The 133,533-nt window shown below is 54.9% G+C and overlaps 36 protein-coding genes across 36 annotated transcripts in view; 17 read left to right on the top strand and 19 right to left on the bottom strand.

Annotated features, from left to right (window-relative positions):
• The window catches only part of GLRG_06965 (uncharacterized protein), a gene marked incomplete at both ends in the record, with an annotated part of 3,300 nt that extends 2,939 nt beyond the window's left edge, over positions 1-361 (bottom strand). Inside the window, 3 exons of the mRNA XM_008097505.1 lie at positions 18-61; positions 120-133; positions 213-361. Of these exons, the coding sequence (XP_008095696.1) occupies positions 18-61; positions 120-133; positions 213-361 (207 nt within the window). The remainder of the gene's footprint in view (positions 1-17; positions 62-119; positions 134-212) is intronic.
• A 1,479-nt stretch (positions 362-1,840) lies between these two features.
• GLRG_06964 (methyltransferase domain-containing protein) lies at positions 1,841-3,053 on the top strand (the record flags this gene model as incomplete). Its single annotated transcript, XM_008097504.1, has 2 exons — positions 1,841-2,104; positions 2,232-3,053. The coding sequence occupies 2 exons, from the start codon at positions 1,841-1,843 to the stop codon at positions 3,051-3,053; spliced, it is 1,086 nt and encodes a 361-aa protein (XP_008095695.1).
• Positions 3,054-3,300: 247 nt separating this feature from the next.
• On the bottom strand, positions 3,301-4,011 carry GLRG_06963 (ARP2/3 complex 16 kDa subunit; the record flags this gene model as incomplete). The annotated part of the gene is made up of 2 exons (XM_008097503.1): positions 3,301-3,651; positions 3,757-4,011. 2 exons carry the CDS (start codon positions 4,009-4,011, stop codon positions 3,301-3,303), a joined length of 606 nt encoding a protein of 201 aa, XP_008095694.1.
• A 648-nt stretch (positions 4,012-4,659) lies between these two features.
• GLRG_06962 (V-type ATPase) lies at positions 4,660-6,517 on the bottom strand (the record flags this gene model as incomplete). The annotated part of the gene is made up of 7 exons (XM_008097502.1): positions 4,660-5,452; positions 5,512-5,837; positions 5,890-6,051; positions 6,105-6,140; positions 6,192-6,211; positions 6,268-6,352; positions 6,422-6,517. 7 exons carry the CDS (start codon positions 6,515-6,517, stop codon positions 4,660-4,662), a joined length of 1,518 nt encoding a protein of 505 aa, XP_008095693.1.
• Positions 6,518-7,045: 528 nt separating this feature from the next.
• On the bottom strand, positions 7,046-8,222 carry GLRG_06961 (uncharacterized protein; the record flags this gene model as incomplete). Its single annotated transcript, XM_008097501.1, has 2 exons — positions 7,046-7,876; positions 7,947-8,222. 2 exons carry the CDS (start codon positions 8,220-8,222, stop codon positions 7,046-7,048), a joined length of 1,107 nt encoding a protein of 368 aa, XP_008095692.1.
• Positions 8,223-12,498: 4,276 nt separating this feature from the next.
• GLRG_06960 (uncharacterized protein) lies at positions 12,499-14,046 on the top strand (the record flags this gene model as incomplete). The annotated part of the gene is made up of 1 exon (XM_008097500.1): positions 12,499-14,046. One exon carries the CDS (start codon positions 12,499-12,501, stop codon positions 14,044-14,046), a length of 1,548 nt encoding a protein of 515 aa, XP_008095691.1.
• A 1,579-nt stretch (positions 14,047-15,625) lies between these two features.
• GLRG_06959 (YggS family pyridoxal phosphate enzyme) lies at positions 15,626-16,634 on the bottom strand (the record flags this gene model as incomplete). The annotated part of the gene is made up of 3 exons (XM_008097499.1): positions 15,626-16,149; positions 16,265-16,436; positions 16,524-16,634. 3 exons carry the CDS (start codon positions 16,632-16,634, stop codon positions 15,626-15,628), a joined length of 807 nt encoding a protein of 268 aa, XP_008095690.1.
• Positions 16,635-17,203: 569 nt separating this feature from the next.
• On the bottom strand, positions 17,204-21,093 carry GLRG_06958 (L-aminoadipate-semialdehyde dehydrogenase; the record flags this gene model as incomplete). Its single annotated transcript, XM_008097498.1, has 8 exons — positions 17,204-17,501; positions 17,554-19,220; positions 19,271-19,739; positions 19,800-20,094; positions 20,153-20,551; positions 20,603-20,703; positions 20,766-20,972; positions 21,065-21,093. 8 exons carry the CDS (start codon positions 21,091-21,093, stop codon positions 17,204-17,206), a joined length of 3,465 nt encoding a protein of 1,154 aa, XP_008095689.1.
• Positions 21,094-23,349: 2,256 nt separating this feature from the next.
• Positions 23,350-25,227, top strand: GLRG_06957 (uncharacterized protein; the record flags this gene model as incomplete). Its single annotated transcript, XM_008097497.1, has 1 exon — positions 23,350-25,227. One exon carries the CDS (start codon positions 23,350-23,352, stop codon positions 25,225-25,227), a length of 1,878 nt encoding a protein of 625 aa, XP_008095688.1.
• A 1,267-nt stretch (positions 25,228-26,494) lies between these two features.
• On the bottom strand, positions 26,495-27,471 carry GLRG_06956 (uncharacterized protein; the record flags this gene model as incomplete). Its single annotated transcript, XM_008097496.1, has 2 exons — positions 26,495-27,049; positions 27,211-27,471. 2 exons carry the CDS (start codon positions 27,469-27,471, stop codon positions 26,495-26,497), a joined length of 816 nt encoding a protein of 271 aa, XP_008095687.1.
• A 6,154-nt stretch (positions 27,472-33,625) lies between these two features.
• GLRG_06955 (uncharacterized protein) lies at positions 33,626-36,331 on the top strand (the record flags this gene model as incomplete). The annotated part of the gene is made up of 3 exons (XM_008097495.1): positions 33,626-33,803; positions 33,866-36,119; positions 36,172-36,331. 3 exons carry the CDS (start codon positions 33,626-33,628, stop codon positions 36,329-36,331), a joined length of 2,592 nt encoding a protein of 863 aa, XP_008095686.1.
• Positions 36,332-37,505: 1,174 nt separating this feature from the next.
• Positions 37,506-38,083, bottom strand: GLRG_06954 (ribosomal protein L24; the record flags this gene model as incomplete). The annotated part of the gene is made up of 3 exons (XM_008097494.1): positions 37,506-37,784; positions 37,869-37,981; positions 38,065-38,083. The coding sequence occupies 3 exons, from the start codon at positions 38,081-38,083 to the stop codon at positions 37,506-37,508; spliced, it is 411 nt and encodes a 136-aa protein (XP_008095685.1).
• A 1,385-nt stretch (positions 38,084-39,468) lies between these two features.
• On the bottom strand, positions 39,469-40,473 carry GLRG_06953 (cytochrome c oxidase assembly protein CtaG/Cox11; the record flags this gene model as incomplete). Its single annotated transcript, XM_008097493.1, has 4 exons — positions 39,469-39,521; positions 39,591-40,044; positions 40,103-40,172; positions 40,241-40,473. 4 exons carry the CDS (start codon positions 40,471-40,473, stop codon positions 39,469-39,471), a joined length of 810 nt encoding a protein of 269 aa, XP_008095684.1.
• A 402-nt stretch (positions 40,474-40,875) lies between these two features.
• GLRG_06952 (amine oxidase) lies at positions 40,876-42,570 on the bottom strand (the record flags this gene model as incomplete). Its single annotated transcript, XM_008097492.1, has 3 exons — positions 40,876-41,785; positions 41,836-42,256; positions 42,309-42,570. 3 exons carry the CDS (start codon positions 42,568-42,570, stop codon positions 40,876-40,878), a joined length of 1,593 nt encoding a protein of 530 aa, XP_008095683.1.
• A 3,190-nt stretch (positions 42,571-45,760) lies between these two features.
• GLRG_06951 (vesicle transport V-SNARE protein) lies at positions 45,761-46,518 on the top strand (the record flags this gene model as incomplete). The annotated part of the gene is made up of 2 exons (XM_008097491.1): positions 45,761-46,359; positions 46,431-46,518. 2 exons carry the CDS (start codon positions 45,761-45,763, stop codon positions 46,516-46,518), a joined length of 687 nt encoding a protein of 228 aa, XP_008095682.1.
• A 490-nt stretch (positions 46,519-47,008) lies between these two features.
• GLRG_06950 (uncharacterized protein) lies at positions 47,009-50,797 on the bottom strand (the record flags this gene model as incomplete). Its single annotated transcript, XM_008097490.1, has 2 exons — positions 47,009-50,674; positions 50,729-50,797. 2 exons carry the CDS (start codon positions 50,795-50,797, stop codon positions 47,009-47,011), a joined length of 3,735 nt encoding a protein of 1,244 aa, XP_008095681.1.
• A 1,154-nt stretch (positions 50,798-51,951) lies between these two features.
• Positions 51,952-53,160, top strand: GLRG_06949 (FAD dependent oxidoreductase; the record flags this gene model as incomplete). The annotated part of the gene is made up of 1 exon (XM_008097489.1): positions 51,952-53,160. The coding sequence occupies one exon, from the start codon at positions 51,952-51,954 to the stop codon at positions 53,158-53,160; it is 1,209 nt and encodes a 402-aa protein (XP_008095680.1).
• An 816-nt stretch (positions 53,161-53,976) lies between these two features.
• Positions 53,977-57,818, bottom strand: GLRG_06948 (C2 domain-containing protein; the record flags this gene model as incomplete). The annotated part of the gene is made up of 5 exons (XM_008097488.1): positions 53,977-56,199; positions 56,253-56,464; positions 56,516-56,933; positions 56,984-57,427; positions 57,498-57,818. The coding sequence occupies 5 exons, from the start codon at positions 57,816-57,818 to the stop codon at positions 53,977-53,979; spliced, it is 3,618 nt and encodes a 1,205-aa protein (XP_008095679.1).
• A 1,968-nt stretch (positions 57,819-59,786) lies between these two features.
• Positions 59,787-61,127, bottom strand: GLRG_06947 (uncharacterized protein; the record flags this gene model as incomplete). Its single annotated transcript, XM_008097487.1, has 1 exon — positions 59,787-61,127. The coding sequence occupies one exon, from the start codon at positions 61,125-61,127 to the stop codon at positions 59,787-59,789; it is 1,341 nt and encodes a 446-aa protein (XP_008095678.1).
• Positions 61,128-63,052: 1,925 nt separating this feature from the next.
• Positions 63,053-68,616, top strand: GLRG_06946 (urea carboxylase; the record flags this gene model as incomplete). Its single annotated transcript, XM_008097486.1, has 2 exons — positions 63,053-63,056; positions 63,149-68,616. 2 exons carry the CDS (start codon positions 63,053-63,055, stop codon positions 68,614-68,616), a joined length of 5,472 nt encoding a protein of 1,823 aa, XP_008095677.1.
• A 418-nt stretch (positions 68,617-69,034) lies between these two features.
• Positions 69,035-71,354, bottom strand: GLRG_06945 (fungal specific transcription factor domain-containing protein; the record flags this gene model as incomplete). The annotated part of the gene is made up of 3 exons (XM_008097485.1): positions 69,035-69,450; positions 69,513-70,645; positions 70,906-71,354. 3 exons carry the CDS (start codon positions 71,352-71,354, stop codon positions 69,035-69,037), a joined length of 1,998 nt encoding a protein of 665 aa, XP_008095676.1.
• Positions 71,355-72,638: 1,284 nt separating this feature from the next.
• On the top strand, positions 72,639-74,543 carry GLRG_06944 (transmembrane amino acid transporter; the record flags this gene model as incomplete). Its single annotated transcript, XM_008097484.1, has 4 exons — positions 72,639-73,583; positions 73,641-73,803; positions 73,878-74,450; positions 74,515-74,543. The coding sequence occupies 4 exons, from the start codon at positions 72,639-72,641 to the stop codon at positions 74,541-74,543; spliced, it is 1,710 nt and encodes a 569-aa protein (XP_008095675.1).
• An 829-nt stretch (positions 74,544-75,372) lies between these two features.
• On the bottom strand, positions 75,373-77,181 carry GLRG_06943 (eukaryotic aspartyl protease; the record flags this gene model as incomplete). The annotated part of the gene is made up of 3 exons (XM_008097483.1): positions 75,373-75,662; positions 75,724-76,825; positions 76,960-77,181. The coding sequence occupies 3 exons, from the start codon at positions 77,179-77,181 to the stop codon at positions 75,373-75,375; spliced, it is 1,614 nt and encodes a 537-aa protein (XP_008095674.1).
• A 4,105-nt stretch (positions 77,182-81,286) lies between these two features.
• Positions 81,287-82,321, bottom strand: GLRG_06942 (uncharacterized protein; the record flags this gene model as incomplete). Its single annotated transcript, XM_008097482.1, has 1 exon — positions 81,287-82,321. One exon carries the CDS (start codon positions 82,319-82,321, stop codon positions 81,287-81,289), a length of 1,035 nt encoding a protein of 344 aa, XP_008095673.1.
• Positions 82,322-82,812: 491 nt separating this feature from the next.
• Positions 82,813-83,605, top strand: GLRG_06941 (CHD5 domain-containing protein; the record flags this gene model as incomplete). Its single annotated transcript, XM_008097481.1, has 3 exons — positions 82,813-82,899; positions 82,974-83,160; positions 83,229-83,605. 3 exons carry the CDS (start codon positions 82,813-82,815, stop codon positions 83,603-83,605), a joined length of 651 nt encoding a protein of 216 aa, XP_008095672.1.
• A 1,001-nt stretch (positions 83,606-84,606) lies between these two features.
• GLRG_06940 (uncharacterized protein) lies at positions 84,607-87,449 on the top strand (the record flags this gene model as incomplete). The annotated part of the gene is made up of 5 exons (XM_008097480.1): positions 84,607-84,735; positions 84,811-84,889; positions 84,960-86,990; positions 87,043-87,222; positions 87,277-87,449. 5 exons carry the CDS (start codon positions 84,607-84,609, stop codon positions 87,447-87,449), a joined length of 2,592 nt encoding a protein of 863 aa, XP_008095671.1.
• Positions 87,450-87,687: 238 nt separating this feature from the next.
• On the bottom strand, positions 87,688-90,761 carry GLRG_06939 (metallo-beta-lactamase superfamily protein; the record flags this gene model as incomplete). The annotated part of the gene is made up of 5 exons (XM_008097479.1): positions 87,688-88,166; positions 88,260-88,965; positions 89,027-90,158; positions 90,462-90,559; positions 90,609-90,761. 5 exons carry the CDS (start codon positions 90,759-90,761, stop codon positions 87,688-87,690), a joined length of 2,568 nt encoding a protein of 855 aa, XP_008095670.1.
• A 684-nt stretch (positions 90,762-91,445) lies between these two features.
• GLRG_06938 (uncharacterized protein) lies at positions 91,446-93,394 on the top strand (the record flags this gene model as incomplete). Its single annotated transcript, XM_008097478.1, has 2 exons — positions 91,446-92,685; positions 92,736-93,394. 2 exons carry the CDS (start codon positions 91,446-91,448, stop codon positions 93,392-93,394), a joined length of 1,899 nt encoding a protein of 632 aa, XP_008095669.1.
• Positions 93,395-95,438: 2,044 nt separating this feature from the next.
• GLRG_06937 (uncharacterized protein) lies at positions 95,439-96,770 on the top strand (the record flags this gene model as incomplete). The annotated part of the gene is made up of 4 exons (XM_008097477.1): positions 95,439-95,648; positions 95,727-96,438; positions 96,497-96,645; positions 96,702-96,770. 4 exons carry the CDS (start codon positions 95,439-95,441, stop codon positions 96,768-96,770), a joined length of 1,140 nt encoding a protein of 379 aa, XP_008095668.1.
• A 645-nt stretch (positions 96,771-97,415) lies between these two features.
• On the top strand, positions 97,416-98,067 carry GLRG_06936 (uncharacterized protein; the record flags this gene model as incomplete). Its single annotated transcript, XM_008097476.1, has 2 exons — positions 97,416-97,539; positions 97,643-98,067. 2 exons carry the CDS (start codon positions 97,416-97,418, stop codon positions 98,065-98,067), a joined length of 549 nt encoding a protein of 182 aa, XP_008095667.1.
• A 499-nt stretch (positions 98,068-98,566) lies between these two features.
• GLRG_06935 (carbon-nitrogen hydrolase) lies at positions 98,567-99,649 on the top strand (the record flags this gene model as incomplete). Its single annotated transcript, XM_008097475.1, has 3 exons — positions 98,567-98,578; positions 98,647-98,739; positions 98,870-99,649. 3 exons carry the CDS (start codon positions 98,567-98,569, stop codon positions 99,647-99,649), a joined length of 885 nt encoding a protein of 294 aa, XP_008095666.1.
• A 23,547-nt stretch (positions 99,650-123,196) lies between these two features.
• Positions 123,197-124,472, top strand: GLRG_06934 (aldose 1-epimerase; the record flags this gene model as incomplete). Its single annotated transcript, XM_008097474.1, has 2 exons — positions 123,197-124,043; positions 124,096-124,472. 2 exons carry the CDS (start codon positions 123,197-123,199, stop codon positions 124,470-124,472), a joined length of 1,224 nt encoding a protein of 407 aa, XP_008095665.1.
• Positions 124,473-125,347: 875 nt separating this feature from the next.
• Positions 125,348-126,776, top strand: GLRG_06933 (uncharacterized protein; the record flags this gene model as incomplete). The annotated part of the gene is made up of 2 exons (XM_008097473.1): positions 125,348-125,543; positions 125,623-126,776. 2 exons carry the CDS (start codon positions 125,348-125,350, stop codon positions 126,774-126,776), a joined length of 1,350 nt encoding a protein of 449 aa, XP_008095664.1.
• A 1,287-nt stretch (positions 126,777-128,063) lies between these two features.
• Positions 128,064-129,724, top strand: GLRG_06932 (uncharacterized protein; the record flags this gene model as incomplete). Its single annotated transcript, XM_008097472.1, has 2 exons — positions 128,064-128,113; positions 128,185-129,724. The coding sequence occupies 2 exons, from the start codon at positions 128,064-128,066 to the stop codon at positions 129,722-129,724; spliced, it is 1,590 nt and encodes a 529-aa protein (XP_008095663.1).
• Positions 129,725-130,146: 422 nt separating this feature from the next.
• GLRG_06931 (glycosyl hydrolase family 10) lies at positions 130,147-131,378 on the bottom strand (the record flags this gene model as incomplete). The annotated part of the gene is made up of 3 exons (XM_008097471.1): positions 130,147-130,386; positions 130,453-131,088; positions 131,151-131,378. The coding sequence occupies 3 exons, from the start codon at positions 131,376-131,378 to the stop codon at positions 130,147-130,149; spliced, it is 1,104 nt and encodes a 367-aa protein (XP_008095662.1).
• A 1,770-nt stretch (positions 131,379-133,148) lies between these two features.
• GLRG_06930 (Ctf8) overlaps positions 133,149-133,533 on the bottom strand; it is a gene marked incomplete at both ends in the record, with an annotated part of 450 nt that continues 65 nt past the window's right edge. The window contains one exon of the mRNA XM_008097470.1: positions 133,149-133,533. This exon is cut by the window's right edge and continues 65 nt beyond it. Coding sequence (XP_008095661.1) covers positions 133,149-133,533 — 385 coding nt within the window.

Genomic DNA, 133,533 nt, shown 5'->3' with positions numbered 1-133,533 from the left:
CAGCAAAGCTTCCTTACCTTGCACACATATTTCTTCTTGTGGTAGCCACTGAGATTTCCGTCTGTACACAAGTTAGCACGACCTCACCCCGCCTGCCAAACATCAAAGTCGATCCTCACCCTTGAACTTTTGTCTGTACGCAGGGGTATTCGTCAGTATGCCACGGTGGAATATTGCGGGTCAGCAAACCCGGTGAGGGGTGCTTTGCTCACCGAATGTTGGCCAACTCCTTGTTGATTCGCTTCTCCTCCAACTCCCTAGCTCTGGCGTTTCTCAGGTCGGCAATGAACTGTACCAGTCCTCGCATGTTCGAGTTGTTGCTGGTCGAGCGGCCAAGGAAGCCGGACGCTGCGGACGACATGTTTGCGGTGGTTCTCGAGTCGGACAAGGGGCTTTCTTGGTCGGGTCTTGTCTATCTCCAACGGTTCTTCCCCCCCTCCTCTTCGCGGGACGGGACGGACGGAGTCGACGGACGGACGGGCGTCGGTGGACCTCGGCCACAGGTGTTTCGCACAGGTGGCGCGATTGCGGCCTCGATTCGATGTTGGGATACGGGGAATCGGTGGGCGTGGTGTTGTCTGCTCTGGGCGAGCGTCGGGCTTTCACTCCATGCGCGCGAGGGGTATTGGTTGGAATTGCCGCTCGCTTACCCTAATAGCCGGTTCGCTTGCTAGATTACTGATGCGTGGAGTTTGGGGAAGGGATCAACGGTCGGCTCTGCGAACAGTGAACGACGGACTCGGCGGCTCGAACTCGAATCCGGGCGGCAAGTCCCGCTGCGGGCGTGTCTTGACACTGCCTCTCGGGGGAGGGGCGACTGTGGACAGGTTTGCTTCCCCGGGGGGTCGACGCGCACGCGAGTAAGGGCGTGGGCAGTAGATTGGCGGAATAGGGGGCTGACCGATTCGCGACGTTGCACCGGAGACAAGGGAAGTGGGCAAGACGGGAAACAAAAACACCTAGGAAAGGGGCCCAGGGGCTTTGAGCTTCGCGGATGAGAGCGGGAGAGCGAGAGAGTGTGTGAGAGTGAGAGTGAGAGAGAGAAAACGACACTTTAGAAACAGTGGAGGCTCAGGCTCTCGTACTATGCCCGGAAGGCTTGGGAGCGTTAAGGCCGTAGGTAGCAATGTGTGGAGATGGCGAGCCGGCGGTCAATTGGCCCTACGGACCGGACGAAGGGTGAAAGCGCAGTCGAACGGGCCTGTCAAACCGCCCACCAGTCAGTCGACCGCTGCAACTCTAGAGTTCCAACGTCCCAGCGCTGCTTGTTGCTTGTTTCTCGAGGACCGGGGGGACTTGGCGCATCAAGGGTTCCAAGGTCCGCCTGGTGATTAGCGGGAGCGTGGAGCGTACATAGTACCTCGGTTTACCTAGGTACAAACATATGTAGGTAGGTACCATGGCACGAATGCAGAGCGCCTACTTACAAATTGCAGAGTATTACATATCAGTAAGTAGACATGAACCTGCTCTCCGGCGCTGACTGATGGGCAACTCGACCTGTTCCGCCGGGGTGGATGTTCCTGAGCGCCCAAGACGGGTGCGCATCCAACCCCGTCGAAAGATACGTATGTACCTCGGCACGCTAACCTAAACTTGTTCCTGTCAATTGGCGAAGCTCCAAATGTGCTGCATCATCGAAGGTCGTGAATTCCCATTGAAGCTTCTAGTGCATCTCCCACCCCCCCTAGCTATCAATCCAAAGATAAGAAAACCTTCTTTTTTACACCTCCCTCCCGCCCTCCCTCTCTCCCTCATACTTGCAACCATCCCAATTCCAGATCCGAACTCTCCCCCACCCATGTTCGCCTTCGCCCGTTCCAGAAATGTAATGCCAGTAATGAACCGCACGATCAAACGCCTGTGCCTCGCGGCGGCTGCTCCGTCCGCGCCGGGCTCCTGCCTCCTCGCCGGCGCCGTCCCCCGCCGCTCCTACGCCTTCGCCTCCGGCGGCGGCGGCGGCGGCGGCGCCCAGGCCTTCCAGGTCTTCAACCGCCGCACAAAGTGGTTGCAAAAGGAGCGCGCCGCCTCCAACGTCGAGGCCAGCCGCCAGGCCGATTACCTCAAGGACGAGGTCGCGAACCGTCTCTGCGAGCGGTTGCTTGTAAGTCTCACCTCCAAACAACCCCCGCACCCCTCTTCCCCAACATGGCCACAAGGGGGGGTCCATTTGGGATATGGCTCGCCGAAGAAGGGTGGTCGCTGACATGCGCGTGTGCAAAAAACGACAGGACATCAAGCGGAGGTTCCCCCGCGTCCTCGACCTAGGCGCCAACTCGTGCAACGTCGCCCGCGCCCTCACCCGCGAGAACCCCGATCCGGACCCCGCGAAGCCCATAACCCCGGCCCTGTCGGCGCGCATCGACGAGCTCGTCGCCGCCGAGTCGTCCCATGCCCTCCTGCACCGCGACGCCGACCTTCCCTTCAACGCCAACATAAACATCACCCGCCAGGTCCTTGTCGACGAGGAGCATGTCCCCTTCCCCCCCGAGACCTTTGACCTCGTCCTGAGCTCCCTGAGCCTTCACTGGATCAACGATCTCCCCGGCGTCCTGACCCAGATCAACAACGTCCTGAAACCCGACAGCCCCTTCATGGGCGCCATGATCGGCGGTGACAGCCTCTTTGAGCTGCGCACCTCGCTGCAGCTTGCCGAGCAGGAGAGGCGCGGTGGCATCTCCCCCCACGTGTCGCCGCTGGCCGATACCCGCGATGTCGGCGGCCTCATGCAGCGCGCCGGCTTCAAGATGCTGACCGTCGACGTCGACGACATTGTCGTCGACTACCCCGACACGTTTGCTCTGATGCAGGACCTACAGGCCATGGGCGAGGGCAACGCCATCCTGGGGAGAGAGATGGGCCCCATCAGGAGAGAGGTGCTCCTTGCGAACGAGGGCATCTACAGGGAACTCCACGGCAACGAGGACGGGAGCATACCCGCGACGTTTAGAATCATCTACATGATCGGTTGGCGCGAGGGCGGAGATCAGCCCAAGCCGTTGCCCAGGGGCACTGGAGATGTGAACCTCAAAGACATCCTAGAGTCCAATTAGATGTTGTGACACTTGTAACAATACCCCGCCCACCAAAGGAGGCTGGTGTAACATAACAAAAACATGAAGAAAAATCTATGGCTTTCGTTGTCGACACGCCAGTCTGTCTAAATTTGGAATCGTTGAAGGCAAGCTTGCATTTGCCTACACCGAGCATGGCCCGCGCTCGTCATGAACTTCATTATCGCCACCTCACCACCCGTCTGCCTTCTCCTTCTCTCTCTCTCCTTGCAACCCGCCCCCACCCTTAAACCCTTCTCCAGTCAGTCATAACACGGCCAATGGTACCCAGGCCAGCCACGTCGACAACCTTCTCGTGCCAGCTGAGCAGCACGCTCATTGCGCTACCCACGCTCTCGTTCGTGGCTCCCGGTCGGCCACCCATCTGGCTGAAGCCCGTGGGGGCGGCCTGCGGCGGCGGCGATTTCAGGCCGCCAGAGCCGGCCGCGGACCCTGCCATGCCCTTGTAGATGTACTTCATGAGGACGTCGAGCAGCTCGGGGCCGCCAGCCGAGCCGTAGATGGCCTTGAGGAGGGGCGTCATCTCCGAGGCCTTGATGGACTGGAGAACCTCGGTGATGGTCTGGAGGTGGGCGTCCTGTCCAAAAAGCACGTTAGCGACTACGTTAAAAAGCCTGACGCCAATATATATGGTGCTATTCCGGCGTAAAAAACACCCAACTGGAGAAGGGGTCCAACGCACCTTGGCGGTATCGGGACCGTTGTAGACGGGAAACTCCAAGCACCCCCTCAATGCACCCTCGGCGTCACCGCCACGGAGCAGCTGCCGCACCTGGCCGGCGAGCTGCCGCACCTCGTCCTCGCCAATCTCAGGCTGTGGCGGGCGCAACGTTGACGTGTCAAAGTTACAAGCCGAGTCCTCTTGCAGGGCGTCGATGTTGATGGTCCGCCAGGCATCGCTGAGCGTTGCGGACGTGTGTTGCTGGATAATGGACATTGTCGCAAGTGTCGATCGAGTCGAGGTGAATGTGTTTCGCAGAACGGCAAAGGGATCGAGGGTTGCCGGTACACAGTCCAATGGCACAGGGTTCTCGATGTAGGCTTTGCGTAGCAACTCTCGTCTTGCGTCAGGTAAGGCAGGGAGGTGAGGTAAGGTAGGTAGCGGTAGCCGCAGGCATGGTGGGGAGTTGGCCCAGTGCGGAGGATGTGGGGTTCGATGAGGCGGTGCGCCTGGCTGACGACGCTGGTCCGTGCAGATGCTCCTCAATGCCAACCAGCTGCAAACCGGGTCTTGGCCATAGTGCCAGTACATCATCGGCTTCGATGTCATCGTCAGGCACGATGTTCGTTATACTAAACAGCAAAGTTTCACTCATTGTCATTTTCTGCAATTAACACCAAGAGTGAGGGCACGTCTGAGCTAGAAAGAAACAACAGATATTGCAGCTCGTCCTCTACAAACAGAAACATCACTAGAAGACAAGCTGGTTACGAACTGATAATTTGCATGCCATTGTCTAGGTCCAAAAGCTGCCCGACACACTCATTCGTGCCCCCCACATACGTATACACAAACGTCAACCGGTTGTCATTCCACGCTGCCGGCCTCTGGAGATTCAAGCACCCGCACGGGACGTCCCTCCACTTATGCGTCAATCAGGTTCTCCTCGTTTTGCTGCACCTGCTCTCTCTGCTTGCCCTTATCCTTGGCTTCCTTTGCCGCACGCTGGTAGAACTCGTTGAGGATCTTGCCGGGAATACGGTTAAGGAGCTCCTTGGGGTACAAACGGAGCAAGCTCCAAGCGAGGTCAAGAGACTCGTAAATGGTACGCGCCTCATACTGGCCCTGGTTGATGAACTGGCGCTCGAACTTCTCGAGGAACTCGAGGGAAAGCTTGTCCTCGGCGGACAGAGCCTCCTCGCCGACGACAGCCTTCATGGCAGCGGCGTCACGACCGATGGCGTACTTGGCGTAAAGTTGGTTGGAAACATCGCCGTGGTCCTTGCGAGTCATGCCCTCGCCAATGGCGGACTTCATGAGACGGGACAGAGACGGCAGGACGTTGATGGGCGGGTAGATACCACGGTTGTAGAGACCTCTGTCGACGAAGATCTGACCCTCCGTGATGTAGCCCGTCAAGTCGGGAATAGGGTGGGTGATATCCTCGTTGGGCATAGTCAAAATAGGCACCTGAGTGATGGAACCGTTACGTCCCGACACACGACCGGCGCGCTCGTAAATGGTGGACAAATCAGTGTACATGTAACCGGGGTAACCACGACGACCCGGGACTTCCTCGCGGGCGGCCGAAACCTCACGAAGGGCGTCGCAGTAGGCGGACAAATCGGTGAGAATAACGAGGACGTGCTTCTCGAGCTGGTAGGCGTAGTACTCGGCGGTCGTGAGGGCGAGACGAGGAGTAATGATACGCTCGATACTGCGCGATTGTCAGTCCGTTTTATTGCGACTTGCGCCACGGCGCCACGGGGTACTTACGTAGGGTCGTTGGCAAGGTTGAGGAAGAGAGTGACACGCTCCAGACTGCCGTTCTCCTCGAAATCGCGGGTGAAGAATCTGGCCGTCTCCAAGTTGACACCCATGGCACCGAAAACGATGGAGAAGTTCTCTTCGTGGCCGTCGTGGACGCCCTTGTTGGTAACACCCTGCTTCTGGACCAAACTGGCCTGTCTGCAGATCTGGGCGGCGATTTCGTTGTGTGGCAGACCGGACGAAGAGAAAATGGGGATCTTTTGGCCACGGGCGATGGAGTTCATGGTGTCGATGGCAGAGATACCGGTCGAGATCATTTCTTCGGGGTATTCCTATGCTACGTCAGCGCCTGGGCTACAAGCCGCGAGGGGGACGTGAACTTACGCGGGAGAAGGGGTTGATGGGACTGCCGTTGATGTCGAGGTAGTCCTCGGCCAAGACCTTGGGGCCCTTGTCGATGGCACGTCCGGAGCCATCAAAGATACGACCGAGCATGTCCTCCGACACACCGAGCTTCAAGCTCTGGCCCGTGAATTCGACTTTCGTCTGGCAGAAATTTAGCGCACGCATTCTTTGTCGAGATTGCCATGATCTCATACCTTCTGGACATCGATGCCTGATGTACCCTCGAAGACCTATTTCCATCGTCAATCGGTGTTTTTCGCATGATCGCTCGGCTCGCATACCTGGACAACGGCTCGGTCACCTGTAGATGTTGGTCAGCAAGCAGGCTAATGCAAACGGGCGTGGAATGGTAAATACCTCGGGCCTCAAGGACCTGACCCTGTCTGTTGGTTCCATCGGGCAGGGTCAAGGAGACAATCTCGTTGTATCTGGGGAATTTGACCTAGACGCGAAGTCAGCGTTGCAACTCCAGCATCCCTCTGCGATAGCCGGCGCGACGGGCGACACGCACATTCTCGAGAATGACGAGGGGTCCGTTGACACCGCCGACGGTGTTGTACCGAATCCTCGGCACGATGGAGTAGGAGGGCTCCCGGGGGTCACTCATTGCTTCTGACTATCAATGAGACAGCGCCCGTGTAGAAGACAATGCGTGTTGAGTCGAGAGGGTCGATTAGGAAGGGCGCGGGTGGGCGGATGAATGGAGACGTTGCGAGGCGACGTAGGTTAGCTGGAGGAGGTTGGCAGGTCGTTGCAGTGTCGTCAAATGCACAGCACTGGAGCTTGCTTCGTCTTGGTGGAGCCCACTCGGCAAGCTGGGTCACAGTCACAGGTGGTGCCCCCCCGATTAGATCAGTGGTCCTCACTTCACTGAGGGGGGGGGGGCGCCTGGGAGAGCTTCCCAGCGTCAGCGTCAGTGTCAGGTTGGGCGTTAGCGCCAGTGTGCAGTGACATCACATGACTGCATCTCCTCCCTCACAGTCTTTTGAGGTACCTAGATCCTAGGACTGACTGCACCATTGATATGTGAAAGACATGCAACGTTTTTCAAAAAAAGGAAAAGAAAAAAAAAAACAGATGTCTCAACCCCCAACTATTTAGGTAGACTTGAATTCCATCAAGAACCGTCACCCAATTACGCCGCCTCTTCACGATCTCTGGCTCCTAATACCGCCTTGCCAACAGTGCTGTCGTTGGCCTTTCCCAGCTCGCCCGTGATCCAAGCACCGATATCCGACATGGCATCCAGATCAATGCCAGTCTCCATGCCCAAACTTTCGATAAAGTAAATCATGTTCTCTGTGGACACGTTGCCGGTAGCACCAGGGCTGTACGGACATCCTCCAAGCCCACCAACACTGCTGTCAAACGTGCGAATGCCGTGTTCCAAAGAAACGGCCGTGTTCACCAGCGCCTGGCCGTACGTGTCGTGAAAGTGCATGGCAATATCCTCATTCCTGATGCCCGCAGCTCTCATACAGTTCAGCAGTTCCTTCGTCCGTGGAGCCGTGCCCATGCCGGTGGTGTCTCCCAGCGAAACCTCGTCGGCCCCCGACTCCAACAGTTCCGTAGATATCTCGGCCACCTTGTGCGGGTCGACGTCATAGCCCTCGAAGGGGCAGCCGAGGACGACGGAAACGTATGCGCGGACGCGGAGACCGGCGGCCTTGGCATCGCGGATGACCTCACGGAAACGGTCGAGTGATGTCGCAATGTCGCAGTTGAGGTTCTTTCTGGAAAAGGACTCGGTCGCGGCCGCAAAGACGGCAATTTCGACGGCGGGCTTTGATGTGTCTGCTGATGGCTGGAGCTGCGATGCGAAAGCGCCGGGGTACTTCGCCAGCAGCTCCTGGGCGTTTTGCAGTCCCTTTATGTTCGGGGTGAGGAACGAGTATGATGTTTGCTGCAATGGGGAGGAGATGTTTCGTTTCAGGATGTGCTCGAGGATGTCGCTTGAATTGGCCATCTGCAAGTATTCAACGTTAACAATACGACTTTCCGAAGATTGTCAGACCACATTCAGTAAGTAGACTTACCTGAGGAACCCATTTAGGAGAGACGAAACTGCCGCCTTCAATCGTAGAGACGCCCGTTTTGGCGAGCCTTTCAATCAAATCGACCTTGGTGGCAAGGGGTATCGTCTTCTTTTCGTTCTGCAGCCCGTCGCGAGGACCGACCTCCACGAGCTTCACGTAGTTGTCGCGGGGCGGCTGGTGAATTGGGCTGCTGGCGGTCGCGAGCCCCCTCGCAGGGATTCGGCTAACCTGAACCCTCTTGCTCGCCCTACAGATTGCTGGACGGATGGCAAGCATTTTGAAGTTGAATTGTTTAGAGATTGTCAACGAGGGGTTGATCGGCAACTCGTAAGTCAACTGGAGGAGAGCTTGGCCGCATATCGTCGGCTTCTGCAGAGTGCAGTGCCTCGGTCAAAGCTGCCGGCTGCCATCTGGTGCCAGCTGGCGACGGTGACTTCCAACCCAAATGGGCTTTGGAGCCCATTGTTTCTGCAACTATTACAAGACCACTGAGTGTGTATTAACAGTCCATGCGATATGTCTCGCATCATCGTGAATAAACTTCATCGCATTTTCCCTCGACCTGACAGCCTCCCCTCCTTCAGTATTTTTCGCTGTTTGGCATGGGGCCCCTATATCAATTGAAAGTGAGGACCTTTGCGGACCAGACTGATGCGCATCGTCTTTGGCCAGTATCTGACGATGCAAACAAGCGGTACAGCAGACGGGCTGGAGGACGAATTGAACCAAGCGCAATGTCCCCCTGACCACACGTTACCATCGGAAGAGCATATGTCGGCATATGTCGAGGGCAACTAATTGACGCATCCCCGCGGGGGTTCTAGCTTCCTTCTAGGATACATACATAGTGACTAGCTACCGCGTGTCGATGCTGCTTTGGCTCATTTTATCTGTATGACTGCTGAGATCTGTTTGCTAAAACGACTACCAAAATGACAACGAGAAGGAATCCGACTCGGATAACGGGCCTCGTGCTTCTCTTCTCGCCCTCAATGTCCTAATTGTGCCTCGACTCGCAGCTGCGCAGACGCCAACGTATGCATCGGTGCCAGCCATCGTGCCTACATTGGCCGGCCCCGCGAAGCCGAATACAACGCAGTGGGAGGAACTCTGTACGACCAAATGCTTAATCGCACCGTGGCTGTACGCATCGGCATATGGACACCAGGTCTTACCGAATCGCTGACCGGCGTGGCCACGCAGGTCCTGGACGGAGTGCACAAACTCGGCGACGTTGGCGTAATTAATAAGGAGCAATTGTTCGCCGCACGCGACGAGAACACTCGACGGTCATGACTGACTGCTACTGCCCGGCCTTACGAAACGATCGGGGTGTATGTCTCACACGCGGGCGGCTCTCCATGACGTTTCGGGCCAAGATGATTTGCCAGGAACTGCCTCCATATTGTTTGCCAAACCGAGGCAGCGAACTTATTCACAAAGCAACTGCTTGAGGGTGTCTGCCCGGGGTTACGGCAGCGGATAATGTCAGCTTACCACTCCGGACAGGGACGACGACGACGGCGACGAGCGCGGAAGCGACGGGGCAGAAACGTCGAGAGGAAGTGGCCCGGATGGCGCTACCGGGGTTTTGAGTATTTCACCAAGCCTTTTTGCGGCAACTGTGGTGAGAATGGTATTTGCGTTGCTATGACGTGGGAACCTGGTAATAATGGGTGCAACATCGAAGCTTCAAGTGCAACTTATCATCATAGTGGTTACCTTTTTTCCAATGTTGAGATAAAACGATTGCCTTTATATTACTTATCAAAGACTTCAACGTCCTAATGACTTATTTAAACGTTCATATTGCATTCCAGCCGCCCCAGCGAGGGCCTGGCGTCCTCCAGTGCTCTTCATGGATCACCTCGATCGTGTGTACAGATATCGAGGCCTGATAATGTTAGATTGAGAGCTCGTAAAATCTGACGTTCGGTCATGTTTTCTGTTTGAGTTACTGTACTTTACATTTTGTTTCGTTCCGCAGTGCCAAAGTTGAGCATTAAAAACCAACGTTCTCTCAATGAGGGACTTTTTGACACTCGACATCGTCATGTCATCTATACCGGATTTTGATCCTAGCAGATGAATCGCAGGACTAGAAAGGCTTGGTTACTCGTCAATTGATCTTCATCAAGAGTTCGATGTCTGGTCGATTTGAGTATGTCGCTGGATCTGGACCATACTCGGTCTCCTCCGACCGGCGACACGGCAAAAGGGTAGCTGTGAGTAACATCAAACCAGTCCATAGGCAGCAACACGAAAAATAAAGGATAACATTGCGATAGTCTCTTGAGATTAACAGATCCATATCATGTATTTCAAACAACCCGCCCAAGGGAGGCACCCCTCGATAACGCGGCGTGTTTGCCCGACAGGTGGGATTGTCCCCATCACAGTGACACTTGCAGGGGACGCTTCCAAGACAGTTTAGCACTTGATCATATCACACGTATTACTGTTGAGCCTCCTCCCACCCGTATTCCTACGATATTCCTATTCTTCTTCTGCACCCTTAATTGAACTCTAGAGGCACCACACACTAGGCACGGCACATTATCAGGATCACCTCCTGTATGGCTGCCAGAATGCTGAGTGATCGAGTGACTCACATGTACTTCGCAAACAGACCATAACTCTCCATACACTGACTTTGCTTCGGCTACTAGGTTTGCTATGAAAACTGGGCCATCTGCCACCCCTTTGCCTGGTACTTGACCAACAGTTCCTCCATCTCCCATACGAGTAACGCACGCGTGCCTGTACATCGAAAAGCATGGCCGGGCTCTCTGATCTGGTGTACCCGTTACCAACAAAAATCCTAGACGAGACAACCGGGGACAAGACATGCTACCTGCCCTCTGCCGGCACGGGTGCACGCTGCAGCCAGATTTGGCCATTAGGGCTATCTGAGCCAGATTCTGACAGGAGCTTGTTTCTCTACATGTCTCCGATATGACCAGTGGAGACAGCACCGGAGATAGTTGGCTCGCGGCGACGCCTCGCAACAAAGTTTCCGGGTGAGATGGTATGAAAAAAGCGAACAATCATGTACGCATGCCCATTGGTTGCAACTGAAACCTTGGTTTGTACTTTGAAATACTTCCCATTCATCAATGGCATAGACATCGCGAGTTCGCTCGTCTTCTCATGCAGACGAAGCAAGCAAATAAACAGGCAAAGAAAACAAATGTCGTGGCTCGTTGCTAGGGGCTGCCAAAAATAAGGTTAAAATTGAGTGCTCGAGTGCAGCGGCCCCAAAATATCAGCAGCCTAAACCGCCTGGCTTGTCCCACCCGTTCGCCGCGGAAGCCAATCAAATGCTCGCAAACGCCGCCCGAAGCAGAAACGTGCAGTAGTTCGCGGCTAGGACCGGGGGGCATTCCCGTCCTGCAAAGCGATGTGAGTGCGTTTAAGTCGACTACATTTCGTCGGTGTCGTTCATGACGAGAACTGGAGGCCACGCGTTGATGCGTTTGAGGACATTGGGGGATCTTCTGACCAAGAAGAAGGAAGAGGAGGGTATAGATTAGGACGTACCAAGCTAGGCAAGACTATACATAAGGTACTTACACAGCAGATGGATGCCTGCACAGTGCAGCCCCAGTACAAATCGCCGAACGACCAACCATTGACGGCCTCGACTTGCAAAGGACGGCACCCGGTCTCTGGTCCAAATTGAAAGTCTATTCCCAAATTGAGTGGAAAGTTCAGAGTCGAAAGTATGCCACACTGTGAGCAGCCCTAAGGGGGGGCAGCACAGATTTTCAGCATTCCTAGGAGTATTGGCAGGTGCCATTGGAGTAGGTAGCCAGAGTATTGGCGTCTAGTTTGGACGAGATTCAGTCCGAATTCCTAATAACTGGCTGTTTTACTGTATCCATACGACAATAGCGTCTTCTCTGCTTTGGATGGAAAAAGAATACACAGGACTGAAGGAGCTGCTTGAGCGTCCTCGCCGTCCCCTTGTCATCAGACCCCCCAGATCAAATCAGAGGCAGGTCCAAACTATCCCTCATCCATACTTTTATCTTCACCCGGTCACTCTAGAACTGAAGGAGTCCTCGACCCGTCAGGGCTTCAACCGTAATGGTTTTCGGAACTACTGCTCCTGCCTCTTGCCATTGTGCGAAGAAAAGAATAGGGACCTTTATGAGTGAACTCTCTCTAAGGGCAGTATAAAATCCCCCCCCCATCGCCCAGATGCTGGCTTTTCTTCCTTTCATCCACCAAGAAACACAGGCACTCGACTATTCTTCTCCTTACTTCTTGTTCATAATCGACTTCGGTCCCAACCCTTCTTGTTCATAATCGACTTCGATCCCAACCCTTCTTAATACTTCTTGTCTATACTTGACTTCGGTCCAACCTTTCTTCTTTTACTTCTTCTTAATCGATTTCACCCTTCTTCTTCTTCTTCTTCTTCTTCTTCCTCGCCTTCTTTTTCCTCTTCCTCTTCATCTTCTTCTTCGTCTTCTTCTTTCCCTTCCTCCTCTTCATCTTCCTCTTCTTATTCCTCTTCTCTTTTTAAATATTCACCAATCCATTCACAATGGACGCCGCCGGTGAATATACTTTTGGAGACTTCCAGTCTCTTTCCAACAACATTTGGGCCGAACAGCCCTCGCAGCAGCAGCAGCAGCAGCAACAGCAACAGCAGCAGCAGGTCTCCGACGACATGATGAAGCAGTTGCTTTTGGCGGCGATTGCCGAGCCGCAGCAGCAGCCCCAGCAACAGCAGGAGCAGCAGCCCCTTCCCGACAATCTTTTCGAGGGCCTGAATTGGGAAGACCTTGCGCAGCAGCCCCTGTCCCAGGAGCTCCTGCAGCAGCACGATCCCATGCTGTTCCTGTCTGGGGAGGAGCAACCCCAGCAGCCCGAGCTGCCCGAACAGCCCGGGTCTCAGCTCGAAGGCCAGTCCGAGGGGCTTTTCGGGGACGATGACCTCTTCGGAGATGAGGAGAGCTCAAGCCCTGAAGTGGGCAACGAGAAGTCCCTTCCCTCTCCTCCTCTTCCTACACCCTCCTGTTTCTCTATTACTCTCCCTACTTTTGATAATATCCCTCCTACCCCTACTCTTCCTTCCTTCCCTTGCTCCCTCCCCGCCCCTCCTCCCCTTAACGCCGGGGACAATGAGGTGCAGTGCATTGACCCCCGTCTGTTGGGGATGCCGGCTTCTGTGGCTGCTCCTGTAGCCGATCACCCTCCTCATGGAGTGGGTGAATACACCCAGGGCGCCCAGGGCACCGAGGACGCCAAGGACGCCAAGGACGACGACGTCAACATGGCCGATATCCCTCTGCCGTCCACGGAGACTCCTTCGCCGCGTCGCGCATCGGTGGAGGGTACCGTGGAAAGGGCACTCGCGCCCAACACGGAGGGCAACAGAGTGGCCAAGAAGGCCGGCAAGAAGGCCGGCAAGAAGGCTACTGGGGGCCCCGTCCGCGCGGTCAAGGCCAATTCCTGCGACGCGTGCCGCCGCAGCAAGACCAAGTGTGTGACCGCCGAAGGCGCCACAGACTGCAATGCATGCCTCAAGAAGCACCGTACGTGCAACGTCTCCGGTGTCGACGGCCGCACCAACAAGACCAACCGGGACCTTCTCGACACCACGTCGGCCGCCGTCAATAATTACCTCAGGCACGCCACCCTCCTCTGTACCGACCTCGCAGAGCACCCCGACCAGAAGCTCATGGTACAGGCGCTTCTGCAAACCATGGGCGATTTTCAACAGGTCCGCTCCATCATCTCGAAAGTCACCGGAAGCCCCATGAAGGCGTGGCCGTTCGCCTCGGGCCCCTTCCGCCCGCCAACTCTCGACGGGCCTACGAAACTGACCTATGTGCGCAACTGCCGCGATACCCAGCTCCGGCTAATGGCCCAGAATGACGGCAAGATCCTCGCGTCATTGTTGATAATGATCGCTTTTGGCGAGGCTCCTCAGATCACGGCGGCATCTGGCCTCGTCGACCGCGTGATGGGCCACAATACCGCCCTGGTCGCTCTCGAGAGGTCTATCCAAGAGAACTGCTCTTTCTATGCTGAGCATCCAATTTACGAGCACATGCGTAAGGGAATCGAAAAGTGCTTCGAGGCGTGAAGCTCCCGCACCTGGCCTGCGGACCGGTGAACGAAACGGTGCTGCATCGAACCCCAAAGAAAACAAACATAAGAAGACAAGAGGAGGAATTAATAATGGTGCTCGAGCTTGAGGCTCGAGAACAGGAGTTTTGCGGTGATTCATGGATACCCGGTGCAATAAGTCACCACAACAATCATGGGAATGGCGTTTGGGTTTGAGGCTCAAGAAAAGGAGCATTCGTGATGGTTCATGGATACCCGGTGCAACAAGTCACCACAACAATCATGGGAATGGCGTTTGGGTTTGAGGCTCAAAAAAAGGAGCATTTGTGATGGTTCACTGAGACCAGGTGCAATAAGTCACCACAACAATCATGGGAATGGCATTTTGGCATTCACCGCTTTTGGGGTTTGAGTCTTGGGTTTCATTTCGGCTTGTTGGATTATGGGTTTTGGTTCAGTTTTTTCGGAGTTTGGATACAGGAAAGGGCCTCTTTCGGCATGGTGGACAATCAATCAACGCCATTCCCAACCACATTTGTTCGTGTCTTTTGTGATGTGATGAAGGCTCTCGAAGCCATCTCGTATTTGGCTGCTGTTCATATCCGAGTATTCGATCTAGACGGCTGCTGCCCATCTCGCTCTTTAAATGCCGGATCCTACCGAGGAGTGCATTGTCCCTGGCTCTCCAAGCCATCATGTGAACGTGTGAAACCGATTCCTATCGTCCTCTGTTGCGGCGACGGAAACGATAAAAGATCAGATGCTGTGCACTACGCAGCGGTGATGTGGAATCGCCCTGTCGGCAACGAACTCGGAACCTGACTATGTCGCCCAGACTGCTAGAAGATGTGGAAGGCGGGCAAGGAGAGGATGCTGAAGTGAAAGATGATATGTGGACGAGACGGAAAAGGCGGTGGTTATTGGAAAGAAATGGGCCAGAGAAAGTGGCGGTTCTTGGAAGGAAAACGATGTTTCCACCCTCCAGTAGGTGTAAGGGTAGATAAATGACAAAAGGAGACGATGGAACTACCACCATCTCATCTCATATGTGCGAAGAAGAACAAGAGATCATCTCGGAAGCAGCCGCCCCAGCTTCAAGAGCCCGCGACTTCGTCGACTGCTCATCAACGGCAACGGGGAATATCAGAATGGAAGCCAAGCCACGAGACCGAGAGATTGGACGAAAAGGTTGCAAAGGCAGTATCGTGTGCTCGGGAGCTGCTCTGCGCAACAGGGACCGAAGATGTTACTGCACCTCTGAAGCATCCCAGGTGTCCGGATCCAACACATTATTGTATGACATCAAGACCACAGAGGTCCAAGACCATTTTCTTCTTGCCGCAACAATGCCAAAGCCTTCATACGTGTCTACCTACGACCAGGTCAGTAACGGCTTATTCTCTCCTCTTCCTAGGCTGTCAGCACCTGTTGTTCATGGCCCAAAACCCACCTTGGCCACTTTAGACTTGCAACCCCCGTGGTAAACCACCGTTGGACCATCCACCCACCCTTCCACCACCCCCTTAGCCACTTTAGACTTGCAACCCCCGTGGTAAACCACCGTTGGACCATCCACCCACCCTTCCACCACCCCCTTAAACCACAATCTTCGCCTCGCTCTTCGGCCCCCTCTCCCCAAAGATTGTGCTGCCCACTCTCACCTCCCCGCTTCCCAGCCTCACGGCGCCCTCAAAGTCCTCGCTCATGCCCATGCTCAGCTCCAGCTCCCTCTCCAGCCCCAGCTCCCCGGCCACCAGCTCCCTCTGCGCCCGCAGGCACAGGAAGTCCTCGTTCTCGTTCTCCGCCGTCGTCGCCTTGCTCCGCGCGATGGCGCCGATCGTCATCAGGCCCAGCAGCCGCAGCGCCGGGCACTCGGTCTCCACGGCCCGGCACAGCGCCACAGTCTCCGGGCCCGGCGCCACGCCCGACTTGGACTCCTCGCCCGAGGTGTTGACCTGGACGTGCACGCCGAGGGGCTCCACCGGGGCGGCGCCGCCGTCGTCGGGCGGCGAGGACATGAGCTCCGCGCGGGCGGCGTTGAGGAGCTGGGCCTTCTTGAGGGTGTCCACGCTCGAGACGCAGAAGAGGTTCGGGATCTTGGCCAGCTTCTTGGCGTGTGCTGCGTCGACAAAGTTAGGAAGTTCTCTCTCAAAAGAATATATATATATATATAAAAGAAAAAACACCTCCGAGACCTAGGCTAGTAAAGACTGGCAAAAAGGGAGAGGGCATACTTGACTGCAATCCACCGATGAAATGCCACTGAATGCTTCTCGGCAGCATCTCCGCCTTCTGCCCCAGCTCCTGCGCGTAGTTCTCGCCAAAGTGCACCTGCGGCGGCGTCGCCTGGTGCAGCGCCAGGATATCGTTGGCGGGCTTCAGCTTGGAGACGGCCACCAGCCGGACCTGTCGGTTGTTGGTTTCTCTATCAGTGAATTTGCCCCCCGCCCGTCGCCATCCATCTTACAGCACGAAACCGAGGGGAAGACTCACATTCCGCCCCGCAGCAACGGCGGCGACGCGCTCCTGCACCGCCTGCAGCTGGGAAATGAGAGCCTTTGCTCTCGCCGGGTCGATCTTCATCTCGGGCTGGGCGTCGGTCATTGCAGGCCTAGACAAGGAGGGGGGGTTGTGGTGTGGTGAGAGGTGCAGACAAGACTAAAGGGCACTTTTTTTCTCTATGAAAGTCGGAGTGAGGTTGACAGTGTATAGTCATGGACTTCCAGCGTCTTCCAAAGCGCCCTACTGATTGACTAGCAAAATTGGGTCCATTCTCAAAGCGGGATTACGCGGGGTTCAGTGGAGACTCTGTTAGCAGGCTATTCCCTGATCCAGAGGGTACGGTTTGGAAACTTGGAGGGTCAAGTGAGGCATGTGCTGTATTACCTCAGATGCAGGGTTTCCAGACATTTTGGTGCTCACTGTATGTACTCAAATTGCTCGTTCAATTCACTGCAGTTTACAATTGTGCTTTTTCCCAGTCGTGTGTCCCTTGTTTATAGGCCATACTCTCTTTTTCTTCTTCTTCTTCTTTTTTCGCTTTTTTTCTTCTTCGCTATTTTCCCATCTAGAACGCAAATCCCCCAAATTTTCCTTTGGTTTTCAGAGATTTCCTTTTATCTAACATGCAACCCGGTTTTGAAAAGACGTGGAGGTGTAATACAGTCAGTTACTTAGACCAAAGCGCCACGGCCTCCAACTCTCAGCAGCGCCTCTTTCTGCTCAGTGCTGATCTCAGCAGGGGGGATGGCCAGCTGGCCAGGCTTCTTGGGCGCCTCCAGGAAGCCAATGGCAATGAGGTAGCCCAGGTAACGGCCGATAGTCTCGTCCTTGACGGAGCCACCGGCGGAGAGGTCCTCCCCTGTCAGCTCGGCGTCGCTGCGCAGGGCGGCCGCAGCGTTGACGTCGTCGAGTTCGGGAGCGATGGAGTCGGCTGGGAGATCGGTAGTTGCGAGGTGGTACAGACCCATCCTGTGCTTTGTTAGCGCCATTCGTAGTTGAATGCTTCAGCGTTGAAACTTACAGAGCGTGCTCCTTGCCCTCGGCGACGTAGTCCTGCAGGCTCTTGCTCCATTGGCTGTACTCGACCTCGGGCACATTGTAGCCATACTTCTCCAACGCACCCAGATACGTCCGGAAGGTAAGTCTGGGATGGCTCGTCACCTGCGCAACACCGAGAGGCTGGCGGGGAGGGTGCAGCGCCGAGGCGACCACGAGACGGGCGACATGGTCAACGGGTACCATGTTGATGGTGTTCTCAATCTTGGGCCTCGAGTTAAGCTGGATACATCCCTTGAGCATTCTCAGCAAGAAATCATCCGTATTACTGGTGCCGGTGTATTGCTCGCCGGTAATGTAGCCAGATCTGACGATGGTGCCAGACAGGCCTCTCTTACCAGCGTTGCGGACAAGGTACTCGGCGACCCACTTGGTCGAGCCGTAACCGTTGCCGAGGTTCTTGGAGCTACCGGAGAGGTCGTCCTCCTCGCTGACGAGACTGCCTCCCTGAGAGAGCTTGACAAAGTGCGGGTGGTCGAGGACGGACGTCGATGACACAAACGCCAGCTGCTTGGGCTTGCCCGTCGCGCAGAGCGAGAGGACATCGAGCGTTCCTTGGACGTTCGCCGGCTTGAGGTTTGAGTACGGAAGGACCCAGTGGACCTGGGCACCGTTATGAATGATGATGTCGACCTCGTCGGCCAACGAGTTCCAGCGCTCCTGCGAGAGGCCGAGGAGAGGCTTTCCGAGGCTACCCTGCACAGCAGTAAGACTGTTCTTCCAGCTGGGTTGCCATATGCCGTAAGCCTGGCAACTCTTGACGACTCTGTTGTAAGCGTCGATGTCGTCGATGGCACGGACGTGGGCGATGACTCTGACATTGGGCGCGTTGCGGGTCAGGAGATCTTTCAGGATGTAGGCACCCAAGAAGCCAGTGGCGCCTGTCAGAAACACGGTCTTGACGTCGGCGGCCTTCTTGTCGAAAGGGGTGAACTTCTCGGGCAGAGTAGCCAAGAGTTTCTTGGCATCCTCAAAGTAGTCTTCTCCTTCAGGCGTGGCGTTCACACTCTCAGAGGCCTCTCCAGAGAGCTTGCTATCGATCTCGGCAGAGAAAGCTTTCAGTGAGGGGCTACGGAACACAACAGCCATGGTGACGTTGACACCAGGCCATGTCCGGTTGACCTGGAAGAGCATCTGCTGTGCCAGGATACTGTGGCCACCAACGTCGAAGAAGCTGTCATCATGCCCAAGACTTCGCTCGTCAACGTTGGCGAGGAGGGAGCCCCAGATACCAGCAACCTTGCGCTCGGTCTCGGTCAAGTCAGAGGCCTCGGTGTGCGGGCGGGCCTCTGCCAACTGGGCGGCGTCAGGGAACGGCAGTGCAGGCTTGTCCTTCTTTCCGTTGGGGTTCAAGGGAAACTTCTCGAGAGGGATGATGATCTCGGGGATGGCGTAGTTGGGCAGCTTGGTCTTGAGGTACTTTCGAACCTCCTCTCCAAGGGGCCAGAACCTGCGAAGGCGACCCATCAAGCAGTCACCGCCAGAGGTGTCATCCTTCTTACCGTTCTGGACCAACCACTCGGCCCATCTCTGCATGTCGGGTACAATGTAGCTGATCAGGGTCTTCTCTTCGTCCTTGTTGCGGCGGACCAGAGTGACGTTGTCAAGAATCATGGGGTGATCTGACAAGTACTAAAATATGTCAGCTGGCATTGCCGCGTCTCTCGGTGGTGGGATTTTACCTTGTCGATCTCTCCCAGCTCGATACGGAATCCACGAATCTTGACCTGGTCATCTGCGCGGCCGACACAAACAACATTGCCGTCCTCGGTATACTTGCCCAAATCGCCCGAGCGATACATGCGATCCCTGGGACCCTTGTAAAATTCTCTCCACGGTTCATTCTTGGATGCCTGCTGATCGAGCTCCGCCCATCTGTTGTCCTTGACGAACCAGTTGCTGACGAACTTGGCCTTGTTCAACTCGTCGTTGGCCAGGTAGCCTTCGGCCAAGCCGGCCGCTCTGACGTAGATTTCACCAACCTCGCCGATATTGCAAACACGTTCAGTGTTCTCGCGATCCACGATGATGAGCTGCACGTCCTTCATGCCCTTGCCAGCGGGAATGACGTTATCTGGAAATCTATCCAGGAAGGTGGGGTCGGCACTGACGCTGGGGAGCTCATAGTAGCTAACTGCTCTTTGCGTTTCACTGTTTTTTTTGTTTAGCAAACCTCCTCGCCGGCGTCAGTGGCGTAAACCTGATACATACGTTGTACCGTACATGTTGACGATGTAGCAGTTTCCAGCCAGCTTCTGCAGGGCCTTGCAATCTCTTTTGATCAAGATGTCACCAACAAAGAAGGCGTGGTGGAGAGTGGGGAATTCGGCGCTGGCGTTGCTGACGAGAACGTTACCCATGGCCGGGGTCAAGTGAGTAACGGTAGCGCCATATTCTCTCATCCACTCGGCAAGCTTCTCATGTTGGATATCCTCCTTGGAAGGAACCAACAGCTGGGCACCGAGGAATATCGGGGTGAAGATGTCTCGCTGGATAGGGTCATGAGCTGTCGCGTGTTAATGCGCTTCTCTCAGCACCTCCGAATCAGAAATTTTCTCACGTACCAATGCCGCTGAGCATGGTGAACTTGTCCTTCTCGCTGAGGCCGAAACGCTCGGCCATCCAGTCAAAGTAGTATGCTAGAGAGTAGTGCCTGCCGAGGACACCCTTGGGCTTGCCCTCGCTGCCAGAGGTGAAAGACAAGGTGGGGTTCGAATCGGGGCCCACAAGGACGTTCGGGCCGTTCTCCTTCTCAAGGCCGGCGAAAATTTCCTTGCCGTCGACCTGGCCACCAACGAGGGTGCCGTCGGCTCTGAGCTCGAGGGCGGGGACCTCGGTCTTGAGGTCGAGGTTCTTGGCGATGAAGGTGCGGACCTTATCGGTCAGCTTGCCGGCCTCTTTGGTTGCCTTGTCGATCACCACAAGGGCTCGTGGCCGCGCAACATCGAGATAGATGTTCTGGCCTGCGGGCTTCAATTAGCATGGTCCCCTCAAGCCAATGAGGGGTTGCTTACGGTCAGGAGGGTATGATGGATCGATAACGCTAAAGGTAGCCCCGGCCTTGAGGATACCAAAGACGGCGACGACAAGGTCAACACCACGGTGGGAGTAGCTCCTGTAGGTCCACATCAGCATCCACCACCAGAAATGCAAACATTTCATGCCAGGAAGACAAACATGACGACATCTCCCCTCTGGACACCAGAGGCAACCAGATGGTTGGCGAGAAGGTTGGACGCCTCATCGATTTGGCGGTAAGTGAACTCCCTCCTCGGGGATGTGGAAGAGGCGGTTTCAACGACGCACAGCCTGTCAGGATGCTGCTTGGCGTTTTGAGAAAAGATGTCCTGGATGGCGCCGCGAAAGGCGGACCAGTGCAGGTCGCTGCGATGTGTGTCAGCGCGCGTGGTTCATGGCATTCATTTTTTCCCCCTTGATCGTAGGTGCTCCGAACTGGCACATTCAGTCACACTCACCTGGTGGGGTCTGGGAGCTCAGGAGCCATAGCGGGGGAGGGGTAAATCTCAACGAAGGGGGGAATGAATTGCAAAGTTAAGGGAAAAAAAAGGCTATCAAGGAAAAAGTTTTCAAGGCCTCGGAGAGTCTCACTAAATTCCCCGGTGAAAACAATCAGGACATGCAAATTGCTTCAGAAAGGGTGGTGTTCGCTCCTGAGATATCCTTGAACCTAAGGAACCGACAGGGTAGAAGACGATGACGGAATGTGTTGGTTATATTTGGATGAAGTTCAATTGAGTCATAGGGGAACGACAACCGGGATGGAGGGCGGTGTAAGTTTTTCTTAGTTTCTTTTCTTTCGTCGAGCCTTTGGACCACAGTGCACTGCGCAGCGTCGACGCGGGAATGTATGCAGAGGAAATGCGGCAAAAATTTACATCTTTCAATGCAATCAATCTCCTTTTAACTCGGGTACCTACCTACCTATACAGATAGTTCTGCCCTACACCGTTCCGGGTTGGTGGTTCCCTGTATTTTTTTTAATTCTTTTTTTGTTGGTCACTTCTCCGGTTCAGGTCCGGCATCGCTCTCCCCGCAAAATTTCTTCAGGTCCATGGCGTGCCCACCACCGCCACCACGTACCTTTCAAAGAGACATCCTTGACTTGATGCACGGCGAGGGTTCCAAGACAAGACTAGGTGTCATATTCGAACGTGTACCGAGGCCGAGTCGACCAAAGATCATCATTGCCAGCATTGGATTACTCAGGATATATCTACGCATGTTCGCCCCGCCTTCGCTACTGTTCCCGTTACGCCGCCCTACTCTCTGTTTGTTTAACTCTGTCAACTCCTCCACACGGATGGACCCCTGGTCCTGACGCGCCGGTAGAGGACCGAACACCCTTTAGCACAACTTCATAACCCAAATAGAGCACAGGGGGGGGCCATCACACACATGCCCGTTTCACCACATCAATATCTACCTACGAGAGCTCAATAATTCAGACGGGTAATTCGAGTTCGTCGACGACACCTCTTGCGGCTCCCGCACGCCAGACAACTCCGTTCTCGGCCCCGAGTACTCATCCATCGGCAATACATACGACGGCGGGGGCGTGTTTCGTCTTACCGGGCTGATCGGACTGACGTTGCTGACCTGGTGTGACAAGCTGGAACCATGTGCGGGCGAAACGATGAACATGCGGTCACCTAACGAGTTGGGGCTGCTGGCGTAGGCCGACGCATCACGGGATGCAGGGTAGGCGTGGGATGATGTCGTGTTTGGTCCTCATTTGGGCCGGACATAGGGCGTCGCTTTCGGAGGCAAAAGGACCAGACTCCTAGCACCACTAATCAGTCGCGTTTGCCTGGACAATGAAGCCACGGCTCTGCAGCTCGTTGCCGATGAAGTCCTTGGGGGAGCGGAAGGGGCAGATTCTGTGAGAATGTGGTGCCTGATGGAAAGAGTATAACCATACGTCTTCAGATGCTTGGGATCGTTACTAAATTCCACAATGGACGGATTGAGAACCCTATCCTATGGTTCGCCAATTGCCCCATCCGTCTTCTTGTCGCCCATCAAGCCCAGCTTTACCAGCCACAACTCTAGCCACCACCACTACGCAGGCAAGCCACCTGAGACCCTGTCCGAATGTCTCTAGCCGAGAAAAAAAAAGAAGAAAAAAAAGTGGTGTGTGCACCAAGGCACCTTAAGCATTCAGCAATCCAGGGGGATCCGTGGACGGAATGATGGATGATATCCTGTAGTGTACGAATACTCCGTACTCCGTACAGCTTCTTGGTTGGCTGACTGATACCTGTGGCTCCCTGCTCCCCCCATATCTTATCCCAATCGTGTCTGCGTCAGCTGCCTATTCCTGGAAAAAAGGGGATGACGGAGGATTCAGTGAATGTCTTTCAGCTAGCTATTTCTCACCTCCACAGCTGTGCGTACACTACACTATCCGTACATGACCTTCCATCTGCTTGGCACGATCTCTAGCTTTTCCCCTTCTTTTTCGAACAGCTAGCCGTTTCTTCCTTTCTTTTAGAAATCTTCTTTTTCCCCTTGTTCTTTTCTACCTGACTCCCCAACTCGGATTAGCATATCTTCTGTATTACCATCGTCCAGCCAATCGGTTTAGCTTTCCATTGGGGCACTCTGTCCACATGTCCCACTTCTGAGGTTGCTCTTCACATATCACCACTACACTACGACCCGACCAGTCAGTCGACTCCCCAAACCGCATACCGGCCATCTCTGCCCGCCGCCGCTTCGTCGGCCAGTGCCACCGACCATCATGCCGAAGCAGCGTACCATCTTTGGCCGTCCGGTCCCCCGCTTCGGCACACGACGCATTTCCTTCCTGCTCGTCAGCATCTCCATCTTCGCCGTCTTCTCTCTCCTTGTCACCCTGCCGAGCTCCATCCCCTCCGGCCCGAGCCTCTCCAAGTACACCGACCACAAGTTCTCGATCCCCTCGGCCATCAAGAATCCCTTTGGTGCCTCGAGCCGCCTGAACCCCTTCAAGCCCCCCTCTCACCCGCCCCCGCGTCAGCAGAATGACACCTTCGGCGAGTCATCGTGGTGGGCCGACTGGAAGTGGCTCTCGGTGCCCTTCTCTTCCTCCCTGACCCTCGACGAGGAGCGCTCGCTGCTGCCGCCTCTCAAGCCGCGCCCGCCCATCTACTGCTACTACGATACCACCATCAAGAAGGACGCCGCCAGCAAGGACGCCGAGAGCGAGCTGCTCCTCCTCTGGCGCCGCGCCTGGTGGGCCCGCGGCTTCAAGCCCATCATCCTCAGCGCCGCCGAGGCCATGAAGAACCCGCTCTACGACGAGTTCCAGCACAAGAGCGAGGGCATCGACCCAGACCTCAAGACCGACCTGATGCGGTGGCTTGCATGGGACAACATGCGCGGCGGCCTGCTCGCCTACCACACCACCCTGCCTATGGGCCCGCACGAGGACCCCCTCCTCTCCTATCTCCGCCGCGGCGAGTACCCGCAGCTGACCCGCTGGAACAACATGGGCAACGGCCTCTTCGCTGGCGGCGAGAAGGAGGTCAATGCCGCCATTAGGGCCACCATGGGCAGCTCCAAGCTGAAGGAAGCTAAAGACTTCGTCGCCGCCGCCACCGAGGATACCTTCAAGATCGACAACCAGCCCAAGGCCATTGCCTACTACGACTCGACCGTCATCCAGGAAAAATACCCCAAGGTCGCCGAGGCCATTGCTGCCGACCGCGCGGGCGGCCTGCAGGTCCTCCGCAAACTCATCAACGGCCATCTGCACACGATCTGGCAGAACGTCTTCTCGGACGGCATCGCCGTACTCAAGCCCCTGCCGCAGCACATGACGCACATGATCAAGAACGCCTGGGACCTCGCCGGCGACCTCGCCATGTGCCCAGCCGACTCCCCCATGCCCGCGTCCTGTCCGCCCAACAACGCAAAGTGCAAGCCCTGCGTCCCCGCGCAACCCATGCATGTCTCGACCCCTCCCCGATACCGCAACACCTCAACCTTGTACACCATCGGCACCGTGCCGCACCCCTACACGACCGCGCTCCTTACGAACCTCCTGGACTCGGTCGAGATCCCCTGGATCCGCCGCAAGTCGGAGCGCGATGTTTGGCTCGCCGCCGTCACAGCCGAGCTCCTCGGCGCCGGCGTCAGCGGCGCGCCTCGCGTTCTGAAGTTCAAGGAAGCCATCGCCAGCGAGTTTGCCACCGCCCACTCGCTCTGGCTCACTGCGGAAAGGGACCTTCCCGAGGACCTCGACTGGCACTTCGGCTTCGCCATCCCCCGCAACGCCACGGACGGCACCTCCGAGACCCCCGTCCCGGGCCCTGAGCGCCGCCCGCAGCCCAAGCACGACCCGGCCGACGGACCCATCCCCAGCCCGCAGGAGCTCGACAGGGAGCCGCCCCTGCTCAAGAGGGCGCGCGAAATGGGCAAGACCAAGGACAAACGCGAGCTCGCGGTCCGCGGGGCGATAGAGGCATGGAACCTGGCCGACACTGAGGCGTGGAAGTTTGCGCGGGCCTTTTTGGCGCGCCGCATCGTCGAGCGCAAGGAGTGGGAGGACAACGAGAGCCATTACGCCGGCGGCGTCGGCACCGAGAAGGGACGCCGCACGAGCTGGGGCGGCCGCTGGCGTGATAACAAGGACTAGACGCGTCGTTGCAGTCCATGATGAAAGCGCGAACAGGAGAGTGGAACAGAGGACTATGAGTCGGAAAGGGCCGAGCAGCAGCAGCACCATCATGTCCAAACAGAGGCGATGCTGCTCGGAACACTGTAGTATAGGCGTCAAGGGAAAACGGTGTGTCATGAGTAAGGTGCTTTTGTCTGCGTGTATTTTTACGGATTTGTCGGGCATCAGGAGTTTCTTTGGAGTCGGCCCCCCGCGTAGGTAGATATCAACGTCGCTGTTGACAACTCGTTTCATGGTGGAGACGGCGGCGTTGAACCCGATGATCTGGAAGATACCGCGCAGAGTGAGGCGCTTGTGAACATCGTCGCCGGTGAAGTTTCGCTCCAACCAGCGGACGAATCCCCTAGCCGCCTTAGTCTCCATAACTATAAAGACGCCGTTGACGTAAACACCAGCGTAGTTAGGATTGTCACAGTCAATTAACGCCGGCGGGAAAGCCCCACAACGCGGGGCGAGGTCGGAAATGATTATGTCTTGGTAGACTATACGGGCATTGGCGGGATTTCCCTGGTTCTTCGCGGGGCGAGGGTCTGCGACGGGCTCGGTCTTGTCGCGAGCGCGTTTCTTGTTGCGGACCACCATCTCCGAGGGAGAATCATCGTCGATGACGATCGTCTCTTCCTTGAAGAGCGACGCCATGAACTTTTTCTGGAAGTCCTGAGTCTTGTCGCGTTTGAGAGTCATATCGCCCTCGACGTACTTGGTGACTTGGTGAAGATAGCCGAAGGAGCCGCCTTGTCAAGGCTTGGGAAGAAGCCAACGACAACGAGCAATACGTCACCATCAATCGGCTGGGCGCATCCCTTCTAAACGTTGAATCACAGAAATGTCCACACAAACCTGATATTGTTGGTGTTTCCCATGATGGCTAGTCTACCCGATTATTCACCCATGGCTCCTCCTTTTTTTTTCTCTGCTTTTCTTATAATGTCACCTCCATTTGCCAATCCAAGCTGAAAGGTCCCCTCCTTAGAGTCATTTCGTTTCCGCCATCTCTTTCACATTGCATGCTCACTGTAATATAGGAAGCGAGATGTTGAATTCGCATGGAGGGAAGATGAAGAAACATGAGCGTCGGATGTCAGTGGAAGAAAAGAAAATCACGGAAGGAAACAAAAGACAGGTTGAATTGCCTCCTCATCACGCTTCATCACGGGCCGAGCCCCCACGACGTACCTACTCTACCCAGAGTAGGTAGGTAAGGCCAGATAAGGGGGGGCTCGCCTTAGGCAGCGCGCGTGTCACCTCCCATCTCGCCGCCCAGCTCCCTAGCGCTGGCACCGTTGCGGCCGGCGCCGACGGCCCCGGGCTGCTCACGGGGGGGCAACGAGACCTTGGCCTTGGCGCCGTTGACGCCGTTCTTGGCCGTCTTCTGCTGCTGCTGCTGCTGCTGCTGCTGTTGCCGGCCGCCGCCGTTGCCGGTGGCCTCGGTATAGGTCCGGAGGGCGGAGCGGGCGGACTCGACGACGCGCTCGGCGGCCTTCAGGGCATCTCTCAGCGCCCGGGCCGTGGGGTCGTCGTCGCAGTCGCGGCTGCTGCCGCCGGCGTCGCGCTCCTCGAGGAGCTCGCGGATGTGGCCGTTGAGCCAGAGGCCCTCAAGCTGGGCGCGGGGCATGTCGCGGGCGCCGGCGATGGTTCCGCGGCACGAGGGGGTGCCGCAGAAGCAGTCGAAGGGCTGGGCCATGTGCCACTCGGTCGAGGGGTAGAAGAAGGTCAGCTCGTCGCCGGGCCGGAGCCCTTTCGGGCCGGCCAGGATGTTGAAGTTGCCCGTATCAAAGATCTAAAGAATAGACGCGTGTCAGTAAGTTGACCGAGTTCCGTGGGTCACGTCACCCCCGAGTCGCCGGCCCCCCTCCCCCAGCCCCGGAGGTGAGTTGATTCGGTGGAACAGGGAGAATTGTGGGAAGGGGACCGCGATCTTGACGGGGCAAGAGAACTGACGAGGGACGGTTCGCAGGAGTGGTTGATGTACAGCAGGTCGCTGTTGAGGTTCAGGTGCCTGTCCTTTCCGCACTGGACGGTGGCGTATGTGGGCTCGTCAGCCAGGTCGCAGGGGGGGAACGACATCTTGGCGAAGACGGCAAAGGGCGGCAGCGAGACCTTGGAGAAGCTCTTGGTGAGGAACTCGGTCTCGCTGGCCTTGACGACCTCCTGGACGTCCGCGTGGGACGGCTGGGTCCAATGGGGGGTGAGGGGTGCCATTGCGCGGAGAATTCGGTCTATGTCTATATGGGGAGATTGACGGCGTGGTTTCGTCTTGGTGTTGAACAGGGTACGCTCGTACTTGTGCTGGGTCAGCTGGTCTGTCAAAAGTAGAGAACGGGCTGGGGGCTTGGCCAACGTCGCGGGGAGGTATCTCTTACGGAGATGTCCGGATTGGGTCTTTCTAACAAGTTAAAATAATGTAATACTACAAGCAAGCCAAATCTTGTCTTTTGGTTGGACGGTAGACACTGAAGCGGCGAGAGTGGGCTGCGTTGCGTGACTGTGGGAGAAAAAAGAGATGAGTATAGGTTCGGACCGAAGTGAGCGTCTGGAATACCCTCAGTTCTTGTACAGGAGGGAGGGGTAACCCCAATCTGACATCAACGACATGTGCCGAGCTAATAGCAAGGTAACCCAAGGTTTCACAAGCTTCTTTCCTCTGGCAGGCGCATTCAGCCACCGGGGGCCCTCAATGGGTTGCCAGATGGTTCAACAGTTTGTCCTCCTCACATGCATTTCCATTTCCGCATGACCCGTTGCGGGGGACCGTCACCATCTTCCTGCACACGAGGGGTAGTGGGGCCCAATGGAACGGACATATGGACCCAGATTCCACAAGTGCATACGGATAGACAGGGAGACAAATACCACTTGCGAGATGTCCCGTCTGAACAATGCAAGGCCGTCCCCGTCGCCGCCCGTCCGGTTGTGGCTGTAGAATAGGGGAGGCTCTCCCCTCTCCCCAAAGGGTGGGGGAACTGGCCAATAAGTGAGGGCCCGGCGACGGATCCGGCCAAAAGCCTCGTAAGCTGCAGAATAAGTCATGTTAAGTTAAGATGCACTGTCCAGCTAGGCCGCGGTCAGCCTAGCTGCAAGTCATGATACATGCCTACACATACAGGTACAGCCCAGCACGGGGTGTGGCTTGAAGGTTGGTGGGTTGACGGGCACGAGGGGGGGTTGCTTGCCGCGCACCCTGTCCAATGCAGTCTTCTTCAGATACCCCTCCTTCGGCTCACTTTCGGCCCCTCTTTTGACAGACGACAAGCGACGGGCTAGATGACGTTGGGAGGGGCTGGGGTGTTGATGTTTGGCTTTCTCTTTCCTCCTTCTCCGGCACACACTCACACACACATACATTCTCTTTCTCCGCCCCCCGCCGAAAATACCCCTCGCTGCTTTGGCCCGACGACCGAGGCTCGTGAGCGGCAAGGCGGAAGAATGCTTGGAAGCGTGCGACGTCGAGTAACACTCGCCGTACGGATCTATAAGATAGGACCCGCGTCAGTGATACTTGGGGTCTTGGTGCCGCTGCATCCTCTCTGTTCCTTTCCTGAAGAACACTCGAAGCGGCCAAGGCGGTATGGCAGCCGGCATCAGTGTCTCCGGGTTCAGCAAGGCCGCTGTTGGCTTTCTCTCATTGTGAGGTCGCTTTCGCTTTCGCTCTGCCCGCCGAGCCTCCATGTCGCATCGGTGCTTGTCGCCGCATCTCGATGCCGCGTGCGTATCCATCAGGCGTCCGAACCTCGTCTGTTTGGTGCCGTCTCCATCTCGGCCGTTGCCGCGGAGGTCTGTGAAATCGGCCGTACCTAATCCTTTCCGATCATGGCATATTCGGCGAGGAAAGAAGCCCTCGGCGAGTAGGAAGTAAACCTTGGACTCTGGCGCTGCCGTTAGCTTCCCCCATCAAATGTCGCTATTGTTGGGTGATGAGGGCAACGAAAACCTGTCCTCACGTTTACAATAAACCCCTAATTAACAGGGGACTAAACGCTACAAGAGATGATGGCTACGCACACCCGCTCGGGCCGCCCTGACATCTCATTTTCGCTTGCGTGCGCCTCGACGGGCCGCATGAGGGAGCAGCAACTCGCCGCAGATCAATCAACGATGATCACATCAGCATGGCCAGCCCGGTGTTACTTGCCGCTTCGAATCGAACGAGGCCTCTTGAAACAAGCAGCATCATTCCTGCGTTAAACAGCGGATGGTGTCATCGGAGCGGCCGCTGCAAACGGAACGCCGCTCGCTCCCCCTCGCGTGCACAAAGACGAAATCGGGGACGTGTGCGACCATGACCGGAAAGGTTTGCGTCGCATACGGGCCACTTCTGGACGTGTATGTGTGTCCACTGTCCAGCGCCCCGGGACGGAGCCGCACTCTCCCCCCCCCCCCCGGCCATGGATGATGGCAATAGAATCTGTGAACGCGTAACATTAGCTTCTGCGTCCAATTGATTGACCAGGACCAAGTTTTGACCCGCCCAACTTATCCTTATACTAATATGGATTCCATGATATGAGTCCGCATTTTTGTGACGTAAAATTAGTTATCAAGGGGCCGCAAAGCGCAGCCTAATGTTGGAGGTCACGCTTCAAACGCCAGGTGGTACGGTGCGCGGTAAGACGACTGGCGATGGGCGTTCTCGCTATGATAACTAGGGCTCCTTACAGATTTACATCACGTGGACTTTCATGCGCCTCATATTCCTAGTGATATTCGGATGTGACTCACCACCTGGGTAGCCCCAAGGTGCCGTCTTTAAAACCTATCTATACACCCTTACACTATTTGTTGTAAGATTTTTTATACATAACCGACCTATGTCCTCTACTTAGTCCTGGTTGAAAACCACAGAGATTTTAGTCAGGGCAAATGATTCAACCCTCTTCGTATCTAGCGATGATGGACCCGGGTTCCGCGAAGTCGTTTCTGATGGGGTTTCCCCCCCGGGACGGACGCCGCCATCCCCCTACCCCCCCCCCCCCCCCCCTCTCGGTCCAGAGCCCGGTTGTGCGAGACCCCGCCACCCCGGCTGGGTTCCTGGACCTTCAAACATGGGCCTTGTCCCCGAGCCCTGGCCTTTTACCCCTTCGGGCGGCCTTATCTACGGGCCGCTCAGCTTTGATCCCTGTGGGCCCTCTCTCTCCATCTTTTTGAACGACCCTGTCGTTTCAGGACGCAAAAGCTTAGTGGCAAGCTCTCGTCAGGTAGCATCAATGGCGAACCCCATCCATCAGCAAGGGCGGGAATAACTAAAAATTGAAAAAGAAGGACAGAACCGGCATAACCGTGTGATCCCGAACACTTTCCGTCACGACCCCCTGCTGCCGCTGACCAGACTCAACCAACCTACTATGTATATGGCCAGGCCAGGCCAGTCAGTCGGTTGCTCTCGCGCGCCAATACTCAGTATGAGGCCGAACTGCCCCAGCCTTCAGCCGCGTCTCCCAATTTCTGACCGTGTCCTGTTCCAGCGTCGTCACCAGTTGGGAGTGCCGAGATGGGTTTGCATCCCTGTCCCTGCACACTCACTGTCTGGGGTGGTGATATCTCAATGTTGTATCCAAGGTAGGTGCGGCAGACCAAAGCCTGTGCGCCGGTAGGAGACTTCAGGATGAGCCTGTCAGCTCGGCAAAACAAGGCGAGGCTTCCCAAGAAGCGCCCCTTTGACGCCGTTCATCTATACCAGAGTGAGCGGCGGCTCGTCGCCCTCCTTGATCAAACCATTGAATGGTTTCATTGTCAGGGCCACGTGCTCCATCGGCAAACGTTCCCCAGGGAGGACCAAAAAAGGTATACACCACCGTATCTGCGATTGGACTATCCAGGAGCCCGTCCCCTTACCTCCCCAAATGTGTTTGTGTACTCCGCACCAGATCCCTCCCATCGCTGAGCATCCTTGGCTCACGAGGGTGGAGTGGGGTGGTCTGAGGTGGTATGACATGGCTACTCGAGACGGGATCCAGATGGAAGCTTGAGAAAGATGTAAAAGGCTGGCCATCCGTGTCAGTTGGTCTGGCTGTCGTCCTGGCCATCTCTTCGTTCCTTACACTCTCTTCCCCGGCAGCCCAACCACCCCCTGAGGCCAACTCTTTGCTCGCCTTTCATCCCCCCGCTTGGCATCTCTTGCGTCTGTATCAGGTCTAGACCACTTGGAGGCACAACCCGGCGTATACCCGCCGTGAACCGCAGAAATGACCCAGTCTCACCTCGCCCAACTCCTCGACGGTAGGATGCGATCAGTCGTCATCTTTTCCCTCTCGCCAGAGGACAACAAGCCGCATCCCAAGCCTCAGCCTGACCCTCCGGTTCCCGTTCCTGCCAACCCGGATGACCGGCATGCCTAAGCTTGGGTTGTCGGGAACGCTAAAGGCCAGGCTATAAGATGCCTGGTCTTTGGTGAAAGACCTCGGTATCTACTCTTGTACTGGGTCTTGAGCTATGGCAGGGAAGAAAGTGTCGTCCGTATACTATGTATGGTTGAAGAATCCGAAGCAAGACAACATCGCAGGTGCTAAGACAGCAAGAAGCCGAGAAGCATGCTCTTGAACACGGCTTGTAACGGTCACACCTGGAACCAAATCCTGCGGTTCTACATCCATTCAGCGACCTCTGATCGGATTGCGCGGTGGTTTCCGCGTCGTCGACTAGAGGACGAACCAGAGAACCGCCTGGGGGCACGCCTGCCTTCATCGGAAGCTCGCTGAAACGCTCTGTTCTTTTTCTTCGTGAGCATTCTATCCAAGTCACCATTGCTGGGGGTCCACCTACGGATCTTTCAAGCCTCGGGGCTTGGCGGCAAACTCGTCTTCTATCCTCCGGGATCTTTTCGTATGGGCTTGGGGTGGATTAGGAGGACCACGCGCGGATTCTGGAAAAGTTTTTGATGTGCAGGAAATTGACCTCAACTCTAATTTTCTCGCCAAGCATGAGTAGATGGAATGGGTGGAATATGGGGCTTTGTGTTGTTTAATGGGCAGGTGATACTGGGAACAACAGCGACCAAAATGCGAAACAGGAACAATGATTGCTTTGTTGTCACTATAGACGGATACAAGAAAACAGCATTTCATAGAATAATAGTCTCATATACTGAAAGCTGATTACGGCAATGGCGGTGGCTTCCTTGCCCTTCATATGTATTCCCTTCCCATCCCACCTTTCATACGCGTTTCCATATTATCAATGACAAAATAATGCTGCTCAACTAGATTTGTGTTCTCCAGACACTAGTACTCCCAAAGACATACCTTCACAAGAGTGAATTTGATTGTCATGATGCTAAGAGAAAGTGAACCACCTTTGATTGTTCTGACTCACAATGTTGTGATTCTAAAACCAACGACTTTGACACCAATATGGTAATCACCAAGAGGATGATGTTGGAAAATCAACGTTGTTCTAGTTTGCATGCTGCTTCATCATAAGTCAAAACTCCCCAGCAACAATGAATGATATATCTGGCGACCTCTAAAGATAGATCTAAATGTTTTAACAACACTGGGCTCTTGACGGCATCTAGCTTATTGGGCTGCTTCCTAGGAGCCCGACTTCCCTTCAGAATCATCGACTTCCTTTCGAACACCTTTCCCAGTCCTTGCCCACTTGCAGCTTATGTCCATTGGTGACTTCCCTGGTCCCGATGACAGGTCTTCACCCGCACCCTCCACCCGGTGGCTCTGTTGGGGATCCTCTCTTCGCTCCTTCCCGTACCTCCACTTCTGAGCAGGCACCTTCCGTCCCAAGTGTTCCAGCACCAAAACAGCTCTCGCCTCCCAAAGGGCTTTTAGGTTCGGAAGGAATAGCAAAAGGGTCTCTTCTCTTCTTTTCTCACAACCCCCGGCCAAGCAGACCGTTCTCCATCTTCTTGCACCAACACATCACGCAGCCCAATCCCTCCCTCGCCAACTCGGCCTCAATTTGCTCACCTGTCCAGCTTTTGGAACACAGCCGTCCTGTTGCCAATACCAAAACTCTTGCAGTACTCTTTTTCTGTCGATCTGGTCTTTGTTGAGATCGCCCTTCCCGACAGGAATTGTATGCTTAGCACACTCGAGACAAGCCTGTTGTCGTCTCGGTCTGCTGATTCTGGTAAGCATCTTGCTTTCTATCACCTTGTCCCCGTTACCCATCCTGTCGAATCTTGTCCTTCATGCCTTTTCTGCCGAATAATCAGCCTACGGAGAGATTGCTCTTACTGCCTTTATCTTCCAACGTTCACAACTTGTCCTTAGCATCCACTGCAATGAATCAAAGAGCTTTGATGTATTGATTGCCCATGAAGCCATGGTCCTTGTCTTGGCTGTTGTTTTTGTACTCGCACAGATATATAATCAGTTCTATCCAGTATTGTACTGACTTCATCTCAATGTTGACAGCCAAGCCTCACTTCCTGGGTGACAGTTTTGTCGATATGCTCGTCCAAATAGCCCCCATGGATTCGACTCACTACAGCATCACTCAGCTGCTCGCCATTCGTGGCTCCAAGCTACAGACCTCACTCGAGCGGAAGCTTCTTGATGAGTCCAAGGGCAACCCTGTCTTGAGTAAGTTGACATTCATGACTTGATCCATTTCTCGAGTAAAATATACTGACTTTGTCTTCCAGTGGATATCCTGCGTCAGAAGCATCTTGGTCGCAATCGAAGACTCCCATTTCTTCCCAGAAACAACATGGAGCTCCGAAAGTCTTTCTCAACCGAATCTGAGGGCCACGACCAGATCAAACCTCAAGCTCCCCAGATCACTGCTCCGGTTCGCGACAAGACCACTCGTCAAACTGTTCGCCATACCGTCGGAGATGTTAGTCAGCTTGACGGGCAAGCCGGTCGTCAGCTTGATGGACAAGATGCCGAACCCGATATACCACCCGAGGCACCTCAGCGACCTGTGCTCCCCGATCAGAAACGAAAGGGATTCGAACAGTTTTACGAAGCTGTACGATCTCCTACCCATGTTCGCGTTACTGCTGGCGGCAGAATTGTTCCCAACACTCTCGAAGCCTCCCACTCATCCCCTACTGGCAAGGGTAACAGGGAAAGACTTGTCGGAGATGTCAATGGCGCTCAGCTACCGTTGGGGCAGACCTTCAATGGCAATCCATTCTTGCCTGGTCCCCCATTGATGGGCCCTATGCATCCTACCATGCACTCTGCCTTCTCGATGATGACAACAGGACCCAGCCCGATGTCTCCTTTTGGAGGGTTCGCCATGCCGCCCTTCGCTCTTCCGCAAATTCCTTCCCAGACAGCCTTCTCCCATCCGACCGGTGTTGGAAATCCTGCAGGAAACCTGGAAGACAATAAAGAGCATGAGAACAGTGCTGCTCCCACCAGCGCTCCGCTGCCTATGCCCCCTCTTGGCGGTCAGTGGTTTATTCCGCCTCATTCCATGATGCCGATGGGAATGCCGTTCCCTGGTGGTCCAATAATGCCGATGGCATTCAACCCCATGGGCCAGCCGATGCTGTACCCGCAGCCTCTTCAACCAGTCCCGGCAACTGGCGTCAGGTCCTTCTCGCCGGCTGTGCAGACCGAAGGCTGTCCTGCCTCGTCTATTCGGCCTAGCATCATCACAAAGAACCAGCTTGCGGGTCTCCGTTCCAGTCTCAAGAAAGCAGAGGCCCAGCTGGCGTACAACCGTCACCAGATTGACGAGAAGCATATGGAGGAGTATGCTCGCCAGCTTCGTTCTGACATCGAACATTTTGAGATCAAGCTGAAGGGCGAGCTTGCGCTCGAAGACAACACTCTGCCCCAGCGAAATGACATGAAGGACAAGAGCGACTCCAACGTTTCCAAGGCATCAAAGTTTGCCACAGATTCTTGCAAGATACTCCTCTCTTCGACAGTTGATTCTGAGAGTATCAACGAGACGGTCGGCAACGCTACTGCGAAGACAACAACAGAGGAGCAGAAGGCCTCCAAATCTCGCAAGAGGGACAGAGTTCGTCTCGCGGTGGATACTTCTATGGCATCTGCCCCTTTCATCAACAACAACATATTCGCTACCATCTCCCCGGTGCCATTTGATCCTAACGGGCAGCAACAGCAACAAGAGTCGGATCATGTGCGCAAGCCCTCCACTGGCCTTCCTGTGTCTGCTGCTCGGGCACCTGTCTTCCAGCCCCGTTTGGATCTTCACCGCCCCAGCGAGAATACACCTCCCGTCTCTGCACTCATGAATGGAGAGCAGGACACACGTGGAACCCGGTTCCACGGGCCCATTCCCACCAATTTTGAGGAGTCTCGGCTTCTGTCCTCCATCGCCCCTCCCACGCCTGCCCATGACATGGAGGGGTTCTCCAACTTTGCCCGCGACAATGCTGGCCTGGGACTGCCGTACCTTATCGGCGAGATACCTTTCGGAATGGATCCTAGCCCTGACCTGAGGGATTACATCTACCATCGGCCTCTTAACCAGGATGAAGAGATGGCCAAGCACCTCTTCTGGACCAATGCCCCTGAACACTTGCGCCAAAAGTTTCCAAAGTTTAATGGAAAGGACTTTTACCCTGTCTCTCCTGAGAAGATGCCTCGCCCCAGCATCATCAGCTCTAACTTGCCCACCGGTCGACCCGAGCAAGACTTTGGCTTCACACCGCCCACGGTGGACTTGGATCCTTTCGCTCCCTTGGAACCCTACCGTGGGGACTTGCTTCGGAAGCCGACACTCAAGGAGAAAGAATCGAGAGATATGAAAAGGGATACCAAATCGGACAACGTGACCTCGCCCATGAAGCGTCGCAGTAAACTGCGACCTGTCGCCTACTTCAACAGTCAGGGTCTTGATGAGTCTAAGCAAAGCTCTGGCTCTTCCGAGAATGTCGAAACAGACTCCGAGAGGGCTTACTTCAACTCTTGGTCAGTGGCTTCCTTCATCGCTGGCTGTTTATCAATCATGCTAACTATTCAGTGTGCGTACCTGGTCGGAGAGAGTGACGGCGGCAGCGACTGCACTTCCTGGTGCGGTCACATCAGAGAATGCCCTTGGCTATCTTCCACAGTACGCCATTGGCAATGCCGCAGCTTCGCTGTCGCCTGCCATTGCCAAGGCTGCCAATCAGTCCAAATAAGATGTCAACTCCGGAACTACCTGACATCTGTTACACCTGTATGATTACGAATTTGCGTTCCCAACACTTGTACAGATTACGTCGAGACGGCTCATGGCATGGCAACCTCCGATACCATGGCATTAATTTCGAATATTCAAGGAGCGTGCGACGTCAAGCTTTAGATGGTCGTTCTCGAGACACACTTCGTGCATTTCATCCTTGATACATGGTCTTTTTATGCGAGGTGGGAAATGGGTGGTATGAACAGGATTAGTTAGGTTCTCAAAAGCATTAATGATCAAACTTTGACTTAGACGGACGTGAACGGATCATGTTCTGTGACTATGAAGTGGCCAATAAAACCTTTTATTTAATCTTGTATTAATATTCTTACTAAGACGAGGACATTAGGCGGAAGATGCATGTACCTCACCATCAAATTTCCAGCCTCATGGACAAAGCTCGGTGAAAATCTTCGGGCGAGAGTGGGAGAGGTCATTCCGATTGGAAAGCCTCCCCACCGGTTTACTCTTCGCCAGTCGTATACCTCGAAAACCATGGACTCGTGGTTGACGCGGAGATATACTAGCGGGACTCATTGATCTACGATGGACCTACCGTAGGGGAGAACATTGCAATTTCAAAGGGAGCATTTGTCCTCAAGGGGCCACGGGAGGCGGCAGCAGCAATTAGCATGGTCACGAATGGTGTAGCAAAAGGCAGTCAGCAACCCCGAGCCTGAGGAGGTTCGGGGTTGAAGATGACTTCGGGAGGACCTCCCATGGAGCATCTCACGGGTTGCAATCGTGAGGCGGCCATTGAGAAAATGAAATTTCTCGATTGGATTTTCTAGAACTTTTTTGCTTTTTAGCCTTGTGATTTCCCTCGTTGTCCTTTTGTTGTTCCCTTTCCGGGGCAAATGAGAGATTTGCCGTTTGCCCAAAAAACGCGTCGAGGTCTGTCGTGGAAGAAAACGCCGTCGTCGGAGATGGATATCATGAAAATTGGTATACCCAGCCGTTTTGTACCCCTTTTTGTAATTTCCTTGAACTGCCGCTGTTTTGGATGGGTCGGGGCAGGACTTGTCGTCTCACGTCTCCCCTCTCTTCCGTGAGAAAGGCTTTCCAGCCCGTCACTCAAGAGGACAGCTCATGCCGACCGGGCTCTTTCCGAGTGTGTGGAAGAGGGAAATTTAGGCGGTGGCCTTGCTCTTGACGCGGAGCTCACGGCCGACCTTGATGCGCTCAAGGATGGACTCGCGGTCCTTGTCGATCTTGAGCTTGGTAATGACGACGTTGGAGGGGTGGATGCCAAGAGGGACGGACTGGCCGTTGGTCTTCTCGCGGGTGACGCGCTCGACGTGGATGACGTACTTGAGGCGGTAGACGGAGGTGACCTTGCCCTCACGGCCCTTGTTGGCGCCACGGACGATGGTGACCTCGTCGTCCTTGCGCACGGGGATGGAGCGGACCTTTGTGGAGTGTTAGACGGTTTGGTTCTGATCTCGGCGCAGCGCAGGGCCGACGGGAAGTCGGGCGTGCAGTTTCAGACTTACGTTGTACTTCTCGCGGAGCTCCTTGGAGAGGGGCGCGCTCATGATGACACGACGGGTGCTGGAGGGGGCACCGAAGTGGGCAGCGCGGGACTTGCGGCGCGAGGACGCGACCACTAGGGAGAAAGAGTCAGCAATGGGCTTCAATTGAGACCGGTGATTGTTATCATCATCACCATCGTCGGGAGAGGTAACGTACTCTTGTTAACCTTGGTCATTTTGGCTAGGGCGTTAGTACGAACGTCGTTGGTTGAGGGGAGTGAGAGAGTTGAGGTCGTCGCAAGTCAGGGGAAAAAAGAGACCAAAATTATCTACCAAACGGCAGGAAAAAAAAGAGTTTTGGGTGGGTGGGTGGTGCCTGCGCCGTTCGAATTTTTTGGTGGAGAGACACGTGATTTAGGTCTGGACTACCCAGCTGTGTAAAAGCAGCTTAGTTTACCTCCGGATGGTCGGCCGAGACAAACGAGTGTGGATAACGCGATAAGATAAGAACTGGGTCAGTTGCAGCATCGAAAACCGAAACATTGCTATGCTCTGTAGCACTTTGTGCTTCGACTGGTCACTTACTCTCAAGCTATGGATAGTTCGGGGTTCAAACGCCCGTCCCATATTGTAAGAGACCGAGCAGCTGTCGTTTTGAACATTTGTTATCCCCCTTTCCCGAGAAAGAAGAAAAAAAGAGGGGGGGGGAAGATTCCGTGAAGATGTCAGACCCTTTAGAATGATTGAGCAAACTGCTCCTTTATGATATGCTTTGATCGGGAGAACGTAGCGCTGCTCCGGAGCGGCAGTAATATATTTGAGCACAGTGAGTATATTTGAACGCGCTCCCAGCCTCATGAGCCTTTGCTGCAGCCTACTTTTCGTAATCCTTGCTGCTATTATACATGCGTCCTTTCTTCAGGCCTTCAACAACGTCAACGGCAACCAACCCCAGTAACCGAAGTACAGCGCGTACGGATGTATCAGTCGGCCGGATGCCTGGCCATCAGGAGTCACTCCGTGCATCTAACCGCAGCTCGACTTATATCCTGCCAAGTTCAATAGCTCTTTTGAACGCCTGGTGATATGCTGTGCCCCCCCCCCCCCCCCCCCCCCCCAGGGTATTGGCAGAATAGTTACCGCCCGGGTTCCCACAAATCACCAACTACTCGGGTTCGGACTGGTTTTTGAATGATTTTATCTCTGAAAGCCCTACGTAGCCGATGTGGTTCAGGTAGACCCGGAGTGCAAGCGGACGGTCCACTGAAAACCCTACGTATTAGATAAAGTTTATAACCACCCTTATAGGAGGCAGAATATGTGGGTGTAGACTTAAGCGCCATGACGCAGAGCGCTCTGCGTTCGTCCAAGGACACGTGTCGCTAGGGGCTAAGCGGTTGTCATGCACAGACACACATTGAGGACTGTGGCCTGCGTCTTATAAACCAAAGATAAAAGACTATATACTAGTTTAACACAATCCGAGCACGGAGAACTAAGCAACGCAGGTACGATGGATTTCATACAATCAAAAAAAATATCGGTGAAACATGCCGGAGTGGGGAATGCGGTGTACGGCAAGGTCGAGTCTCGTCCTCGGACAGAGGCTCTGTCTATCTCCTTAGGCCATAGGCGAAGGCGCTTTGAACTTGCCATTGTCGTCGTACTTGGCCTCTGCATAGAATCGTCAGCAATTTGGCCTCCATCCGGAGCACAGCGAGAAGAAAAACTTAGAGGACTTACTAAAGAACGTGTAATTCAACGTCACGGTTTCGATACCCTTCATGTTGACGTCGTTCACCATGTCCGGATCTAGGTAGAAGAAGACAGGCATGTCGACCGTCTCGCCCGCGTTCAGCCGCTGCTCCTCGAAGCAGAAGCACTGGATCTTGCTGAAGTACGGCGCCACCTGGCCCGGGGTCACGCTGTAGGTGGCGACGCCGATGATGTCCGTGTCCGAGTTGTTGGTGGCCGTGTAGAAGGCCAGCGCCGTCTCGCCGGGGAGCACGCGTACCTCGCGCTGCTGCGGGGTGAACTTCCAGGGCAGCACGTCCGAGACGGAGGAGTTGAAGGTGACGCGGATGCGCTGGGCCGAGGTCACGGGCACCAGGCGCGAGGCGAGGCCGTCCCCGCTATAGTCGACATCGGGGCCGTGGGCGCGGACGGGCTGGCCGCCCCAGCCTGTTGTTTGACAAATCTGGTATGTTCCGTTAGCCGGAGGCACTCGGTGTGCGAGGAGGGGAGGGAGACGAAACCATCTTGTAGAGAGGCACAGAGCCGTACGACAGGGCCACCGTCCCGAGAATGACGCTGAGAACGTAGTATCTGCGCGTCGACCTGCTTAGCCCACCGAATCCCCAATTCCAGTTGTTTTCTCTTGGATGTCTCCTTACGCTGTTGACGCATTCTTTTTTCTATAATGCGCGTGCACCTGCTCCATTGACGGCGCGCCGCCGAAGCTGGGACCCGTCTGCTTGGGTGGTGTCGTCGAGGCCGCTCGGCGGATGGCAGGCGCTCGGATGTTGATGCGCGGCGCAGGACGAACGGCGTGCTGGCAGAAGAAGCAGCTCCATTTCTGCGTCGACTGCGGCGAAGCGTGTCGCGGGAGGCGAGAGAGGGTATTCATGATCATGGACGGCGGCGGCGTGTGAGGGAGGATATGTCGAGGAAGCTTGGGTTGCTCGATGTCGCGCCACAATCCTCCCTTCCGGTCTTCATCGGGATTTGGGTACCTAGGTAGTCTAGCTCTGGTCACTGTACAACGCGGGCGGACACCAATCGCCCGGGGTGGTTGTTCCGCCATGTGCGGTGACTCTAGTGGTTTTAGGGGCCCAGGCGTTGGAGGACCCAGCAGAGACCCCGCTGAAGCTCCTGCTTCTACGGGAAGTGAGGACCAAGCAAGGAGACGATGCATTTTCGCAGGGATAGCATTTATTAGTTCTTCGCTAGTTAGGTGATTTGCAAATAAATACTTTGTGCACTTCCGCTTCTTCCATATCCCGATAACAGCACACTGCATTCTCTCACTCTACGCGGCTTTGACATTCTTCAGCCTCCTCGCACGGGGGTATATCGCCCTCTCGGCCACGCCCACAACCCTCTCCAGCACTCTGATGACAAAAACCTGAATGCTAAGTATAACTAGTCGCACAAAGAGATCGGCGAGGCCAAGAGAGGGTTTCCTTCCGCGACTGTAGGTTGAGTCCACGAACTGGAAAGGCAGCTTGGCATAGAGGTGATCTTGAGCAGCATGCAGTCCACTGCTAAAACCGTCCTCATGGAAGCCGTACTTCGTCCATGCACCAGCATAACTGATACCTCGCTTGTTCTGTATACGAGGCAAAAGCTTTTGAGCACGAACGGCAGCGGGCGTGTAAAGGGGGTGGCGGTAGGTGAAGGAGGCTTGGATCGTGTCTGGGTTCGGCTGGTGCAGAGGGTTCATCGTAACGAGGACGTCACCGAACGTTTCGCGAGGGATGTGCTGGAGAATGTTCATGTTGTAGGTAAGAGAGACTTGGTCGATGTTCTGCTTGCCGGTCGAAGGTGAGGAGAGGGTAAGGTAGTTCCAGCTGGACCACGCCTTTTCAGAAGCCGGCATCAGCGAGAGATCGGAGTGGAGAATGACTGTGTTCTCCGAGGTTTGAAACGCCGAGAGGATGTCCTTCTCTTCGCGCGTAGCCGATCCTTCAATGATCTTGAGAGCCTGGTCTCCATGTGTTGCCAGGATGACATGGTCGTAGACATCTGACTTGCCATTGTGAGCGTGCACTCGCACTCTGCCATCCTCCTCACTCGTGACCTGTGTAACTTGCGTGTTGAGGAATAGGTGATTAGAAGGGAAGCCGTTCATGACAGCATCAATGTACGACTTGCCGCACTTCTTGAGAGTGAGCCACTGGGGTCTTGTAGAAACCGTCGACAGGAGATGGTGATTCCACCTGTTTCCAGTCAGTATTGTTTCCCGTTCGCGCGGCGTGCCAGCACTTACATGAAACGGACGAGGGTGACGGCCGGGAAGTCCAAAGTGCACTTGTCCGGGCTTGTGCTCCACACGGCGGCAGTCATAGGAATGAGATAATCGTCCCTGAAGGCATCAGAATAGCCTTCACGTTCCAGATACTCTCCGATCGTTTCTTCCCTCTCGGCTCCTTTACTGTCGCCATTCATAGCGGCAGCGTCGTTCTCGTCGTCATCGGCCATCAGCAGGTCCAAGGCGAACTGGTTGAAGCGTATGATGTCAAAGATCATGCGCCACATCCGAGGTGAAAAGATGTTTTTTCTTTGGGCGAAGACAGCATCCAAGCTGGTGCCAGCCCATTCGAACAAGCCATGATCTCGAGTGACACCGAATGTCATCTCAGTCGGCACCGTGTCCACCTTGACCCTCTTGAGGAAGTTGATGAAATTTGCTGGAGGTCATGTGAGTGCGAGTCTGATGAGGATCAACGAGGCTAGACTCACGATATGTTGCCGTGTTGAGAACGATGAAACCGGTATCTACAATGGTCTCGTATTTTCCATTTTTCCAAGTTGCGGTGTTAGTATGACCGCCAAGCCTCGATGAGGCCTCATACATGTAGACATCATGGTAGCTTCGGTTCAGCGCCCAGAGAGCAGCGATGCCGGCGCATCCACTGCCGACAACTGCGACCTTCTTCCTAAACTTGACGTCAATGGGAGATCCTACAGAGACGACGGAATCCAACGAGGGTGTACGAGGCATTGTTGAAGCAAGAAGCTGGACAAAGGAGGTGTAGTATTGGAAAAGCCTCGGATGTGTGTCGCGCGCGCGCGTTGGGGTACGAACTTGGGGTCGCATATATAAAGCGGCAGCAGGAAGAAGAATTAGGGAGGCCGGTAGTGGCTTGTGTCTTGACGTGACGGCAAGAACGGGCAGTTTAGGTGCAAGCCACGGACGACGTTTTGGGGAAAGAAGAATGACTTGCACATGTTGCACATGCCGCAACGGCCAAGCCCCTTCAACTGTACTTGAACACGACAATCGGCGGGTCAAAGTATCAAGTCTGCGCTGGTGACATGGGGAAGTGACATGTCGAGTATTGTCAGACCAGAGCACCCACCTAGCGCTGCAACTTACAAGTAGCGGACGGGTTCGATGGAGGTGGCAGTGATGGATAGCCCACCCAGCACTGGCGCTGGCCAGGTGCTGTGCGTACACGTGTGAAGGTGGAGAGACGGCAGTGGGACAGCGAGTAAATGGAGACGAATACGAAGCCAGATGAGAGACAGGTGGACGCGAAAAACAAAAACTTACAGCGGCTGACCGGGTGGCATCTTGGCTTCTCGTCCTTGGGCGTATGGTGATAGGAAGCTCCAAAGTCAAAAGGGGTTAACGCGGGGCTGCCGCTCAGTGCGGAATGGAGGAGACGCGAAAACCTTAGATGTTTTCTTGGGATAAGTTCTGCAGCGCAGACAGCATCACAGACGGGAAGGAGGTCTGTTGGTTGGGAGGGATGTCGACAGGAGTCGCGCAGATCACGATGCGATGAAACGAAATTCAGCTCAGCCTCTCTGCCGGACTTCCCACACGCCATGACGCTTGCATTGACCACCCCTGCAGTTTGTCAGTTTCCCCAAGGTGGATTCCGCCCGATGGCTGAAGACTCACGATCTGGGCGCCACAGTGGCTGGCCGAGGTTTTGTTGAGTGAAAGAGGCTGAGAGGTTGCAACATCCGCTCCGCTGCACTATTACAATGTAGGCATTGTTTGTGGGTTTGTTTTTTTTTTTTTTTTTTCGTGGAGGACGAGGTGCGGGTTGGAAGAAATATAGTTGGTTCTAGAGTATGGCAATGCGAGGACCAAACCTGCCAGCCATTCTCGAGAAACCTCACAAAGTGCGTCACGAAAAACACCGATACACAGACAGCTCTAATGGCTCCGTATCACGAGTTCTGCTGGAATCTTGTTCATGGCCGGACTGATCCTCTGGGCAATCGCCATGTCAAATTCACCGTTGCTTAAACCATGACCATTTCCATTCAACAGCGGATGTCGATTCACAACGGCGTAATAAATGAAAACTTCTTCCTCACTACCAGAGACAAGCTCCAATAAGCAACGAAAAAGAGATAAAAAGCCTGTCAGACGTCCATCGACACCCACCCCGACCATGCGCCCGAAGGCAAGACCACAATCGGGGACGAGATCATCACCGCCCTCTATACAGCAAAAGACAAAGTCCATATGCCGCCTTCCTGACGGAAAGTGCGAGGGCAACCAGAGTTCTTCACTCTAGGGTGTCGAGGATATCAATCATCAACCAGGGTGGGATCTGTGGCTCCTTTAGGGAACCAAGAGAAGGTCGAATACTATAGAAATGATTCTCTGAAGTATTGTCGACATGAAGAAAAAAGAAGAAGAAGATCCTAAGATGCGCGGTGGGAAGGTGCCCTTATATAGATTTCTGGCTGGGCAGGTCATCGTGCACGGGCCATAGGCCGCTTGGGTAGGTTTTCGTGAGATTTCTGCCTAAGGTGGGCACCGACTGGATGAAAATTTCGACAAATGGCTGGTCACCGCCTGGCAGGGTGCCCTTTTTGCCGGTTTTCGATGAGGGAAGGGTCCAACGTGAAGGCTTCCTTCTTCAAGCCAGTTTTTGCAGTCGCTACTTTTCATTTCAGAGATTTAGTGTGACCATTCGGTGAAAAACGTATTGGTATTCACCTCTCATTTTTAAAACTGTAGATACCTACTTTCCTATAGCCCGACTGGCAGCGCTTCGGGTGGACGGCTTTACAGCACTGCTGAGGTTCCCAGAGCTCACACGTAAACACATGCAAAATTGCTCGGACGCGTAGCCAAACGAGGGACGCGTCAGGCAACCATCCGGCAATATCCGCGGAAAACTCTGATGGCTGGGTCTTTGACGCCCTTAGCGGGCAACGAACATATTGTCTGTCTGTGGCACTGCTTGTTTTGGCAGCGGAGTGGAACTCGTACCAAGCCGTCTGGACTTGACGAGCACTATAGTATAGACACACTCTTAGCGAGGCAGGTCTGATTCAACTCCAGCCCAGCCTCATGGGGGCAACATGATCTTACGACGACGCGCAAATCCGGCATACGCGCTTATCCTATGAGGGAGAAAATCAGGCAGGATTAACTGCTTCCCCACATGCGTCTAAGTCAAGCAAGTTTTATGCCATCGCCCTAAGGGCTAGACAGCGTTGTTTCCCAGTCACAAACATGCCTTTCAGGACGAAAATATGTCGTACACTCAACGGGATCGGAAAACGGTGGTTCGAGTTTCCAATTCTTAAAAGCGCCGTGACGTTTATTCAACGCCATCAGTCTGCCCAGCTTAAGTTCAACTCAGCGTCCAAGTGGAAGGAGGCATAGAAGTGTCTCCCTCCCTGGCGACGCAGAGCCGGTTTTCTTCTAGAGCCGGGGTAAATAATCAACTTGAAGAAAAAAAAAGAGAGGAGAAGAAAACGAAGTTTTGCGCAGCGCGAGCTCTCATAAAAGGACTGCGACAGGAAGCGGGCTGCAGGCGCTGGGACCATGTAAGTCACGTGCCTTATGGAGAAGGTGCCTGGAGAGAAGTTCCCACTCAGGGGGTCAGTGGCTGGAGCCTAGCGTCCGGTTGCCTCAGATTGGGGCACCAGCCACTCGGGAGCATGATGTCGCCAAGGCCGGTCCTAACTTACGCAGACGTACACTACCTACGACGACGACATGCGACTAAGCCGAACCAGCCGCATCTAGACCGTTTCCGGATTTCTCACCTTTACGACCTGCAATCCACCTACGAACCTGCATTGACGACCATCGAGAAACGACGAACACCTTCTTTCTCATTCAAATAACGAGCTAAACAGGAGGCCGTTCCACCTACCCCATCATCCCCTTTCGCCCCCCACAAGACGAGCACGAAAACAAACCAACCGCCACCATGTCAAACCCACTCGACACCGAGCCTGGCTCCGAGCGCTTCAGCGACTACGAAGCGGAGCTGAAGCTCGTACAGGCCGACCTCGTCCAGAAGCTCGACCAGATTCCCGAATTGACGGGCGAGCCGCGCAAGGCGGCCCTCTCGTCCGCCGAGCGCGCCCTCGAGGAGGCCGACGAGCTGCTCGCCCAGATGCGCCTCGAGAAGGCCAACATCCCCACCACCCTGCGCTCCAAGATCAACGCCCGCTTCCGCAACCACGAGTCCAACATTGACGGCCACAAGCGCAAGCTGCGCTCCCTTGCCGACGACCGCGCCGCCCTCTTCGGCGCCCGCTACACCGACAACCCCTCGGGCAGCGGCCAGGACGTCCAGCTCGAGCAGCGCCAGCAGCTGCTCTCGGGCACTGACCGGCTCGACAGGTCCACCCAGCGACTCAAGGCCAGCCAGGCCCTCGCCAACGAGACTGAGGGCATCGGCGCCAGCATCCTCGGGGACCTGCACACCCAGCGCGAGACCATCCAGCACACCCACGACCGTCTGCTCGAGAGCGAGGGATACGTGGACCGCAGCGTCAAGACGTTGCGGGGGATGGCACGTAGGTAAATACCGGCCCCTTACACCCCGTCAGACTGTGAAGAAGACGACAGTAAATAGGCTAACGTCGTGCAAGGATGGCTACCAATCGGGTGATCACCATCTCCATCATCACCATACTGGTTCTCCTCATCATGGCCGTCATTTACAGCAAGTTCAGATAGAGGGCACGCAGCGAGGAGCGGTAGCAGACAGAAAGCCCTTCGGGAGTGCCGGTTCCGGAGTTTTGGGTTGTATAAGGGTTCCATCATGATGTACTTGTGTTTTGTTTGCTTTGTTATCTCCTCTTCTTTCCATCAGGGGAGCTGCGGGAGAGTGCTTGGTTGCTGTCTTTCATGCAAAGAAAGTGGCCTCAGGTGCAATGTTAATTGACGAGTGGGAAAAAGCCCCTGGTCTGGGTTTGAAGCCGGCAGAGAGTCGAGACAGGGACGTGTTAAATCGACCCCGCCATGACTGCCGTCCCTAATGCATATACGTATTCCAGTCAATCGTTGTAAATACCAATTTCTTTTTTTCTTCTCTATTGACCGTACCCGACAAAGACGCCGACATTTTGAGACCCTTTCCCTTTCAACTCGGGGTCGCTTTTAACCTCATTGAATGGGTATAATCACACTAAAACATCATGAAAACCCACAAACATCCGACAACAGCTTATCTGCGTCCACCTCCTCTCCGGCCCTTGTTGACACCTCCGCCCGACGTGGGCCCTCCCCGTCTGCGGTCCTCGCCGAGGCCCTTGCGGCCAGCGGCGATACCACCCTTGCCCCCCCGAGCGCCACCACGGCCGCCATCGCGTCCGCCGCGGAAGGGCTTGCCACCGCCTCGGGTTTTGTTGACCTGGGCCTTGACAGCAGCAGCATCGCCATCGTTCAGGTCCTCCATCTCGTCATCGTCCTGTCCACGCTTGTTGCTGAACTTGAGTTTGCCGCGGAGACCCCGCTTGGCGACGTCCTTGCCCTTGAGCGCGGCAACGTAAGCGTTGACGCCGGAGCCGTCGTTCTCGGCGCCGTCGACTTCCATCGCCTCGTCGTCGTCCTTGCCGAGGACAAGCTTGCCATCGAGATCGGTACGGGCCTTGGTCTTGGTGGGCTTGCGCATCTTGACGGGCTTGGTGGATGAAATGTTGGCCAGAGCGTTGCGGTCGAGCAGGTCCAACGGCTCGTCCTCGTCTTCAACGATGTACGTGTTGCCGCCCTTCCTGCCAGCGCGCTTGCCCCTGAGGCCTGCGGGCGCGCCTTCGTCGTCGGACTCGTCGGAGCCGTCCGAGTCGCTGCTGTAGAGAGCCTGGTCCAGCTCGTTGTCGAACCTGCGTCCCTGGCGGCCATCTTCCTCGTCACTGTCCTCGCCGGCCTGCTTGGCTGCCTCCTTCTTCTTCTTGCTGCGCTCCTTGGTCTTGCGGATGTTGACCATAAGCTTCCTGTCGCTTTCAGGGCAGTTCTTGTTGACGAGATCGAACCCGAACTTGCGTATCATGCGCTCCAGGATGTGCCTGACCTTGCTCTTGAAGTGACCCTTGTGCTCGTGGCTCCAAATGATGAGGTTGGGAACAAGAGAAGACAAGCGAGGGATCACGAGTTCCGAGGGGAGACTGACAACGCAGATCTTGACAAAGCCCAAGACACTCTTGACAATCTCGCGGTTGTTGGAGGTCAGGAAGATATCCATCGTCTGAACAAGGTCGGCCAGAATCTGCGTGCTCAAGGACCTTCTAAACTCGTAGAGCACGCGGCTAAGGGCGGTGATGGACGCTGAGATCATGTGGGGAGTACTGCCGACAAGACCAGCGCTAACCATGGTGAGGAACTCCTCAAGGTTGGCCTTACCGGCAGGCGCATCCGCAGGCATGTGAGGGACCTTGGAATTATCAATGGGAGCGCCGTTCGCAGCTTCCATGCGGTGGCCTATCTGGACAAGGAGATCATACGCGGCCTCTCGTGCGCGCTCGTTGTTCTCCTTGCAGCAGATGACGACCTCGCTGAGGATGGAGGGGATGAAGTGAAGAGAGGTATCGGGAATGTAGGGGAGGAGGGCAGACAAGGCGCCCAGACGCTCTCTACGAGCAGGGGCAGACACCTTGTCAGCGCTCGTAAGGAACATCTGCTGCAGTTCTTCGATGCGCGCCTCGAGTGCCAACTTCCCGGTTTCGGACTCGGCAAGACGGGGAACCAGCTTGTAGGCCTTCTTTTGCAGCTGCGGCTCGTTCTCCCTGAAGATGACGATGGCGGCGATCTCGAATAGGGCCGTGTAGCTCTCTCGGGGCAGGTAAACGGAAATCGTGATGACCAGGTCCATCAGAGTGTTGCTTGTTGGAGGCATCGCGTTCTGCTTTTGTTGCTGCTTGGGCTTCTCCTGGCCAGCAGTTTGCTGCAGTTCCGCTGCAAGCATCTTGCTGACCCGGTCGAAGGTGTCGATAAGCTCGTTTTCAGGGGTGACGCTAAGGAAAGCATTAATTGTGAGGAGGATGGGGCCTCTTGATTGGGGCAATGTCTGAGTGTAAACGTTGAACAGAACAGCAAGCATGTTACCAGCAAAGCTGCCTAAGTGCTTGAGGTTCTCCTTCGCAGTGGCTCTGGAGACACGGCTTTGAAGCACCAGGTCCTCCTCGCCGTCATCTTCAATAGAGGCAATAGCCTGGTTGGACTCGATGAGGATCCTAAGAGCACGGCAAACCTCCAGACGCAGCTCAACTTGCTTGTACAGAATATTTGCGAGAAGCTCAGCGAAGGACTGGTCGAAAGCCTCAGTCACATCAAGCGGGAGATCGCAGTAGCCAGGCAAAGTTGCCCAAATCTGCTGAACAAGAGTCTCGAAGATCTTGACCTCCATGGTCTTCTCTGCCTTGCCGTGATCCAACACCCGTTGGAACATGAGCTCACTAAGGGGCACCATCTCTTGACGGAAGTGAGCAAGGTTGGTGTTGCTGAGATAGTCACGCAGAATGGGAAACATCCAAGCGCGACCCTGTTGACCCTTGGCTGGCTTGGCAAGGTTCAAAGGCAGGATAGACAGGACGGCCTCGGGTCCCATAGCACGAATAGCCTTTCCGATGACTTCGTCGGCCTCCTTCTTGCCCTGGAACGAGTTGCTACCGCGGAGCTCTCCGACGGCCTTGGTGATGTTGAGCATCATCGGATGCGCTCGCCACCTCAAGGAGTCGAACATGGCTCCAAAAACGTTGAAACTCTCCATCCAAGCCTGTTGGTACTTGACACTAAGCAGAGATTCGGCAATCTTGGCGATCTTGTCCAGTGTCTTCTCGTCGTAGACAGACGGCTCAAGGATGACCTGCTTAGGAATGCAGTTCGCCATGAAAGAAACCAAACACTCGGAAGCGGAGATTCGGATGTTGTGGGCGGGCGACTCCAGGTACTGGGCAACCATGGAGAAGATCTCGGGCAGATTCTGGAAAACATCCTCGGGCTCGATTTGTGCGGAAACGTCGTATCCTCTCGACAGAATCGCCAGCCATGGAGGAATCAGCTGTGTGTCGTTCGCGGCGGGCCGCAGCTCGGAAATAATCTCCATAAGTCGGGGGAGCTTGGCGGAGGCGACCTCATCGGCCATACCCTCAAAAATCATTTCAAAAATTTCGAAACTAGCCACCGTCATATACTCGTTGCCCGATCTCGAAATTGCGAGCAACAGCTCGCACAAAGATTCGATTTTCTTGCTAGGCCAGCCTCCACTGGCAGAGGCAATGGTCTTGATGAGCTGGAGGGCATGGATCAAGGCGGGATCGTGCGCCGACTCGTCTCCCTTCTGCTTCCTCGCTTGCGCAGCCTTGCCAGCGATATCCTCGAGGTTGGCCAGAGCGGTGTGGGCGCACATGTCGGCAGCCGGGTGGTCGAGCGAGGGACTCGGGGGAGGGTTCTTGAGGACATTTCGCAGCGCTTCTTGAGCCCTCTTCCGGATCTTGGGGCGATGCTCGAGGGAGAGGTTCAGCAGACCGGCAACGGCTCTGCGAGGGCCGACCTGGGTCACGCCGAGCTCCCAAGCAGCAGCGTCTTGTGCCAAGAGGAGGGACTCGAGACATCCGATGGAAGATCGCAGGACAAGTGCTTCGGCATCTTGCTGGAGGAGCACGGGGGCGAGCGAGGTGAGAATCTGAGTGAACTTGGCGCGAAGAATAGGCTGGGGCGCAAACGGGGTGACGATGTCGAGGAGGTAGACGACTGACGTGGTTGTGTCGGAGCTGACGTTGCCGCTGTCGACAGCCTGGGTGAGGAGGCCGAGAAGGGCGGCAAAGTAGCCGGTCGGCGTGGGCTGGGTGTTCTGCTCCTTCAACGTTGTGTCGACCGCTTCGAGGACTACCGCCGTCTACCGACAGTGTTAGCAACGTTCCCAGACGACGAAAAACTGGGAAAGCCTCACCCTCTTCTGGCTCTGAAGACCGGGAGAGCGGATCTTGTCCAGCTTCTCGGCAAGAGTTGGAGTCGACATTGTGCTTGTCGTATCCAATCCGTCGGGATTAACTGCTGTTGGAGACGACAGAAGCCGGTGTGGTCGAGATTCCCGTCTGTGCAAACATTTTCGGTCGCAAAAAATCCTTATCGAACACCCCGCCCTGGATAAGGGTCCGCTTTTGCAAGGATCTGAACGATGTAATGTACTGTGCAGAACCCCAATTCTGCACGGCCTTCTACCGGTATGCATGGTCATTTCAGTGGGCAAGAAAAGGCATCGGTCTCAAGCATACCGAGCAAAAATACGAAGTGTTTCATTCAGGGTGAGTTTACTTTCAATGGCCCAATAGCCCTTTTTTTTGTATTATTGACCCAACCGCTGTACTAATGCACTGCCATTGTCGGGTGTTACTAGGCTGGATCTCGCGATAGTTGAGAGCAGCAGCCAACTGGAGCAAATATGGATGAATTCAACTCCAGTCCTAAACTTCTGTTCTTGCAGTGCAACATAGTAATAGCTAACGAGACAAGAGAATGCTCTCTTGGTTCAAACCCGCCACTTCTTCAATCTGGCAACGCTTGGATAGGTTGTGATTCAGTCGTTTTCTAGAACTGTGCATTGTGAAGTTTACAAACTTTTCATTTACATAAACAATGAATGATGATGCACGCCGACTGTGGAGTTGCTTGGATTGCAACGCGTACAAGACTGCAGACAGATTCTACGCTTGAATCATCCATTTCCTTTACTCTAACAAGACAACCTAGCCCGAACCCAAGTTTCAGTACGCTTCGTGCCGTTGCTAACTTATGCGAGCACCCTCATCACGCTCTAAGCATCGGTCTGCGGTTGAGACTTGGCCAAGCATCGCCTCGACTGATCCTGTGGAGTTGCAACTCCTAATCGGGACAAGAGAGCCACTTGCAGGTCTAGGCGACATGTCGAGAACGGGGCATAATGTTCTTGGTTGGGCGTATCGACTGTTTCCCTCCACTGGTATCCGCGCCCTTTCTCTGACTTGACGCCCATGTCCATCAATGGGCGTAGCTATCGATTGAGCACTTTCAACAGAGATGTGTTCACTAGGGAATGTATATATCTATATGGATATTCATAGTTATATTTTCACAACTTGTATTCCCTGACGCAGCAGACGTTGCCGTCTACCTGCTTCTCCCCCATTCATTATAATGTCGGAACCTACCGAGACTGTGATAATCGTCGGCGCCGGCATCGTCGGCTCCGCCTTGGCCTATTTTCTGTCCTCGTCACCCACGCCCCGAAAGATCACACTGATCGACCGCTCTTTCGGTCCGCTCGTCGGCTCCACCGGCCACGCACCGGGATTTGTGGGCCAGTTCAACGAGTCCGAAGTCCTTACCAAACTGGCCGTCGAGACCGTGTCAGAATACACCAAGATCCCTGGAGGCTTTGACTCCGTGGGCGGAATGGAGGTCGCCTTCCAACCGGCCGGGGTCGAGCGGTTGAGATTGAGGTGCACGAGTGCGGCGCACCGGGGTCTATCGGCCGAGATGCTAAGCATCGAGAGAGCGCATGCACTTGCGCCGGAGCTCATCAAGGAGTCAAGTGCCGGGGTAGCGGTTTTGTATCCGTCCGATGGGACTGCCGACGCATGCAGAATCACCTCCTTCTACCAGAAGGAAGCAACAAAGTTGGGAGTGCAAGTCTCGCAACGCAACGTCAAGAAGATTATCATCCAGGACGGCCGCGTGGTCGGCGTAGAGTTTGTTGACGGCGGTTCTGTCAAGCAACTCAACGCCGACAAAGTTGTCATCACGACCGGAATCTGGGCCCAAGATTTATGCAGCAATCTCGGCTTCCCGGTGCCCGTCATCCCCGTCGGTCACCCATACATGCATGGTAAACCGAGAAACCCGTTACCGCGGAAGTTGCCTTTCGTCCGTTGGCCGGAGCATCACGTCTACGCCAGAGATCATGGGGACAGGTACGGCATTGGCAGCTACAACCACGAGCCCCTCGGATGCAAATCCAAGAATGGCACGGCCACTGGAAGTTGGGTCAAGGGCTTTGAGCAGACGCTACAATCCGCAGCAGAGCTCTTGCCGCTGGATGCTGCTGAGGAGTTTGACCAAGGAGCAAGCTTCAATGGGATATTCTCAGTGACTCCCGACAATATGCCGCTTGCTGGGTCAGTGCAGTCTGTGCCGGGATTGCATATAGCTACTGCGGTTTGGGTCACTCACGCAGCGGGCACGGCCAGGTTTCTGGCAAGAATGATCGATGGCGAGGGTGTGAATCAGGGGACTCGGACAGTTTTGGATCCTGAACGATTCAAGGGACAAGACTTTGCAACATTGGAGAAGATGTCACTTATCAGATATAATGACATATACAAGACTGAAGGAAAGTCAATATAGTCGAGGGGGCGGGCTGAAGGATGGTCGTGTGTAGTCGTTTGCTCCAGCAGAACCCGGGTCTCGTGTGCTCGTTTGCTAACGAGCTCGGCGTCAACGTTAAGACGACAACCCATATCGGGTGCATTTTCGGTGGGCTAAAGGAAAAGGAACGGTTCATAAATATAACCAAAAATTCGATCCAAGTCTCGCTATAGACCCACAGACAAGTGACAAACGTACGTTGCAGAATTCGAATTCGATGTTATCTTCTTCTCAATATGAGGGAACGGAGGCCGGGTCTTCTCTTTAGGAACTGACAACAGCAATAACTTCGACGAAGCAACCAACACAAAAAATCCAAGCCTTCGGACTGCTTCCCAATCTACTACAGCCACACTGATGGCGACCGCCTCCCGATGGGCGGCTACTCCAGACATTGCTTTGCGGTCGGTGCTCTGGCTGCCCAGTGTGCCCCGAGTACTATGCTGGCTTCCTGTTGCGTAGGCCCGAGGACCGCCTTCTCGCATCATTATTTCAAGCCCTCCAGCTGCAACGTCCACTTCGGATTCTCGTAAAAGCTACGTCTCAAGTGACAAAAACTTGTAATTATCTAGCACGTAACATAAGTGACAGAGAAGGATTGCTGTTCAAAACTGATATTTGCCTGTTTTGACTACAATACACCCATTAACGCCACCTTCCTTATTCGTTACAGTTTGCTTGAATTTGGATATACTTCATAAACATTATGAAAGGCCGTAAGAAAAAAGAAAAGGAAAAGAGGGCCCATTTCCTCGATGCTTTGCTTCATCTCGATTGATACAAAAGAGGAGGGAATCAGACTTCCGTCTCAACATCAGGCTTACGCCCATTGAGAGAGCCCAACTTGGTAATCTTACGGACGGCAAACTTGGCCTCGTTTTTCGCAAATTGCACGTTACGCATCGGGCGCCATTGCATCAGCCCGCGGTGTTGGCGATGCAGATCTCGGCTCCTGCTTTTGTAATCCTTGAGAGCCTGAATGGCACCGTTGCTCTTCTTGGAGGCATTGGAAGGTGTCTCGCTGGCCATACTGTCGATCGACTGCCGGGTTTCATCGCTATCTGCCTTGGTGCTGGCGTCCGTAATTCCGAGGTCGAGATCGCTGCTGTTATCATCGTCATAGTCTTCATCGAAATCGTCGCGTCCCTCGGAGTTGAGATCTTCCTGCTCGCCATCGATCATATGTGTCGGATCTTGGCCGAAAGCTGTACTCCAGTCCGTCCCATCTTTGGACAACCACTTCGCTTTCTCTTTTGGATCAGCCTGAGCAAGAACGTCTCGACCATGAGTAAGAGATTCGTCATGAAGCTTCTGTACTGCGGGAGGAATCTCAGCCTTGACTTCTTCGCCTCGAACACCTTCTGCGAAACAAGCTTCCCAGGTCTCGATTGTCTCGCGTGAATCGTTGTCAGTGACAAACTTGATATGGTCGCGGTCGGTCCCGGGGGAAAAACGACCACGGAATTTGAGTCGGCCAAGCTCTTCAATGTGAATATCGGGCACGTCCTTGAAATTCTTCTCAATGATATAGTTCTGCGACAGACGCAGACCCTTGTCGCACTTCCAGATGGGAATGTCGAAATCCCGTTCCTCCTGATCAGGGAAATCTTGGAGCCATAGTGACGCAAATGCCTCGGCGCGTCGCTTGCCTGGCGGGTAGAATTCAAAGAAGACGGGGGATCGGTAACGGTAACGGACAGGTAGCCGAATCTTGTCATGCTTGTTCTCGCCACTAATGTCCCAGGAGAATCCTTCTTGGCCCTCAAGCTTGGTGCACGTGTCCCTCTTGACGCTGGCCGAGCTTCCGCCCGTGCGGAGTCTCACCTTGGTCTTCGAGTGACCGTAACCGACTGCTGTCATCTCGCGGGAGGTGAACTCGAACGTGCCAACGTCCCAGCCCAGTTGAGTTGGCGGTAGGCGAAGGTCAACGGATCTGAAAAGGATTGAGATGCGGATTCTTCCGTATCCAACCCCGCCGTCTAGAGGGTACCATCTCGTGGCCTCACTCCCGGTTTGCAGGATGTCGGATAACTTGAGAGGTACGACACCAATTATTGGATCGTGCTGACGATTGCGCGAGTCTCGAACAGTGATGGTAACGACGCTTGATCGCCAGTCACGAACAAACTTTTCCGTGCCGGCGTTGAAGATGGGTTGCGAGGACACTGCCTTGGTACGTGTTTTGTAGACCAACTCATCGTTGACAAGAATTGTGCAGTACGAGCTTGGCAACTTGCTTCCCTGTTCTTCCTTTACCTCACCGGCATCGAGACGGGCAGGCTCATATTCGCGACCTTTGCGCTTACCATTGGAGCCCTTAACGTTGGCAAGCTCCAATCCGACAATCTGATGGACAACGATGCTAAGGATTCCAGAGGGCCACAAGGGGTCGGGCGGGGTGTGCTCAACGGCATCTTCCTCTTCGTTCTCAATAGTCCCCTTCTCGTCCTGAAGCTCCTTCTTATCCTTCAGTTCAGGGGGCAGGTTGACATCCTTACCATCGGTGCGAAGAGCCTTGCGGAACTGGGTCTTGCCGAAGAAGCCAACCTCCCAGTGAAGCTCGCCGGGCATCGTAGTGTCAGCCTTGACGCCAGCAAGCTTCGACACCTGAGGGAACATCTTGCCAGGATGCTGTATAAGCTTTTGAATGCTCAATTCGACTTTGCCGACGATATCGTCCGCCGATGAGCGATCACTGTCCCACAGTTCGACCGAGAGCTGCTCATCTGCCTTGATTAGGTCGGCAGTGACCAAAAGGCCACAGCTTTCCTCAAAGATGGGGTTTAAGTCATCCTGAATGACACGAGTGCAAAATTGAGGCTTCGAGAACTTGCTCCACGCGATGGTGATGTAAGGGTCAGAGCCTCCACCTTCGCTGCCCCGGCGATCCTGCTTGCTGAGACCGACTGCTTTGTGGACACGTATGAAGAGAAGACCAAGGGCGAGAGTCTCCTTCTTAATGTCGTCGCCCTGGAGCATCTTGCTCAAATCCAATGTCATACTTTTGGGGGCTACGTACTATTATCATTGTCAGCGGTGGATCCAATGGCTCAAGAGTCGCCAAACCTTACCATAGAAGCAGCGGTGCCTATAGCCCAGTTCACGAAATTAGAGATGAGGGGCAAGTTTAGAATGTTGACACCCTTTTCAATCATTGGGGTGCAGCCTGCTTGAACCTTGGGAATGCCCATGAGTGTGAAGGTAAGGGTCTTGAGGAAAGGAGGCTCAGGGGTAAGCTGGAGTCTGATTCTGGCCGTAGCGACGAGACCTTGAAGTTCAACCCCTACAAGCAGTCAGACAATGCTTTTCGCAAGACGGAATCGTTTTTTCTCACAAATTGGAAGTGGAACCCCAAAGAGGCCCCTGATACCTAGGTAAAAGATGAGTTGCATCCCCATGTTGCGGGCTTTAGACGAGACATCAGCACCGGATGGCTTCGCATGGTATGCGACCGACGCCTCCAAGTTGTAAAAAGAACCGGCCTGCTCCATGGCCGCCAGCTCGTTGGGATCGGTGTTCTGCTGGTTCTGTTTGTGGGCCTCGTCCTTTATGTCTTGCACGTGGTGATCCGGGAGGGCGCGCAAGCTGAGGATTCGAAGCGGGTTACTTCCCTGGGAGATGTCGGCGACGCGGACATTCTCAATGATTCCGGGAACCGAAGCAACCATGACGTCCTCGAGAGTGTCGGCAAGACCGGCAAACATCTCAGGGTTAATCAGATTCCACATGATTCCCAGTGCAGTATTCATCCACTAACAGTTTATTAGCAAAGAAGCAGCAGACGGGGAGAAACGGTCATTACCTCAACGGATTCGGGGACAAGGTTGACTGTGGCGGTCTCACCGCGGTCCTTTTCACTAGACCATTCCATATTTCTACCTTGGGTGATGAGGTCCTTCACCCACAAGAAAACCCCGGACGCAACGCAAAAACCAAGAGGGATCAGGCCGTAGAGTGCTCCGCCGAAGAACTTGCCGACAATGATGACGCTGAAGAAGATTCCGGCGCACAGTACGTTGGCTCGCCGTTCAAGGTGCTCGAACATGGGCTCATAGCTAACACTCGGGGTCTTGAAGAAGTTGACGTTTGTCTTTTCGCTGTGAATTGGCACGTCGGTCGTGCTTCCGGGCTCAACTGGAGCAGGGGGTGCCGTAACATCTTGCGCGTATCGGTACTCCTCGCCTGACTGGTCCGAGGACGTGGCGATTGTGGCATCCTTGCCGAGGTTTTGGTTAGGCACGGTAATCTGCACCATTGCCATGTTAGCATTATCATTTCGAGCATAGCAGACAGGATATGAGATAATGTTTGTCTACCTGAGGGTTTTCAACGACTTCTTCGAAGTCGTCCTTGGGATCTTCTATCTCAACATCTTTACCAGTGACGGGGTCCCGGACCGTTTTGGTCTTCTTGCGGTCCTTCTTCTCGGGGACATGGGCCTGGGAAGAATTGCCGTTGGGTGGGTGTTGGGCCTGTCTCTCAATCTTCAGGTGCTCCTTGTCCTCAGCCTCGATGGCGGCATCGCGCTCCCGCTTCTCCTTGTCGAGCTGGGCGACGAACTCGTGGATGTTGGGGATCTTATTCCGGGCGCTGTAATGCTGGCCGCCGGTGGGCAGCTTGTGCTCGTCAATGTTCATCTTGGTCCCATGCGCAGCCCTGCAGTCAGTCGTAGCTAAGATTATGCAGTCGAATCCAAAACGAAAGCAGGTATTGCTCCGTCAATTAGCCAGCGTGTATGGTTGGATGGACGAGAAGGTGAAGACAATCGACACCAAGTAGTCCAGCCAACAGAGCCGGAAGAGCGGAGGTTCAAGAGCTTGGGAGATGCAATATACAAATATTAGCGATGCGGGACGCGGATTGCCGAGAAGCAGCATTAAAAAAGCTGGCCAGAAGGTGGAAAAGGAGCCCCTCCGATTGCCTCATAGCTCCCTCAGCTTCACCCATTTGCACCCTTTGTACACAAACGCACACACAACCAGCACCTTAGCTTGGTCGAGTTTCCTTCCTTTCAGCTGCAGCTTGCATTCCGGGCTGGACTGGCTGGGAAGCTGTGATGGTCAATGACGTAGCTTGTCTTGCGACCTGCTGCTGGAAAGCCCACTAAGTGACGGTTTGGCCCCACCCCCCGGCAAGCACCCCCAGCTCCCTGCAGCCAATGATTATGACGGAACATGTCTCCACGGCGCGAACGCCTGCCATAATTCTTGCTTCTTTCATCCCTCGCCTTCCCTCCCCCTCCGTGCCTCTCTGCTCCGTCATTCCTTTACTGTATACCCTGTTCCCTCTGTATCGGTAGGTGGTAGGTAGGACTGTCTTCTGGGGCAATGGTTCGTCGAGCCAAGGTGCCGGTATCTGTACACTCGGCCGCACAGGTATACAACACAGAACTGTGGCTGGACTACTAGGTACGTGCTAACTGGCTGCGACGGAATTGCTGTGCGTGGCGTTTTGTAGGAAAAGACAAGAGGTCGACATTCCCGCTACCCTTCCAGCCTGTATACCTATTTCCCCCCCTCTTCGATGGGCTGTGTGACAACGATGCGACGAGCTGTGGCCGATCTGCGGTAGGGATCGCTACGTGTTTGCGTAAATGGCTGCGGAAAGACATTGGCTCTGGCCGCGTGTTAATTGGAGTTCATTGGTGTTCACTGCTTTCGCTAGCGTGGCTCCCTCGGGTTATCGCTTCTTGGCTCCGGGTCTAGGTTCTGCCTCTTGTTTTTTGTCGAGCTTGGCAACAGTTGGCTAAGTAAGTCGGAGAGATCAAGGGGTGTTCAATTGGATCGTTTGCTCCGGTCATTGACGGCTGGTTTGTGGGAATACATCTAATGGTAATCAGTGGCTCGGCGCATACAGTGAATGCTTCCCTGATGGGATGGGGAACCAGAAATAAAAACCACGGACCCATGTGAGCGATTCGGTTGAATCATCGTGGATGCAGTTCAGGGTCTAAAAAAATCTCAGCCCCCTCGTCTGCCCAGGTGTACGTACGTGTACTAATTTTATGTTGAGGTCAGTCTGTTGTAAGCTTTCCCGTGCGGCTCGTGGACATGGATATGGACATGGGTGCCGCCGTTCCGAGACGACGATTGCGTTTGCAGGGCTTGTGGCGCAAAAATACCACAACCGCTTACGCAAGCCAAGGTTCTCGTCAGTCCACTCTCCATCTTGTCTCCGCTTCTGACAATAAGGTGGGTGTTTCCAAATGCCGGACGGGCTTACCTCATCATGCGGTTCTGGTGCAAATCCATTGGCCGGTTTGTACTTCATACTGGTTTGATTGGCACCTTGCCGGCCAAGTTCGCTGCCCAAACATCCGCCCTCAGCCCGGGCAGGGTCTTGGCGGAGACCATTGAATCCCTATTCCCTCGCCATTCCCTAGATCCAATGCGCCTTGAGAAATCACAAAGCCATTCATCATAGGTATGAACAAGGGAGGGCATGGTCATATTGCTTCGTGTTATCGTTAGCTTAAAATGATTACTAGTACATATCCTACACCCGCAAATTCACGTTTATCGACGATTCGAAGCACCACCCAATGCAATGCCCAAGCGCTTTCAAACCCAAGCAAATTAGATAACATCCAGTTCACCACCACCGCGTTAACGGACCGCCATATCTGAAGGTATGGGCGTGTCCCGTCTGCTACCGGTCTCCGGGTTAAACAGGTCCGCTGATCCAAGCCGGTCGCTCTGTGACACGAGGCGCTTGGGCACCGTCGGCGTCGTTAGTTCAAGATCCATATCCCCCGGCGTGAGGCCCTGATCGCGCGAGACGCTGCTCGTGCCTGACATGTCAACGTCGCCGCCGGCCTCCTCAAACGTCTCGATGCTAGGCGTCGGGAGATCTCCGCAGGCCTGCACCGCCACCGCCGGCGCCGTATGCCTCTTTTGGGCAGGCTCTGATATTTGTCCCGCCGCTTCGGCCGCCCGCAACGCCGCCACTGCCCCGCCTAGGTTCTCCTCATCCTCCTCTTGATTGCCTATGGTCCAGACCCAGCAGCGCTTCTTCTCCTTCCGCTTCCGCTTCCTAATCCCGCCCGAAGGGCTTGCCGTCGGCGAGCTGGCTGCCATCCCAGCCATTCGCCGCCTCATCTCCTCAAATGGCCCCGGGGTCATGCCGCCGTCGCGCGTTTCGTCGCACGTGAAAGCCATGGCAAGGTCGAGGACGTTGTTTGGTTCCTGGGCCGGGGTCGGTGACGCCGGTGACACATCTTCGGCGAGCAAGTCAATATGAGACTTGGTGTATGTTTCCGTGATGATGGTTTGCTCGATCGGGCTGTTGTAAGCGACCCGGCGGGCTGCCTTTTCCTGCAGGCGCAGCGATTGGCGCCGCGGTGATATGGGCGTCTTCGCACTCGGAGGAGGAAGAGGCGAGTTGCGAAGGATACTGTGAAGGGAGCGAGGGTGAGTGTATGGCGGCTTCGAGCCCGACAGGCAAAGGTTGTTGCGTTTCCGTTGGGAACGCGGCTCTGGCGGGTTAGTGACTCCGATTGCCGTCAAAGGGGTCCTTGTGTCGATTGGAGAGAAGCCAAACATCTGAGGGCCGCTCGAATCCATGGGACCGGCCGACAGGGGCGGGGTTGCGGTCATGGTACTCGGAAAGGTCATCTCCATCGATACACCGGGAGAAATGGGATGTGCGGTCAACGGTGTCTCGGGATATGAGACGGCATACGGTGTATGGATACGTAGCTGGGGAGGCTTCGGGCCCGTCTTCAAGCGCGAAGGTTGTTGTTGCGAAGTGTCGATGGCAGTCAGCGGCTCGGACGTTGACCTCTCAATGGCGGTTACATAGACATTGGACAGAGTGTTGAAAGCTGTCGGATCCCTGGGGTCGACGGCAGACAGTGAGTTTTTAACCCTTGTGTGAGGGGCCGGCGACGTCTTGATGGACAAGGACAACTTGGGCCTCTTCGAGGCGGACCCGGTCTGAGTAGCCATGTCGACCACGTGAGGTATTGCTCAAGCAAAGATGGAGTGTATGAGACAACGGAGCGTCACAGCCTTGACGGCCAGCAGTCCGGTTGGTACAAGGATCAAACAACGGCCTCGGCCTCCCGGGAAACTGGAATCGCCAGAATGAAAACAACCGGTCCCAAGAAAAGAGGGGGAAACAGTAGCAATAGGATATGTTTGGGAAAGAAGGGAACTGCGGCTATATAGAGTAGGAAGCGGCGCTTCGTTGGAACTGTGACTCTCGTTTGGGGTTCGTCCACAACGGCGGCGGGCGTCGAGAGAAGCGCCACTAAGCAGACATATATACCTATGCAATGCAGTGTGACTTGTGAAGACACAATAGACGCGATTGATGCAGGATGACACCCCCTCGTCTCAGGCAGCTCCAGTTCTGGTTGGCTATTTTGGGCAGCAGGATGTGATGGGGAAGAGGCGCAAGCGCCGGCCTCCGAAGGGATCCCTGTCGGCTCGACTCGCATCCCTGCATGTTGGCCAATCAAGGCAGCGGGGGCGGTTGGCTGCTTGCTCGAGGCGGCGTCTACTACTATATGGTTGGAGCGACTGGAGTCTTGTTGAAGGCTCTTGAGGAGGAGCCTTTACCATGTCCGGGCAGAAAGACGGTGAGAAAGGGACTGACTAGGTAAGCAGATGATACCTAGCTAGATAGCCCGAGGAAAACGGCGTATCGTTGTGGCATACACACCATGCGCGCACTTGTACGACCACGGCATGATTGGAAGGCGCACTTCATAACAGACGCAGCCAACATCATCCAGTCGCGTTGTCGCCCGCTCGTGTGAAGGTTTTCACGAGCGACTCAAGATCTCGTAAGAGATTTCCAAACCCCACACTCTTGAATCTTGGTATCGTCTTGGCAAACAATCGTGACATGAGAGACCGAAAAGTTGTGAAGGCGATTACGGCGACTCAGGTGCGCGGATAAGATCGGACGATGTCAGTAGTGTTTGAGCGAGAGGGGGGGAAAGGGCTGAGCTTTCGGAAGAAAGCGAATTTTCAGCCCATCTGGAGACTGGAATTAAACTACATACTACGTAGTACGTAGCAAGGTGGTTTAGGTAGCTGCTGACAACGTTTCCCCAGTGAAACCTACTTTAGAACAACAAAACGCTCTTCCCCCACTTTGATCTGTGTCGATACCTATTCGGAGATGTGACAGTCGGCTATTGCAGGCAGGATTCCGTGAACCTGGTGCTCAGTGCAGCTGCCGAGCCATGGCGGAAGTGCTTGATTAGGTAACTCGGTACCCAAAATTAGGTAATCCCCACGTTACAAGGGTCGAGCTTGACCAGCCGGTGCCGGCTGGTAGGTAGTTTGACATCAAGTATCGTCCCCAAAACCAACCTCACCCTCCCCCTCCCCCCCCCCCCCCCCCCGCCGGCGGCCCTACTGGATCTTCAAAGCCGCCGGGCTGGCCGAGGTCTACCCTTATTGCCAACATCCCCAGAAAGCCAATATTCCGGTTGGTATCCACCCTTTTGACAGCATCTTGCTCAGGGGTCTGTGCTATCCGACGACTCGGCCGACTCGCCCATATCGCACCGCATCTGCACCTGCTCAGCGTCATTGCGATAAGCCCGCACCGCTCCCATCATTGGATCGGCCATCTTGACTACCTAGGTACTGCGGGCTAAACCAGTCTCAAAAGTCTTGTATGGATCGAACACAATAACGCCCGCCGGCAACTCACATGAGAGCCCGCAGGCTTTGCCGAACAGTACATACGGGGTGGACGGCGGCCACTCTCATGAACTTGCGCTTGCAGACCAGCCCCTTACCATAAATAGGGATCCGAGTCCAGTTCTACCAGTGCTATCCCTGAGACGAGCAGCGTTCGGCAAATAACTCGCAGTGTTGTTTAATTTACCCCGACACTTTTGGCATAGTACGTGATGGGTGCGTTGAACCCGCCCTGCAAACCTGTGCTTCCTGGCTGGGCCATACCAATCGCTAGAGGGGTATACTGACACGAACTCACCCTTCCACAGGCACCACTACTCAAGAAAATTTCCCTCTCACCATACCGGAATGGAGAGAGGCACAGGAGGCCGGGGGCGGCCTTGTCCGTCTTTTGTCGCTTCGTGAGTCTGAAGCGAGGTTGAACTCAAATGCGTGGATTGCCCTGGCCACCCAACTCCAGATCGAGCAGCAATGGGCTTACGCCGAATCCCTACGCATATCGGGTGCTTCACTGCCACTCTTCGGAGTTCCATTTGCGGCCAAGGACAACATCGACGTCGCCAGCTTCCCTACAACCGCTGCCTGTCCCAGCTTTGCAACTGGGCCTGTGGACAGGGATGCCACCATCATCGCCCGCCTCAAGGCAGCCGGTGCCATTGTGCTTGGCAAGACCAACCTTGACCAATTCGCCACGGGCCTTGTGGGTACGAGGTCGCCGTATGGTCCAGTGGCCAACTCCTTTGACCCCACGAGGGTCAGTGGTGGTTCAAGTTCTGGAAGCTCCGTGGTCGTTGCAAGGGGCGCCGTTCCCTTCTCCCTGGGTACCGACACCGCTGGCAGCGGTCGCGTGCCTGCCGGGCTGAACAACCTGTTAGGATTGAAGCCTACAAGAGGGGCCCTCAGTACAACCAGAGTGCTGCCGGCTTGTCGCAGTCTGGACTGCGTCTCCATCTTCGCTCTCACAGTCGACGACGCTGAGGCAGTCTTGGCCGCAGCCGAGGGCTTCGACCCGGAAGACTCCTTCTCTAGAGCTCGTCCTGACACGCCTAGTATAGTCAAGGGCCATCGCATGGCAATCTGCGACAGCCCTCCATGGTTCGGTAAGGCGGAGCAAGCGGCAGCCTATGCGCAGGCTCTGGTCAAGGCAGAGAACATCGGGTGGACCCTTGAGCCAAAGGATTTCTCCCCACTCTTCAAGCTCGCCAGCCTGCTTTATGAGGGTCCTTGGGTGGCTGAGCGTTACGCTGCTATCAGGGACTTCATAGAGAAACACGAAGACAAGATGGACCCAACTGTGCGAGAAATCATCCTCAAAGCCAAGGGCTTCAATGCGGCGGATCTCTTCGCGTCCGAATATCTTCGCCAGGACCTTACCCGTGAGATCCAAGACAATTTCGGCCACTTTGACGCTATCCTCGTTCCTACCACTCCCACCTTCCCTACGATCGAGGATCTCGCTCGTGAGCCGATCAAGGAGAATGCCTACCTTGGCACTTACACCAACTTCGTCAACTTTATGGACTGGACCGCCCTGGCGATTCCTGCTGGCTTCAGGTCGGATGGACTGCCGTTCAGTATCACGCTGATCTCATCGACCTGGGATGAACCCAAGCTGCTCGCTATGGCCCGAGAATGGCTCTCTACCGAGCCCCGACCATTAGGCGCAACCAAGGTGGAAACGCTTGAAGCACGCAACTCTGTCGCTATCGTCGGGAGCGAGCCGAAGACGACTCGTCTTGTGGTGGTAGGTGCTCATCTGACGGGGTTCCCTCTGAACAAAGACCTGACGTCTCGTGGAGGAAAACTAGAAACAGCCACGACGACCTCCCCAAACTACAAGTTATATTCTCTCAGCTCCAGTGGTTCAGTGAAGAAGCCAGGGTTAAAGCGCGTCCTAAATGGCGGAAGTGCTATTCAGGTCGAAGTCTGGAACCTGCCTATAGCGGAGTTGGGCGGCTTTTTGAGCACAGTTTCCTCGCCTCTCGGAATTGGCTCCGTTGAGCTTGCGGACGGAAGCTGGGCTCTCGGGTTCATATGTGAGCCTTACGGACTCGACGATGCTACCGACATCACATTGTTCGGAGGCTGGCGTACATTTATCACATCACTCACTTCTGGAGCCCCTCTTCCAGAATCTAAATCGACAGTCAGTGCCATCAAGTCTGTTCTCATTGCGAACCGTGGAGAGATTGCTGTTCGTATCATCAAAACCTTGCACTCACTGGGACTGAAAGCCATCTCAATCTACGCTGCTTCCGATTCTCGCTCGCCCCATGTTCGCAAAGCCGACATCTCGCTTCCCCTCGAAGGCAAATCGGTCTCGGAAACTTACCTCAACGGTGTGCAGATCATCGCGCTCGCGAAGTGTGCCGGTGCAGACGCCATCATTCCAGGTTACGGTTTCTTGGCCGAGAATGCTGATTTTGCCTCTGCAGTAGAGGCAGAGGGCATGATCTGGATCGGGCCAACAGCAGACCAGATGAGACAACTTGGGCTGAAGCACCTTGCTCGTGATGTAGCCGTTGGAGCTGGGGTCCCTGTTGTTCCGGGCAGTAAACAACTACTCAAGAGTGCAGAAGAGGCTGTCGCCGAGGCAGAGCGCATCCAGTATCCTGTGATGCTGAAAAGCACTGCCGGCGGTGGCGGGATTGGTCTGGAGCGCTGCAATGATTCTGCTTCGCTCGTCGAGGCATTCGACAGTGTCCAGAGATTGGCGCAGGCTAATTTTGGCGATGCTGGTGTCTTTGTGGAGCACTTCATCGAGAACGCCCGTCACATCGAGGTGCAAGTCATTGGTGACGGATGTGGCAACGTCACGTCGGCAGGCGAGCGAGACTGCTCCTTGCAAAGACGGAACCAAAAAGTCATCGAGGAGAGTCCTGCCACATTCGTACCACCAGATGTTCGAAGTAGGATGCGCCAAGCCGCTGTGGATCTTGCCTCTGCTGTCAAATACCGCAACGTCGGCACCGTTGAATTTATCTACGACGTCGACACCTCGGAGTTTTACTTCCTCGAAGTCAACACCCGACTGCAAGTTGAGCACCCGGTGACGGAGTCTGTGACTGGCCTGGACTTGGTTGAATGCATGATTCGCGTCGCGTCTGGCAACAGTAAGGACATTTTCGCCGACAACCCAAGAGGCTTTGAGATGAGGGGCAGCTCCATTGAGGTACGCATCTACGCAGAAAGCCCGCTTCAAAACTTTCGTCCCTCTCCCGGCCATCTTCTGGATGTATCGTTCCCAGAAGGCGTACGTGTCGATGCTTGGGTTATGGCCGGTATGGAGATGTCATCGTCCTACGATCCGCTTGTAGCCAAAATCATTGCCACGGGCGAAAATCGAGCGGCGGCGGTTGCGAAGCTGGCTGATGCCCTGGAGCAAACGGTGATAACGGGCGTTGAGACGAACTTGGAATACGCCCGCTGCATTGTCGCATCGGATATGTTCAGATTCGGGGCTTTCACCACGAACTCGCTCGACAGCTTCCCGTTCGATGCGCCCATCCTCGAAGTCGTTGACCCAGGCACTCTCACTACTGTTCAAGATTACCCAGGCCGCAAGGGGCTATGGCACGTTGGCGTTCCGCCATCGGGACCCTTCGATAACTATTCTTTCAGGCTTGCCAACAGATTAGTTGGCAACGACTCCCGCGCCGCTGGCCTCGAGTGCACTATCCACGGACCCAACCTTCTCTTCCACTGCGATGCTGTTGTAGCTGTCACAGGGGCCTTCGTCGAAGTCAGGCTTGAAAATGCCTTTGTTCAGCCGAACACATGCATCGCTGTCCGGAAGGGACAGAGGCTCTCGATTGGTACCGCAACATCCGGGCATCGTAGCTACATTGCCATCCGCGGGGGCATTGCCGTTCCCCAGGTCTTCAACTCGCGCTCCACCTTTGCCCTGGGTAAAATCGGCGGTCACAATGGACGAAGCTTGAGATCCGGTGACCTCATATCATTAGGCCGCATGGCCGCTACATTTCCATCGGTTGCTTCTGGGCCCTCCATACCCCTCCCAGCCGACCCAAACAATGCCTACTGGTCTATCGGTGTCGTCCCTGGACAACACTCCGCACCTGAGCACTTCACCGAGCATGGCTTCAACACACTCTTTGATGGTGAGTGGACAGTTCACTACAACAGCAACCGCATCGGCATCCGGCTCGACGGTCCCAAGCCACAGTGGGCCCGGCAAACGGGCGGCGAAGCAGGCTTGCACCCGTCCAACATCCATGATAGCCCCTACTCCGTTGGCAGTGTCAGCTTTACTGGTGATGAAGCCGTCATCCTTACCTGCGACGGACCCAGTCTCGGCGGCTTTGTCGTCTTCTGCGTTGTAGCTTCAGCCGAAATGTGGAAACTCGGCCAACTCCGCCCAGGTGACAAGGTGAAACTCCAGCCCATCACCGTTGACGATGCTTTGTTTCTTGAATCCGCCCTTGAGAAGTCCATCGCCGACCTTACACCCCTGGCGGTGGACGTGACTCCCCTTGCAAGCAACCCAACAACACCAGACCTGAACCCCCTCCTCGGTGACATCGGCAGCGCAGGCCGGCGCATCACCGTCCGTCAGGCCGGCGACAACGCCATGCTCCTCGAGTTCGGCACCGAAGACGTCTTCTCGCTTCGCCAGAGTTTCCAGATCTTCTCCTTTATCGCCCGCCATAAGACACACCCCATCCCAGGCGTTCTCGAGCTCTCCCCTGGGGTTCGCACATTACATGTGCAATATATATCTAAAGCCCTGCCCGCGACGATTCTCTCCGCCCTCCGCGCGCATGAGGCCTCCCTAGGCGACGCGGTCCCCTCCTCCATCTCCTCTCGTACATTACACCTGCCTCTAGCTTTCGACGACTCCGTCTCCCGCGCCGCTGTAGCCCGCTATGTGGCCACCATTCGTGCAACGGCGCCTTGGCTCCCGAGTAACGTCGACTTTCTCCAGCACCTCAACGCCCTAGACTCACCCGCAGGCGTCGAGCGCATCTTCCTCGACGCCACTTTTCTAGTGCTGGGCCTCGGCGACGTCTTCCTCGGCTCCCCCTGCGCCGTGCCCCTGGACCCTCGCCACCGCCTGTTCGGGACAAAGTACAATCCCTCTCGCTCTTTCACACCGCGCTCAGCTGTTGGAATTGGCGGGCAGTACATGTGCATTTACGGCATGGATTCGCCTGGCGGGTACCAGCTCGTGGGGCGCACGGTGCCCATCTGGGACGACGTCACCGCCTCCGCTGTTGTGTCACGGGGTGACTCCAAGCCCTGGCTGTTCCGCCTCTTTGACAGGATATCCTTCTACCCCGTCCCGGAAGCTGAACTTGACGCTGCCATCGCCCAGGATCAGATAGCGGACCTCATCAAAGTCGAAGAGGGCAGCCTCGACCTCGAGGCATACGAATCCTGGCTGGAGGCCAACAAAGCCGACATCGAGGCCACCCGCAATCTCCGTGCGGAAGCGATCCGCAGCGCGCCCTTTATGGAGGAGTTGCTCCAGCCTTATAACCCGCCTGAGGCCGAGAGGCGCGGCGTCTTTGGGGAGGAAGGCCAGGTCGACGTGCCGGGCGAGAGGGTCAAGGCTCAAATGCCGGGCCGGTGCTGGAAGTGCGACGTCAAGGCCGGGGACGAGGTACAGGTCGGCGACGCGCTGGTGTGGATCGAATCGAACAAGATGGAGGTCAAGATTGGGAGTCCGGTCAAGGGTAGAGTCGCTAAGATGCTGGTTGCGGAGGGTGACATTGTTGAGCCGTACGACGACTTGCTCATTGTTGTGACGCAGTGAGGGTAGATGAAGAGCTTGGCTTTCTTGTTTTGTCTTGCCTTTGCACGAGCCTTGATGACATATAAATCGGTTTTCTTTATTTAAAGAGTTGGATCAGACTAGAGGCACTCCACACCGTTGTTTAGATAGATTTGGATTCCTGTAGCGCTCAAAAGAGCTTCTGCCAGCTTCATAAGATAGATAACACGGTGTAAATAGTAAAGCTCCGTCCGCCTCTCATCCAAGGTAGTGTGTACGGGTATCCCAGAAACTAAAACAAAATTCGAAAAGTTTGCCGCATAAACGAAGCCCACCCAACTTTCCCCAGACAGAAAGAGAGAAAAAAAGAAAAAAACCGTGTACATTTTTATTCCACATGGCATCATGACCGCAACCCTGGGCGGTTCCCTGGGGGCAGTGACGGACGGCCTCTCGAACCTTACATCTTGACCTCGGCGGCAGCCCTCACGGCGTCCAGCCCGCTGACGTCTGACTCGAGCATTCGCAGCGCCTCCCTCACAAAAGGCGCCGCCTGCGCGCGCACCCTCAGGCTCCAGAGGTACTCCTCGACGCGGTCGGCGTAGTACATGGCCTCGGCGTCGTCGTCCGAGGTGGCCCATAGGAGGCCCGCGAACGAGCCGATGCCGGCAAGCTGGGCCGGGGCGGCGAAACCCCAGAAGGACTGGATGTGCTCCATCTGCAGGTTGGCAATGATGCTTGAGGCGGAGGCCAGGCGGGCGCGGGCGCCCGCGCGGATGGCGGCGCGGAGCTCCGGCGGCGCGCTGGAGGAGATGTTGCGAACCAGGGAGCGGTGGAGGGCCAGGTCTATGGAGATGTAGGCGAGGTGGAGGGAGCCTGGGAGTGTTAGTGGTTTGCAATGCAGAGTGTTGGAGAGGGAGGAAATGGGGGATGACTACCGTTTGCTGAGAGCTTCTTGAGACGCGTCTCTTGCAGCTGTAGGGCTTCCGGGAGTTTGGCGTACCACTCCCGCAGCATCATCACGATGGGCTTGGCGAGCTCGGCGACGCCTACGGTGCCGATCTGGTCGAGGGTGCCGCCGCGACGGGTAGCCTTGGCCGTGTAAAACGTGCTGAGCACGTCGCTGAGTATGAGAGACAGCTCGATCTGGCGCAGGAACAGTTCGCGACCGACAACGACCTCAGCGCTGCCCTCCGGGTCGTGCTCCTCGTCCGCGGCGTTCTCGGGGAAGTCCTCGACGCAGCATGGCCGGACGTCCCAGTCCTCGTCGAGACGTATGTGCGACGGCCGGCCATGGACGAGAGCTCCCCACTTGTCCTGCATGAAAAGCGCCCAGGCGAGACGGCGGCGGAGGCCTTTTTCCCAGTCCGGGATCGCCCAGTCGCTGCAGTCCACGTGAATGCCGAGGCCCTGTGCCAGGGCGATGAGCTGCGCGATGAAGGTCCAGGTATTGTTCCGGAAGCGCTGCTGGATAAGCAGGCCCGCCTGGAGGGTCGAGATCTTGGGCCGCTTCATATCATCACTCATGGTGCGAAGGGCCAGGGCCTCCAAGGCGGCCTGGTCGGGCTGCCACGAGGAGGTTGCCAGGGTGCGGTCGTAGAGAGACCAGTCTAGGGCCAGGAGGTAGACGGCGGCCAGCAGTGGCGGGGAGAACTCATGGTAGGAGCGGGCGTACTTCTCGAGGAAGACTTTTTTGTGGAGGACTGGGAAGCTGGGGTGAACGATGCGGAAGTAAAGGTTCACAAGTGTCGAGCCGAGGGGGTGAACGACCTTTTCTATGGCGTCGAGGTCGGCTATTCTCTGAGGTTCTGAAGAAGTTTCTCGGTCGCGGTGGATGAGAAAGACAGTTGATTCATCAAGGCGGCGGACGGACCTGACGGCCGGGTCATGAGGCCGGTGTAAGTCCAGCAGGGAGGGCTCCCGGTGATTTGTGTTGCCAACGTACTCGGAATGAGTCTTAAGATGCAGACCAAGAGTGCCGTCGAGCAGGGAGGGCTGGTTAAAGGTTGCGGCGTGTTCCGAGCCGGCGAGGGAAGGCGAAAGGGCCTCTAGTAACTCGGGAGAGGGGTGCCTATGCGTACGAGCAGATCTGTCAGACCAGGGATATCATTAAATGGAGGGAATGAACCAATGATAAGGAGATGTGTAGATGGAGGAGGGCAAGGTCGTCTAGGGCCGGAGCGACCAGCACATTGGCTTCGACCAATAGGAAAAGCGAGAACGTATAAAGAAGGAAGGACATGGTGCGCCAGTACAGTTGACTGAAGTCAGCCACAGATTTTCATTCATGTAGAGGCGTATGCCGCGATAAGGAACTGTCATCACACTTACGTTATCTCTTCCTGAGGGTCCAGCGGGACGGGAGCGGGTGGAGGACCCGCGGGCGCTGCGGGCGCTGAGACGGAACCATTGGTGGACGGGCGCTGTTCCGGGGGATCGGTAGCCTTCCGGCGTTTGCGCGGGAGCGGACCGCGAAGGTACGTGCACGGTTGTCGATGGAATGAACACATGACACATTTGTCGAGGCCCTCCTCGCGGACGCATCGCGTCTTGCGCTGGCGGCAGATGTCGCAGGGGCGGCTTTGGGCGGCTCCTGTCGTGGAGGCAGCTACTGCGGCGGCGGCGGCGGCGGCTGCTGTTGCTGCTGATGACTGCCCCGAGGCCGCCGAGGGATGTGACTCGAACGAAGGGATATGAGCCGACGACGAGAGCGCCTGTATAGTCGCCGGGTCGATGCCGGCGGAGACGGGGATGCCGCATGGCGCCGGCGTGGTGTCCATGTCTATAGCGGGCGGGCGGAACCAGGCGACAACCGAGCTCGGCGCCGGGGGGAGCGTAGGGGGGCGGGTGACGAAAGACAAGAGCGAGTGAACGGTTACAAATTGGTATCTCAGAATACCGTAGGTACCTAGGTTGGTACGTGTGTATGAAACGAGATGGGCCCCGGGTGAGTGAATGGGATTAGGCGCGAGCTTGGCTGCCGGGGTCACGTAGAAGCAGTAAGACACGCAAAGATAGATATGTGTGTGCAAGTGTGTGTATAGTGCAAAAAAGAAAGTAAGAGGAATTGGTTTCCCCGCCTCGCTGATTTTCGTGAACTCGGTTAGGATGTGAGGGACAGACAGACTCTCCTCCCTTGCATATCGAAACAAATGTTAGGGTGATGGAGGGGCTACGGCAGCCATGAGACTGACTGGCCGATCAAGACTTGAGCTGAGCTGAGCTGCAAGTGGGCGTCATGTCATCCACGACCCTTGACAGCCTGTCGGTACGATAACTTGGGCCCGAGCGAGTGGTTGTCTTCAAACCTCAGCGGGCGTCCAATCGATTTTAGTCGGCAACACGCAGGCAATGTCTCAGCTGTAGGCAATAAATAGGTAGTCAGCCTGACCGAGCACTTATACAGGCGCAGTGTCTTACCCTGGACGTCTTTCGGCGGCTCAAGGGCACGTTGCAAAGGCTCTTGTCGTCTGACTGCGCTGCGAGCTGCGTGCTGCCCGTTATTGTTATCGCAGAGTTGGGTGGGAATATTTTTCATCGATAAGTCGCCCGCTGGCCGTGAATCCGCCCGATTTTCTGTGTGGAAGACCCAGGTGAAAAAGAAAAAAAGAAAACAGGTAGGGAGGGGAGCAGAAAAGGCCTAGTCGGGTACTGAAAGTAGCCAAATGTACCGTTCCACGTTGATATCACCAACTGATACATTCCAGTACATGACCACCCCCATTAAACGGTGCACGCATCCCTGTCTAAGGCGCTTCGGTATGTTGATCCCGGTCCCCTAACTTTCTGAGAGAGAGAGTAAGAGAGACGGTACGTACCCTCATCTGAGGTCAGCTAAGCTCCAGCTTGCAACGTCGACAGAACGAAACCGACAGTTAAACGCTCCTGCCATTACGAACACAGAAATAGTCAGTCGCACATTTGAGTTCCTCCTCTACCACGATCGAACCTAGACGACGACGAACGACGACCTTCAACAATTACGAAGCCTCGCCCGTCCAACCATCCCGTCGTCCTCCCCCCAGACCCCCTTTTGCCGGAAAATGACATCGCAATAACTTACAATGGCCAAGGCCCCAACTCATGGAGCCAACCGTAACGACTCCCACCACCCAGAAGCTGCTTCTGGACCAAGCCAAGAGGACAGAAGACTCCTCTCTGACGACCCCCTCGCCCACGATGAACCCCACGACGGCAGCGTCGCCAGCGGCGGCGGCGGCGGGTACTTTGTGACGAAGCATGCGACATCCCTCCGCTCGCCCGGAACGCCACGGACCCCGAACCGCGTCCGCTTCAACCCAATACCCTCCATTTTCGAACCGCCACCGCCGCGCGCCTCCATGACGAGGAGCAATGGCTCCGCTCGCCACAGCCGCGACAGTTTTGACGTCGACGACGAGCTCTTTCAGCACGCACCCAGCGGCGACGACCACGACGAGCACCACCGCCTGCCCCTGCTGACCGACATAGAGGCTCCCTCGGTCGCTCTCGCCAACAGTCCCTGGGGCGCCGGCGGCGAAGACGTACAGGAGTGGGCTGAGCAGGAGCGCGCACGACCCAAGTCAGGTCTGCGCATGGCTTTTATGAACATGGCCAATTCTATCATTGGCGCTGGCATCATCGGCCAGCCCTACGCCTTCAAGCAGGCGGGACTGCTGGCCGGTACCATCCTGCTGGTCGTCCTCACAATTGTCGTCGACTGGACCATCTGCCTGATTGTCATTAACAGCAAGCTTTCCGGGAGCAACAGTTTCCAGGGGACAGTGGAACACTGCTTCGGCAGGACTGGGCTCATCGCCATCTCCGTTGCGCAATGGGCGTTTGCATTCGGTGGCATGGTCGCCTTTGGAATCATCGTCGGCGACTCGATACCACCCGTTCTCATGGCCATCTGGCCCGATTTGAGGCAGATGCCGGTATTTGGCCTCTTGGCGAACCGGCAGGTCGTCATTGTGATTTTTGTCCTAGGCATTAGCTACCCGTTGACCTTGTACCGGGATATCGCAAAAGTGAGTAATATGGTATGCCAACGGTATATGGACCGAAAGCTAAAGAGACCTGTATAGCTGGCGAAAGCAAGCACGTTGGCTCTCATTAGCATGGGAGTCATCGTGACAACCGTCGTGGTTCAGGGAGCTCTTACTCCTAAGTCAGAGCGTGGTTCCTTCTCACCCGCCCTTTTGACTGTGAATACCGGCATCTTTGAAGCCATCGGAGTGATTTCTTTCGGTATATAAACTCCTCCCCTCCCCCCTCCCGATCCCCAGACTATCTCACCAAGAAGCTCCTCTGACACTCCTCAGCCTTCGTTTGCCACCACAATTCCCTTCTCATCTATGGCTCCCTCAAGACGCCGACGATCGACCGCTTTTCACGCGTCACGCATTACTCGACCGGCATCTCCATGGTTGCCTGCCTCTTGATGGCCCTGGCAGGGTTTCTAACCTTTGGTGATAAAACGCTCGGCAACGTTCTCAACAACTTCCCCTCGGACAATGTGATGGTCACCCTGGCCCGCCTGTGCTTTGGTCTGAACATGCTGACGACGCTTCCCCTCGAGGGATTCGTTTGCCGCGAAGTTATGTTCAACTACTTCTTCCCGGGCGAGCCTTTCAACATGAACCTCCACCTCATCTTTAGCTCTGCCCTCGTTGTTTCTGCCATGATCATTAGTCTTCTCACATGCGACGTCGGCGTCGTTTTTGAGCTCGTGGGTGCCACCTCGGCGTGTGCGATGGCATATATTCTCCCGCCGTTATGCTACATCAAGCTCACCACCAGGTCGTGGAAGACATACGTTGCCGCTGGCATCGTCGTTTTCGGCACCTTGGTCATGGTGATCAGTTTGGTACAAGCGATCGCCAAGATGATTCGCAGTAAGTCTACTCCCCTACGCCCGTTTCCAATCTGCACACCGTTTCGGTGCTAACTTGTACACAGACGATGGCGGACCGGCGCAGTGCATGTAACCGGATCGTACCTGTAAGAGTAAAAGGAGCTCCTCTGTTTTATTTTAGACATGGCAAGAGTAGGGAAATGACAGTCTTCTGATACAGACTGGGACAGGACGGTAGAAAGCTCAGAGAATTTATAAGCAATACTATGGGGAAGGGGGGAAGGGGGAAAGGGGGTGTGTGTTATTGTAACACCAAAAAGCAAGACTTTGTTATTGAAGAAGACGCAGAGGAAAGTCTAGAAACAACGCTCGTCACAAAAAAAAAAAAAAAACACCCACGCGTCTACTTGTTGGATTGCGGCGGCTCCGAGACACTTTGTGAGCGTAGACGTTGTACCAGCCGAGAGTTCATTCGCAGCAACTGTTTGTGGCTTGTTGTAATGTGGTTACTCTCCTTGACAGACGTTTGCACACCTGGAAAAGCAAACTCGGCCAGGGCAGTGACAGGGGCAGCGTGGTAGAGGACTTAACAACAAAGACAAAAGCAATAGGAAAAGCGTATCACAGGCTTTGCTTTTTGATCGAGTCTCCATCGTATTGCGACTAGGTTTGCCGTACGTGGCCTTAGTTTTTGCCAAAACATCAAGATCTGCCGAGGAGCAGAAACCGGCGAAGACTGCCTAATTAAATGAGAGGATCGGAAAGAAGCCGTGATTTGACCAGAAAGAATCAGACGCTTTTATTTACCATTACAATTTATATCTATATCTACAATGGCCGTGATGTAAGGGGCCGTCTGTGTCGGTCCCTGAGGGGGGGTATCATATGCACGTAACTATCCAGTTTCCCATTCGGGTTCGCGATCGTCAGATCACTGCGCTTAAAAGTCAAAAAAATCTTACTCAGTGGAATCCCAACAAGGCAACAAGGCAAAACGTCGCAACAGTGGCTGCCTTGACCACAGTGAGAGAGGCAGACGATGCCGCACCGGAGTGGGATACCGGTGAAGTCTGCGCAGCGGCAGTTGCCGACGCAGTAGTCTCATGACCGCCCAATCCGAGTCCGGGTTTGGACGTCTGCACAGGGGTTCCAATGTTGGCGTTGTCAGAGTTACCGACCACTGGTGGCGTGGCCGAAGTGTCGCTGCTGGACGTGGTCGTCACTGGCGGCGGGTCGACTCTCTTGGCGAATCCTTTTGAAATGTACAGTTAGCATATATCAACATACAGCACAAGAGTACCGTTGAAACTCACCAATACGCTTCTGATCCGTATCAAAGACGGCGTAGACATTCTTGAGAAAGACATCGCCCAGGAGCCAGGCTCCCGTCACGACCTCGTGGCCGTAGATGTTGCTTGTGCAGGTACCATCGGTGCCGGGGACGCCTCTCCAATCCTTGGCGGAAATAACATAGCTGATGTTGGAGAAAGTGTACGTGACATCTTTGTTGCTGTCGCACGGCACCTTGTAGGTTGTGCCGGCCTCGTCCGCAGTAGATCCGGGGATGTTCTTGTGGAATGCGGCAACATCGTCCTTGGGACCGAAAACATACGAGGTACCGGTGTCAATGTAAGCAAGCTTACCTGCCGCGCCAGATTTTAGGCCATCATAGGCAATGCCGTCCAGAGGAACCGCCCAATCACCAAGTGCGTTCCCAACTGCGGTGTAGGTGATATCGCCAGTGTACTTATCAGGGTTGCATACACCGAAACTGATTTCGCTCGTGTTGGGTCCGTCTGCTGCCCTGCTCAGATACACGCAGAAGATGTTGGCGGGAAGCTGCGTGGAGTTCTTGACAACTTGCATAAAGTTTTCCGTCTCGCCGCCTGCCATTGAAAGCCCGAGGATGCCGTCAAAGGGGAAGTGGTTGAAGTCGTCCGAGGTCTCATTGGCAACACCAAACTGGAAGTTAAAATTCATACCAGCAAAGGATAAGGTATCGGTGACCTTGTCGCCCTTTACAGAGCCAGATCCGTAGGCGACGGAAAAGGTTTCGCCGGTGGCCTTGTACGTTGCAGAGTCGGGAGGGCCAAACGAGCCGTGCTTTTCACACGCTGCTGATTTGCAAGATGAACCCATGACCCAACTGGTACCGGCTCCAGTATCCATGAGCATCCACATAGGCTTCTTGTTGTTACCAAGCTTGACCTGGGCAAAGTAGGAGAAGTCGGTGCCATCTTGGGCCACACCGACCGCGTTCTTGAGCTTGGTATCGGCAGCCTTGACGATACGGTACTGGCTCTCTCTCTTGGACCTCAACGCCTTCTCACGGACGGCAGCGGATTGAAACCTCGCATATTTGCGGGTGAGGCGTTCAACTTCGCGGACAACGCGTTCGGATTCAGCATCTTTGGTCTACGAGTTGGGTTATTAGCTTTACATGACATCGGCGCTGGATACAATTACACAACACATAGTCCCCAAAGCAGTGTCTGAGCAGAAGGGAAGCATTCGAATGGAAATCATTTAGACAAGGCAACTCCACTTACCGAGAAATCATGTGTGGCTTGAGGGCCGAGCTGGGAGGCGGGGAGGTTGATAGCCTTGACGGCATCTACAACATCAGACCTGAGCTCATCTTGACCCTTCAACTGCCTCTTAGTTGGCAAGACGCAGTCACCCTTTTCGAGACACTCCGGACTAGGCCAGGGAAAGAAGGCGTGTGTGGATGTGAAGAGCAGCGAAAGGTAGACCAAGGTAGCGGAACGCATCGTATGGCTGAACAAGATGCCGGTCGACTAGGCAAAGCATCAACCGTGACCGAGAAGACGGGTGGCCAATGCAAGGCCGGTGAATAATAGAGCCGCACGAGCAAGGTCAACGCTTTCAAGTCGAATCCAGGGGGGCAACGGAAGGTCAATCGGATGCGTGAGTGATCGGGAAGCGGTTCAAGCAAAAGTGATGCGTGCTTTATCGGCGTCGGTAGACTCAAACTCGGGCAAGGCAGCGGGTTCCAGACGCCGCAATGGTGTCGGACAGATTGTGATATTAAGAATTAAGTCGAGCGCATCGAGGAACTGGTAAGAGAGCGAGTATATAACGGCCAGAAGACGTGGTGGTATAAGGGGGAATGTGTAATCTTTGAATGTGAGCTTGGCGTATGGCTCTGAGAATGCTGTACGCGGGCCGGTCGAGCCAAAAAGGACAGGACAATGAAACAGAGGGACGGGTTGTCGAGGGAGGCGCCACCAGCAATAACTGCTAGATGCAAGACGATGAGACAAGGGCGAGAGCGAAGGAGCCAAGGGCAGGGGAGAAGACGCAGGCGCGATGGGCGGGTTCTCCTGGCTACCTATATCCGCGTCATACTACAAGACAAGAAAAACGAAGCGGCGACTGGAAAGAGTAGATGGATAAATCGACAAGTCGGAGAAGAAAAAGACGAGTCAGGTCCTTTAGGAAACAGGAGGAAGGGTAGAGAGAGAGAGAAGATGGTTAGGTAAGACGGCGATGTGAGGTGAAGAGGGAGAGGTCAAGCAAGGCAAGGCAAGGCAAGGCAAGGCAAGGCAAGAGGCAAAGAGAGGGGATGATCGTGGGGGGGAGTATTCGCAGATATGGGGATTTGCGAATCGGAGAGCGAGGAGCCCTGGATGACTAGCTAGACCCCGGCGAGCTAAGGCTCTAGCGACGATGGACTGGTCCAGGGATCGAATTGGGAAGTGTGGAGGTGCGCAACTTGGGTGTGGAAAAGTGGAATGGAAGGGTAGTGGCGGACATGGTGCATGGCCATGGTGCCTCGTGTATGGTGGTGATGAGTGGCTGGCTGACATGGATATATACTACGTAGTCGGCGAGTCCAGAGCTGCAGCCAAACAGGAGAGGTACAGCTGCATAAAGAAGTCAGACATGCTCAACCTACCTTGGAGGGCAGGTCTGGCAGAGCGAGTACTTGTTCTCTGCCGTACCCTATTCGTGCTGAATGGCCGTGCTAGGTATCTACCGGCCCGCCGTTGTTGCTCGACTATTGCCGTTTCAGCGCTCCAAGAGGCCTTCTTCATCTACGTACTCGGTGCCTTCTTAACCACCTCTGCACTAGTGTACCAAGTAGTAGTCGGCGTGGGACGGGTAACAGTCGCATGCTGCTCACCTACTGACGCCTTCGCCCCCTCTAGCGTACCTTACCTACTTACCTACCTAGGTAGGTAGAGTGTCGATTTTTCGTCAGTTCTGCCAGTGTGTCGTGTCCCGCTCAGTAAACGCCCGTTGAGCACTCGCTGAGGGTGGGGGGCCACCCCCTGGACACACCAAATGGCAACCACTTGGCTCAGTGTCACTCTTGCGGTGGAGACTACAGGGCCCCGTGGTGTCATGCAGGTCGTTCTCTCCCAGGAACCTAGGAGGTACCTACGTAGTAGTGGGCGACAAAGAGGAGGAGGAACCAAGGAACGATGAGCCGCGGTATATCCGTACTCCCTCACCCAAATGTGTCTACCTAGGCAGTGCCTGCGATAAAAGGAAGGGGGAAAAGAAACAAAAGGAAGAAAAAAAAGTCTCTTCCTTGTAGCCGTACAATCTTGAGATGAACTCCTGCCCTCTCCGGCCAATTCGGCTCGTCCACTCAAGTCATCATGTCGCACTGATTGGTCATTTGTTTGGCGTGTCGTCCCCTCCGACCGTTGATTCTTTTCTCCTTTAGAACCGTTCTTTCAGGGGCCCCAAATGCCTCGACTCCGGTTCTCTTCCTCGGCGCCCTAAATTGCTACGTATACTATCCGTACACTAGACGGGGATGGGAATCATCGCCATCTCCAGACGCATGCGTTCCTCGCGCTTGTTTCTTCGACTATCTGATGCCACCTCCTGTCTCGAACTCCTCCTCGTTTTCCCGTTGCTCTTAGCTACTTGGGTGCCGGACCCCACTCCGGGCGGGACAAATCGACCTGCATCTCGGCACAACCATTGTTTGCGTCCATGTCTGATACGATGATGATAATGATGATGATGGAACATCGACATCACCACCATCTTCATCATCAAGCTGCGACCTCGTAGTGCAACGCTTCTTACCCAACTCTGCTTGGCGGCTACCGTGTGGAGATACGAAAAGGCATTTGATAGCCGTAGCCACCATATGACGCTTAGCCTTCTTTGGCGCCTGGAAAACCAGGGTTGTCCTGAAGACTCCACTTCCAAAGTTGCCTCGATGCTACTTCGGGCGACCTTCTTCAGCGTCTCTCCAGGCCGTGCCCCTTGCTAGCACCGTCGCTGTCCCTTTTGGGAACTCGTCCAAATTGGCCTCTCACTGAGGTTTCTTGTCTCACTCTCTCGTGACTCGCTGCACGTTTTCCGTGGCTGCAAAAGCCCACAGATCAGCCGCGATCCAGGAACTATAATTTTTTCTCGACAGAATCCTGACGACTGTTTGCAACCATGAATGACCTGTCCAGAAGGATCCTCGGCCGCAAACGTGCACGGGCAGGCGGACTCGAGCCCGCCATATGTTCGACTTGCTCGACCGCGCATCCACGTCAGGCCAACCATCAAACCAACTGGCGGACGCCGTTGAGGCTGGCTCGTGCTTCCTATGGAGATGGTCTGGCTTTGCTCCTATTAATTTATCCTCGCTTGTCGCTGGAGCTGGAGCTGGAGCCACCACAATGCCAGTCGCCCCAATCTTGCTTGTCTTTGCCCCCTCGCTTTCTGCTTTCGACTTGCGACCTCTGGGAGTCCCTAGCTGGTGTAGCCTGCGAAGGCCCGACACTGGAGGGCCTGTATCCGGGGTCTGATTGATGGACGACCGGCCGACTGAGCAAGACGTCAAACAGGGCACACAGGCAACTGATGCTCGATTTAGGTCTTGTGAGAATCACCGGACCAAGCAGACCCGGGTCCCCAATTTCAATCTCTTGCCTGGAGAGCCACCTATTCTGGTTGCTAATTACCCGGCCCCGTCCTTTCGCCCAAAGATTTTCCTTGTCAATTCCGCAACACCTGGCAGCTCTCTTTACCTGTACGGATTAGAACCTCGTTCTCGTTGAACCGAGAAAATGGCACTCGTTGAGCCTGTCACCCCGAGTTGGCAATGCTCTTGTCTCAACAGTCGTTATACGAGCAACGGCTCCCTGACCCGACTGTGGCGCCACATTCACTTTAGCCCGACCGACCGCGTCGCTGCAGTTTGTCACTGGGAGAGTGGACGCCAGACCAAGAGCGGACAGGCGGACAGACGACGTTGGCACGACTGTTTGCAGTCGGTCTATCCGTACTTGTCTACCCTTCTGACATGCCCTATCCGATCCCAAGAAGGAGGCGATGTCATCTATGGGATGCTACGTCTCTTAGAACGTCTGTGCAAACCACCTCCGTCGTCCCGCCCGCTCACTAGTAGGTCCCGATCGTCTCGCAGGCGCACGAGAGCGTCCGGATGTGGGTGTGATTGGCAGGGGTCGAGGTCTCTGTGAGTTTCAGCCTCTGAACACCGCCGTCTGCTCAGCTCGGGTGGCTGCCGGCTGAGCTCTCCAATAGTGTGCTCTAGTCCCAACATGCATTCCACAGAGCATCTTGTTGGCTTTTTGCAGAGTATGCAACGCTGCTGTGCATGTGCCGCATCTTCCCATCAATTTGGGACTGTCATGCAGCAATGTTGCCAGTCACACGCGTCCTTGCCAGCACGCTGATCTTGATACCCTTCACTTGTGTTCTGCTAGCACTTCCATATATGTCGGTTCTCTCGTGCAGGAACCGATTCCAAGGCTCAACCTGGTAGCATGTCACAGTGGCTTCGGGCCTCGACGTAAACTCCAAATTTGGATGGCATTGCTGCAAGTGCCGACCACGCGATCCCCGCCCGCAGCATCTATTTCCACCCACATCTATCTACTTCAATGCGCCAGAAAATCCCAAATCGCTGTGGAGACCGAACAACTCGCACCAGTGCTGTGCTGTTTTCAGCACCATGGCTTCTGCGCAATCATCGGCGTTCACAACCAAAAGTCTTTTCTGAACAGCTGCGAGCTCTTCTCGACCGGCCTGCCCCATCGCCGCTCTCAAAGCTACCGTGCGTAAAAACCACCATACTGATTCGTTGCACCATCGGAGAGACTCCGTCAGCCTTAAAGTTTCCTCGAAGACGGGCAGTGAGGTTTGTTGCGTGCCGCAACCGTCTAGTCTCTCCATCAAATGGGCAAGGAACGACCAGCCAGAGACGTCGACATGATGTCTAAAAGACCACCTCTTGACGCTTTGGATAAGTGATGACAGCTCTTCAGGCTCGGCATCAGCCAAAAATGTTCTCGTCAACCAACGTGCGTGAGTCCAAGCATAATAGTTGCGCGGATGCCGCTCTCCGGCTACCATGACGATCAACTCGATGTCCTGCTGAACCGCAACTGGAAGTCCTGCAAGACGGCGCTGTTCCATTAACCACCGCCGATGACTCCATAACGTGGGCGATTTTGTATGTCGATGCAGCCGGCTGGTTAGCAAGCTGTCGATAAACCATTTCTCTCTTGCCAGACGCACATGTGCATTGTCTCCCGCTGAGATTGCGTCAAGAAGGATGCGCTTTCTGGTGTTGCTGGCTGTTAGGTGCTCCGGATCCATAAGTAGCATGACGCTTGTGGCAGTGAGCAGCAACTCGATACCGACAACCTCTCCGGCCAATTTCTTCTGAAAAATCTGCCTCGCAAAGAGGAAGGCCTGTACTATGCGGAGTTTGGGCACCGCAACGGCGTTTTCATCCCGCAGCAGGTGTTCGGCCGGCCCCAGAGGATGGCTTGGACCCAAGATCTCGATCTCGAGAAGCCGATCATCCTCCTGCTGTACAAAGAGACCGGAGATGTCGTCAAATATTTTCTGGTGGTCGCCTTTCTTCAGGGCAGCGATGACATGTTTATCCAGAGCTCTTGACATTGTTGTATCGTTGGGAACCGTGAGGTAGTGTGGTCTTGACTCAGAGCATGTCTGTAAAGCTCACGGCGGCGCGTGTACACACAACTGTATGTGAATAGTCGTATACCGGCAATCGAAAGTGACAGGTGATCCACGGAAATGGGCCAAGTCCAGTTAGTGATCCTAACCTTGGAAGACGTTGGTGAGTTGTACTCCGATGGTATGTAGAGGCGGGAGCTTGAGATGATTGGTTCCCAGTGTGTGTGGTGTAGCGGACTGTGGCTTGCTTACCTGCCGCGCTGCGTGGCTCAGGTCCCCGCTAAAGATGCAACTCGCGGGGCAATGACATAGGGACCACGTTTTCGCCGCGAAAGGGCTCAGTCAGATCCCGTCACGCACCGTTTGCACGACAAACCTCAGTTCAGCTTCGCCCTGCACCCACCCCAAATCAGTGCAGCGGCATGCGCTCATAGTCACCATAACCGCTCACGAGTTTCAAAAGGGTATCCGCCATGCCCTCTCTACTCGTCATCATCTTTGTGCTGGAGGTGTTCTCCCACCTGGTTAACACCATCGGAGCTGCTACCATCAACAATCTGGTCCGTTTGCTCTCTGACACAACACCCAACCAACTGGCCTCCTGAAGGATTGTTCATGACTAACTTCCGAGTAGCTTTGGGCATTGCTGAACTACCTTCCCATATCGACCTCGAAGGCCGCAAGGCAGCACCGTCAATTGCAAGCCGAGTTTCTGAAGACTCGAAAGGAGCTGAACGCAACCAGCAGCCAGGATGAGTTCGCCAAATGGGCAAAGCTTCGCCGCACGCACGACAAGCAGCTGGAGCACCTGGAGAAGAGCAGTAGGTTGACGGAGACTGTCTTTCGTTCACACTATGGGAGAAACCATGCTGACGTTTCCCTTCCACAGAGCAAAGTCAAGAAGCAGCGAGATCGAAATTCGATAACTACCTGACCGGTTTCCGATGGCTCCTCACCAAGGCGCCGCAATACGGCCTGCCCTTTTGGTATTCAAAGGAGCCTATGTTTTGGCTGCCCTACGGGTGGTTCCCCTACTACGCCGAGTGGATTTTGTCATTCCCCAAAGCACCGATTGGCAGCGTCAGCATCGCTTCGTGGCAGCTGGCGTGCTCGGGAATGGTCACACTGGTCACCGAAATGATCATCTCGGTCATCGGACTCGCCTTCGCGGCGAAGCAGGGCAAGGCGCAGCCGGTAAAGACCCCCGCGGTGTCGGGCAAAGCTAAGCCCGCGGCCGGTTCGGCGGAGGAGAAGAAGGAGCTCTAAGTAGCTTAACAATGCGTAGCACTAGGGCGAGTAAGCAAGTAGATACCAAATCTAGAACATGCCTGCATTATTGGCGCCCATGGTTTCCAATGCATTTTTCTTCATATCCCGTTCGAAGAAGACTTTGCTAGAAAGACATAACATGACATGACGACCCTATAGCAAAATTGTATAACACATGTCATGGGATGCAGAAGTGCAAGGTGTCTGCCATAGACATGAGTTGCAGCTCATACTGGCCAGAGTGGTACGCATTCACTTTTGCATAGATAAAAAAGATCAATAAGGAGGTGGAATGTATCTCTTTGTAAATTGACGCAAAGTTCTTAATTGCAAACGCTAAGACTTTGTAACACGACGGAGAATGACCCTTGGCAGGGTACTTTGGATTTGCTCTAGGCGTCATATTGACTTTGATTGACCATTGGTATCCTTGCGGACCGCCAACAAAGCTTCGAAAGCGCCATAATCACATACATCTGTAGGCAGCTGAATGAACGTTAGTTGGAGATGCAAGCTGATTGGAGCTGAAGACTGCTTCAGAAGCTCGAGCCCATAATGGCTGGGCTGCCGTCAGGGATTTGGAAAGAGAAGGCAGATATAGCTGTCATTGCAGCAAGCTACACGATGGAGAAAACAGAAACGTCAGTTTGAAGGCATACAGATCGCTGCAAATTAGCGACTGCCTCTTGTCTCTTGTCTTGTCTCGTGCGCCTGTTGGATGTTGTAGAGGAAAGAAGTGAGAAGATTTTGCCTGTGGATAATTCGCAGAAATATTTAGGAAAGTGCACCGCCACGACCCACCTACAGTTCGCGCCACACTAGGCGGAGGGGCGAGTCAGACTTTGGATGGAACAACTCTTTCGCCGAAAGTCCGGTCCAGCCCCATTGTTCATTCGGAGGCAACGACATCAACTTGGCAGCTCCATGTTTAGTCCTGGCATCGAATAAGCTTGATCATTACCCCCTCGAACGGTTCGGAGCTCCCGTCATACATCAAGATGGCTCCGGCACAGGATACCATGTTTCGCTCTGCGAACATGAGTATGGTGCAGCTGTACATTTCCAATGAAATCGGTCGCGAGGTTGTTACAGCCCTTGGAGAGCTTGGTCTCCTCCAATTCCGAGACGTACGTTACCAGCCCTCCGTTCGCAGTATCGACGACAGTCGGTTCATCGAAACTGACATCGTGCTCCGCCTCTAGCTCAACGGCGAAGTCAGTGCTTTCCAGCGCACTTTCACTCAGGAGATCCGAAGACTTGACAATGTCGAACGCCAGTTGCGTACGTCATCACTTGCGACCGCGCGCCCTTTCACGATACAGCAAGAAAAAAAAAACTAACAGCGCGTCAGGCTACTTTTACACTCAGATGGAGAAGGCAGGCATTCCCCTCAGAAAGTTCGATGTCGACGCTGAGCGACTTGCCAACCCGTCGACCTCCGAGATTGACGAGCTCGCCGAGCGAAGCCAGAGTCTCGAGCAACGCGTCTTCCAGCTTAACGACAGCTACGAGACGTTGAAGAAGCGCGAGGTCGAACTCACTGAGTGGCGCTGGGTTCTCCGCGAAGCCGGTGGTTTCTTTGACAGGGCTCACGGCAATGTCGAGGAGATCCGCGCGTCTAGCGATAACGATGACGCTCCCCTCCTCCAGGATGTTGAGCAACACAACTCCGCCCCCGAGGTTGAGCGGTCTTTCTCTGGAATGAACATTGGTTTTGTCGCTGGTGTTATCAACAGAGACCGTGTTGCCTCGTTTGAGCGCATTCTCTGGAGAACTCTGCGTGGAAACCTGTACATGAACCAGTCCGAGATTCCCGAGCCGCTCATCGACCCTACCAACAACGAGGAGATCCACAAGAATGTCTTTGTCATCTTCGCTCATGGCAAAGAGATTCTGACCAAGATCCGCAAGATTTCCGAATCCATGGGTGCCGAGGTGTACAACGTCGACGAGAACAGCGACCTTCGTCGCGACCAGATCCACGAGGTCAACGCTCGCCTCAACGACGTCCAGAACGTCCTTCGCAACACCCAGCAGACCCTGAACGCTGAGCTTATTCAGATATCTCAGGCTCTATCTGCATGGATGGTTCTTATTACGAAGGAGAAGGCGGTTTACAACACCCTTAACCTCTTTTCCTACGACCGTGCTCGCCGCACACTCATTGCGGAGGGTTGGTGTCCAACCAACGACCTACCGTTAATTCGGTCCACATTGCAGGATGTGACAAACCGAGCTGGACTTTCGGTGCCTTCCATCATCAATGAGATACGCACCAACAAGACCCCGCCGACGTATATCAAGACCAACAAGTTCACCGAGGCTTTCCAGACCATTGTTAACGCCTACGGTACTCCCACTTATCAGGAGGTCAACCCTGCCCTCCCGGTCATTGTCACCTTCCCTTTCCTCTTCGCCGTAATGTTCGGTGACTTTGGACACGCCGTAATTATGGTGTCCGCGGCGTTGGCTATGATCTACTGGGAAAAGCCTCTCAAAAAGGTCACTTTCGAGTTGTTCGCTATGCTCTACTATGGAAGATACATTGCCCTAGTTATGGGTCTCTTCTCGCTCTTCACCGGTCTTATCTACAACGATGTCTTCTCCAAGTCGTTGACTCTGTTCGACAGTGCCTGGAAGTGGGATGTTCCCGATGATTACAAGACCGGACAGACCCTCACTGCTAAACTCAATGATCACGGCTACCGATATCCCTTCGGTCTGGATTGGAGATGGCATGACACGGACAACGATCTCCTCTTCAGCAACAGTTACAAGATGAAGATGAGTATCGTTCTGGGTTGGGCCCATATGACCTACTCTCTAATTTTCGCCTACGTCAACGCCAAGCACTTCAAGAGACCCATCGATATCTGGGGTAACTTTGTTCCTGGAATGATCTTTTTCCAGTCCATTTTCGGCTACTTGGTTATCTGCATCATCTACAAGTGGTCTGTCAACTGGAACGACCCGCAAAACCCGCGCAACCCGCCTGGATTGCTGAATATGTTGATTTACATGTTTCTGCAGCCCGGTACTCTTGAGGAAGGAGCGCAACTGTATCCTGGACAGGCCGGTGTCCAGGTCTTCCTTTTGCTTCTTGCTGTTATCCAAGTTCCCGTCTTGTTGTTCCTGAAGCCGTTCTACCTCCGCTGGGAGCACAACCATGCTCGCGCCAAGGGTTATAGGGGCATTGGCGAGAGCTCTCGCGTTAGTGCACTCGATGGTGACGACGAGGACGAACAGGGACTGAACGGCCGCCCCAGCTTCGAGTCTGATGGCGAGGGCGTCGCTATGATCACGCAAGACCTACACAGTGATGAGGAGCATGAGGAGTTCGAGTTCAGCGAAGTCATGATTCATCAAATCATCCACACCATTGGTAAGAACCTCGGTCCCTTGCACTGGAGGTCACATGCTCACACTACACATAGAATTCTGCTTGAACTGCGTTTCCCACACGGCTTCGTATCTGCGTCTTTGGGCCTTGTCGCTCGCTCATCAGCAGCTCAGTGCTGTGCTTTGGTCCATGACTCTCGGCCCTGCGCTCAAGTTCGAAGGCATCGTTGGCGCTATTGCGATTGTTGTCGTCTTCTACATGTGGTTCTTCCTTAGTAAGTTGCTGATGCCATCCTGTCACTTCTCGTTTTTGCTAACGGCCTACCCAGCCATTGCCATTTTGGTCATGATGGAGGGTACCAGTGCCATGTTGCACTCTCTCAGATTGGCTTGGGTCGAATCCTTCTCCAAGTTTGCTGAGTTTGCCGGTTGGGCATTCACACCCTTTTCCTTCAGCACTACGTTGGAAGAGTCCGATGAGCTGAAGGAGTATCTGGGTTGATAACTCATTGCCTTCTCGGGCCTCGACGTTGCGATGTATTGCATCTTGTTTTTTCATTGTAACTTTAGTCCCTCTGTAACATAGCTCGATGCAAAAGAACATTCGGCTTTTATTCTCTCGCATGCAACCGTAGGTCTTTGTGATTGTGACTGCGACTGCATGACTGCAACTACTCTACACACCACATCAACGCCGTAACAGAAGAACGCCACACCCGTCCATTTTGAGATCATCAAATCTATCCCCAGAGTGGAGCCGTAACCTCAGCAGCATGCTCGCACACACGTCTGACGCGGTCAGCGAATGCCTTGTGGCTGCACTCGACCTCCAAATCCTCCAACCAGACGACGGCCTCCATCTTGTCGACCTTGATGCGGATTCCGGGCACGGGGATGCCGATCTTGTGAAGGCGCTCAATTTCGGCCCGGCGGCGCGCCGCCAGCTTATCCTCCTGCTGGGCGTCGTCACCCGAGACGTCCATCGAAGTGTCCTCGCCATCTTCCTTGATCGCCTTGACGGCCGTAGCGTCTTCGTCGGCGTCTCCCTCGCCCTGCGACGGGAGGCGCGGCTCGGCAACGGGGTTGACGTTGTCGGCGCCGAACTGGGCCTCGAGGAACATGAGGAAGCGCTCGAGGCGCTCCGGGGCCGAGACGTTTGCGTGGGGGTTCTTGGGGAGCGGGGAAGGGGCGTGGTCGTGCGTGTGAGAACTTGCGGAGCCTGTAAAACTATTAGACTTTTCTGCGTTGAGGAAAGAATTGAAGACTGGGGAATAGGAAAGCCAAGAAGGGAGGGTTAAAGAAAAAGACGTACGTTTGACGGCGGCGGGACTGCTTTCGATAGAGAAGAGGCATGCCATGACGGCGTCGGCGATGCCGTCGTTGAGCATGTTCCCCTCCCACTCCAGCTCCACCTCGCCGTCGCTGCGATACCGCACGGCGACACAGCCCATGACCAGGTATGCCGCAACGGGATGGGCGACCTCCTCGTCAGCCTCTTCTTGCTTCTGACTATCCTCCTGCATCTCGTGGTCCTCGTTGTCCTCGGTCTTGGTCCCGTTCCCGTTGGCGACCGTACCGTCTTTAGCGGCCTTGGGGACCTTGCGCATCTCGGGGAGCTCTTCGACGCTGCCGAACACGCCCTCAAGGCCCCAGCGGACGAGGTCGATGCCGGCGGCCGTAAGACGGAGGCGTTGCTTGCAGGTGATCGTTGTGGTGTTGAGGCCGGCGTACTCACGCAGGTCCTCCGGGGCCATGAGGGAGAGCTTGAAATCGTTCTGGACGAGAACGCCTGTAACAAGCTGCTGCTGCTGCTGCGTGGGCGAAGACAGGGAGGTCGGGGGAGGGATAGTAGCGAGCTTACCGACGACCTTGGCCATCTTGTCCTGCTTGAAGGGGATGCGGAGCTCCTCGCAGTTCTTGGGGCTGAACACCTTGACCTTTTGGGTCTTGCCGGCATTCAGGGACAGAAGCTTGGACTTGAGACGCATCATGTTATGCTGTTCGCCGTGGACGAGAATCTGAAGGGCGTCAGTCGATTCGCTACGTGCAGTTGGGGAACCAAGGAAAACGACTGCTTACCACAACGGGTGCCGCGACCTCCTCAATAAACTCGCGGTTCTCCGTGCCGTCGACGTGTGCGGCAAACGAGTACTCGGCGACGCTGCACCGGCGTGGGATGAAGAGCTTCTCACTTTCGCCGCCGGGCCCGCGCCGGGCTCCAGCTGTCGTGCGGCTCATGACGGCCTGGATCTGGTCGGGTTCCTGCATAATCTGCTTCGCCATGGTGCCCTCGACACTGTAACCGGTGATAATAACGCCGTTCTTGTCATTCGGGGCCCAGCGCTCGAGAAGCTCACGGCTGACGCCGTTCTGTAGCATACCAGGGCTGGCCAGCATGACGCAGCCGCCAACGTCGTCGAAGCGGTCGAGGTTCTTGAGGGAGCGGATGTACTTGAAGTCCCAAGGACCCCCCTTTCCGGAACCGTCGCCTGAGGCCTCGGCCTCTGCCATGCGCTCGCGGAAGAGGCGCTTGATATTGTCGTTCATGGCGCCGACGTAAGTCTGGTAGACGACCATACACTTGCGGGCGAGGTTACTGGCGTAGTAGATGGGGAACTTTTGGAACTCGGCGTGCTTGCCCCAGTACTCGTCCAGAATCAGAAGCAGCTCCTGGGCTCGTCCGAGAGCGAAGACAGGCATCAAGACCCTGCCGCCGCGGTTGAGGATACTGGTGATGGACTTCATCAGAGCCTGTTCTCGTTCGAGTCGGGGCACGTGTGAGGCAATGCCGTAGGTCGACTCAGTGATGAGGACGTCAATCTTGACGCCCTTGGGCACTTCGGCGGAGACCAGATGCCTATCCTGTTCGCGGGAGTAGTCTCCGGTGAAGAAGATTTTGAGACCGGCGATTTCAATGAGAAACATGGCAGCCCCGAGAACATGGCCGGCAGGATAGGGGGTAATGCGGATAGAGGAGATGGTGTGTGTCGTATGATAGTCGATAGCCTCAATTTGGGGGAAGGTGTTCAGATGGTCTGCCTCCGTATATACTGGTTGTGAGGTCGGGTTGGACGAGGTGTTTCCAACACGAACACTGTCCTGGATGAGCCATTTGTAGATAGCCTTTGTGGGATGGGTCATGAAGACTCGTCCTCTAAAGTTCGTCTTGGACAATACATATGGTAATGAAGCAGCGTGGTCGACGTGAAAACTATCGTCCCATTAGCAACCTGGATCAGCGCAAAGTATCTACAGCGACGCCCTGGAACGACGCCGAGAGCTATCACAATGACGAGGACGACAAGGCAAGGCAGGGTGAGGAAAAGAAGTTTTGTATTGTTTCTGTGTACAGGAATGAAATAGTATAAGAGGCGTAGCAAAAGGCTCCATCAGGGTACCAGAGTCACCAAAGGGCGCCGTCCCGAGCCAAGGGCATGATCCCGTATATTGTTTTTCAAGTCGTTCACTGCCTTGCCCTGTGATCCAACAGCATATGGGGGAAAAGGGGGCTTACTGGCTGATTAGGAGCACGTCGACGGTACTGAGATCGAAATCGTCGAAGAAGGGAAGCGCCGCGAGGCCGTCGTAAGCTGGGTGCTGGCCGGCATCGAGCTACGAGAACATCAGTATCTGCTCGTCTGGCGGGAAGGGGGTTTCGTACCATAACCGTCTTTCCTTTGTATTGGATGATATGACACGACCTGCCGACTTCGTTTCCACCCCCGAGGCAGAGAAACATCAGCTCGTCTGCAGGATCTACTGGTTCGTCAGAGACTGTAGCCGCCATGGCCGAGGCTTTTCTCTTCGCCGCCATGATTGTAAGTGCGATTGTCGCAGACAGCGAGGAAGAAAACTACGGTGTGCAATTGTCGCACCGAATGGTGACCGTCGTTGACCCTATCAGCTCATCTGCAACAGCTCAGCCCTGTGCGCGATGTTTCGTCAACGGGAACGGCCCTCCCTCAACGAAGAGCAGAGGAGTAGGGATGTGGAGCGACACAAAGGCGAGGATGCTGGAGTGACGCGCAGGTGCTAAAGGGGTCGCGTAAAAGTTGACCGCAGCTCTTGTTCAACTGGAGCTTCAGCCTAGACGCTCAGGCCATTCTGCGCGGGATTGGAGAAGAGGCTGGTCTGTCACGTGACTTTAAATTTACGCGGTTCTCAGTTCCGCCTGGAAACAGCGCCTCCTTCCAAATACTCACCATCCCGTCACGCTTGATATCACCCAACGATCAACAGTTCACAACATCGCGATCGCGAAAACATCGAGCTCAAGCTGTAGCAAATAATCAACAGATACGATTCGACCTCGAGAATTCATTGTCTGGGCGATACGACACACAGCAGATGGGCAGAGTCGCGTAAGGATTGCCCAGGCTGTTTGGCCTGCTGAGCTTCATCGGAGCGGCTTCTGATTAACCTCTTGTTTCGACCTACTGGAATCTATTCCTCGACGTATTGTAATAACGCAGAAAATATGGCGCAGTCGCAGCCTCAGATGCCGCAGAGGGCGTTCTCACCTCCTCAACCCTCCCCCTCTCCCGCCGCTACGCAAGCCGGTTTTGCGCTTCCTCCTAATAAACGACCGCGTCTTTCACCTGGCGCAACCCCACAACCCGAATCTCCTTACTCTACTTCACCTTACGCGGCAAGCCCGGGCGCTCCGGTGACACCTTCCACGGCTGCGACGTCCGCCGGTTCTCCCATCTACCCCAACGCGGCGCAACAGCAACAACAGCAGCAGCAGCAACCTGTGACACCAGGCTATGCGACACCATACGCGAACGGCACCACCACCTCAGCTCTTGCTTTGCCGGACACCCGACCGACCCCTCCTCCGCAAGTTTCTACCCCTCAACCGCCGGCGCCACCTACCCTCCCTCAATACACCACGGCGACTTTGGCACTCGGCACCAACACACCAGGCACGCCAGTCATGCAGCAACCGTCGACCCCCGGAGCTATGGGTCCACCCTCCAGACCCCCCGACCGACCGCAAAAGGAGTACGAATACGACGTGACCGACTCATTGGCCGGTACTGGCATCGACCTGCGCGCCGAAGAGCAGTTTCTCTCTGAACTCTACGTCCCTGAGTCGAGAACCGGCTATCCTCCTTACCCCCCAGGCAATAAGGGTAGCTTTTATGGTGCAGGTCCAGCAAACCAGCCTGCTCAGCAGGCTGGCACTGATTCTCAGAATCAACTGGTGGCACAAGCGGCGGAGAAAGCTTGGCAGGAGTCCGCGAAGCGTCTGGCTCAGACTAGGACTATGGAGCTTAACAACGCGTTTCTGCAAGTACCCGTCGTCTTCCGAAAGGCGGAGAAGTTTGCCAAGGACCAGGGTCTATCGCTTAACCTAGAGGTTAAGAACAGCAACCAGCCGATGGGTCGGATGCGCCTGCCAGAGGAGTTTCCGGCGCCTAATGTGACCGTTAGCACTAAGAGCGGGCCCGACTCTACCGTGGTGACGACTTCGGGGACATGGATTCCTCAGGAGGCTTTCTTGGTGGACCAGTTGGCTCTGCTTTCCCTCGCCACCAAGCAGCGACTTAGGACCCTCATGGAGGACTCGAATCGGATTGCTCGGATTCGACAAGCATCGTCCCATGGCGAGGTCCCCGAGGAGTGGCAGACGGCAGCGGCTCCGCTGAAGAGCATCCCGGAAACGCAGGGAGAGGACGTGACACAGCAAACAGCAACTGAAGACGGCGCTAGCCCCCGCACAAGCGCTCAGAAGCGTCAGTACATATGGTACTCATATGCTTTCAGTATGTTGACTCTTATACAGGCCCTCTTGAAAACGCTTCCTCCAGCCAGCCCAGCAAGGTGCAGAAGGTCGCAGCCACGAATACAATGAGCCACACTGTTCGAGAAGTGGGCAAGGCTGAACGAGAATGGGAAGAGAGACGGTTGCGGAAGCGCAATGCCCGCAAAGATGGAACTACCGAGGCCGCGTCAACGCCATCCCGCGCCGGCTCGGTTGCGCCTGGTACCCCCGGTGGTTCAGCGCCAGATTCGGAAAAGTCCATCTCGAAGAAGGAGCAGAAGAAACTCGATGCTGTTAAAAAGGCAGAGGCTAGCAGCCACGCCAATCAGAACATCACGAGTAGCATGTTCGTTGGCATGCCCAAGACGGGATCACTATTCGGAAAGAAGAAGGGCGGCAAGTCGTACTCGTGGATGACGGGCGGCGCCAGTGGTGCTAGCACACCGAGAATGGGCACGCCCGGAAAGCCGGGTGGCGCAGCCGCTCCGGGGCCCCCGGCGCCGGTGAACCACGCCCTGACAGTCGAGGGGAGGGCACGGCTCGGCAGTTGGCGCGAAGACAAGGAAAAGGGCAAGAACATCCAATTGCGAGACTGGGTGGCGGCCCTAGAGGGTGACGAGATTGAGTTGCGAGCTATGCAGGCGGCATACGACAAGCTGGACACATCGGACCCCAAGTAAGGACTGGATAACGTTCGACGCGGTCAGCAATCTGCGCTTGGCAAGCCTTCTCGAGACATATCGGATTCATAGGAGTAGCTCAAACTCCGTGTTGTATTTTTATCATTTTAGCATGGCGTTACGCAGAAAGCATGGTCAAGACGGACGGTCGGCTGCATAGTAGCTCTTTACGGAAGGGGGACAAAAACGATGCCAACCAACTGGGGCCACGATGACGCAGAGACACCAGGCCTTCGGATCATGGGGAGAGGATGGCCTCTTTCTTACCTGTAATGCGCCTCAGAGGCAGACAGCGAGAGCTTCAGTTAGTGTCTGATCTCACAAAAAACAAGAAATTAGTAAATACCTTCAAATACTCCAGCTGTGCCTGCTAACTACCTATACATACCACCAGCCCGGGAGTTCGGCGTTCAGCGATGGCTGGGATGTGAGTAAGCAGCCACCGAGTATCTCATCCAAATTCTCGATTTGACCGCTCATCCTCAGCCGGCAATCTCGACTGCAGATCTGCATCCGACTCGCAGTCACTGGTCTAGAGGATTTGTCAAAAAATTTGTCATGGCATAGCACACCTTTGTGGAGGACCATGATGTCGTGACGTCCGGATGATCAATGGTCATCGTCGTTCGAGTCTTTTCGAGATCGCGGGTCAGCCTCCTTCCTGCCCGTCTTTTCCGCTTTGAGCAGTTGCAGAGCCAAAAAGTTCATGTGGTTCGGGGCTGACATGTCAGTGTGTATCACATTTGTATTTGAATAAGAAGCGTGCTACATTATCAATGGCTGGTTGCTGTGGAGGAGAATGGCCACCGTGACTTTGGTTTTCGTTTTGGTTTAACGTAGGAGATCGGAGTATTACATTGGCCCGAGCGACCATTCGGTTGTCAAACGCCGTCTTCGGCTGACTAGTACTCATGTGTAGAAAATCTTATCTCATGGCGGAGTTCCTCCGGAGAACGTGAGAGGGGATGACTGAGCCTTCTGCAGCAGCGCCGCCCCTCGGACTCATTCCAGAATTGGTAAGCTATGTGGGGACACAAAATGCAAGCTTCGTGGGGATCACAATGTCTTAGCATCGACGGCGCTTGGTTGGGTTGCTCCCGCTTAGACAGGGCGAGGCTAGCGAGTCTCCCTCATAGCTAATCATGTTCTACCTTGCCATTCGGCGCAGCTTCTGCTCTGCTGGAATCTGCGGCAATCTCAATGGAGCCGGTATCTGGTTTATCAACTGATGCTCGTCGGAACGGTTCCCTCCTCCCTCCTCCCTTGGACAATGCTTGAGGACCGGAGCCAAGACCGACTCGAGTACGGCCTGCGACCATGCCCCGAGGAATGAGATCATTTACGGAGCGAGCTATGCAGTAATTTCGGGTTCTCTCTCTCTCTGAGAATGGCGCTGAGTGAGTTGTCGCTTATTCTACGCTATTGTCCCTGTCTTGCAAGATAGACTTAGGGGCTGCAGAATGCTGAGGTCTCTGGGCTCGCTTCGGCACGCTTGGCTTGGCTACGCCGGTTCTTACTTTCTGAGTGCGTTTATGGATACCGTAGGTTCTTAGTATTGGTACGTTACAAATACTATCATGTCTAGAGTAGGGCTAGTGATTAGGCAGGGTGGGTTAGGGTTCGCGTAGGGTACTAGTATGAGTTTGCGTCAGGAGTATGTTATATTATCGGTGAGGAGACATGGTATCAAAAACGGACTCCTTGTTGCCCTAGTCGCCGCCTTTCTAATAGGCCACTAGTAAGCCCGTTGAGGATTCCAATTACATGCTGACATCGCGCGTGCATAAGCGGGCGGCGAGGGTGGAGGATCTGGTCGGCCTTCCGTATGGGCGGGTAGTGGTTTCTTTCCGGGCCATGCCGTCACCCTAACACAATACATTGATATGTGTGTCCTCGGGAAAGGATTGGCATATAAATATCTAGAGCATTATCCCTGAACTTTTGCTAGATGTTTGAAGTTGCCCCAACCACTACGACACAGTCAACCTTGCGTGTTCATACGCCTATTTCTGCTGTACATACAACCAAAAGGACGAATAGCATCATGGTGAACTTGATCTCACTCACGCTGCCGTTGGCCTTCGCAACCCTCGCAGCGACACGAGTGTGCCAAGACCTCACTGTCGAGGTATCCATCACAGCGAGGAACGGCGTCTTCAATATCTCGACCCCTGAGAACAACATCGACGTCACAAACTTCCTAGTCGGATCTGCAGAACAAGGAAGGAATGTATCAGCAGAGCACCTAGTTGGCGTAAGAGAAATACTAAATTTAGAATTCCAAGAAGCAGAAACAAAAATGAAGCCCTGGAGCTAACTTGCACATCTCTAGTACGCAAATGTCGGAGGTACTTACCAGCTTGCGTCAACGTACTGCAGCCCGAACTCTGGCCCCGGCCGCGTGCTCCAGATCCTAACCCACGGCATCGGCTTTGACCGCAGCTACTGGGACTTCCCCGCCAACGGCTACAACTACAGCTACGTCGGCTCAGCTGTGGACGACTACGGCTACTCGACCTTCTCCTGGGACCGTCTCGGCATCGCCGAGTCCTCGCACGGCGAGCCTATCAACGAGATCCAGGGCTTCCTCGAGCTAGCTGCCCTCAAGGCGCTAACGGACAAGCTGCGCGCTGGCACTCTGCCGGGGCTGAGCTGCACGTTCGATAAGATCGTCCACGTTGGGCACTCGTTCGGGTCTATTCACTCGTACGCGCTCACGGCAATGTACCCAGACATCTCGGACGGTGTTGTCCTCACGGGCTTTGCGGCAAACACAACCTTCTTCAACAACTTCCTGCTGGGCGGCGCCTTCATCCAGGCCGGCGGCGTCCCCTCGCTGAGCGACTACGCCCCTGGGTACCTGGCGTCCGCGTACGAGGGTGCTACACACGTTAACTTCTTTGCTCCTGGCAACTTTGACCCCGAGATCCTGACGGCGGCGTACAAGAGCGGTCAGCCGGTGACGTTCGGCGAGCTGCTGACCATCGGGGGAGAAGCCGGGTCGCCCAGCACGTTCGCGAAGCCCGTTCTTGTCATTACCGGTGGTAGGTTAAGCACAACAGTCGTGTGAATTTGCGCGCTGACTACGGTTTTCCTCTGCAGAGAAGGACCTTCCCTTTTGCGGAGGCAACTGCCTTGCAACTGGCAACCCCCAGCTGCCATCGATCCCGGCGGCTGTTGCTGCGGTCCTGAAGAATGCGACTCCGTTTGAGGCTTACGTCGTACCTGGCGTTGGCCACGGCCTGGCTCTCGTGAGATAACCTTTCTGATTTATTGTTCCCGCGCTTACCTTTTCATCTCTTTCCAGAGCTACTCTCATGTCGAGGTGACCAGCAAGATCCAGGATTTCCTCGCCCAGAACGGCCTGGGCAACTAGTCTCGACCCCTGAACATATTGTCTCGTGTATAATATCTCACCAAAGCCCGTTCAGTAGCAGTTAATTTCGGGAGATAGAGAAAGCGGGATTACGTACATAACCCAGAGCTGTCCCGAGAATGGAGCTCGCTCTATAGTAATCAACGATGCGCATGTAATGTTTCCGTCTAGCCTCGTAGGGTTGATTACACATGCGATGAATATGGTGTTGAACGCAACAGCGTTGAAATCATGCTTATTATCTCCAGATGCGTCACTGGCCGTTGGAAGAATGACGTTGGCCTAGGTAGCCCGCATTTGGCTCGACGAATCGACGAGGCTACTAGTCAACCGGCTTGCCCGAATCTGACGTGAGACAGCACATGAGCGTGAACTCATTCGACCTCTCATTAAACGCAGTCACACACTACCACTTGGGTTCCAGAGTGTTTTCACAGCCATCATAAACCTTCTTCCAAAGGCTCTCTCTCTCTCTCTCTCTCTCTCTCTCTCTCTCTCTCTCTCTGCGGGTGTGTGTGTGTGTGTGTATGTTTCGGATGCGAGACGTCTACTAGCAAGTATACAACTCTGGTCTCAAAGGCAACCCAAGACGCCACGGAGCAGGATTTTGAAACCCGGACCGACGAAGCTCAGGATCTACGCAAGATGCTCGCCAGCAAACTCCAAGAGCCTCGCGGGCCATTGTCGCCCGCGATACCCGTCGTGGTCTGCGGAAAGATGGAGCAGGTCGGTGGCAAAGTCATCGCCGGTCTGATGCCGGAATACGACGGTAAGCCAGGAACAGACGGGCGCCCTTCCTAACCTTCCGACGATCCCTCCCCCCTTCTCTCTCCATATTGTTCGCGACATCTCCAATGATTACATATACGCAGCACAATCTGGTGACTGGATTGACACTAACACCTCTCCAAAAGTCATCCACTTCGTCACGTCGCCTGCTTCGGGCGCCGTGATCCTCCCCGCCCTCCTCGCCTCCCGACCCTTACCCTCCCATCCGGACACCAGCACGATCGGAAGCGGCAACTACGCCGCCGCCCCTCGCGCCGTGATTCTCGGCGGCGCCTTCGACGACGCCGCGACGGCAGTTCTTCAGGAGGCGGTCGCCGACGCGCGGGCGCGGGCGTCGGCGGACGTGCGGACGGTCCCCTGGCTGAGGCAGGACTCGAGCAAGCCGGCGCCGCCGCGGGGAGGGCCTGGGTACGGCGAGGCCATAGTCGCGAGGGTGAGGAAGGCACTGGCGAGGCTGGAGGGGGAGGGGAAGCTCGATGGGAACTATGGAGGGGACGAGTGGTACTGAAGCGCGCGGTCGGTCGTGCGCCCTTCTGGCCGTTTAGTACTGGGCGTACAGAGTTCACTTGAACTCGACGGTATGAACAGGCTTCCAAGAGATGACCAGGCATAGAATTCAAGGTCTTGTCGAGATCTAGCTTCGTTCGTCTCATCTTGCTGAGCGTAATGACCGGGGGGATGGACGCCGATGGGGGTTGGGACAGCTCTTTACCCCGCTGCAACCCACCGTGAGATAAGTGATAAGATGGAGGGGTCACCGCCCGAGAATCAACGTCGATGGGCGCTTCCACCATCCAACCAACTCAGACAAGTCCACGTTACATGGAAGATTGTCACCGCTCATAGCTGCATACACCACACGCACCTAACCCATAAACAGCCCGAGTCGTGAACGCCACGTGGACGGCCTAGACACCATTCAAAAGGTTGACAACTCAGGCATCCCTCCACTTTCCCAGATCTTCCCGTCCCAAGGAGCATCCCGGACTCCCGTCTCATCTCGTATCATGGCGATCGCGGTAACGGCCATCCCAAAAGCCTTCAGCCACGTGGTCGCCGCGGTTCACTGACATTCGTACCATGATAGGCTGTTGGTCAGATCTGCTCGACGGCATCGCTGTCGCACAACCTCGAGCAATGCGTGAGGCTGGTCGCCAAGGCGGCCTCAGGTGGCGCAAAGGTACGGTTGCTCCCCCTTGCATCTTGGTCCAACAAGAATGCCTATGGCTTGCTGCACGACACGAAACCCCTCCCAGGGACAGTGAGACAACTGGAGCCTAGGAACACCCGCGGCTGACACGCCACCTTAGGTCCTCTTCCTCCCTGAAGCCTCGGACTACATCGCCTCGAACCCCCAAGAGTCCCTCTCCCTCGGCCAGCCGCAGTCCAAGTCCCCGTTCGTGCTAGGTCTCCGGGAGGCGGCAAAGACCCACTCCCTCGCCGTCAGCGTCGGGATCCACGTGCCCATCCCCGAGGCCGCCCCGGAGGCCTCGACGTCAGTCTCGAAGCTCCTCAACCGCAGCCTCTGGATCAACGCCGACGGCACCGTCAATGAGGCCGCGACCTACGACAAGCTTCACCTCTTCGACTTCGGCGCCCTCCGCGAGAGTGCAACTGTCCAGGCGGGCACCTCGCTGACACGTCCGTTCCCCACCCCCGTCGGCCGCGTCGGCAGTCTCATCTGCTTCGACCTTCGATTCCCCGAGCCGGCCCTCGCGCTGACGCACCCGGGCCCGAGGAGCCCCTTCGTCGACCCCGCTGTCGGGCCCGCCCAGGTCCTGCTGTACCCCTCCGCCTTCACCATTCGGACGGGCCAGGCGCACTGGGAGACGCTCCTACGGGCCCGCGCCATCGAGACGCAGAGTTGGGTCATCGCCGCGGCGCAAGTGGGCGCGCACAACCCAAAGCGGAGCAGTTACGGGCACAGCATGGTCGTCGACCCCTGGGGCCGGGTGAGGCTTGAGCTCGGTGGTGTGGACGGTGAGGGCGGGGCGGTAGAGGGCGCCGAGGGGGCCGTTGGCTTCGTGGATGTGGACCTGGACGAGTGGGCGAGGGTGAGGGAGGGCATGCCGCTGGCCAGACGCACGTGAGTCGTCTTTCACTTTTTGTCCGCAGCTTTCTTCTTCCACCGCCCTTACACCCCCCCTTGGGCATCGTATCTCTTCGTGTGAGGGAGCGAGTGGCCCACCCCCCTACCCCCCCTATGGGTGTGTTGTCTCGTTTACCACCATCTTCCTCCTTTTTGCTTCCCCGTCGGCCGGGTGTCTTCCCCATCGTGCATTCGTACCAGTGGGATGGTTTGACTAATCTCTGAATAGCGATGTGTACCCTGAAATCTGATTACCCCTGGAACAGGTGATCTGTCACATTCCCGACAGGCAGGGCCTGGTTCGGGAGCCGGTACTGCATATAAACTACAAAGTACTACAAAGTACTATAGTACGGGCACAATGCGCGAAGGGACTAGGTCTCAGGAGTCCATGCTAGTGAGCCTCGCCGGGGACGACGGGAGACGAGCACGGGTATGGCATCGGGCCTGGCAGTCGGTAACACCGCAGCGCGGGTCCTGGAAGCTCCAGGGCAGGGTGGGGATATCTCCAGGGGTGAATGCGTACCCGTAGTTTGGGTATGTAGTTTAGTGTATAAAGGTAGACTGTTCCGGTCAGCCGGCACGTATGCGGATGTTCCAGAAGGGGAGCCTCGATATTCCAAGATGGGGACACTCGAGATGATGAGTTGTGGTTCCTGGCCGGGATACTTGTCGTACTGTACCTTGACAACAGGCCCAGAGGGTCTCCATGCTTGCAGGGCGGAAAATGAGATGGGATCCACGCCGGTGAGGCCTCACCGAGACAGCGACGTGCCACTGAGATGCTGGATTCGGTCCGGTGGACGGTCCCGGCAGAGCAATCAACCTTTTCCCAAAGGCCAGGTTAGGCCGGGCTCCTTTGGGGGGGGGGAGGGGAGGTGTCGATGCGTCCCCCGGCAGTTGCCAGACCGAAAGGAAGCCCAATTTCACAGAAATATCCATGGCAACGTCCCCCGGTGAGCCGGTGAGTCAACATCCCAGGGTGTTTGTCTCTCTGTGTTTTCGCTTCCCAAAGCCCCATGTCACCGGGGGAAAGGGGGCCGCCGGCGGATTCGGCGCTGGGTTCGTTCCAGCGGTCCCTTCACAGTGGCAATAAGCTCCTCCCAGCACCGGGGGGAAGGGCCGTAGCGCACCGCGCAGGCATACGTGTACACCATGGTAAACTGCTACCAGGTATGTATAAGCTAGTAGCGTAGTAGGGCAGGGGGCCCCCAACGGTTTTGAAATTTGGTGGTCTCGGTCAAGGGAGGGGCGTGCTGTCGCTGTGCTGAACCACTGGACTGTTGGGCGGGTAATTTTGGCCAGACTACCCAGCCCTTGCTGGAGCGGTTGGGTCTCTCAAGCCCCCCCACTAGAAGAAGGTGAAGAAGGAAAAAGAGGAGCGAGCTAGAAGGACAGTCTGAAATTCTAATCAACATGGTAAAATTAAGAAAGACACAAACGAGATCCACAGCTTGCTTCAGCCGGGGCGACGCGACAAGGGGGAGGGGTGTGGTATCCGGTATTGGGTTCAAAGTCGCCGTCGGAGCCATGATGGCAGCTTGTGCGGAATGGAGTTCGTTTAGGACGGCACCGTTTCCCACTGGTTGATGTTGACCGGGTCCCTCCTTGTCTCCCAATGATCCGTCAGGTCCCCTCGGCAGCCCGGAATCCATGCCCCGGCTACGGTGACCGCATGACGGGTAGAGAGGAGGATAGCCGTAAGAGACCGGAAAGGATTCGGGGCAAATGTACTCGGTACAGGTAGGTGGTACCTTCTTTACGGATACGTCATGGGTAACCCGTCTTTGCTTCCCCCCCTTGATCCCGGAAATCCGAGAAGGAAAGCAAAAAGAAGCGGATAAAGGAGCTTTTCCAAAACCACCGCCCTGGGAGATTTTGTCGGTTTGGGATATGCAGAAGTCATGACTACCCCCTCCCCTGTGGATTTTCAGTCATGGACACATCACAGGGTCACTTCTCGAGGGGGGCTGTTATTTTCCCGAGACCAGGGCAAGGAAGGACGTAGAGGTCACCTTTGTCTCTCGCTTCTCACCGAATTTCCGGATTCCCTTTATTCCACCTGCCCCCCGTCGTCAAGGGGACCTTCGAGAAGGAAGCAAGGACCATCACGGAACAAACATTTATAGAGGTTGGGGACGACGGAGGCCGGGTATAGGACCGGGCTATGCCGTACGTTTGGGAAAATGTGCTCGAGTACGTACCGGACGACCCACGGCACCCAGGGGCCGAAAGGGGTGGCGGAAGATGGGATGAAACGTTCTCTTGCTTGTCAAAATATCCCGTCCACTCAGTCTCGTCGACCACGGCCGCTCTCCTTGGCTGAGCGGCGAACAAAATGGTCGGAGAGTTTGTTGGGTGGGGGCCAGATCCGTCTTTGTCGTCTCCCTCGGATGAGACTTATGAAGAGTAAGGACGAGGACAAGGAGAAGGACAACCCGACCGCTTGGTTGAGACGTCGCATTCCCCCGGAACTACCTTAACGTCCACGCCCCCGAAAGCGAGACGGGGAATGTTGCGTACACGACACGTCCTTCTCCAAGCGAGCCAAGACCGCCGCATCGAGGCTCTTGGGTGGGGGGAGGAAGCCACAGCCACCGCGTCAGGGCCCCAGAATAGAATGACTGACAAGAAAGTCTCATGTCGCTGGGCTGTTTCCTTCGTGCCTTCCCCGCTCCAGTGGTGCCACGACGAGGAGGTGGTGTCTGAGGCTGTTATGGAACACCATGCGACGGCCATGTTTCCATGCTCTCTCGACCCCGGCCGCTACGTAGACCACGGCGGGATGTTGGGGCACGGCCAAGACGGGACACGCGAGGAAGAGCTTGCGACCATATGGGGGCCTTGCAGGCGGTACGGCCGGGCTTTCTTTTCTTTTTTTCCAAGCTATTGCCGCCGTTGTTATATGATGACATGTTTGACACGCCGACACAGGGCACCCGAAAAGGGATGAGGCAGGGACGAGGGTTGATGCGAGGTTGAGGCGCGGCAAAGTACAATCGCAGCCAAGAGTTCCCAAGTTTTCGGTTGGGGTTTGTCGCACATGCAGGCGAGAGAGAGAAAGAGGAAGGAAGAAGATACGTACCTCAATGTGGTGTGAGCACACAGCTGCGACTCTATCTAGGGTCCTGTGCATGTAGCCAATGGTACGGACCAGGCAAGTGACAAACAAACCACATGTGTCTGTTGGTTGCCACATGGCACAGTGTGTGTGTGTGTTTGTTGCAAACTTGCATGTTTCTGTCGGTTGTTGGTCGTTGATTGACAGTTGGTTGTTGATGAGGAAAGTTTGTGCAGGTGTCATTTCGCACAGCCAATGGCGGGCAAACAAGCCACCAACTGACACAACGAGCAGGAGGCTGGGCGCGCCAAATAACAGACTAGATTCTCGAGCAGCGTAAACAGCTGCAGACTCGGTCAGTCATTTGCGTCCGCCGGCGACGTACGTACAGCGGAGAGCCATGACACTCGGTTCCCACGGGCTCTAGAACCGGAAAGAGGTTCCGCTTAGGGGAACAGTCCTCGAGGGGGGTTTTTTTTTTTTTCAAAAAAAAAAAAAAAAAAGAAGAACAGACGAGGAAAAGAAAGAAAATCAAGCGATAAACAAGGTCGAGAACAGCCCTAATGCTTTACTACTGTGTTACCTAATCACCTACTGTACGTACAAAGAGTGCAATCCCCGTTGGAGGCATGTCAAACAAAGGGGATCCAACAAAATATGAGATCGACAACAAGGCGCATGCCCCCCTGCATCTCAATTGCCGAAATAGGTCAGCACCTTACGCAGCCACGCAGTAGTCAGTGGATGTACATAGTACATCGCACCTGGAAGCAAGGTGAGGGTCAGGTGAGGTATGCCAAGGTGTGCTCGAGGTGTGCCTGAGGTAAGCAAGCAAGTTTCTTCTTCTTCTTCTTCCATGTTTGTACAGTACATTCATTGCCTCGTACCCACTCAAGGCATACTAGTAGGCATTTGTCCTGAGACCCTTGCACCTACCTGCCCGGTCATCCGTCTGCGAGCTTAAGCGACATCTCCTCGCTTCCCATTGGTCAGTTTGAGAAGCTCCTTTTCTACGATACACGTGTGGGTGCTTCCTCCCCCCCCCCCCCCCCTGGCCCACCACGGGTCACTCCCGAAAGCAGCAAAAGAGAGAAGGGAAGAAGGTCCCAGCGCACTGGTTCCCGGGGCCGCTGCTGCATTAGCGCAGCAATCGGTGACCTTTTGCAGGTCGGCGCGACCTCGTAGCCACGCAGCCACGCAGCCACGCAACCAAAGCCATACATAGTAAGCTCCAAGCTTGAGAACTGCTGCTGCTGCAGTGCCAGTGACAGGAGCTTGCTCTTCCTCCACACACACACCCACCTACACACACACACCACCACCACTATGATCACCACGCCATGCCAGGTCACCCCTTTCTTGTTCCTTTTCCCACCCGTCCTTTTCCTGTTCCTGATGGTGTCTAGACTCCCCTCCAATTTTCGTACTCGCACATCGTTCGTCCCGTTTTGTCGCCGTGTCCAGCTCGGCGCCATGATCGAACCCAAAATATATGCCGCCCCAACCTATTGCGCAATAGTCGGCGACTAGTGTGGGACCCCGATCTCACACGGGGCGGTGATGGCTCGCAGCCGCCTGCCGTGATACACGCCGCGTCCGAGAGAGAGAGAGAGAGAGAGACGGAAAAGAAGAAAAAGAAAGAACACCCTGCAGCTTGGTCCTCGGGCAGTTGCACAGGACTAGGCATTCGTACCCGATCAGAGGTGTGTTTGCATGCGGCGTTCCTGCGGTCGAAAACGTCTTGTTTCTTTCTCCCCTTGTCGTCCCACGCGTGGCAGCAGCCCATCCGCTACCCACGCGCGCACGCGACGACGCAACACCTACGACATAAGGCAATTCACCCGCAACCACACCACCTTCGTGCCGGGCCCTTTCTGCCGTCCGCCCGCCGCCATCTTATCGGGCCTGTTCTGTTCTTCAACCTCTCCGGTTGGAAGAGTCGTGCTGAATACGGACTTCAGTGCCAGATTGCGAGACAATGAATCGCAAACAATCTGGCCCATATCCTGTATCCCATTCCCCCCTTTCGAGTACCTTGCAGCTCAACACCATCAGCTCACTTCGGGAGGGAGGGAAAACCCATCCGGCGTCGTATCTGTGACGTAACTAGTCCTGTCATCGAGATATGCTTCGTTTTACTTCTTTTGTCGTAAACCAACATTGCGTTCGCTGTCTGCGTGTTCTGAGTAAGGAAATCGTTGCCGAACCTGGGCACGAAAAGCAAAAATAAAAAGAGCAAAGGCCGGAAATAGCTTCGTCCTGGAACCCCCTTCCAACGTCACACCCGACGCCAGGTCCCAAAAAGGGCTTGGCGCGGACAGGCTCTACGCGTGTATTGAAACACACGTTAGCACAATCAAAGTGTCTGCTACACACATATCCGTACACACACACTTGCTTACAAACGCCACGCTTCCCATGCATGTCCCATGCTCCCTACATGCTTTTTTCACGTCATCCGAACACTTCTCCTTCCTCGCAGGTTCGCACTTGATCATGTTTGCTTTTTACCCTTTCTTCTTGCTCCAGCACCCCCTGCTCCCTCAGACTTTGTTATTCCATTCAACCTTGAATACGCATGGCCTCTTCGTCAGCCATCTGCAACGCCGGCGAAATATATAACCACAGGGCCGCCTGCCCCCGGCCGCCTCGGGCCTTCAACCGGCCTTCCCCGGCCGCCCGCGCGCGCATGCGCCCCCATCTACGACAAGAATCGTCAAAGAAAAGGGAGGCCAACCACCAGATAAACGTGTCACTATGGGAAATTGGGAAACGCCAAGGGTCAAGGCCTTTCTCGATTACTTTTCTATCTGTATTTATTTTTTCTGTCGTTTTCTTTCTTTTCTTTTTGCTCGTACTTTTTCGTTCTACCGTGGTCATTTGCTCTAAATTTCTTTTCCTTTTTTTCCCCTTTCTTTTTACAGCCTTCACTCCCTCCCCGCTAAACGGATTGACGATGCAGCGCATAAGCGCCCCTCCCGTCCGTCCGTTCGCTAGACTAGGTCATGAAGGCTGTCTGTCTCAAACCAAACTCCTTTATTTGGTATACGAATTTTTAGCCCATCTTTTTTTTTTTTTTTTTGCCATTAGTTAACCAGCACCGGCAGGCTACAGGCTCGTCCCTCTCGGCTCTTCACTTGCCAGCGCACGCACGCTCCGCTTCCTCGCGCGCCCCTGGGTCGCCGGCACGCGCCGATCACAGGCGGGGAGAGAGGGGATTTGCATTTTGTCATCTCAGACACCGACGGTCCCCTAACCATTCGGTTTCGTCTTGGCCACGATTCGATACTTCAGTCAGGCTCGGCCACCTCTCTCTCCCTTATTCTCCCACAATTGGGGGCCATTCCAAGCCTCTCTCTCGCATCTGCTCGCCACCCACCCCCCCCCTTTTCCTCCACCCCGGCTTCCGATCTCCCCTCGCATCTGAGATTCCTTCTCTCCCTTTCCCCCCCCCGGATACGTGACCTGTGTGATCGATGCTCTGCGACTTTCCTTCTCCCTTTGCCCCCCGTCCCCCCCCAAAAGGTGCCGAGTCAGCAGCTGCTGTGCTGCTCTCCATTAGACTCGTTTGTTTTGAGCGAGTCACCAATGCGAGGCTGACGCCCTCATCATGTCGAGGGAATGCTCATGTCCCATAACCACCCCTGTACGTCTCAGATGCATCCTGCACACACTCTCCACGCACGTCTGCCAGATCCGGCATGTCTCTACGTCAACATTGGGCATTCTCAACCTTGGAGGGGGTTGCCCAACCATCGGTGCGTCAGTATCAGCCAAAAGGATGCAACGTTATCAAGCGGGTTTTTGTTCAAATTCGTTTTTCCTGGTCTACTTTTCGATGCGCTGGCGCTGTGTAGCTATCTTGGCTCTTGTAGGAAGAGACTAGACTAGTAGTAGAACTATACATACAGTCTAACGAGGGCCAAACCCGCGGGGTATCTTTTGTCGATTCCTGAGTCCAGCCCAGCTCGTCCACCAAGGAGAGGACGACCGACTGGCCTTGGTGCCCTAGGTCTCGAGTACACTAATGAGAAAGCAAATAATTGGGAATAATAAACAGCGTGGTTTGACAATCCGTCGATGCCATTGCCTTGTTCTGACAAGGGGAAGGGTGTGATAATAAGTAGGAAAGCGTTGCTGACATATCCTTGGCTCTCTCTCTCTCTCTCTCTCCGTGTTCCCAGGACCGCGAGGAAGCTGGTAACGAGTAGAGAAAACCAACCCAAGAGAAATCAAGTGTACAAAGTTGGTACAGGGCAAAAAAAAAAAAAAAAAGAAATAAACACCAAATGCAAAGTCTATATGCGCAATCAGTTCTTTTCCCAGCCCGCATCCCAGATATTTTTTGTAGCCCGTCCCATATCAAGAGTGCCCAGTAGCAAACACAAGGGAATAATGAAGTAGGAAATGAATAAAAAGGAACTCAAAGGCCCGGAGCTTGCATATTTCTTTTTCGCCCGTCCAAAGAACCCTCCAAAAGAAAAGTGTCGTCTCACACCCTCAGTGACGCTTGAGGCGGCATTGTGCCATGTGCGCCGAGGGTGGTGGTTGCGTTGTCATGCGTTGCTGCCCGACCAACTGGCCGTGAAGGGCTCACCGACAGTTTGGAATGGATCCGCCGGGGATATAGAACCGTCGCCAGGCGCCGTGTGGTACGACGTTTGAGGGTCCCCAGATGCGGGATGTGAGAACTGACAGGGAGGCGTCGAAAAAAAAATAGGACAGAAATAGCCCCATGTCCAAATGGTTTAAAAAAAAAAAAACTCCCAAAGCCGTCTATGTTGTAACGCCGTGCCTTTTTTTGATCTCCAATACAGGTGGGATGGAAATGAATCCCACAAGACGCAAAAGCAAAATCAATGCCACATCATGAAAACCGTGTCGGCGTTCCCAATCGCCTTGCTGCTGGGAAGCAAGTTGTGGCTGCGAGCCGGTATGTTCTAGTCTTCGAGGGGGAATGCGTATTAAATGGTGTATGATAAATGTCGCGAAATCGGCCATGGCGCTGATTGTACAGGCGTGGTGGTACAGGTGGAAAGGGACCGCCGGTATTAGTATAGTCGTAGAGATAAGTGGGTGTAAGAGAGTGCATGCGTATGCATGACACATTAGAATGAGACGCGGCAGCCGAGAGATGGCGGTTGATGCTCTCGAGTGCGTGTGGATGCCATCACGTCGGCCGGAGCGACGAAGGCGGGCGTGGGAATCATGGTGGATCGTGCTCGCGGCACGTCGGTTGCGTCGCTCGTGAGGAATAGGCACAAGACGAATTTATCGAGGCTTGGGGCGAGGGGGAGGCTTGGGCACTCCAGTCGTGTCGTAGGCACCACGGCCCATGTTGGAGAAGCTCGTGATTTCTCTGACAACCATTTTGAAAGATTATGTGAATGTGCTTGCGAGAGCGCGAGTTGATTGGGATTCGGTGTCTTTGTGAATCGTCTGTTAGCCATGATTCGATCAAAACTTCAGGATGGGTGAGGACAAAGCGGCAACTTTATATGAAATGAAGGCGACGCGGCGATGGGAATCGACAGGGGCTAATTTGGGAAGGGACTTTTTGGGAGGATGGGCTCACAGAGACGTAGAAATTGGCTGGGGTGGGCGCTGTAAGTTTGCTGCAGCTCTGACTCACAATTCAGACCGTAGTAGTGCAACGTGTTGGAGGTTGCGTTCAGGACTTGGGTTCAAGTGCCTTTTGGATAATGGGATTGGCGAGAGGCGACGGGGGTCAAGAAGCGGTGTTGATGCGAGGCCTGGGTTACTGCCGAATTGGGCGTCACCAATGTTGCTCGGTTGTTTCGCGGAAGGGAAAAATAGGAGCAGCTGAAGCAGAACAGGCGAAGAGTGGGAGCGTATTATCGGCGCCGTTGCATGGGGATGGCTCGAGCAAGATAGGCTTTGCGCAGTCGCAGACCGGTCAAGGTGTGGTTGAAGGAAGGGTTGGGGCCCGGCTAGTTTGGCGGGACGTTGGGACGGACGGGTGATAAATTGGTTGCGCAGGTCTCGGAAGGCGTTCCTGGATGGGGGAGTTCCTGGCTTTTGTGCGTGTTTCGGCCTTGTGATATATTATTTGACCGAGTGCGGGATCGGGTCTTGGATTAATGAGATATGTGAAGCTCTTTCTGTCTAGAATTCGCAAGCGGCGGCGAGTGAGTCCAGAAGAAGGGGTCTGTAAGATAGAGGCGAGGATTCCTGGTACGGCACGGTACGGTACGGTACGGTGCGAGACGAGGGAATGGGTTGCTGCAGCTTCTCTCGCTAAGAAGGACGAGAAGCAGTGGGTCGAGCGGACGAGTCTCTTGTTGTGCGGGTATTGCCAACGGTGTTCAGAGACTGCGGTAAAGTTGCAGCAAGAGAAAAAGGGGGGGCGCGCGTGTGTGAGTTGTCTGCGTATGCAGGTTGCTAGTGCTGGTCGGCAGGAAGGCGGGGAGTAGAGTGACGATAGGCAGAAATGTTTACAGAGAGAGGGGGAGGGAGAAAGATAGACCAGGGCGTAGCGCCGGGAGGACGAGGAGATGATGAGAGGGAGAGATGGTTAAAAGAATGGGAGTCCAGGAAAAAGGGACGGATGGGAGGGAGAGGGCGATGAACTCTTATTATTTCAGACCGATGGATGGCCCGACCGAGAATGGGAAATTTTTTCTCTCTTGTTCGCAATGTAAAGTAGGTAGGTAATGTAATGTCAGGGCGGGTGGGAGCGCAGGGAAGGGGAGCCATCTATCCATGGCCTGGCCTGGCTACCTATCTACCTACCTAGGTAGGTAGGAAGGTACTTGGTGTACTGGACCACGTAGGGCGTACGGCTAGGTATGCAACGGCAATGTCAACGAAGGACAGGCCATGTCAGACACCTCTTTCCCTCTCTCTTTCTCCCCCCAGTCTCTTTCTCTCTCTCTGTCTTTCTGTCCCGGGATGTGAAGGGGGGGGGGGGGGGGGTATGTTTCTGGCCTGACTGGTCATGGATAGTAATGTTCCTTACCTAGGTTTGGTTCCTTTGCTTTTCCAAAAGATTAAAGGGCAGGGGGGAGAAGGGAACCAAGGGAAGGGATGGGAGGGGGAAAGGGGTCAGGATGCCGCTGCTTTGCTTTCTGCTGCAGGTGTGAAAACGCACCCCCCCCCCCCCCCGGCCAACACGGCAACTTGCAAGGCCCAAGTGAAGTACCTACCATAGTACCCAAGTTCCGGCACAGGGCCCCCCCCCCCCTTTCATATCCTCCAGGGGGGAGGGGGGGGGGCAAGCAGGGGAGCCAGAATGGAGAGGAGCGTGGACTTACCTAGCCATGCCGGAAGTGTGGCCTATGGCCTTCCCTGCAACTCGCCCATCCCATGCCACGCCATGCCAAGCCAATGCCAGGTACCCGTACCGCTCCCAAGTTTGAAGTGCAAGGCATTGGCGTTGGCGTTGGCGATGGTGTTGGTGCTGGCGTTGCGTTGGGTACCCAGCTCTGCGCGCTAGGCAACTGATTACCCTTACCCGTTTCCGTACCCAGCTGGCTCCCTTCGCAGAGATGATCGACTATGAGAGCTTACAAGCAGAACCAGCGACGAGCGGGCCAAATTGAACCCTTGCTCAGGTGGTCATACGAATGAATGGCCCGGTGTTTGTCGATGGTCGAGGACGGCGATGAACAGCAACCGCCGGCCCGCCTTCGGTCGTCCCCCTCGGGGCCCCCTCGGGGCCAAGCAAAGAAAACGTTCCTATCTGCCAAGTGGGAAAAGAAGAAGAAGGGGTGATGGGGAATGGGGAATCTGGAACTGCATCGATTGAGACTAGAGTAATGCCATACATAGCTTCCCGCCGTCGCGCATGCCCAGGCTCGGTGTGGCAGAGAGTCAGCCCGCTCGCTCTCTTTCTCCTTTCCTCTTTAACTTGACAATTTTTAGAGACAGGGCGACTGAAATAGTAGGATAGCTTAGCCCGACTTAAGCGCGTGATGAGGCAGCCTACGACCGAGTCTCTTACTCTGTCGGCCCTTCCCCCCCCTCCGACAGGTCCAAGTGTCTTCCCAGAGTTTGTTTCGTAATTAGTGCAGCTCAACTCATGTTTTGCCGCAGCATTTGCTGTTGAGCCACAACGGACGCCTTGGTTCGCGTTTGCATCCGCGGCGGCGACGCCTGTTCGTGGACAGGAGAAGAAAAGATGAGAGGAACACCATCGTACTATGTAGGACCGATGACGGATGAAAACACACACACACACACACAAAACACATGCTGACTACGGATACAGTCTCTCGGTACGTTGCGTCGGCCCACTCTTCCTCAAGCAGCAGCACGAGACAGGGTATCCGCACCACGTCGTCGGTACGCTGCGTCCGAGGTACAAAGATATCTATCAATCAAACCCTACGTATCCCTACACGTAGTAGTACAATGTATTAGAGGCAGGCGGATCCATCCGCTTGGAAGCAAACCCGGACCAGTGAGGCGACCTTCTTCCCTCCCAACGAACAAGGAGGAGAGCGAGGGAGGAAAGATTAGGTATACTATCCGTACCTGACCTGGCTATGTACAGGTATACATACAAGCCGGCAGTGACGCCAACCCACCTACCTAAGCTACCGAGTACCCAAAGTACCTGGCATTGGTAGGTACACGGTAGTATCCGCCGCTGCAACCATACAGCACCATGAAGTATGTGGTCTACGTACCGGCTGCCACGTCCGACTCGCTCACCTTAGCTCACCGGAAGCCCATCCGCCCTCTCCAGCCTGGTGAGGTCGCGAGAAGAAGCTTGCCCTCCCTCCTGCTTATCTCTGCACTGCACTGACGCTCTTCGTTTCTGCTGGGATCCTCCCAGATGGCCACGCCGGACAAGGGGGGTGGGACAACCCATCCGCCCGTATCCTCCATCAAGCTCCATGTATCATCGTGAATAGGAGCTGCCCCCCTTCATCCCCTTGTTGCCATGCCCGTGTCTCTCTCTCTCTCTCTCTCGCGTCGCGGTTCGCCTTGCATGCTTCCCATCCTCCAAACTGCGGCTCCGGGAAGCCTTGCCTCCCCCTTGTTCTGCTTCATGCCGTCCTGGCATTCTGACCGTGGCCCTTAGCGCATGTCCTTGCTACCGATTGGACGGATCAAAACGCGCTGCTGTCGCAGTCGACTTTGGAAAATCCGCTGTTTTAGTCAGACGCGTCCCTAATTAGCTCCGTCCTCGACGTAGCAGCTCACTTCAGCTCAACTCAGCTCCAATGCGCACGGCATATTGCGTAACCCGGCGCTGTAGTCGGTAAAAATAGCTTGTCATTGTCTGCTGCCGTCATGTATCATCTCGCCCGGAAGGGCAAGGGGTTGGGAACGAAAGAGAGAGAGAGAGAGAGAGAGACGGGAAAAAGGAAAACCAAAATCAAGGTAAGCAAGCAAGAGAAGGTTCTTGGCGCATATCTCTCTGCGCTAATCGACCCGCCGAGTCCTTCGCCCGAGTCGGTTCTGGCAAACCACAACTCTGTGTCGCGATCCCTGCGACGCCTTCACCGAGACTGACCTGGCTGGGCCCAGCCTGACAGACAACAGCCGTCGGGCCACGGTGGATTGACCGGCTCAAGATAGTGTCAGGTGAGCACGTCCGTCGTCTCGAGCATTCCATCCCTTGGTTAGCTCCTTGCCCTCTTCTCGCGGACGCCGGCTTTGGGGGCCCGGACGTGCCACGCCTCTCCCTGCCGTGCTCCTCGCCTCCGAAGGGGGGGGGACGGTGGCAGCGATCCGTTGTTGATCATCGTGCCTCCCCCCGGCCCCCAGACCTCCCCCCCCCCCCCCCGTCCGGTGAGCAATTATCCCACCGGGGAGCCAGTCCCGGACCCTCTCTCTTTGCTTCTTCAGCTCGGTGTCGGTGAGCAGCGATTTTGGGGGGGGGAGGGGGGGGGTTGTTAGGGTGGGGTGAGTTTTCATTTTTATTTTTATTTGATTTATTTTTCTTTTCCCCTTTCCCGTTCTCCCCATCCCTAACCATCCAGGTATGCCTGTCGAAAAATTGTCATGTCGCTGCGGGTACGGGAATCCTTTCGCCGCCGGGTGCATATCATATCGTAACCGCATGTGAGGGTTTGATTGCCTGTCTTTTCGCTGAGACGGCCACTATACCGAACACGAGGGCGGGCCACGGAGACGACCTCGTTTGTCTGAGCCTTCATCTTTGCGTCGTTGGACAGAACGACTGCGACTCGAAAAGTGGCCAATCTGGGATAATTCGGTCAATGGCCAATCCGTGGCATGCGCCCCAAGTCCTCTTCCTTTTGCTGAACGTGTGTGCCCGTACCACCACCCGCGATGCCGCACTGCGTCCGATAATCAATTTCCCTGCTGAGTCGGGGGCTTGCAATACCATCCGTCTTCTGTTTGGTCCAAGTCTTGCTCCTTTCCTCCTGCCATTTTCGCCTGGGGACGGACGCCCCACGACCGCTGATCCCTCGATCCCAAATCGCCCCCGTTTGCCACAGTCTAGTGATTTTTGGGTTTGAAGTGACCGCTTACTTGGTTCCGTCAGGAGTTACACCAGTCGATCCCCCACGAAATGGGAAATGGGCTCTCGTGCGCACGTGGACGAAACGACTGCCGCTGTCAGGGCAGGGCGGGATAGTCTCTTCACGGTGCCGGTGCTGGTGCTGGTGCTGTGGAATGTCGGACCGGCGGGTGCCAGGAAAGGTTAACCTGCTGTCGTCATTGTCACGAAACACACAGTCGATATCTCTCCTTGTATAGAAATTTGTAGGGAGATAGATGGCCGCTGTCTGACGGCTAATCCGGCTCATCCTCCGAGGTGCCCAAAGCAGAGCCGCGGAAAGACGCGTGGCTCTCGGCCAGAGCACGGGCGACATGAGACTCGCTCGCCTAATGCTCCTTGGACGGAACGCAGCTGTGCACCAACATTGTAACGGATGGCAACTGGCATGCGTCCATGATTCACGAAGCCAAGACGTTTGCCAACCTTCTGACGACTCGTCTAGTCCATCGTGTGCTAGCCTTTGACCTGTCGAGCCAGACTGCTGTATTTCTTCCGACTAAGTGAGCGGCTGGCGCCTGTCTGGATGTCATCGAAGGGCGAACGTGAGCATAGTGGCAAGGCGATGCAGGAATCTGCGTCAGCTCTCAGACCGGCCTGTTTGATTGCCTATGGTTGGCATGATTTACAACGCCCCGCCACCCGGCTGGAATCTCGACAGGAGGGAAGAAGGGTCTTCAGCTCGCAAACCACGGATATATCGGGTACCTTGTCCGAAGTCGTTCCGTTCGGGGCGTCTGGTGTTTGAAACTCGGTCGATGACTGATTTCTGTCGCCAGTGTTTAGCACCTTCGGAGAAACAGAGCGATTTTCAGGGACGCGGGATTTGACATGGGACGGCAGAGGGGATTGTGGCAATGACCATTATGACAGAATGGAATGTTGCCCTCTTTTTTTCTCTACTGGTACAGGCCCAGGAATGTTGACTTTTTCCATCATCATCATCATCATCATCGTCATCGTCATCATCGTCATCGTCATCATCATCCTCAACCTTCATAGCCCTGCTAGTTGGTGGATTTGGAAAGCGACATTAGGCCAGCGACCTTCCGCGTTTGTCAACTCCGAGAAGGAGTGGAGGACCTCACCGAGAAGATCCGCGGCGGATTCTGGACTACCGGTAGCCTCTCCCATAGCGAGGCCCCCCCTCCCCCCTTTAGACGAAGATCAGTTCCGCGGTAAGACTGTTTCATCTAGGAGCGATCGGTGCGGCTAATTCTCTCAATACGGCAATGCAACAAGACTGGAGGCCGCTGGCCCGAAAGAGACAAGCGGCTGGGCTTGAGTGCTTGCATGAAGGCAGCGGATCGATCCCGTCCGCTCGCCTAAGTCCCAGCATAGGTACGGATACTCCGTACAGAGTATCCGTACACATAAAATCCATGTTCCACACCGACTTCTAAATTCCATTCTACCGACTGCGCCCACGAAGTTAACAATGACTTCACACATTCGCTTGGCTGCACATTACCATATAGTGTAGTTGGATCAGCCGAGAAAACAATGCACTGGTTGCAGTGCAAGAGTAATACTCCGTAGCTTAGACGACATTGGAATCTTTTCTCCATGACCCACAATCTCCTCCAACGGAAGCCCTTGAACGGGGCAGTGGTGTTCCAGTTTTATCGGTGGAGACACGTTTTCCATCATATGAAATTAGTGGCGTTCGGTTCGCAAACTCAACGGCTTCCCTGTTGTCGAGGATTACCAAGAGAGTCGTTTGGCATATGCCGTCGGTGGTGGTCGGCACAACCCTGCTACATACATACAGACTGTTGTTGTTCAGAGCAGTTCTGCTTGACGCCCAAAGATGACTGATGGTTGAATCAAACCGCCGACGACTCTTTGATTGGCAAGCATGCGACAACAAGTCCTGCGTTGCTCAAGCCGGGGCCGTATGAGACAACTTTCCATCAATCAAATATGGAATCCTGCAGCTGAGATGAAGCCATCTCCTGAAGCTCTTGCTCGCTTTTGTTCGTTAGCCCCCCCCCTCCGCCCGGTTGAGAAACCCCCCTGTCAGATGGCAGACGTCGGGACCTTTATGCACCGCTTGGGCTCGGGACCAGGGGCCGTGGGCACTGTTCCTCCAGTGAACTGAGGATGCATCAAAAGCTTCCAGAAGCTGTGGAAGCGTGGAAGCACGGAAGCCCTGCGACGGCCTGGCCGGGAACCACACGGCAAAACCAGGCGATGGAATGTGCCCTGGGCCGGTGTGGGTATACCTACCTACCTATACAGGTACCTACCGTACCGCATTCTCTGACCTGGCATATTGTACGGTGTGAGTACTCCCTATTCCGTGGCGTAATCGCACAGTAAGAAACTGGCATCTCGTGCGATCTTAGCCGTGCGTCTGGGGCTCCTTAAACCGGGTCCTGCAGGCCGATTCTCTTGCTCCGATACGCCACATCGAGGGCTTCCAAGGGAGGCATCCGGGTCTCTGGTTCTCAGGGATGGCAGAACGGAGTGCAGCTAGGAACAAAAGGTCGCTTAGCTGACGGGCTTGGCCGTAGTAAAGGAGCGTTTGCAATAAGACATGCTCGACTTCGTTGGACTGTTCTAGCTTCTAGGCACTGGGTATTCCTAACTTCAGTACCGATATCCCAGGGCCAGGTGTAACAAGTAGTATCCGTATGTATGCATATATTCAGTAGGTACACTAAGTAGGCACGTGGTGTTGTGCGTGCCGTGGTCGCTGGATATGGATATGGATACCGGTATTGATGTGCAGGCCGCGGCGGCAGGACGATGTCATGGTAATGGGGACGGGGTACGTACCGTATGCCCCGGGCCGCCACCCAAGGCAGGGTAGGTAATCAAAACTGTTCGTACCGTCGTCGTTCCTGCATTAGCCCATTTGGCGACTTGGGTCTGCTGGGGAGAATATGCGATGAAACAGGGGTAAAATTGTGACCCTCCTCGGCTGGATACCGACGAGCCGGTCGTGCTTCAAGAAGCAGAAGCTCGTGCTTCCGCCCCCTTTTCGTTAGGTCATCTATGAATATCGTTCAGCGGCAGCCATTGGCTGCCCTAAGGCGCTGTCTCTGAAAATCTGTTGATGCCTCTTCGATGGCCAGCGGCAATAACATGCCATCCATCGACCTTGTTCGGTCGGTACCTCTGCTATCAAGCACTAAAGCCCCTCCCCGTTGTGTCCAGGGACTATCATGTGACTTCTTCCGCGGTGGATTTGCCAGGTGGCCAGCCAAGTGGCACCCTGAGGTCTGATGAGGTTGCACTTTGCCACAGCCCAACCCAACCCAACGGTCAAGGCCTATCGCTATTCAGACGCGTCGGCTAGCTCCCCCACGTCAGGGGCCGACGGTCGAAGCCGTTGTTCATTGTGTCCACCTTGCATAGCTTGAGATCGCCCATCAATAACCGTTGTCACAAAGGTGGCCGAAGTCGAAGCGAACACACCCATCGTGAAACCTTGTAAACAAAAACAGAAAAGAGGATTACATTGCTGGGGGCCTGGGTCCAGCGAGACGCGGCCCTCTGATCAACTTAGACATCGCTGGCACTGCGATGCCGACAAGGATAGCAGGGAGGCCTCGGGTTGGGCCTACGGAGTATTCTCAAACTTACAGCCAGGGTCAGGTCAGGTGAAGACCTTCCATGGAGGCTTCCCTGTTGCTCATAGAAGCAGCCGAAGTCCGGGGACCTGCAGCCTTGGGTTATTTCATGTATGCGACCCTTTCAGGGAGGACCGTTCAGGGAAGAGGGCACCCGCAGTGGACGGCCAGTGAAAGCTCATGTCACTACTGTATGCCAGAGTTCTGGGCCGGTAGGGTAGGGTTGCAATAATCACTTATGGCTAAATCAATTCGTATCACAGTTGTCGACTTGGCTAACCCAACCTTCGTCCGCGTTCAAATAGTTTCAGACGTGCTGGAAGTTTCTTGGGATCTGTATACGGCAATGTCTAAATAGGAGTCATGACATGAGTATGACTAGTGATTTGACGCGAAGCCATGAAAACGTTCCAGAAGCTTTCTGCTTCGTAAGTACCAGGTTCGAAGAGACAGGTCATGACTCAGCCCTGTCATTTGAGCAGGTAGACATACATTGTACGTATCGTACACTATTTGCAGCTAGCGTGGTAGAGCAGGTTGAGTGGCATTGGCTGCACTGACCACGCGGCAGTTTGGAAAGTTTGAACTGGTTGATTGCGACTGGCCGAAGGGGATGAAGATGTTCGGGAACGAATTCTACGACGAGTCAGGGCGGGCGCCTGCATGCTGAGCGAACGAACGTTTCATTGCATGACCCGTTCGACCAACATTGTCGGGTAACCTTCTAAGCTCAGGCACCTCCTACCTTACTGCCTTACTGCTTGTAGTATATGCGACTGCGTGGCGGGGGATGGGTGTCTTTGGCAGCCGAGCGCATCGGTCGTCCGTAGCTCGAGGGAGCAAAATCTCGCCCGCCTAGCAACTCATTTTCGTCTGGAGTTTTATCAGCCACGCAAGCATTCAGCAAGCTGTTAGGTTAATGGGTTGGCCGATCGATGCTGCGACCATTTCCTTTCGGGGACGAGATGGGACGGAGGGATGGAGAGGGGGGAACTGGCCTCATGGCACCGGGGAAGGGCTTCCGCTCGCTGTGTGCGGAACCCTGCCGGTGAGGGATCCATGATTTGCGGTACGGCGTGCTATGCGAGCAGCATCTGGTACCCTGAGCATACAGTGTTCAATGTCGCGGTGGTGATTGTCGTGTTGAATCGTCTTCTGGACCCTTGCTGAAGCGCAGGCAATTTTAAAAATTTTCTCGCCTTTGTGATGACAATGTTCCGGAACTGCTCAAGCTCAGACGAAACAGACATGGGGTCAAGCGTCCAGGTGATGCTGTGGACCCCAACCTTTGTTTGCGTCACCCCCCGTTCCGAGTGTATTGGCTTGTTCTTCTGCAAAATAGGATCTGCGGTGCCACCCTGTCCGAGGCGAAAGGAGAGCGTGTCTGCGGAGCCGAGGAAAGTATAGTATGATGCTGTTTGGGACATGTTGTCCCCGTGGTCCGGGGGAGCGGAAGGACTCTGGAAAAAATGGGCTCTTTGTGGATTGCCCTATCGACGGGGGATTCCGGTGCCATTGAGATGTGTTCAAGAGAAGGGGGGGTGTGCGAAGACAGAAGACAGACGAGGTGGGAAGGGCCGAGGCAACAAACATGGGCAACTCGGGGGGACGTAGAGATATTTTAAGAGAGGAGAGAGGCGGGTAGCTACGATGCCGATACCAGGTGCCGGAGTGCCTGTCAGTCTAGTCTGGGGCAACACCACAACCGTGGGTACTTTACTACTTCTAGATACCCTAGGTAGGTACCGGTACAAGTCGAGAGCGAGTTCGCTCGCTGGCTGGCCATCAACCTCGTAAATCGCGCCTTCCGAAGGTTTCGCTGTGTGCGCGCCAGAGCCTCACATCAAGACGAAGTGAAGGTAGGTAACGGAAGGACGTGCGAAGTAACTACCTATGCTGGGTCGAGCCTGCCTGCTGTCGGCTGTGAGATTGCACATGGAAAGAACCCACCCCACCTTTGCTTTCTTTCCCGACCGAGGTCAACAAGCATTTCCAATTTTTGCCTCGCCGCATTAAGGAGAGACTGTCCTCATCATTTCCCCACACATCAACACCGCCGTCACTGTCGTCACCGAGGTGAGCCCGTCAATGAAACATACGAGAGACCTTCCGTACGTAGCCGGCGATGCGCAGGGTCGTAGCGAGATGGCTGCTTTCTTCCGGTATCGTCATCTTCTTATTGCTCCGCCAATCGCCCTTGCTTGTGAATTTGAGATCCGCCGCAACGAGAATAAGGAAAAATCGTGTCTCATCGTGTCCACGGCCATTGCCGGTAGTCCACAATTGTACGGGCGGGTGAGCTGGCTCGTCCTGGATGTCCTTGGTCGAAATGGTGGTGTTTGCACCGTGACGCCTACACTTCGAGGGTGACACATGATTGCATACCAAATATGGTTTCCATTCGATAATGATATCTTAACTGCCTTCTAGTATTGTAATCTGCGGCCCTGCATGACGTACATAACGAGGGGCCAGTCAGCGTCTCTATTGCTCTCCGTGATGTTAGGCAGTTGAGCAGACCCCCGGAGGCGCTTGGCAAGTCTCTCGATTTCTAGAGCTGAGCTCGGCAGGCCTGAGCTCCTTGGTCTCGCTGGAATCCTTTTCGGGTTTCTTTGAGATTGACAATCATCGCCATGGACTGGTTTTCCTCTTTCTCGTTCGCATATGTAGAATGCCGCTATATCAATATCTGTAGTGGTCCATGGGTCCCTACCCAATGGCGCCCATTCAAATACACATCCGTCCCGTATATCAATATCATCTTTATTGATCATTAAGAGTAACATAAACTTCTCGTTATTGTGCTTGTCAATCAATATCGTCTCTTAGCCTCTGACGCAGACGAGGTTCTGCTAAACATTGTCGTCTTTTTTCAGGCAGTTTCCAAATAGACGTATATAGTCTTGTCTCTCTTCAGGCTCCGTTCTCGCTATAAACCAAAATCATCAGGCTATTGGTGTCTGAAATACTAGTACTTATGGAATTTGAGTTCTCGTCTGCTCTCCTGAGGCCGGAGGAGCCCTTCTCGCTTTGATGTCAAGGCTACTCATTGCTGGTGAGCATGTGGCAAGTCCCTAATGATACCCTTTGAGGCTATCCAAAGACTTCACAAGTTCAAGCATGGACTCACATAGCCTCCCTGTCTTCGTCGACGCTCGTGATCCCGCCCTTGTTACAGGCTGGGTCTCTCAAGACTTTGAAGCTTGGTTATTGCCAACGCAGTAACATGGTTTATGTGAATCTCCATGTGCCACCAGGCTGAAGCCTCGTGAAACTCAATCCTTATAGTATATATCGACTGTTGTGTGATTCTAGCCCTTCAGGTCACTCGGGGAGCAATCTTGTCATTACGGATCCAGAATAGAGGGGGCCAGTGAAGGAAAACAAAATCAGTTGCAAGATGATGCGAATTGCCTGACCATACAGGTGCAATACGGCCATGTCTGCCCCCAAAAGCTCGAAGGCTAGGTTTATCACTTTTCCACCACCCTTTCGGTTCGACACGAGTCTATTCTCGAGAAGCCTCGCCATAGGCTACTGCGAAGAGATGATGTACTACATCAGCTCCCGTTCACTGATTCGAGCCGATACAACATTCCTTGATAGTGCTCTGATAGCGCGGAGACAGCAACGTTGAAGAAATCGGAAATCGCCGAAATTGAGCAAGTTTACGGGGCCGACGTCGTCCCGTTTCTCGAAACTGCTAATCCCACACTCTCTGGCCAAAAAGAAAACAAACCCCCCCCCCCCCCCCCCCGAAAGAGCATTTTGACTGTCATAAGAAAGAGTCTTGGCTGCGAGCCTCAAGGCCATCTCCTATTTCGATGAACCGACCCGTCAAAGGGCCCACTAACTCGGTCGCTCACCATACCGAGACCTGCCCCTATATACCCCGCCAGTCTATCAGGTTTAGATCAACGGCACTGAGAAGCCCTCTGACCCGTCGAGTGTCGAACTTGATAATGTAGAAGATCCAGTTCATGTTTGGATCGACGTCAAGTTCGTCAACGGGCTGTATCAGAGGTCAACCTCGCGATAGCATCATGGCGAAGGGCATCTATCAAGGCTTTAAGAACTGAACAGGGAACAGGATGTGGTCGTAAACACGTTTGTAACTTTAACTAGCCTTGTGTTTCTATAACCGTCTTGTGCTACCTCAATGTATAGATCCGAGAGAATACTTTCTCCTGTCGTTGGAGGCGAAGCTAGCACCAGCCTCCAGGCCGTACCACTTCATGAAATGTATGCTACTAGTAAACAATGGAGATTTATTTGCCGAAGAACCCAGAAAGTACCTGAAATCCCCAGGCCGATGCGGCTTTCGTTACTAAAAGCTGCACTTAGACGACCGAGGTCATGGCGGGTGTCCTTGGAAGCGGCTGCGCCTCCCTGGAGACCGAGTTGAGGACAGCATTCGACAACCCCTTTTCTAGGTAGAGATTTCATATCTTCACAGGGAACTCTTATGACGAGCCTGTCGACCTATTCTTGACCCTTTGAGGGCCGCTACCAAGATACCTATTCGACTTACACACTTCTCAGCGGCGGGGCTGTATGCGGGGTCCCTCGTGGCAAAGAAAATGGGGGAACATACAAAGGCATCGCCGAATTACAAAAGTGAAACGATCATGGCTCACACACAGATCAAGCATAGGTTTAGTGTAATGGTTCAAGAAACTGCTGGCGTGACTGTGCAGTCAACTCTGACTTCGGTCACGACGAGTCGAGGAAGCCTAGGCCTTCAACTGCCAAGAATCTCAGTATCGAGTCTTTCACATTCTCCCATGAGTTCGCCCCATCCTGGACGTGTGGTCAGTCATCTTTCTCAGATTTCCTATTACAGTCTAGTATAGTAAAAAGGCCGGGTCCCAATAGGTTGGTCATTAGCTAACGAGGAGGCTAGTCATTGCTTCCCGAGATGTTGTCACCGATGCGATCCAACCAGTGTTTCCCCGGGAACAAGGTCTGCCTGTCTAGCTTCACCAACTAGCCGCTTGGATGATCTGTGGTCGCTAGTTGTCGATGCCGTGCGGGTTGGACAATCTTGTGTTGGGAGATTGGTTCCTCGGGAAGTCATGCCTACTAGGAATATAGAGGATGAAGCCGTGGTCTCCAGGACGACAGCGTAAACTGCGGGCCCCTCGTTGCAACACAATGTCGACCTGTGGGTATAGCAACTGCAACGTCAGCCGGAGAAAGAAAGCTTGACTACCTCGGGCGGAAAGGAGTCGAGAGGGGTCGAGGGAGGTCGGACAAGTGTCGAGGAACACTGGAGTGGGGAAACAGGGACGACATCTGGGGAAGTGGCACTAAAACCCCGCACGCCAATTTCCCCGGCAAGAGCAGCGCGGCACCTCCCAGCTCCAGCGGCATCAGACCCCCCCTGCAAGTGTGCTCACCTCACTACCTATCCGTGCTTCTTTGAAGCTGCGAAGCCATCGGGACATCGGGACCTCGGGAAAGAACACACGCGCACCAATAAGAGAATTCTCCCGACGGTGCTTGTGCGTCTTTCTCTTCCTTCCCCAACTCCCTACCCCGGCATCTCCGCTTCTTTAATGCCATCATCGCGCCTAGTCCGGCCCCAACCCCGGACTTTTGCCATCTTGTTTCCCTGCCGTTGGACCTCGACTCGTCCCATTCATCTCCAATTGGAACTTTTGGCTATTGACTTGCCGTGTGTTCCTGAGGGACAACCAACCACAATTCAATTGACCCCGCTCGTCCCATTGGAGAGGGTGTCATCGGACCCTTTTCGACCTCACCGTTGGCCGGCCTCGCTCTGCTGCCGTTGCTCTGGGGCTGGCCCCTCCCTGCAATGCAGTCACTCGTTGGTCCTACAATTCATTTGGACTCGCATCTAGGTTCGCGCACCGTTACGTGCCACTAGCTTTGGCTTTACCATCCTTACCAAGCTTACCCCAGCTACTGCGTGGTTTAGCTCAGTCAGTATTGTTTGTTCGTTTCTTCTCTGGGGCAGCAGCGCCGGAAAAGCGAAAGGATCCCACGGCATGTTCGGCTAGACGCTCCAGTCACATCTTGCCCTCACCTCCAAAGCGTCGATCGTCCCCTGCTTGCTTCATTTCCGCATGTGTGTCCCGTCCGAAGCCTTCCCTTCCCCAACCCGCCGAGTGGGTGGGGCCAGTTCTCTGCACTCCACGGTCTTTCCTGTCCTGCATAACGTAGCTGTGTTGGTCCGATGGTTACCATCCCATCCTCGCTGTCATGGGCAAGTCTCTACGCTCCTCCCGCATGAGAGGGGGAGCACCTTTGGAATATAAGCTCCCACTTCACCCCATCTTCCCCTCAAGCCGATCCTGTTGTCCGTCCTCCCGTCACCATCGTCTGCTCTGGCCCGCGCTGCTCTGCGCCTCACTTATCTGTTACCTCGTCTGGCCCACTACCCTCACGATGCGCTCACTACTCCCCGCCGCTGTCGGGGCTCTGCTCCTTCCGGCTTCCATGGCCCAGTTCGTCGGCGCATCTGATGGGAACGCAACAACGCCCATTGGGGCCCCCGACGCGGACGGCAAGTACTGGATCTCCAGCAAGTACCTCAAGGCTGCCTTCATCCCCTACGGCGCCTCCATATCGAACCTGATCATCGAAGATCAGTACGGCATCCCCAGAGATATTGTTGCCGGTTTCGACAACGCCAGCTATTACAGCATTGACACCCAGCACCCTCACTTCGGCGGTGTCCCCGGCCGCTACGCGAACCGCATCAAGAACGGTACCTTTGAGATTGATGGCGAGACTTACCACACTGACCTCAACGACAATAAGGGCCTTGACACACTCCATGGAGGCTCTGACGGCTGGGACTACCGCAACTTTACCGTGGTTTCCCATACCAACAGCAGCATCACCTTCTCCATCACCGACCCAGACGGAAAAGAGGGTTTCCCCGGCGAAGTGGTGTCGCTTATCACCTACACCATCGTTGACTGGAACTGGGAGCTCAAGATGGTTGCCACTGCGACCACCAAGAAGACGCCCATCATGCTCAGCAGTCACACATACTGGAACTTGGACGGCTTCGCCAACAACGAGACCAACACGGCTCTCAACCACACTCTGCACATGCCTTACAACGGCCAGAGAGTAGCTGTCGACAACATCCTTATCCCTACCGGCGAGATCCTCGCCAATTCCAAAGGCTCCGTGAACGACTTCTGGAGTGCCCCCAAGCAGATTGGCGCCGATTTCCTCAAGCCCGAACTTGAGAACAACTGCGGCCTGAACTGCACTGGCTATGGTAAGTTTCCTCGGTAATCAATCGGGGGGTGATGAGACTCTAACCAAGGCAGACAACTGCTGGATCGTGAACCGCAACGATCTAGGCCTCTACAACTGGCGCACCGAAGGATACATTGCCCGCCTGCAGTCAGCTTGGTCCGGTATCCAACTCGACGTCTACTCTGACCAGGACGCCTTCCAAATGTACAGCTGCAACCAGCAAGATGGCTCTATGGCCCTCAAGAAGACCCAGGGCCTGTTCGACGACCCCGACTACCCTCGCATAATCCCCAAATACGGCTGCCTCGTCCTCGAAGTCCAGGACTGGATCGACGGCATCAACAACCCCACATGGGGTCGCGGCAAGAAGCAGATCTTCGAGCCCGGCGGTGACCCCTACGTCCTTCAGGCTAGCTACCGCTTTAGTGTCAATTCTACTTCCGAGTAAGGAGTTTGCAATTGAATGCGTGGTATTGGTTTACAGGGAGGGCAAGAGAACGTGGGTGTCGGGGGAATTCATTCCCACCCAACATATTAATGATAGATACAAGGTGAAGGGACCACTCAGCTTCCAAACTGGTCACCCATCAGACTTAATGAATTCTTCATATGCCAATGACTTGTTACACCCCTTTGAGCTGAGTCTGACGTGCTGGTACATACCTAAGCCAGTATGTTACAAAGTTTTCAATGTGTGTTGTGAATCAAAACATCCGATGCTGAAACGTCAGGGAACAATCATAGGTTCGAACCGCTTGGTTTTCAATGTTGGATGAGCATGGACTCCTTGCTCACGACCACACCCTTCCACCTGGACCCTCGTTTAGTCTTAATAACAAAACATCGCTCCTTGGACCTTGTCTTGTTGATACATGACTCTGGTGGGTATGCATTGTTGGCCAATTTTTTTATTGAAAAAAAATTATGATAAAAAAGGACCGGCTTGTTGAAACGAACTAGGATTCGGGATTTTGCTTGGTAGCAGTGCTTCTTATGGCGGGCTCATGAGGGGAGTGGCCTAAGTATGACACCAGCCAATGATTAGGCTGTCATTCAAATGTCCCGTTACTTGCATGTTTCACCTTAGTCAGCAATCTTATCACCTCGTCTTGCCCCGCGAAAAATTCAGTTAGCAGTGATTACGGTCGCGGGGCGATTCCCAGGCGGACTTACTCACAAGCAGCAGGCGACAACGCAAGAACTCCCATCAAACGTGAATCTACCTCATACAAGAGTCGTCCGAGAGCTCGACACAAGATCCAGGCCTCTATCCAAAATATATTGTTTCAAGGGCCTTCAAATATCAGGACGACCGTCTCAGCAATGGAGGAGGATCGGGCGCAAACGGATCTTGGCATAGCCGCCGATATTGAGGCGTCTCATCGCGAAGAGGAGGCGGTAACCCAGCCAGTGATGAAGCAGCCGAAGAAGCGCTTCGTAGGCAGAAGAACTGCGGCCGAGGCCGCTGCGAGGAACGGAGGCTCAAACGGATCTATCGAGGATAGCAACTCCATTCAAGGTCAGGCTGCCCTTCCCTGTTTTTCCCGGGCTCGCTTTTCACAGGACGGAGTGATTATATGCTCATACCCACCTCATAGTGGCACAGCCAAAGAGAGGCCCTCGTCTTCTGAACCAAGTTCCTCCAGATATTCTTAACGACCCGGCACTCAAGTCTGCTATTTCCATTCTCCCCTCGAACTACAGCTTCGAGATCCCCAAGACAATCCACCGCATCCGCTCCTCTGGCGCCAAGAAGGTCGCCCTCCAGATGCCCGAGGGCCTCCTCCTCTTCGCCACGACAATCTCGGACATCCTCACCGAGTTCTGTCCAGGTATCGAGACGTTGATCATGGGAGACGTCACCTATGGCGCCTGTTGTATAGACGACTATACCGCCCGTGCCATGGGCTGCGACCTTCTGGTGCACTATGCCCACAGCTGCCTCATCCCCGTCGACGTCACCAAGATCAAGACGCTCTACGTGTTCGTCGACATCAGTATCGACACTTCGCACCTCCTCGCATCGCTCGAGCGCAACTTCGCCTCGGGCAAGACCATCGCCATTGTTGGCACCATCCAGTTCAACGCCACAATCCACGGGGTCCGTGGCACCCTAGAGAAGGCGGGCTTCAAGGTCCTCGTGCCGCAGATCGCGCCGCTGAGCAAGGGCGAGATCCTGGGCTGCACGAGCCCGCAGCTCAAGGACGACGATAAGGTCGACATGATCCTGTACCTCGGCGACGGCCGCTTCCACCTTGAGAGCATCATGATCCACAACCCGAGCATACCTGCCTACCGCTACGACCCGTACTCGCGCAAACTGACGCGCGAGACGTACGGCCACGACGAGATGCAGGACCTGCGGCGGACGGCAATTCGGACGGCCAAAACGGCGCGGAAATGGGGTCTCATCCTCGGCTCGCTGGGCCGCCAGGGGAACCCGCATACGATGGGGCTCATCGAGAAGCGTCTCAAGGAGCGCGGGATTCCCTGGGTGAACCTGTTACTGAGCGAGATTTTCCCGGGGAAGTTGGCCATGATGGGCGATGTGGAGTGCTGGGTGCAAGTTGCTTGCCCGCGGTTGAGCATCGATTGGGGGTACGCTTTCCCGCGGCCGTTGCTGACGCCATACGAAGCACTCGTTGCACTCGAGGTCAGAGATGACTGGGGTAAGGGGGTGTATCCCATGGACTACTACGGAAAGGATGGTCTGGGGCGGACGAAGCCAGCTCAGCTGGAGGCCAATGCTTGAGGACAGCGTTTTGAAGGGTCTTACTGGCGATCACAAGTTTACGAAGACACATGGGAGCACGCAATGATACCATACTCGAACGAGTACAAAATTCGTCGAATTCACACATACATGCCCCGCCGTGAGAGCCTGTTGAGTCCGTAGGTTCCTCGGCTCGGCAACATCTCGAGTTTATCATCATGATTACGACACAATGTTCACCATAGCTCACCACTGTATTTCTTGGCATAACTATAGCTCGTGATTTCATAGACTCGAGGGTTCAGCATCCAGAGCCGAAAGCAGGCAAAGTCCGCTATGCATCCAAGCTTAAGGGACACGCCAGGCGTCCAACCCTACGGGACTGTCCAGCCTTTACGGCGAAGAATAGCCCCCCTCGCGCGGACCAGCCGGGACGCTGCAAGTACAGCACATACGAAGGTGCTCGCTACACAGGGATGGCGGATTCAAAAAGCGGGAAACAGGCTTACATGGAGGTGTAGTTACGGCTGGGCGCTGTTACACAAGTGCTCATCCCCGGGATGCTGCAGCAGTCGCTACGCAGTACAGGGAGTGTCTGCCTTTGCCACCTTGGCGCGCCGGTATACGCGAATTTCTCAACACATGTCATCGGTTGCGTACCTTGGAGGGTGAGGTCGAGAGCTGTTTGTTCCCATTTTGGTCGTCGCTATAAGCCCATGCAGCTGACAAAGACACGTCCGAAGATAAGCATATAATGGACCAGTGGAGGATGCTTACGTTGGATTTAACTATACGCCGCTTACATGGGAAAAGAACTATGTAAGGCTGACTCCCGCCGGCAAGGTAGAGAGACAGCTGGGTCGATCGGCCTTTTCTCCAGTGCACAGCATCCTGGACCTTGACAAGAGTCGCCGTCGCTGTTTGACTTTGTCAATCTAACTCCGATGCTCCTCTTCAAGCTGCCAGAACAAAGCTGTTGGAGATGCATTGGTTCGATGCTTGTCGGCGGACACAAGAACGGCTCCTTGCCTATGTATTTGCACGTAATTGGTTTGCAGTTGTTGATCCCTGATGATTCCGCCACGTCCGAGGTCCCGGATGGTCACCTGGACCGGAGTTGAAGTGCCAAGGCTCCACTGATGCCAAACTTGGGGGCAATGAGATGCAGCTCTTGCAAGGGGGACACATCAGCCTTGGGTTTCTTGACTCAGTACCTAAATAAAATGCCATGCCAGCTACATATGGGCCAAGAACAAAATTCAGACAAGAGTCGCCGTCGCTGTTGTACTTTGTCAAACAATCCTTACCGTCACTTTCCGACGAAGGATGGCCCGAAAAGGCAAATGCAAGGTGAGGACCGGGTGTTTTACTTGCAAGTAAGTTCACGCAGTGATGTCACGGTTGATTCGTCATCCCCCCCCCCCCCTGACTCTGGCAAAATCGATAGAATTCGCAGGGTCAAGTGCGACGAGGCCAAACCGGACTGCCTCCGATGTTCGAAAACCGGCCGCGTTTGCGATGGCTATCCGGACCCGGCCAAGCCCATTTCTCTTCAGCTCCAGCTGCTGAAGCCGCTGAGCCTGTTCCCGGAGACCGGCATGCAGGAGAGCAGGGCGCTGGAGTACTTTTGCAACATGGTTAGCCCGAACCTGCCCGGCGCCACCGACCCTTACTTCTGGACGCACCTCGTCGTGCAGTTTAGCCGGTACGAACCCGCGGTCCGGCACTCCATCATCGCCATCAGCTCCCTCTACGAAGACATCGTCCGGGAGGAGGACAGCCCGCTCGGATCGCTGGCCCATCGGCGTCGGAACAATATTATCATCCTGCGGCATTACAACGCCGCGATCAAGGAGCTCAAGGAAATGCAGAATCCGGGCCTGGTCCTGCTGGTCTGCATCCTTTTTATCTGCTTAGAAGTTTTACAAGGCAACCGGGATGCGGCCTTACGCCACTGCACCCACGGCATTGCCATTCTCGCCGGTCCCGAGCCTTCGTCGCTAAATTGGGTGAGAGAGTACCTGATGCCGCTGTTCCGCCGCTTGACTACACTGCCATTCTTTTTCAAGTCCGAAGAGGCGGACAGGCTCGACTTGGACTTGGCCATCTCACGCTACACGCCGCCGTCGTCCTTCTCAAATCAGTCTGAAGCAGCGTATATGATGGACGACATTATGAACCAAGTGATGCTAATCATCCGGCAAGGCTTCTCAGTCCACATAGGACCCAGTCATTACGAGCCGATCTCGCCTCATCTATTGAAGGAGCAAGACAGGATTCTATGCCTAACGAGACAGTGGTACGCTATGTTGATGGACCTTGAAGCCAGGTGCAAGGTGCAGAAAACCAGTGTGGCGAGGGCGCTCATGTTGGCCAAGTACCGCGTCGCCCTCATGTGGGGCTCCGAGGCCTTTTCCCGCGACGAATTTGGCTACGACGACTACGGGGACGAGTTCCGCAGCATTTTAGACGACGCAGAGGAGGCGGTAGCCTTTCAAAAGGAAGGGGGCCTCAAACCGAGACCCTCATTCGAGATGGGCTTTATACCACTGCTCTTCTTCTGCGCCCATCGGTGCAGAGTACTGCATTTGAGGCTGAAGGCCCTGAGACTGATGAGGACCCTTGTGGCACCTCGGGAGAGTCTCTGGGAGAGGGAAGGAATGTGTGCCTTGGCACGACTGATCATCGAGGTCGAGCACGGTCTGGCTCTGGACGACAAAGGTCGGCCCCGTCCGGGGGCAGTGCCAGTATATTCCATTCCAGAGTATACGAGAGTGCTGCATTTCTGTCCCGGGGATGCGGACGAGTACGATGAGACGTTTTTCGGCCATGGGCCGCGCCATTCCAGAGTCGTGCTGTTCATGAGGAATCGTAGTGGCGATATGTACCTGCGCCTGGAGGTCCTGGGTGAAGTGTCGACTCCTCCAGTTACTGTGGGTGAAGGCCGTGCTGAGAACATCACTTTATGTCGTGGAGTGCGGAGCTAATCTGTGATTCGGACAGCGCGAACCGTGCCTTCATTTTGTGCCAGCCAAATTATTTCCCGTCTCGTACGTTGCCTGCGCTTCTCGAACGAGGCCAGGCTGCACTGGCACTGATGTGGAAATTGACGACCAGAGCTAGTATGAGATGGATACCCGGAAGCATATTCCAATCTAAAAGCAAACGTTTGGGAAGAAACACGGAATCCTTATAGAACATGTAGGCACTGTCACGGCGTTTTCCATCTGCCAGAGAAGCCACTTTTACGTATTGCAGTATTCAATTACGATGCCATACACGTAGCCAGCGGCCAAGTTGGACTCGGTTCTTATAAAGGTTGAAGCAATCTTGTCGGCGACCAGCTGACCCACTGGTCGACCACCACTGGTTACGAGGCTGTCTCCCGCAGGACACAAGGGCCTTAAATCTAGAAGAGCTTCTTGCTCTTGCCAGAGTCCAGAGTCCGTCTCCTCCTGCACGGCGCAGCAGTCTTGTTCTTCAACGCCTCGAGCACACCGTAGTAGGCAGGGTGCTTGCTGAAGTCGTCAAACCAGAGAAGGGCGGCGCCTTCACCTTCAAAGACGTAAGGAACCCAGCTGAAGGCGTCGTAGAAGTCCCAGATAGTAACACCGATGCAGGCAGATACCTGAACGCAGGCACCGACAGCCTATTACACGTGACGGTTAGCACCTTCGAAAGGAAGTTGAGGAGGGCAGTGCCTCGGATCACTTACGTTCTTGTAAGCCTCCTTCTGCCACTCGAGGTTCGTCTCGTTGACAGGGAGCTCAATGCGGACATCCAGCTCCGTCAGGGCAACCTCCACACCAAGCTCGGCGTACGATCGAATGACGGCAATTTGTTGGTCCAGACTCGGCGCGCGATGGGCAACCAGGTGGGCCTGCATGCCGACACCGTCGACCCGGAGACCATCATCTTGGAGCAGCTTGACGATGCGCCTGGCGCCCTCGCTCTTGGGGCCGATGGACTCAAGGTTGTAGTCGTTGTAGTACAGCTTCGCCGCCGGGTCGACCTCGGCCGCAGTGCGGAAGGCCAGCTTGAGGTACTCCTCGCCGAGAACGTTGTAAAAGACGGACTCGCGGTAGGTACCGTCCTCGTTGAGGGCCTCGTTGACGACGTCCCAGGCGTAGCACTTGCCCTTGTAATGGCCAGCCACCTCATGGATGTGGCGGACAATTGCATCGGTAAGCGTCTCGGGTGTCCACTCCGTCGTCTCGACCCAGGGGGCAAGCTGGCTGTGCCAGACGAGGGCGTGGCAGCGAAGGAGCTGGCCGTTCTTCTCGGCGATGGAGGTGACGATGTCGCCCTCGGTGAAGTTGAAGACACCTGGCTCGGGTTCGGTGAAGAGCCACTGGAGACGAGATCAGCTTCGGGGCCAAGTAACAAAGGCAGCGAGTGCCGATAAAAACTCACCTTCTGGCCATTGGTCGGGGTTGTTTGGCCGAACTCATTGGTGTCGTCGAGGATGGCATCGTACTGCTCGTAGGATGCCTCCAGGCCGGCACGCTCACGCTGCCCTGGGGTGTCAGTTGCAGCACCGAAGTACAGCAGACCGGCTTTCTTCGCGTAGTAGTCGAGCTGAGCAGAGGCGAGAGGAAGAGACGCCGCCAGTAGGGGCACGGTGAGAGATTGGATATGCATCGTGACCGATTGTCCACAGGTTCCTGGCGACAGTTGAAAGGACCTATTTGTGCCCGAGATAGGAAGTGTGGGTGAGAACGGAGATCAACAAGAAAGTAATCCGCAAGGAGGGCAATTCAATTCATATATGCAAGGTCCCGGCCTCGATACTACCTCACCATCGCTACGTGCGAACTCCCAGCCGACGGGACGTGGGCCCATCTCCAGATGATCCAGCGCGATGAACCGAGCTAGCGCGCAAGGTACCACTCCGGGTGACGTCCTCGAAGTGAGGAGATTCCTGCGGCAAAAGCACAGCCAGAGTCTTGGGACCAAGGCCTGCAAGGCCAGGTAGCATCATGTTGGCTGGATGAATAGGACGAAGGTGAGGTTGGGGTAATGGAGGCTGGAAGAGATGACAAAGAAGGCGTTCGAACACCCGGGACAAACGAGGAGTTCGTCCGAAGGGTAACCAGCAGTTTCCTACTGGCGGTCGAATAAAAGCCAACAGCGTTGCCACGGCTAACGGCTTGCAGGGGTCGACGCCGGCATGGTGCTTCTCCATTTCTTGCTGGGGCGGAAAAGGAACTGTTCAATCAGGATGTCTGCGGATAAATTAAGCTTGTAATCGGGGTCACTTTAACCTAATAGCCTCTTCGGCTCTTCAAAGGCCCCCTCATGAGTTGGTGCGGAGATGTGGAGAATCCTTGAGCAGCACAATACGGCTTGTTGACTTGAGTGGACAATCTCACGACGATTATTTGTTGCCCAGATTTGCCAAGGCCGCCACCATCTTTTTCGGTAGAAAGCTGAAGGCGTCGTATACAGCTTCCTCAAAAGACAGTCGCTGACGAGGATCACTGGAAAGCAATTGCAAGGGGACCAAGCGGTTAGTTACGCTACCAATGCAAAAACCCTTGAATGAGAATGGCTCTCGGTGTCTGGATTGTAGAATCCTGGCGTACAAGCTATGGCAGACGAGCTATGCCAACAGCCTCTCCTCGGCCAAAGTATATCCCCAAACTGTGGGACGAGGCCTGACGGCGGAATGATGCAAAAAAACTACAATAATCTGGTGGAAGAGGTCCAGATATGTGGCCCGTTGATGCGATCCAAGTCTGAGCCGCCTCGTAGGGTCGAAGCCTCGGCACGAAGTGTGCAGCTATGCTCTGGATGTCTGATGAGTGAAGTGTCGGATATTTAGAAGGGTATGCCTTCTTAGTGACGAGGGAAAGCTAATATTCTTCTGAGCCGGGTATCACTAGGCACCTTTCCAAGCAGAACCTTTGCGTGCTGATTACGGTATCGATGATTTCTTTATCGATATTTCCTGTCCACACCCCCAAATTGCAATGAAACAGATTGCTTAATGACCTGGGGGAGTTGAGAATGAACAAGGTTGTTAGGCAACGCTTTCGGAGTCTCTTTATCCGTAATGTATAGAAAGCATACTCTGCAATTTTTCAGAGAGGCAGCCCTGAAAAGATGATGTGACTGTGTCGAGTTTGGCCGAGTGTTGTAACCTAGTGGTCAGTCGGCTTATACTGATGCTGCATGGATCGAGGTTCGTAGGCATGGTCCAAGGGGCGATAAACGAGTGCTAGTAGTGATGCTATAATGGAAAGTCGCCAATGCCAAGTATGACAGTAACGTGGGTTTGGTATCATGGAATGTTGAGGCTCTTAGATCCGTGTACTCTTGCACCGATGGGGAGGACAGGTGCCTCTTGATTTTGGTCGTTGATCAGTGAACGCCACGGCGTACCCGAGCCAGGATGGACGGCACGCTCCCCTACGAGGCCTCCGTGCTAACAGGCTCAGGTCGGTTTCCGAACATAATTTTATACTTGACGATCTCGGCGACTTCGAGCTCCTCCTCTTTCTCACCATCCTTGCCGGTAGTCGTCTGTCCCCTCCGCCGAATGATAGCCATGGCCTTGGGGAGCTTCTTGACTTCGCCGTGAAGCCTCTGGTGCTGGCCAACGTAAAGGAAGACGCGCTTCATCCATGCCGTACTGCCGTCCTCTTGGGTGTCTGGGCGATAGTCAGGGAAGACGACTTTCCCAATGGGAACCTCCGGCCCAGATTGGCTGTTGTCTTCGTTGAAAGTGACTTGGGGCAGGTTGATGGTTCCCTGCATCTCGAGCAGTGCAAGCCCGGAGGGTGTCGTGATAAGG

Source organism: Colletotrichum graminicola, assembly GCF_000149035.1.
Source record: "Colletotrichum graminicola M1.001 genomic scaffold supercont1.26, whole genome shotgun sequence".
NCBI lineage: Eukaryota > Fungi > Ascomycota > Sordariomycetes > Glomerellales > Glomerellaceae > Colletotrichum > Colletotrichum graminicola.
The sequence above is the reverse complement of the archived record's forward strand: the minus strand, read 5'-3'. Positions and strand labels throughout refer to the sequence as shown.